Genomic DNA, 103,502 nt, shown 5'->3' on the forward strand with positions numbered 1-103,502 from the left:
TAAAACATTTGCATTAATTGCAGCGCGGTCAGTGGCCGTCCCAACCGTCTCAACCCTCATCGTTTGGATTAACTCACGCGGGGACACCAACAAAATGCAGCGAAGGAAGAAGCTATGCGTTTCCTCGAGTTTAAAAATAACTTGTTTAGCTTGCTGACAAGTGAGGTAACTGCCGGTCTCCAAGCTGGGCAGATGCCACTTTCATACCCATTAGAGGAACAGCCCCAATTTTCTGCAGTTAGGATGCGCCTTCTGTGCACGTTTAGTATTTAGTAGCTCCTTCAGCAACTAAAAACTGTCTTAGGAGGGAAGACAGGTGAGGTGAGAGGATCTCCAACACAAAGACAGGTGAGATGAGAGGATCTCCAAGACAAATACGGGGCTAGCATCCCTAATTTCCATGAGTGAGACAGGCTCTTCCAGTGGAGGCGATGGTCTGTAACAGACTAAGCAGTACCTGTCTGGCTTCTGGTAAGCCAGCTAGCACTTGCAATAAAAAAATATTAACCTTTCCCACCAACTTTTGTCACCTGTGGTTAGACATCAGAGCTACAACCATGCCCATCTGCACAACAGCACAATGCTAGCTGCTGAAAACGAGGGGTTTGGTTTGTTGGTTGGGGTTTTTCTTCAAGCTCCTTTTTTTTTTCCCCCTCCTTACCGTTCGAGTTCAGAAGCATGCACAGTTCTAGGTTTCTTGCAAGCCCTGTAGAGGAAGGTTCCAGTAACTTCTGTACTTCCTATGAAGAAATACATTTTTCTTACCCACTGATTCACCTTCTTTAGTTCGTAACTTCTTTTGAAAAGGCATAGATGAATGGGGCCCTGCTGATGAGTTCAGCCCAGTGAAATAGAAATACCTTTAAATTAATAAGAGTAAGAGTCATATTTTTTACTCAGAAATACAGGCATTTTCTGTAAACCCCAGCACAAAGTCAATCTAAGACACCGCTGAATTTGAAGTTTTTATTACAGTTCTCATGCTGTTTACTTCAACTTAAGTGCAGCCTGTATGATCATGACAACACGTACTGACAACTCCTTAATAAATTAAATTTTATGCCTGTAAGTTGACTTAAAGTATCCTTACATATGTGGGTGACTTAGATTTTTCAGAGAGACTGTTTGTCTGAAACGAGTTATTTATAACGTCAAATACTTTCATTTTGCAAGTTGATTAGCGTTTTTTTATTCTTCCAAATATCTGTATTAAGAATTTCACTAATGATTTCATCACTTACCCATTTGTTCTTTTAAGTAAGGGTTCTTCCAATCTTAGAAGCTCTAACCAATGCTTGCAGACACAAATCTTGTTTTAATTATTGTGTGATAACCCACAGTTAGCTTATCTTCTTTACCAATATTAGAACATACAAAAGCCAAAGCCGCAGTTTGCAAGCCAGTATTTAAGACTAATGCACTGGAAGAAACAGATAAGCCTTTTGGGGGCTCATGCCTTTCTTGAGGCCTGAAATAGGAGACGCAAACTTCAGAAGTAATTTTAAGCTTGCCTGATTCCTCCAATTTTACCTACATACTCAGAACACCTAGATATTTCAGAAAAAAACGACAGCTGGTATCCGGGGAACAGATGAGAAATTAGACAGATGAGAAAAAGCATAGGAAGTAAGATAATTATCTTTCTAAAGGGAAAGAGCAAGACAGAGAAGGTTGGAGAAAAAAAGGCAAGGCCAAGCATAAAGTAAGTTTCTACTTAATTCTGAATTTAAAAAAACACGTACTAAGGATTTAACTCACAGATTTGCCTTTGGAAGACATCCCACACATCTTCCCTTGAGGATCAGCACAAGACTCAGAGAGGTGGCAGATACTTTGCCAGAATCATTCCTTATTTGGTAACAGTGTGGTTTTGTCCTTCATTAAGGGGTTCACTCTGACATGCAACAGTTTCTGTGATAGTTTTTGGTAAACCAGATGAAACGTATTACTCACTTGCAGCTTTACTCCCTCTTACTACCTCTAGTCACAGATGTTATCTGGGTTAGGATTTTACACAAGACCATTGCAGTTACCAAAAAATCATGAAACATTTGTGCAAACATAATAATGTTCTTTGCATTTAAGATAGGTACAACAAATATAATTTAAGAAATAATTTCTATTACTACTGAAGTATTTTTACTGATGAGAAATCACTGACGAGATTTTAATTTTAGCTGTATTTCTAGTCACATTTTATCAGTTGACATTTGGGTCATTTTTATGCCTTTGATTTTTTTCCAGCAATGGAAAAGAGCATACGGGGTTTTAATGACACATTTTATCTGTGTAGATAAAATGCATAGTTGGTAGCCCTTCTTCCTTCTCACAACTGGATAATTTTAGCAAGCAGCAGACAGCCTGACCTTTGTTGTACAGGCCAGATGCAATTTGCAGACAAATATAGGGGTTTTTTTAATAGTATCTTGGCTTGCCTTACACTGAAATCCTGTGACTCCAACAGATAATCAAGAATAAAACAATGTGATCGAGAACAGAATTAGCTGACTGCTGATAAATCTTTGCTGCAAGGCACGCACATAAGTAAGCACACACCATTTAGTTACAGGGAGAAATAAACAAGTTTTTTGAAGCAGTTAGATTTCTCTGCTATCACATATAATCTTCCAACTAAGTTTCTGAAGACTAGAAGAGATTCCAAATCTTCTTAATCCAGTAATAAAAGATTTAGCAGCAGTTTTAAATGAGGAAAACTTTAAATAATATCACAAAATAATCACAACCTTTCCACATAATTCCTGGAAAAAAAAAATCCGTAGGTAATTTGTATTTGAAAGTAATTTTCAAAGGTATCTGTTTTGAAATTCATAATCTTCTGTCATACTTCTGCTTGACTCAAAGATATTTAAATATGAGCTTCAAATTAAAAACTTCATTTGTTAAACTAACAACTCACAGATTATGCCAGTAGACAGCGAAGGAGGGAGGAAATTCTTTGTTTCTAGCACTGGCATCTTGACAATTCTTCTATGGATTTAATCTTTATATCATTTAATAGGATTTAGAAGCCTAGATTTTAATTAGGACAGATTAATGGCCTAACATGAAGAGAAAAGAAAAAAACCAGTCCCCTGAGAAACAGAATGTATTACCTTTAGTAGGTATTTGTGATATTCCCAGTAGGTTAAACACTGAGCATTAAGGGGCTGTCGTCTAGACTTTTGCCTTGGAGCCTGCTGGATGTGAGAAACCTGTTAAGACAATGTTTTCATGCGCAACGTTCCTTCAGACCTACAGGAACAGGTTCCAAAAGCAGTCTCGTGACTGTGAGAAGCTGGTAGAATATGCAAACTGACAGGACCATCAGAATTCTTAGCAGCATATACTGCACTGTGAAAAAGAAATTTAAAGAAGCAACTTTCTACTCCCAGTTTACAAAACATGCACAGTTGTGTCAATTATTTATTTATTTTTAAAGTTTCGGATGTTGGTTTTTTTTCTGCACAATGTCACTTTTTATACATAATGAGACAGTATCAATCTTAGTTTAGATTTGCAGCATTCAGTATCAGAATTATACCTGTAGCATTTAAAAAGTTGCATTTACAAAATTGGCACATTGAGTAAGATTTATTAAAGGTTTAGTAATATCTATACAATATCTAGAAAAATACCATGTTAATTTTAAAAGTAGCAGTATGAAACTTTATTATACAGTACAAAGTCAGTGTTAGATGACTCTAAAGATGACATTATAAATAATCATTTTAATCTCATCTTAAAATATATCGCATCCATTCTAACAGAAATGTTCAAAAAGACCTCTTCCCTCTTCCAAGCTTTTATCAAAAGAGTATAATCCTCAAGATACTTTATACTACAGAATTCATTTTAACAAAATATTTACTGCAAAGTTCGTGATCGCCAAGATATAAAGCTAAAATACGTATTTCCAGCATAGCAGGAGGTAACCACGAAGGCAAAGAACTGTAGAGAGAGGGGAGAAAAAAAAATATATTAGGAAAAAAATACATACCTTTGAGAGCAGTGTCATTTCTATTTAAAAAAAAAATAGTTACGGGATTTGGAAAAAGGAAAAATAGCAGGCAAAAATGGCACCCTTTCACCTCCTTATACTTGTGTGGCCACCACAGTCAATACTGTGTAAGTAAGCTCAAGTTATGCCTAGAAACACAGGCCTAGAAGCAGAAAAACATGACATGTTTCAACTCATATCTCCACATGATACTGCCTCAGTATGGATCTTCTAGGATGGACTCTCACCAGTCCTATACTTGCTGCTTTTAACATCAATTGCTGGCAAAGACTGAAGGATAGTCCATGTGTGTCAGCTCAGCTGGCACTGTGCACTGCTCTGATGTTCCAGGAATGGCCTCACCATGGCACACCCTGCATCAAAATAGGTTCGCTTACAGGGAAAACTCCGATTCAAATGCAGGCCCAGACACCTTCTCAAAGCACAGTACCACTGAGGTTACCAATTCCAGAGGTCCTCTACTGACAAATAAAGGTATTCCTCAGTGCAAATAACAGTGACAGCAATCACACTGAGATATTACTACTTTGTCTGAAACTGATTACAGAGTAAGACTTCTGTAGCAGGCTAAATTTATTTTATGTTTAAAGATTAAAACTACAGTATCAGTGGTGTTGCTTCTGCAGTCCTTGCAGCACACGCACGCAAAGAACAGCTGTGAACTATTTCAGTTGTACTGATAAAGGCCAATTCAGTGCCAGTGGTTAAGTTCCTGTTAATCACTGCATGTTGTTCAAAATAGACAATGTTCAAAATGGTCTTACGATTAAGACCAGAATATTTTGTGCTGGTAACTGAACCAAATAAAGCTTACACTGCAAATAGGATTAATACTACTTTTCTTGGAGATGAGCAGTGAAAGGACAAGAGGGAACAAACACAAATTACAGGAAGGGAAATTTCAATTTGATATTAGGGGAAAAAAAATAAAAATAATCACAATGAGAGCAATCAAACATGGTAGCAGAGCCCCAAAGGTGGTGTGGAATAGCCATCCTTGGAAATACTCAAAACTCAAGCAGACAAGGCCAATATGAGTTAGCCCCACTTTAAGCAGGGAGAGGGTTCATCACCTTCAGAGCTCCCTTCCAGTGTAAAAATATTTTAGGATGCTACCAATGTTTGTTGCTTCTATACCATCATTGGCCTGGGTGAGCCCTTCAGCTCTGAGAGCAGGGCACTACTGAGCACGCATACAGGCAGTAAAGCTAAACCTTCCAACAGAGGGCTCTTGGTGAGTCTTGTCCAGTGTAAATTTAGCCTGTGGCACCAAAAACTGTAGATGATGTAAAATATTATTACAATAGAAAATTGTAGCATTCTTCTTTTCCAATAATTTTGTTTCTTAAGAAATAAAAGCTTCATCTAAAATCTTTTTAACAGAGAACTTGGGGGATACATGGTTTGCTAAATTCTCACAAACATCCATCCATGAAACCCTTAATGGTTTCAGAAAGCAAGAATCTACATTTAATAGTTTATTTAGACAGTGCATTAGTTAAGCACTACTAGGAGGTATTAGAAGGGATTCCAAACATCCCATGAGACACTGACCATTCATGCATTTTGCATAAAACCTGAATCGGCATGGAAGCTTATCTAGCAGCAAGCAAGTTCCTGTCATCAGCAGTGGCTGAGTAACAGATCAATAATTACAAACTGCCAAGAGGAGAAGACCCTGAACACCACTAACTGACAGGGACATAATTATCCAGTTCCCCAGACATAAATAGAAAAGGTGTCCAAGTCTCTGTGTTTATGGCCGTATGCAATAACCTTCAGAAAGAAGACAGGATTTGTGAATAGTCCAGAGAGGACAACTGCAGAAGCATGAACAGTAAAGTAGCTGTAATTTGGAACTAAAACTGAATTCGGCACAATGTGCAAAAAGTTCTTTTACAACTCCCTTAACTTAGCTAGAGAATGCATTCACCTGCTCAGACAGTGACACAGCTCTAAAAATAAAAAGTTGTTTATCACCCACACTGACTGACTGCTTTGGATTTCCAAATCTAAGTGGTAAGGCAGTAATATCAGACTAATTAATGATTTGCATCCACTTTAAAACACTGGTAAGTTACATGATTTTTCACACATTGGCCACCCAACTCAGAGGAGAGATTATCAAAAGCTGAGGCTGTAAGAGGGAGATCACCATAGAAACAGCAATATCACTTCAGGACCTACTCAAAGGTCCTGTGTGTCTGGCTCAGCCCACAAAAAGCTGAATGCACCTAATCCACACGCGTGCAAAGTTAGCTGAGTTAATTTAAACTGCTTTTGAAGTTGTCCAAGTGCATTGAGGTGACTTGGCTTTCATCCAATCTGTTTTGTCCACTCTGATGTGCAGGCTACACCCTCTGCCAGAGAGCTAGTAATAAATGGGGGCAGGGGAGGGGAAAAGCAGCATGATCTTAGAAACATTACAGCCTTTTCTGATGTGACTCTCATCTCCTGGTGGTATTTCCAGTCACCTCCAAAAACCATGAACTGCATTACAGCTACCTATAGGTTTTGTGGGTCAGCTTCTCTATCAGTTTGCAGCTTTTCAAAATCCAGCACACATGCATTTCAACCTGTGCTTCCAGCCAGCCTCCTTTTGATAAACTTTATTGGACATAGAACCATTTAAATAAAAAATGAACTCACTGAAGAAGCTGCCCAGCTGTTGTAATTGTGTTTGTCCAGTTCTTTGGTAACTGAAGATGCATCTACAATGGCAGCAATGAGGTACAAAATGAAGGCACTTCCATTAAAACAAAGACCCTGTTGAAAAAACAAACAAAGTTAAGTCATTAATATGCACATTTTTGTCACCATTTTCTATTCCAACATTACAACACTCATCTGAAACATACTGTACACACGCAATGGGCACAAGAAATGTGATTCTTAGCTATCTTTACCTTATTCCAAGTTTCTATCTTTAAGATCAAAATTTAACTGCTTATTTTAGAGATCCATAAACATTAAAGCACAATTTGGACAACCTCTCCATCACACCGAGTCCTGAGTCCAGAAGGCTTAAAGCTGCTGTGCTGTGATTTTCCCAAAGTGATAATAAGGACACAGTTTGGTTATTACAATCAAAGCGTTAGGCAGTCAGAATATGACACTACATGAGAAAAAAAAAACCAAAAAAACCCCCAAAATTGCAGTTTGATTACATTTCTAATCTACACAAATTTACACTCTGGGAATCAATGACTCCTGGGTATAAGAAAAATATCTATAAAGCTTCCAAAACTCTGTTTTTCTCCACTTTTGGAGGAGATAAAGAGGGTGTAACCTTTTCAGTCATGTTCTTCCACCTTTCAGTACCTTCCCCTTCTGCCTGTTTTTGTGAGGAGAAAGAAATAGATAAAACCAAGAAAGAGAACAGTCTGAATGGACTATATGGGTCATCGGGACCCATCCATGGCAGATGCTGCATTTTCTCTTTCAAGGAGCAGAGTCAATGTCTCAGGGCACCTATGTTCATTACTAAGAAAGAAGCAAAGCAGATAACATTGATCTCACGTAGAGAAGAAACAAGAACAGTTTGGGTTTTGGATGTACGAGAGAACAGGAAAGGAAGGGAGAACAGAAGACAAAGAAGATGAAAGATAAGATAAAAAAGTAAGAGGGTTTGTTGGTTGGTTTTGTCATGGTTTTTTGGGGTTGTTTTTTTTTTTTTAAGCACTTTTAATACTTTGTCCTTTACTCACTACTTGGTCACGGCTGCAGGAAGTTTATTCTTACTTTAAAAAAAAACAAACAAAGCCACAAAAACTCCACCCTGCTAATTGTCTAAAGCCATAACAACATAAAAATATACTCTTAGTTCACTGGTGCCATGTCCAAGTGGAATACCCGTGACATGCTTTGCACTTAGTTACAAGTCCAGGAATTAGTAACTCAATTTAGACAAGGTCCTAACGTTGTCCATGATCTGCCCCCTTCAGCTTCTGGCCCCATGTTTGCACTCCAGAGTATCACAGAAATAATATAACCCTTAACTCTGTTGCCCCAGTTGACTCTAAACATTGCCATAACTGGTGCAGCTCCAACTTGTTCATTTCTATGGTGTGAGTTAGTGGATGCTGGGAATATCCAGCAATTATTCACTATTGACTTCACTAGTCACCAACTCTAGCAGCATCTAAAAAAAGAGCTGCAGCCAAAAAAGAGAAGTTCAGAAGGCAGCAACAGCAGCTGTATCCACATCAGCAATTCCCTCAGTGCACCAAAGAGCAGATCAACAGCTTGAAGCGGTTGGTATGGAGGCTCCTAATGTCCATCTCAAGTACATTTGATTCCAGCTGAGTTTACTTCAGACTTGGTGCAGTCTGGCCCACTGCCACACGCTCCCGTGACACACAGGGTTCAAAGTTTTCTAAAGGGAAACCATTCCCCAAACACAGGTTTTCTCAAATACAGGGAGCAGCTTCCCTCCAGAGAGCAGCATGCTGTGCTGTCCTCTGTCTACACGTCAGCCTTCAGGTTACCACTGTCTTTATGAGAATTCCCATGCAAAAAAGCCTCCTTACAGTTTTCAGAGCAGGCTGAAGGGCAGGCACGTCCTCCTGTGGTTCTGGCAACTTCAGGGCATTTGGAAAAGAGCCACTTACCCACCTTTCTGCAGGGAACCACAGGCAGTGCCTTGGCACTCAGATGGGAGTCCAAGGCCTGGCACTTGAGGTTTGATCCATACAGTTATAAATGAGTGAGGTTCATCTCATGTGTATCAGTTGAGCTAATAAAAGGTGACTGTCTCCATCCACAGACCTCACCTCTCTTGTTTCTCCTGGGCATTACACTAATAGTATAGGAAACTGTCAATTTTTGCATAAGATGCCAACAATTGGCAGGTTCAGGTGAACTTCTGTAAAGCACTGATTTTCAAACTCCGGATTTGATTGCCTAGAGTATTTGTTGTTGTTATTTTTAGATTTCTAGTTCCAAAAAGACTCAATTACCCTGGAAAGCTACAAATTCCTGCAATCTCTTGTCATGTAGAAAAGGAAAAAACACATAATTTTTGAGAAGTGCTGCTCTGGGAAATAACACTGTTGGGGAAGACGGAATGCAATGCAAGTTGATTGGGCCTTTACTGCCAATATATTACTCAAACCAAATGGTTCATGCTAAATTACCATCTGCTTCTTAAATTCAAATTTACCAGATTTTAAAAGCTTCCATTGATTGTTTTAGCAAAGAACTTGCACTATTAAGAAGAGTCAGTTTTGAGGCATGTCCTCTGGATTAATTTGCAGTAAAAGTAACTGCATCTTAAGCAATTTCATAATGTGCTTAACCTGCAAAAAGTAAATTTATGACAGAGAAGCCCAGATGTCATTTTGGATGCTGCATACAATAGGCACAGTTTGAGCCCTAAGGAGGCAGAGCAGTAACTAGCAAACACTGAAATTCCGGATCCTTCAGAGAATTGGGGGAAGGTGGGCGTGAACTCTCTCAGTCAAAAAGGTGTGTGTTCCGCTGTCTTGAATGAAGACATTAACAACATCTCTCTGAAAAGAGACCAAACATTCCTCTTGGCCAGCCAGGAGTGGCAGAGGTCCAACTCAAAGTCTATTCCCAACAGCTCTTTTAATACCTTAAAGCAAAACAAGCTGGAATGCAAGCATTATTTATTTATTTTGCATTTATTTTGTCTTCATATTACCCTTTACTATAAAAGGAGACTACCTCTCAGACCTACATTTATGTGATCTTACCTACAACTTGTTTGCAACTCAGAGCAAGAAATACACTCAATCTGAAGTAGAAACAAATCAAATACTCCAGCTTGCTAATACATCAGGGGCAACTCATTTATGTGCAGCTGGTGCCTGATAATAGTGTGAAATTGATGAAAGAAGGGTAATGACTAAAGCTGTATCCAAATGGATACAAAGATTCTTTCCCTTTGAACGTACTTTACTTACATCTAATGCAATGGGGGGAAAAAAAACCCCACACCTTTAAATGCACCCAGTCACATTACTGCTGTAATTGAAATAATCCAACATTTCTATAGCAGTGTTATAGCCTTAATGGTAATTGCTGGTCATGAAACTTGAAAACACAGAAGCTATCTGAACATTATCCCATTATCCTGGCTGTTCTTATTAGTAATTGCTATAGCTGGCTATTTATTACAGCCACAAATGGGAAGACGAAGAGTATTGAATTTTAGTCACGTATGCAATACAGCTGATAACAAGCTGTTTGCAACACAGAAGCCAAATATATTTTATTACAAAAATACCAGAATTCTAGTCAGTAATCTTTAGCTACTTAAAAAAACCCAAACAGTATCTTAGTGTATCAGACAAATGCAAAGCTAAAATTTATAATAATCCTTGGATGGGTCACAAATAGCCAGTTGGCTGAGATGACAATGACTTTTAGGATCTATTACCCTGAACACCAGCCTGTTATGAAAATAATGTAAAAATATACTGTGTAGAGGTACAGCTAGCCTGGTTTGTTCAAACCACAAAAACCGGATCTGAATTTTAAGTGCCTGTGAAATTTTTCTGTAATTACATTAGCTGTTTATCTGATTTGCATTAAGTAAGGCAAAGGGTTACATTGTACATATTTTACATATATAAAAAACACTAATTTTCAGCACCATTTTCACAGCAGGCAATATATAGATTGTCAGACTGTTGCTACCTCTGAACCACCTTTGCTTTTATTTTAGCAGAGGAATACTTGTGTCCTTAAGAGCCAGGGTCCCACTTCCAATTCATGGTGTTGAATCACATAGGGATTTCTGCTGTTTAAGCCATATGGCCAGGTCTGTTAGCTCAGAGGCAGCAACAGACTCATTCTTCATGGGAGGTAATCACTTCAGGGAGGGGAAAAAAAAAAGAGGCCACTGTGCATAAGTATCAGTCACACGCACATTATTAAAAATCAAGTCACTACATCAACCGCTGAACAAACGGTGAAATCATCATAGGAAAAGTGTTTTAAAAGTGTCTGGGTAGTATGAAGGTTAAACACTGCAGGCACACAGCCACATAGTAATTAGGGAAAAATCTGCAAAAAGCACAAGTGCAGTTGATTAATGACACCCACAGAATGCCTCTATGTTTAATTCTCTTTATAACCCAGCAAACCCGAAACAACAAAGAAGGGGTGTATTTACCACCGTGGTCCATGGCACCTGGGGGATCCTGGTGTAGGTCATTGTCATGTAGATGATCAGAAAGAAGACGGTGAGAACCCAGTAAAACACAGCTACAAACATCACCCAGCCAAAGGCTGGATATAGAAAGTATTCTGTTCCAGCAATCAAGGTCCATACCAGCAGCCCAAGTACCTGCAAAAGTCATGGAGAAGAAAGAAAACTGTTAAATGGTCTTAGACCTCATACACTTGTTCTAGGTCAAGGAACGACACCACTTCCGTACACATAACCATTTGATGAGCTGAGTTGGGATGCTACACTGACAGAGTACTAATCTAACAAAAAAGAAAGCCATATAAAACTAGTTTTGCTGTGGCAAGATGTCGTCACAAAGCTAAAGGCAAAACAAGGCATCCTGGTGTTGACTTAGCTCACCTTTAACTATCATGGAGCCACAGTTGCAGCGGTTTTACAGCTAAGTCTCAAAAGGATTGCTTCTTATAGCCTACTAGCTTACGTACATGGAGGTAAATACTATTATTTTGGGGTCACTGAAGTCACTTCAGAAACAGTAGTATGTGAAAGACCACCAGGTTCTTTGGGTCTCATGTGCCAGTCACAGGTAACTGAGTAGTTGGGGTCTAGTTCAAAAGGGTCCACACCTGCTCTGTGGACTGGCAGGCACCCACCACAGATAGAAAACAACTCCTAGGACCTTATTATAAAAGGTAGTAGTAAAACAACAAGAGCCACCATCACTGTAACGTTCTACTGGACCTGAGCAGGTCATGCGGGGAATGTCATTATATTCCACAGGTCTAAAAACATCTCCCAGGTGACCTGGCCCGAAGTAGCAGACAAGAACTCACACTCAAGCAAAATCCTGAAGCAAACCAGTCTGGGGAAAAAAAACTCCCTCCTGATCCTGAATCTGGCAACCTGTTAGTATCTAAGACACGAAGTGATACATGAACCAGAGATTTTAACATACTCTCTCCAGTTTTCTCTAGCATTAGGTGATCTCCAATGCACTAAGAGGGACGAGGAGCAAACAAAACAGAAGTCAAATCAGGAAGCCGCTGAAAGAAAAGCTGTGTGTTTTGCAAGTTGTCCAGCAATTTGAAAAATCCTAATTATGAAAAGAAAGGGATATTTTATACATTAAAAACAAACAAAGAAAAAGACCCCAAACCCTACCACGCACACTTTACTGGAGTCAGATGTGGCAATTCTATAAAATACTTATATTTGAAACAAGGCTCATTTCTTTCTGCTGTCTGGACTCTGGTGAAACTGCCTAGCAGTGAGATATGGAAGGAAGACAAAATTAAAGTCAATAGCAACACACTTATTTAACAGACAACAGCCATAGCTGGACAATCTAAAGAACCTTCTACCCCAGTATTCTGTCTCCAGCAGTGGTGAGTAACAGATGTCTGAAGAAATATATTAAGATTGAACGAAGCAATAGTAATATTTCCTTGGACGACCTTCCTTAGCTCTCAGAAATGTGCAGTGAAGATACTTCCTGATATGGTGGTATCTTTGTAATCAATAGCCCTTGATAGAAGATTTGCTATAGCTTCACAGGAACAAGAGCTAATCCTATTCCCAGGCAAGTTGTTGGCCACAGTCCCATTTACTTTTCTATTGCAGAATTGAAACATGTAATCATTAGTTATAAATCTCTAAGCATTGTCTACAAGACAAAAACTATGCTGTTAAACAAAAGATTATTATGATCGCTCCCACTAACTTTCAGCAGCTACCTGCTATCTGTTATTTTGTTTTCAGTTCATCTTCCAAATTGCCACCTAAACTTAATTCAGCCCTCAATTTCTTGTCTTGTGTATTCACAGTATATTCCAGTGTATTATTTGTACATCCACCCATAGCTGCACCATGCACACTGCACAAATGTCTATTCTGCTATCTTTTTTTTTTGGTTTTGTAATAGAGAAGGCACATAATGGTTTTTTTAAGAGCATTTTTTCACTGTTTTCACCAATTCAGCAATTTCTCTTTCATAGAAAGCCATAGAGCCTGCTCAGACTGGGATAAAAGTTCCTACTTTGTGCAGCACACCAGGGGAGGGCAGCATCGCCTCACGAGAACAGTTCAAATGGCACGAACTAGTTTAAAATACACTCCACTCTTTAATGCAAAGTTACCGGTTCAGCAATGTTTCTCACAGTTCATTTTAATTCTATTTCCAACAACATTTTACTAATAGTAGCAATTTAGTTAATAATGCCTCAAATTGCACGAATGACTCATGATTAGATTAAAAACCAACTCAATTTTAGTCTAACAACTGCTCTAAGATTAAACAATCTCGTAGACTGTTAGCTAACAAAATACTATTTTCTTAGGATACAAAGTTGCTTCTCATTGCGTGCATCCACTTTAGTCCAAATGTAAATTAATCACCCAGAAGTTATACCAATGAAAAATTGGACTCATACTTGATAACTAGTTATTAAAGACAGAATTATCCTAGATAGAAATATCTAGTAAAATACCACAAACGGAAGCTTGAAGAAGACGCGAAAAAGAAAACAAAGAAATTAAAAATCATTAGACACCATAAACCTACTGGGAACGGTGCTGGTTTTTAGAAAGCTTTTGAAAAAAGACATAGACTTTTTCCTAAAAAGCACAAGAGTATGAAAAATGCGTAATACTAAATTCAACACAAATAAGATCTACAAGGACACCTCTGCTTATATAATGCATTATTTCTGGAAAGAGTAAAAACTTCACTAGCAGCAAATTATTAAAATGGAAATTTTTGAGGTTACAATAGACCACTAATCTTACATTACCACACAACAAAGCTGGCAAGACATTAACTAGAACACTGATATTCTCACTGCTCACTGTTTTTCCCAGTAATATTCTAACTTGGTGTTATCACCCCTCTTTCAAGATCATTTTAATATTTAAATGGCTGTACATCTCATATGTCTTCCAAAGAATTGCTTTTAATGCATGTTTTTAGCCAGGCCGTATCTATGGCTGAACAATTTATCTAAGCAATTGAGATGCACCACGGATGCTGCAGATTTATATTCTTAACCAGTTCTTGGTTCATATGCATCGTAACTTTGATGGGTTGCATATTAGAGCGTGTCTGACATTTTCAGTTGGATCCAGATACTATTACTGCACATTCTTGGAGCTGACAGGCTGAAATAATATTTCAGATTTCTTGATTAGACCTGAAAAGGTCAGATCAGCTCATGGTCAACAATTCACTCTGCGTGTAGTTAAATGATATGGCAAATGGTTTTATTGCATATGTAAACATACGCAATAAATTGATTTAAAGTTCACACTGGCCATCAGCATCTACAAAATACCTAAGGAGTCAAAGGAACACAGACGTCTAGACAAGCCTTTTGCGATTAGCTTGTCTTCTCAGCATGTTAAATACTAAGATAGCTTCTGTGGTGTTAAAAGCCTGTCTCTTAATATTCTGACTGTCCCTTACATTACACGGTTGCTGTTCAACAGATCAGTACAAACTGGATGACACTTGTGCATCTGCTGGAGCCAAGAACGCTGCTTTTCCTGCTGATTTGATAACAGACCTCCCCACTGGGAATAACTGGGCTATATTCAAATACCATCTCAATGAGGATCTAGCACACAGAACCTGGCAGGTGAGTGATAGGTATGCCATACCGTAAGGCAAAGACCAGCAACTCCAACACCTGGGGCATGCCCACAGTAATTCCCCCTTCATTGCTTCAGGTCAGCTGAAAGACAGGGGAGAAAGCTCCACTCAGTAACTGGGGAAGGCCTGGACCACATTATAACCAGGTATGCTAGAGTGTATGAGTAACAGCTAAGCAGTTGATTTTAATTTACAAGCAAATCACAATATGCTTATGTAGAATTACAGGAACACACAACAATCCTGTAAAAAAAAAAAAAAAAAAAAAAAAAAAAAAAAAAAGAAGACTCTGAGAGAGATTGGAAAAAGCATGGAAACCACTGAAGAAAATAATGCACGTGGCTGTCAATGAGAAGGGAGTGCTAAGACTATATAAGGGCTCTGCCAACTGGGTCCAGTTTTTCAAACCAGATGGGAGACGAGGATTTCACTCATCAGTAAATGATAAAGACAAGCACTTTTCCTTTATTTATTGTAGTCTCCGATTTCACCTCAGACATCTATTTTGTGATCATTTGGCTGCTGCTTGATCAGGTACCTCCATTACTAGAATGCATTAACATGTCAAATGTACTGATGCATACTTCAGCAGTTGGCAGATAACCATAAAGAGGAAATAACTCTGTAGCAAAGTCCAATATTGAGTGTGCACGTTTAAAATTAGATGCTTAATTGCATATTCAAACCCTTAAATATGTGTCATAATTTTTCCACAGTGCCGAGAACTTCAAAAGTATCAGACTATTTAGTCACTCAAAAAGAAAAGAATAATAAAAAAAAAAAGGGCTTTGCTTCCTAGTAGATGAGACACATCTTGAGCCTTATGTTGGTAGAGCAAGTCAGCAGGTATGAAAGCAGGTGTGAGCTTGAATCCGTGTATCTGGTTTAGCTTTTTGAAGCAGCTTAAAAACTGCAGAATTGAATTCGTACTTGCAAACTGTATTTAAAGAGCCTGTGAAATAGTGACTCCTCCCCAGCAATGCCAGCATTACAAATCCTGCAGCATTCATCTCGACTGGTTAACTCAGCAACCCATTTTTAAAAGTTTATGCAACCCTTTCAAAGCAAAAATTAGTTCCATTGTGGCAAAACTGACAAGCAGAAAAATCTAAGGCTCACCTAGTTTCATGAAATTAAAAAAAAAAAACAAAACCCACACAACAAAAAAAACCCCAAAAATATTTGGCATGTTTGCCTGAAGCGTTTCCTACTCTTTATCCTGGAGATGCTTCCTAAGGCCATTTCAGTTCTCTATATGCATAAGTATTGCAGGATTTATGCAGAGTTGCTACTGGCACAGATGGAAATGATGGTAGAAGAAGATTAGAAGAGCTGTGCATTTGCAGCAACAGTTGTCTCCTGTATTCAAGCCACCTAAACATGGACAGAATCCAGCAAATAGAAAGCAAAACATCTTGCCTCTCATTCCCAAGAAAGGAGATTTATGACTAGAAAAAAGAGAGACCATTCTAAATTATTGCACATCTTTATTTCAGTACTAAATCACAAGTTAGGAGCTCTCTCAGCAGCAGCACAAGCAGCCTGTGAATGTCTCTGCCTCCATCCTTTTTTTCCCTTGGCTACTCTCTGAATGCAAAAAAACCCCAGGGAGCCTCCTCCTTGGGTGTTTGTAAGCATGTGGCGAGATTAACAAACATTCTTCCAAACCTGTCATGCTGCAGATCACACCAAAAAATGCAGGATCTTATACTGTGAATCAAAATATCCGGGGGGTGGCTGTGGTGGAGGGGTGGTGGTGTGGATGTACTTAAAGAGGGGAAAAAAAAAAGGAGGAAGGGGGAAAGGGACATTCCTCTTCTATTGTTCCTCTAAGACATGCCCAGCACAGTCAGCCGTAAGAGCAGGCAGGTTTAATTGTCTTGTATTTGACAGATACAGAATGATTTTTATTTTTTTTTTCTTCCAGCTATGGCTAAATGGAGTAAATGTTTGCGCTGCACTGAAGTAATGTCTTAAAATCGGGTCTCTGAAGTGACACACAGACAATTGCGCCTTCAGCCACTAGAGAGAGCACAATCATTGCTTTTTTTTGTTTTTTAGAAAAATGCTTTAATAGCTGGCTTCAGCCGCCCACCAGAAATATCAAAGAGGCAATCTGCATACAGTGGCAAACCCCTGCAGTTTGAAAGGGAACACTGGAAATACGGGATAGCTATACAGAAATCTTTCACAATCTTTCACACTCTGCTAAGTTAGAGTGTCTGCACAAAGCAACTTTGATAGGTTCACTTCCACACTGGGCACACCAGCATCATCCAATGTAGGTTTATCCACAAACTACTCCAAATAAAGATAATTTATTTGTTTAACTTAAAAAACCCAACCAAACAAAAGAAAACAAAAAAATAACCAACAACAAAACAGCTGACCAAAAGCAAACAAAAGCAGAATAAAAACCAGAACTCCTACCCACTATTTAGAAAAATGTATTTTAATGCCCACGGAGGAAAAAAGCCTAAAGAAAAAAAAAATAAAGAAAAAATGGTGAAAGCCTGTAAGTACTAGATACATCAATCAAATATCAATCCAAACAAAAATACAAAATATAGAAATCTTGTTATGTTACAGTCAGAGAAAAGGTGATAAACATGTTTTACAATTTAGCTTTTAAAACTGGAATGATTCAAACTTAAATAAGATTTCTATTAATAGTGAGTAAAGATGCTAAGACAAGCAAATTCAAAAAAGATCTTTCCGCTACATGTTTTAGAGATATAAGATCCTTGCTTAAGTGCCTTTGAAGTTTCAAGGACTGTGTTAACGTACACTGTAATAATCTAATCAATACATTGCCTTAGCCTACTGCTTTTCTTCCCCAGCTTCAAACACTATTTTAACACAAAACATTACAGTGAGTTGACATTAGCCCATCACTACCAAACCCTCCTCGTTACCAACAACACTGAATACCAGTGGGGGGGGGTAGTGTTTTTGATGAGATTGTTCAGGGCTTTGCCTGCCTAATAAAATCCAAAAATCGACAGTGTTCACATGCCAGGAGTCATAATGGACATACCAATGTAGCATTTTATCATTTATACAGAACAAGTCTTGGTGTCAAACTGAGTAGCTGCTACAGAACTCAAGTCTCTCCTACCTTTGAAAAAAATTTCTCTTTGTCATAGAACTTTGCGAAATTCAGTCTCTTCTACTTTCACAGAATTTCTAAAAATTGACTACCTTTTAAACTATTTTCACACAACCAGTTTTAGTGTTGAGCCTTCCCACAAGTCTTCAAACTTTCTGTCACACTCTTGGCTCCACGGTGGCAGGAGCAGCAAGCATCCCTCACAACAGACTAAACATGAAGACTTGAAATGCTAGCAATACCAGCACTTGAGAGAACTCCCTCACACAGCTGTTTTTTAGGACAGATTTCCTAAGAAATAAAACTACTGGAAGCCGCAAGCGCCAAAAATACACTCCAGATGGACATCTTCATTTATGAGTGAATTCTTACTCAAGAGTTTAGTCCAAATCCTATTACAAGCCACACAGAAAAGCCTCCTGAGCCATGCCTGAAATGGGTCAGGGCCTGCTGGCAGAGATTTCATTCAATAGAGCACGTCTGTTCCAGAGCAAGAATTCAGACCAAGCCCTTCAACAGCTGACGGACCTCCAGTGCCTTTCCCACAGCTCCACGGAGCAGGGAAGTCCTCCCACACCTACCTCGATTGCCTGGGACAGAGTCCAAGAGCGCCTTGGCCTGAAGAACCAGGGACAAACCTCCCCACACCCATCCAGTAAAGAAGAGCTGGTCCTGATGTTCAGACTGTGACACTCATTATCCAGATCAGCCATGCAGAGAGGATGCACTGAACTGGCCCACGGCATGCAGAAATAAGGGTATCAGCTTGCACTTCACAAAGGATTCACACCAAGAGGCAAAGGCAGCTTGCAAGAGCCCCCAAGAAACTATAAAGTCTCACTGGGGAGAGCAGAGAGAGGGAGGTGGTTAGTGGCTGGTCTGCAAGCAGTAAACCTATTTTTCTGATCAGAATGGGTATTGCAATACTGCAGTGCTGCTTAGGCATAAAGACAATAGTACCTGAAGAAGATGCAGCAGAACACCCAAATTTCAAGTTACCTTAGAAGTCTACCACCTACCAAAGCATATAAGTCACAAAGGTACTCCTTCTCTAGCCTCCACTGTTGACTCCACCGACTGTACTGCAACTCATGTGTGAGGAGTCTTCTGTGCTACGGGTGCTCTGGCTCACTGCAACTTTTAGCCCAGAAAAATACTCCAAGGTGGGTGAGACAGAGTAAGGAAACCACACTGTCCATCCCAGCAGCATATTACAATGCTCAAACATTCCTTCACCTGAGAAACATGCAGGGAATGTGCAACACCAGAGCTATCACCAATAACACAGATCAAAATGAGGTAGCTTAAATTAAAAAAGCAACAGATGTTTTCTAGAAAACACACAGACTAGAGAGATAAAATCCCCCATCAAAATTGTGAAATTACTACAAGAGAGTTTGTTTCTCACAGTTTCTCAGGACGTTTTGTCTGAAAAAGTACCTAGAGGTATGGTAATTGATATTCAGAAAGTAAACAAGAAATAAGACTGTGCTTGAGTTGTAAATTTTGTTCCATGTGATCAAAAACATCACAACAGAAGATTAGAAACTGTTAGGAAAGGAATAAAAAAATAAAAATCTCCATCAAACAGAACATATCACAGTGCTTTATAAATCAATGGTGTACCCACACATTGAGTATGTTCTGTTCACTCCTTTCTCCCATTTCTAAAATGATTCAATTGGATGATGGAAAGCACAGAGAACGGTTCCTGCAAGAAAAGAAAGTTAAGGTTGGAAAAATGTGAGTTCAATTTTCTGTTGAAGACTGAAGGAGGATATGAAGAAGTCTGCAGAATCACAGAATGGTTTGGGTTGGAAGGGACCTTCATTGAGTTCCAACCCCCTGCCCTGGGCAGGGACACCTCCCACCAGACCAGATTGCTCAAAGCCCCATCCAGCCTGGCCTTGAACACATTCACAACTTCTCTGGGCAGCCTGTTCCAGTGCCTCACCACCCTCATAATGAAAAATTTCTTCCTGATACCTAATCTAAATCTAATTCTTCTCGATATCTAATCTCTTCCAGTTTGCAGCCATTACCCCTCATCCTATGAAATGGTGGGTGGCATAATGAAAGGAACAAGGACTGGATTAGGACCTGCAACACAAAAAGCATCCAGCTAAATCATCAGGCAGAAAGCTAAAAAACAAACAGAAGGAAGTGGTATTTAAAAAACAAACAAACAAACAAGCAAAATAGCAAAACAACAGAAAACCCCAAAGCATAACCAAATTACATAATTCACTGCCACAGGAAACATCATATACACCTCTGGAAGACAGGTGAGCCCTGTCTGTATATATTACCTATATACACGATAGTCAAGATGCAATCTTCAGCTCTGGAAATTCCTAAATGTGCAGTTTGCTAGAAGCTAGAAAACTAGAGCAGAGAAGGATCTTACTATATGTGCTGAATCTCACATTCTTCCTTAAGTTTTCAGTATCAGTCATCATCAGAGACTGAGTACTGGACTAAAGAGACAGTCGACCAGATCCAACACAACCACTGTTGCTAGCTTCTGGTTTTAATTTGCCTTCCTTTCCTGCAGGAGACCCTGGCAAACCACTACTGGAAGCTGCAAAAGTGTTAATAGAATAGGGTGGGATGACTACATGCCACATCAATATACTGTTTGTTTCTAGAGTAGAATTACAAGAAATACTCTCAAGCAATGGTAAAGAAACTGGCTTGAATTATATCATCATAAAAATCTATCTTCTCGGCAGAGCAGTGGTTGATCATTAACAAATCATTAAAATGTGTACAAAGCATAAAGATTGGTCCTTGTCCCAGGGCACTTTCCACATTAAGGGCTGTAAGGTTTTCGAGGGCTGCATTCAGGAGCACACTACTGTTTACTGATGCCTGTAAAAACCTAACTTAATGCTCATGTTTTGCCTGAGGATCTGCACACACACAGACATTTATATAGGTTACTGTGCGCTACAACATATTAACTTATGCACCCTGGCTAACACAGTGCTAGCCATCATTTTGTCTAAATAGCCACAGCAGAAGACATAGACTATTATGGGTAAAGATGAGGCTATTATCTGATTAAAGTACCTTTATGCAGAATGCAGTGCCGTGGACCTTTCCCAGGTCAGTGAGACCTGTAACCAGCCTCCGAGCTGCTGCAGCTGACTGGGAACACACTGGTTACTGCTATCAGCGGCTCCATCAGGGCCAGGGTTTAATGTAAAAATAAAGAGGGGTGGTGCAAAACACCACCGAAGACAAACAGCCTGTCCTAAAAAGCACGCACTCGCCTCTCCGGAAGGGCACCCGGTGAAACAGTTGGAAGGCAATGACCTCCACTGTGCTTAATCTCTAATCGTGACCTCAGCGCAAGGAGACAGACCGCCTGGCTCTCACCTAGCCATCCTGAGGGATGGGAATAAAGGGAAGGCTGCCGTTCCCTTTTCCTTCCACTCCAGCAAGGCCTGGCTGCGGCAGGGGTTACTCCCACCACCCACCGTTTCCCAAAAAGAAGCATTTTGCTGTTGCGCAGCCGGGCTGCTGATTTCAAATTCACTATCTCCACAGTTTCCTGACAGAGTCTGGAGAAGTGGTGCTGCTACGGCAAACACGGTGGTATCACGGAGCTGGGAATTACTCACAGGAATTCCTGCTACACTTTGCTCTTCAACAGCATGGAAAGGAAAGTGTAAAGTAATATAAGATTGGATCCAAAGAATCTGCCTTTTCGGTTACTTTCTAAGAAAAATTTCACTTAACACTGCTTTCAAGTATGAATTTTAAAGCAGACGATTACAAAGCAAAATAGTCACAAAGAGACACGTATGGCATAGGATACACATTTCCTTGTTTCCTAGAGGCTGCTTTTGTGCAGCCTCTAGAAGTAAGGTTTTTGGGGAAAAACTTGAAGGTTCAGTACAAACACCTTCACTTTAAAAATAGCACATGAATTCCATACTCTGATGATTTTTCTTTTTAAAATCCTGGTTATAAATCATCAAGATAGGTGAAACTACAATGTTCTTGCATCTAACATTCATGTTAAATGTTCTTGTATCTAACATTCAAATATTAATGCATTTTGGAGCTCTCTTGGAGTAAAAGTTGTAACTAATTTCTTTGAGGAGTAACATTCACAAGTGGGTCCTTTAAACAGTACTGTACCCGGACAGGCAGTACATATGGCCCTTGTGAGACACAGTGGTAATTAACTGAATTCATTTGTACTAAGTCCTATTATCAAATTCATACAATGCCACAGGATTTCACTTATTTCAATTTTAAAAGATGTGCACACTACAAAAATACGTGCAGACTTAAGAGCCCTTATTAATAAGGAACATCACCTTGGAAGGACTGAAAACAGCTTGCAGTGCTTCTCTGCTGCAATTTAAAAATAAAATTTAAAAAGTAGTATGATACTGGCAAACTTTTGGAATTCTTATTTTGAGATCTTTAACTGTCAGTAATATCTTTTTACTTTGATTATTTAAACTGGAAAAGCTCAGAAGTATACTCTGAGCTCAAAAGATACAGGGTCACATGTATCTGGCTTAAATGTGTACTCCCCAATGCAGGTATTTATTTTTTTATTACTACACCTACCATTGTTTCTTAATGGAACATGATGGCAGGAAGGGTTTGCTCTTTTGTTCTAATATATTCACATAAGTGAAAAAAGTTTGAGTTACCTATCTCTTCTTCTACCTTAATCTTCCCTCTACATACAAACTTTTCCTTTGGAAGAAGTTTTATAGCACTCTCTCTTCCTTTCTCCCACCTTTCTTCAGGGGATACAGTTCCTGAGGGTAGAAAAATACCAACTTCTCAATAAGTGGCAATGATCTGTGTAAGTTACTTTTAACATTTGGTGCATGTAAAATACACACAGCTACAAAGAAATTAATTCTGCCATTGTTTGTACATTAATACGGTGAATTATTTTTAAAAGAGAGTTCGCAACAATGCTTACTTATGAATTATAACTGATTATTTATGTAGTCCACTTTGTTTAAATGGTGTCTACATTCTTCATGAGAACAATACTGTATGCAGCTGCTTTATTAATAATGTCACTAGCTCTTTGTTGCTATTTTTACATTTCCATCTTCCTGTTAGACCATGTAAACAGAGGTGCCTATAATTAGCGGACACACAGCATTGTTTCACAAATCTTAGCTGTTACATTAAAATAGTAAGCTTATTACTTCTTTGGGAATAACTTTTATTTTGCCTTACAGTTAGGATACACAGTCATAAAGCCAGATACGATGCAATGGAAAAATCAAAGACAGTATCTGTTAAGAAAGGCTATTGCTGCATTCTACATCAATTTAAACATGAGGAAAACATTAACCGCTCATTAAAAGGAATATTTAATTTTTAGAATTAAAGTATCTTTTCATTTCTAGCTGAACACCACAGAAATTGATCTTACACAATAAACCTTGCTTGCCATGAGACAAAATCCTCTAGTCACCAAAAGCTGTAACAGTTCCCCTTGCGTGACAAACAGAAGGTATGAGAACATAGTCTGCACCCAGATTTGTTGTTGTCTGCCTGTTTAGAAGCTTATTGTACCTCTTGACTATTTCTATATCAAGTACCAAATATAAAGGTCTAACCCCAGGAACCATTATCCATACTTTTAGACAAAGATGAAGGATTTTACAAAGACCGATCCACATGTTATAGAAGTACCTCATTGAAAAATCTTTGTCCTTCTCCGACAAAATCATTTTCTTTCCTGAATACATTTTGCATTAACAACATAGAACAGCATGCCTATAAATATTTAGCATTTGCATATGTTCTTCTGGAGGCCTTTGCGTTCACAGACTTCATGGTCAGAAAGGACCATTTTGGCCACGTGGGCAACGGTATAAAGATTTCAACCTACAACATGCTTTTTGGAAAGAGATGACATCTTGGCATAGACATTGCCATGGTAAGATTCACCTTGTCTCTAAATTATCTGCCATAATGCCTATAACTCTCAAAGTTAAAAAAACCTCAGCTCTACTTCTCATCTGAGTTTACCCCAAGTCAGTTTCCAGGTATGTCCTTTTCTGAAATGTCCATCTGTCACCGATATATCAAAGATAACTTTGTTCTAAAAGCCATATTTCAAATCATTGGCAAGAGACAACTGAATAAGAGGTAATCACAAATACTGCCATTGCTTTGGACAACAAGCTATGCTTTTTTTTTGTTTCCTCATCCTTTTTTCTCTTTTTTCTTTTCATGGTAGTAGAGTTTACTTTGAAGGAATCAGGAACGAGGCAAATCCAAAGTTTTCAATAGAGACCTATTTAAGAGTTGTTGCCACTGTCCCACAATTAATGTTTGCAGAGAAGCTAAGGGTACAAAAGTAACTTTAAGATAAAGAAGATAAATGGATAAATGTGTAAAGGGACACTGTGGATCAGTCATGCTTTTAAACAAGTCCTTGTTACTGTGCTTCATAACTTTATTTTTAAGGTTCTGAAGAAAAAAGACCACAAGCCTGAAGGACTTCCCACAGCCTGTCTAATCTCCATAATACATACTCAAGTGGTGCATGCAGCATAAGAGAACAAAGCAAAAAGCTCTGTGGGATACCTGACACTTGAAATTCAAACCACCAAAGTCATAAATTAAGTATATATGCCTGTATGTGAGGCAGGGTTTAATGTTCTCCAACTGCTTCAATGCGTCTTGTGTAAACAAAGAACACAACTGCTACAACTGTCAGCTTTCTAGTGCAAGGGGAAAAAAACCAAAAAGTCTTCAATCAAGGAAAAAAAGTTTCAGGGCTTGAAGACATTGGCTTTTTCTGATTTCAATAAGCAAGCAGAACCGATTTCATGTCCTGCAGATGTCTGCTCTGCTTTTCTGCCAGAGGTTGCTGCACTGCAAGGGTGACTGCATACAAAGCTGCTCCTGCACTCTGCTGCCCATTGTATCAGAGGGAAACAAATCACTGGCTGGAGTTATCACCGTAGGTAGAACTGTGAGCTGCAGTGAACAGCAAGGCATGGGGACCTTTTCAGCTGTCTGCATTTAAGAGCTACCAGGCTGAAATCAGAACTTCTGTATTTGCCTCCTGTAAGACATACACACAGAAAAGTCAAGAAACAAGCAGATACAAGTCCTTCTTAGCTGTTGCTCTGATTATGCACTTATACTTCACTGTCCCCCCCCAACACAGCTAATAGATTTTGGGTTTTCAAGCATACCCAATTTCTCTCACTAAATGTGATTTTCCAATAGAGTTCACAGATGTCAGAACTGTTGCAAACAGTTGGACAATACAGGGATTACTATGGATTAGTGGGTCTCCCATGCCTGAAAGAAGTGTTTAGAGCAATTACATCTCTTAGTGGAAATGTATTCCCCATACATTCTCCTTGTAGCTCCCTCTGTAGGCAAAGCACTTTTCCCTGGGAGACAAGCACGTTGTTAGCCTGAAAACTGGTACAACCCCCAAACTTATCATAGAAGAGCTTGGGTTGGAAAGGACTTTAAAGGTCATCTAGTCCAATCGCCCTGCAATGAGCAGGGACATCTTCAAGTAGATCAGGTTGCTCAGAGCCCAGTCCAACGTGACCTTGAATGTTTCCAGAGATGGAACATCTACCACCTCTCTGGGCAACTGTTCCAGTGTTTCACCACCCTCATTGTAAAAAATGTCCTCCTCATATCTAGTCTAAATCTACCATCTTTTAGTTTAAAATGATTACTCTTTGTCCTATTGCATCTGGCCCCTTACCTAGCTAAGAGTGCCCCCAGTCCTAGCACAGGCTAGAATTTTGTCCTAAAATTCAGGCAAATCACCTCAGCAAGAGATCAAAATATTGGTCTGAAACAAAAGCACTGCTTGTTCTCCATCCCATCCAACCTCCCCCCCAACCCCTGCATTACAGAAGCTGAGTCAGCAGATCAGGACAGGGGCTCTGTCTCAGGACACGGTCTCACACATAGGAACAGACTAAATGGTGAACATAGAGGACAAGGCTGCTGCACCATCAACCACTGGCAGATGAGTGAGGCAGGTAACTAGAGGGCAGTCACCTTGTCAGCCTTCAGCACCAAATTTACAACTGCTTTCCTGTCAACTGCCTGGGCAGCACTCAGGTCACAATCCATCATGGGAACTGTGACTGGGTGAGCTGCTGGTTCAGTGGAGGTGGCCACAAACCAACCTGGCAGGCAGCTGGCAGTGCCAATATCCAAAAAAAAAAATAAAAAAAAATGCAGCAACCGACTTTGTCAAAGGCTACCTGCATCCCACCTGCAATTTCTTAGCAGCAAGCGATGCAGCACACAAGCCAGAGTCACAGGGAGGAGAGCTTCAGGTAAGGCAGCAAAAGCCACGGAGCTGAGGGGTTACAGGCTGAGGGTAACCTCCGTGCTGGCAGCAGGCTCCCCTTCCCACCCAAGTGGTTCTTCTGTAAAACCCAAGCATTTTCCTGCAGCGCTGTTTACGTTATACAATCGCCAATATACACAGCCAATTAAATTCTATTTACTTAGCTAACTTCCACACCTTTTCCCCTTTCTCTTTCCACAGATTTGGATCACAGCTTTCTTCTGCCCAGTATTTTCTCCCCTAGAATGACAATAATGCAGAAACAATAAAGAGGTGTTACCCGGCTTTGTTCGAATACTCTTTGTTGAGTATTTCAGCTATTTACCTCCCACTCAGAAGTTCCGGTTTTCCCACTGAGGGGGGCAGGGAAAGCCAGAAGACTCTATAGTTACATGGTGGCTTTTGTTTTAAAAGTCTGTGTGCAGTCAGAGAGATTGAGTACGTTTCCCCCCCAAAGCTTGATACTACTAGTCGCAAATCAGAGGGAAAATTCTTCGGAGAACTAAAAAAAATAAAATAAAATATCTGATTACAAAGTAGTATCTTGCAGGCATCCCTTTCTTCAAGCTACCAGCGATTGCTATATTGAAATGCTTAAATCCACACACACTGAAAACTCACCCCCCTACCATGAGCTGTGCAAGGACACAGAGGGACGTAACGTAATCTCCTACTGCCGACAATATTACAGGGCTTAACAAATCAACCCAAGAAAGCAGAAAGACGTTAGGCCACCAAAAGATATCATTAGCTGGGAGCTTTGCTAATTAACACAAAGGGAAAAGGAAGACCGCAGCATGCAGAGCCATTTGCCTTTGGTACAGGAGAAAGTGTATGAGGTTTGATAATCCAGTGACAAGGTAGGAAAGTTATGGGACACACTCATTTGTGGGACTGAAGAAACATGTTTAGATAGATATTTATGATGTTGAGCTGTTTTGACACCTAGGATTTAATAGTGTCACGAGGATATGGCGATGTGGATGTAACAAAACGACCAATCCATCACAATATAAGCTATCTCCTTGTACTGTGAGATGTGTGACTACAGGGAGCTCTAAAGAAATACGTAAATTAGACATTTGGGTTATAAAAGGGCATGTCCAAGCCATGAACCTGCACAGCTTCCCCTTTCATTATCTATCAGCTACCCTGTTCAAGCCAGAGAAACTGTGTATGCAACAAGTAAACAAGCTGGCAGCATGGCAGTGCTTTGTAGGAATCTTGGCAACAAGTGGGTTAACTGCACCTTGCTTTTTCTCAAAGCCAATTTTAGCCCAGGACGTTAAAAAAAAAATAACGTAAAAAGGGTTAATTAGGCTCCTCCTAATCTCAATCTAATTTGACAGTAAATACTCCGTACAGGGGTACTGGAGAGGAAAGGGCTTACGGGAGGTGATCTCTTTTATTAAACTAATCCATGGAGCTGGCAAAAGAAACAAGTGGGGAAAGTTTCTGGGCACACACTTTTCTTCTGCGCTGACCGGAAGGAACAACAGAGCCGCCCCTGCAGCAAAGGCCAACGAGTGGGTAGGAAATGACTATCGGAAAGGAGCTGCTGATCCTTAAGAGCCCGACAAACAATATAAGGGTTGATCAGCCCCTACAGCCCTCACGGTGGGTAGGCTTTCATCTTCTTCTCATTTCATCTGCGGATCCCTCAGGACGATTGAAGTCAATGGGAAATTTGCAACAGGTTTTAATAGCATCAAGAACCGATTCATTATAACCTTCTCTTTATAACAATATTGTTTGTGTACATTAGATCTTAATCTGATTTCATTCCCATCAACTCATCTGGACTCTATTTGCACGTCTTCTTAGGGCTATCTTCTTGTTTGTGTCCATTGTCCATCTAATCTTACAGAAAAAGCAACCACCACAAGTCAAAATTAACTGTTCTTTTAAAATGCACTTCATTTTTTTTTTTTTCCAAACTGAGATCTAAATTGAAGAAGCATTTTGAAATAAAGCTCCGTTTTTTTAAGTGAAAACTAGTTCAGACATAGTTTGAGGTCAGTTGGTTTGGGGTTGGTTGTTTGGTTTTTTTTTTCTTTTTTCTGAGCCCAGCATTCCACTGTTCAGTTTAATAAGAAAGTGAAAATTAGATGTAACCAAGCCTAGAGAATTCCATCTTATTTATTGCTGTGTACTCAGTTTAATTTTAACTTGACCTAGTAAAACACTTTCTGAGAGACCCTATCTCACCTTTAACACATTATCTTGACTTGCTTACTTCAGGCAAACATTTGCTAGATAGTTCTCTGTTACTGCATAAAAAGAATGTCAAGTTCTTTGTAGAAGTGTCTGGTAATGTTTCACGATTGCCAAACTCTAGAAAGAAATCCGAAGTTTGAACAAAATGTTTGGAAACCTTATTCTCCTGGCTAAGATTCCTACCCTTTTGCTGAGAAGATAAACAGTGAAAATACTTTAAATATAGCGAATGGAACAATGACGGTGTAATTAGTAACATAAAAAGTTGTTTATCATTATTCCACTCTTGGAAAGTCTCATCATTCAATTATAGTTCTATAGGCCTGTGCCATATGTTCAAAACTGGTTTTATACATCTTCAGATGGAGGTCATAATTTAAACAGAAAACACACCACAAGAGAAGCCATCTCTTCACGTAGGTCATTATTTTCCTCTTGCAAACTGCCTTTTAAAGTTAAGTCCCAGTAACGCAAGAATCTCCTCAAAAGAGTAAAATAAGGATTGCGGTTTTCCAAAACTAAATAAAGTAGCTTCCCAGTGACAACTGTCTTTATCCGGTACAAATTTTATTTGGCATTCAGACTCTGTCATTAGCCAAATTCCTGTGCGTTACAAGAAGAAAAAAAAAGAACATTAATAATGTATTCGTTTGTACTGTGCTATATCTTAGTAACACCACAGGGAAGGAGAAATATTTTCATCTTGGAGGTCAACTGGCTACCCACAATAGTAAATAACTGTTGTAGCTGTATTGCACAGTCCAATGAACATGGCTTATGCACACAGCAAGGCTTCGAAATATCAGTCAGACATCCTACATTCTCTTACTGAAGAACTTTTCAGCCTTTTTCTACAAATCTTTCATTGAGGTCATCACAGGATTGTGGTAAATCTGACAAAACCCAAGTTTGTCCAATCTGCTCCATGCTTATGGCTCAGCCAAAAGTATTTGTTTATTTAAAAGAAACACCTACTGCAATGCAAGAACCAAACACGTCACAGTATTCACCAATAACCTCCTAAATCACTGTATCACTATTAGTGTTTCTAACACTGTTCTAAGGTACCACAGTATTTCTCAGTTTTGCCCACCTACAGCTTTATGAAACCATTAAAGATGATGTCTCATATTGAGCAGAGCCTATTCTTTCAGGTGCCTCACACCTCTCCTAAGACCCTATTTTACCAAAATCTTACGGGAGGAGGTGGATTTTCTATGTTGATTATCTGTGTCAAGTGTGAAGAAGAGCAGACCAGAAGAAGATCACGCAAAGCAGGCCTTTGGCAAGTTGCCCTGAGCTGCTGTGCAAGGCAGCTTGAAGGAGTGAAGGGAAAAAAAAAAAGAAAAAAAAAAAAAAGAATTAATTCACCACAACTGAAATTAAGACTTGGGACAGAGGCAGAACACTGGACAAGAGAGGCAGGCACAAACATATGTTGAAATATTTCCAGTTAAGTATGCAACACTGCTGTAAGTTCTTCACACATCTTAATTCTATCATTACTTAAGTATACATCAGGGTATAGTCTGTAATTACATGACCACATACTTTCCCCCTTCACAACACCTGTTGCATGCAGCAACAGAAGGGACAGTCTTCTTCAGAAATGCCTTCTACTATTTTGATTTCTCCTTTTTTTACTTCTGTGGCCTGCAGACTTGCTCCCTGCGTGGGACTCCAAGCTTTGTGTCTGTTGAGGCCCTTTAAAAGCACTTTGTTATCTGAATTATCTCACACTTCATTAGTAAACTATTAAACACACCTCTGTGAGATAAAATATTTTACAGACAGTGCTCTTTTTTTCCCACAGCACTTAATGTGGCACTGCATTTTGCCTGTCCAGAACATAGCCCTTCCTGCTTCCAGCTACAACTGAGAATAATCATTTGTTTTGCATTTCAGATCCAAAACAGGGGATCCAGAAAACAAAGAGAAAAGCAAGCACACTGAAATGTAAGGCTTACCTGCCTTATCTAGCATTCCATAGGAATACTGTGGTGCAAGCAGAAGATAAAAATGGAATTTTACAAGGAAGCAATTACCCAGGAGATATTTTCACTTTGAATAATCCCTTTCCTTATTTACAATATGCCTATATGTTACTATATAGTATATGTTATGTTGTTACTCACAACAATGCTATATGCACCATATTCCAATCATTCCCAGAAAAACTCTCCTATACAATGACCGCAACAGAAGTTTCTTGATAAAAATAACATGATCATGTAAGTTTTGACTGGATTCCAGTGTCTGCACACAATCCAGTAGCAAATCTGGATTGTCAGAATGAACATCAATTCTTGTGCTTCTTAATTCCAAAGCCTTCAGTTACAATAATATTTTTTAAATGGTTTTGTGTGCACCTATACACACACTAGGCTCTTTGAAACAGCATAATGATGTTACTGGTAGCATGGTACATCATGGCGTAGAAATTAAACTAAAACCAAATCAATGAAGATGCTCTCATTTCTGGGTGGCTTTTTTCCCCTCTAAGGATTGAGCTGAAGTACCCTCCCCAGCACGTATCACAGTTGTGCTCTGAGCCTGTAGAGGATAGTTTATGTGCATTTGTTTATGCTTTCCAGTCTACAGCAGTGGTAACAGGCATCCAGCCACAGATCCACCCTCCCCTCACCTGATCCTTGTCAGAGTCTGCCCTACAGTGGCTGTCTCCAGTTGGAGACAACCAAGGCTGACTTTATCAGTTGAAGTGTCATTTTAAAGACACATTGCAGAAGTTTTCCTTTTGTTGGAGTTTTTTTTCTGGCCTGTTCCCCTGCCTCCCAGTGCTTAATTCCAGTCTGCAGCACTCTCCATGTCTCCATTTAAGTTTCTCACACAGTTCCTCATACTTTTGTCAAAACTGTGCTGCGACGTTCAGCTATTACCTGCTGCAGGAGCTCCAGCCTTGGGAATAGCACTGCTGTTGAATGAAGAGTGTAAATGCTACTAAAAATACATATTAAAGGGATTCTTTCATGTAATCACTATGCACGCATACAAAGAAAAAGGAAAAAAAAAAAAAGGAACCCTTTTAGTGGCTGTAAAGTTTCCAAGCTAAATAAATGGATTCTGTGTGCAACAGTGTCACCTTGAATATATTTAAATCCAGGCCCGGACGTAGCAATCACATTTGAAGCTGATGATACAAACCAGTCTGGTTTTCAGCTATGAAGCAGAGGTTCTTGACAGGTTTCCTTTCAAGTTGTGCACATCAGGCCATCAGCTAAACACAAACAGCAATTACCAAAGTGTGATCAGAGAGGCTGCTTTCCCTCACATGGCCTCCTTCCAGCCCTACCTACGATTTTTCAGTTGGTTTTTTTGTTGGTTTTTTTTAACTAGATTATGATATATCCAAAGACTGACAACATCTTGCTGATTATTACCATGCTTACTTAGTTCACATCCATTCTAAATCTGATTTTAGTGCATCTCACTGCACCAGGAACATTGTGGCTGCCCAGAACAAGCTGCTGGGACAGCATCCCTCTAATGATACCAATTCATTTTGCTTTGAAGATTTTTGTCTCAGCAAACCTGTGGCTGCCTCGGCGTCACCTGCACACCCATACCTTGCAAAGATGAACGGTGTAAACACTCAATATTGTGCTCTAACTTGGCAAAAATGCAGTCACGCCCAGGGACTGATTCCAGTCTGTGTAGCAAAGTCACCCAGTAACGCTGGAACCTGGTATTAACGAATGTGGAACCAAGACCCTAGCCTCCTTCAGGTCACTAATTTAAGCTTAACACCAAGCCTTCCTCGGGGCAGATACAGCTCCCACTGAAAGCATTGACTAGGTTCTTACCTTGCTCAGTCCCTCCTTCACTGGAGTTTTACCAGTCTTACACCAGAGCCGCTCCTTTCAGAGGTAGGGAAAAAAAAAAATCAGTGCCAGCAGCTTCCACAGGATCTGGCTCAGGCCACAGGAACAGGACTACTGTGCCAAAAGCCTGATGGAGGCTAAAATCTATTTGCTATTTGACCCCAGAAAAGAGGGCTTGGTCCTCTCTGCAAGGGCACACTTTCTACTACTTTTTTGGAATGGAAACAGGAACAAGTGCAGAAATACCACGCTGTTCCAATACGTACTTTATCCAAAAGAAAAACTAAGCTAAAAAATAAATACATATATACATTTATATATATATATATATAAAAGAGAGAACAAAGCCGAAATTCCAGTATGTCTTTAAAGTATTCTTCTCATGAAGAGATAATGACCTTTCATACATATGCCACCTTAAACTTGAGGTATTGAGAATATTTTGCATTTTTGACCTTTCGTAAAATATCTGCATTCAATTTGAGAGGCATTTTTGCCCACATACCACGTCAATCCTAGTACTGCTTCTACCTGCACTTGGAGCACATTCCAGACAACACTTTTCAAAGCTCCTATTTTCTCGTGTCCCCCAAACAGTTCTCTCTTCCCAAGGAAACACCCTAATCTTGCGCAGGAAATGAAAGACCTTTAAGGAAACAGAGCTTTAAACAATGATACGATCCAAGAGGAAGATGGAAATCATAGATGTGTGTTTCCACTACACTAATGACAGTTACACTAAGGGTTAGCATTGGAACAACAGCACCTACGAAAGGGAGAACCAAAACCTGGCTTCAGGGAGAGTTTTGTCTGATCGAGAGCAAAGGAGAGAGCTCAGATTTTATACTGTGTGTTTTCTTATTCACACACAGGAAGATGAAGTTACTGGATGAAGTGACTGACTAGTACAGGATACATTTTTTTTTCCCCCCACCCCGACTCAAGAATTCAAAGTGAATCATTTTAAGATCATGCCCACATACACCTCCTCTAGACAAAGCACTTGTCAACACATCAGAAGGTGCCCCAGTTTTGTCAACTCCCTGAAAGCAGACACACTGGCTCTGGAGTAAAAATTGCATTCTAAGAAGAAAACAAAAAGAAAAAAAAAATCTCTGCTGTTCCTGACAGAAGAGAAAGTCTTGCTGCTACTCAGGTGAGGAAAGTGGCTTTATGACATTCCCTCTGCGTTTATGAGGGCTATTCCAAGAAATGGGGGTGCAGAAGGAGCATGGGATCTATACAAAAAATGGAACTGCAGTCAGAGAGGGCATAAGACTAAAAAGAAAAAGGTAAATGCAAGGTGAGCTTTAAAATATTTAGTATCATTTTTGTCTTTTAGCTTTTTCACACTAGATGGTCCCACTGTATTACTTTTGGTTTTCTTCACATTTATATGATTTTATTGCTAACTTAATTCAAAACCTGAATATCTGTAGAAGATTTTGATGCATCTCTTAGAAAAAAAGGGAGGAAGAGCCTATTGAGCAAGTGTATGGACATGTCCAGTTGTTCCGGTTTTCGCAACCTTAATATCTTAAATCTGTCATAACTTTCAGTATCTTTTTAATATTCTGGGGTTCACCACTGTACTAGAATAAACAATAATGTAAATAACCTCCTATCAGGCTTCTATTTCAAGTATTTATCTTATTCTGGGCATTTCACTCAAAGAATAATCTGCATAGAATAGCATGAAGAAATGCAACTGTAATTACAATTTACACCAACGCAACAACCTTCCAAACCTTTCCAAGCTATGTATTATTTGATTTTGTTAAGGACAAATAGCCATCACAAGCCTTAAAATTAGTAGGGCAAGTTTTACAGAGGCTGTATCTAGCAACATACTGGTGTGAAGCAACAATCTGGAGGAATCAATGTCATCATGGTGGAAGGTAAATATTTTTATAACTACATCCATAGCAACCACAAAAACTCTCCACTTCTCCAAAGTGATCCATAATGCTTGACTCAAGAAGCTGATTTAAAGCGCTGAGAAGGTATCACTAGTCCTCATTTATCTTGGCCATAAAACTCCCAGGAAGACAAATATCTTTCTGGGCCATTGCTGTACAGAAAAGAAATATGCAGAAGACATCTCTGGAAACAGCTATATTTGCTTCTTTTGAAACTATAAATCCTGTAGGGAGGGGGGGTGGGGGATGAGGGGCATTACATCCTATGGAAGATAGTTGATACTTATATCTATAGTGTATTTTACTGCAGCATCAACTCAGGTGATCGACGTCTGAATTAAAGACTTTACGTAACACCACTTATGTCTTAAATATTACTTTTCACCAACAGATCTCAGTGTGCCTTGCAAAGACTTGTATCCATTCTCCATGAATGGAGAAGTCATTCAGAGAAGTTAGAGAGATGCAGATAAATTCATTGTCAGTAGTCACTGGCCAACTAAGGCCAGTGAATCCAAGCCTCTGAAGTCAGAATCCCCTGCTCTATCTAGCAAGCATCATTACTTCTGTAAATAAGTCATTTAGATAAGCTTCCACACACCAAAGCTGGTTTATGCCAGTTCCCAAAGGCGCTCTCAGAAATCTAGTGGTATTTTCTATTGCTCTTTGCACCGAAATAAGCCGACCCCAGTTCTTTCCCAGTGAGAGGCAGGAAACCTTGCACACTCCCTGGTCACAGAGGCACATGCAGAAGGCAATGGAAATCTGTCAGCACCAGGTAATTTAGCCTACGCTTCAGGCTGCAGTTCTGTGTTCATTCATACTAGGTGTCTGCAGTGCTCGACCAAACAGCATTACAAAATTAAGCTGAACCAGGCTTGGGTACATGACTCCATTACTGCTGAATAGGCGCAGTCAACCTCATCCTAGATTTATGCTGGCTTTAAAGCAGCTATGTAAAGGATAGGCAATGCCCAATCCATCATAAAACCTATCTTTATAAAGCTAACTCGTTTTGAACAAATTAGAAACAGTGGACCGAGTTAATAGCAGGCTGGTGTTTTGCAGCATTGCAAAGAATCTCTTTGCAGGAGCCTTTAAGCTGAATTTACTGCACCATTAAACCACAGCCTCAGTGCAGAAGTAGGCTGGTTATGAGCATATGTGGAAATCCATGCAGCAGTTAATTCATCTTCACAGCACCCAAATTAGGCGGGTAGGAGCAAAACTCGACCAAGATCCTTCATTTAAGGCACTGGAAGATTTAATTTATGTGGCAACTTTGTGCTTCTCCTTTCTCTTTGGTTGAAGAATAACACAGATTTGCCCTCTGTCTGTAAGTGAAGGGAGCTCCAGTTTCAGAGCCAGGAGCCATAGACTGCACTCCTCTTGCTGCATGCACCTCGCTGACTGACAGGGGCAATAATCAAATATTTATGCAGCCCCACAGTGCAAACTCTCAGAACATTCAGCACTGTCATATAACATCCCTAGCTTAGCTTTAACATAGTATCCTAATGAACACAGGGTCTGGCTGATGAGCAGCTGCAGGGATAACAGATACTACTAAAAAATCCTCTTCCTTGTCTGTCTCGCAGGTGTCTCCAGAGCAGGGGCAGCAGAATCAAAGGTATGCTCTTACCACAGCTGCTGCACTTCAGATCTTGGTGCTTAGACTCAAAATGATCTGTTGGGCTGCAAACTTCTGAAACTGAAATACAGACACACATATACGAGTTTTTTCCCACTTACAGGTTTGCATATTCTTAGCAGAAGTATCGTGCTGTGAGCTGGGGGATCAGTACTGAGGGTCAGAAATGTCCTGAAGAGCCAATCTGTGCAGGCAAGCCACAACTTCCAGATATACAGGACGACCAGAACAGGCAGGAACAGACTGATTTAGGGTACACAACTCCATTACTGCTAAGTACGCATAGTCAATTTTTAAGTAGAGATCTTGTGTAAAGCTAGTCATGCTCTCTTAAAGCACATCTTCCCTCAGGAAAAAAAAAAAGAACGTACAGAACTGGTGGAAAAGGTTTGACCAAAAACCAATGCCAAACATACACACACATATAAACTCACTTATTTTAATTACTGAATACCTTGGTATGGAACTGAAATAAAACCAATTATGTTTTTCTTTTCCTTTAATTTCACAGAAGAACAGCTACTCTACCTGCTTTAAAATAAGTAGGTTTAAGAACCAGAAGTATTTTCTCAAAGGCAGTATCTTGCAATACTCTACTACTGTAGGACCTGCCTTATTTCTTTTAACTTCATATTAAAACTGTCCTCCACTCGCTCAAATGCATCATCACAAGCCACTGTAAGTTCATCTACATTAGAGACTTTTGTTGCCTCCTTTGAGTTGGTCAGGAACTACACATCTTCACACTGCTGATCAATAAAAATACATACATGTAACGCACACACAACTTTACAGCAGTCTACAAAGGCAGGTAGCATTGAGGTTCTTTCTGAAGTTGGTAAATGTATTCTCACGTAAGTACTTATAAAACTTAAACCAAAGTCACTATTAATGGACTCAAGTATCTCAAAATGGTGGCTGAAGAATCATCTTATAGTTATTCCAGGAGTCAGGAATGGCTGATAGGACACGAAGTCCACCTACAAAAACATCAGCACTCTGTTTAGAAAGAAAAGCTACACAAATTCTGTCTCTGGTCAACACAAACCAGAAAGCACACTGCCACCAAAGAGTAGGCAGAAGCCTGTCCATGCCCTGTGGCCATGTAGCTCAATGCAGCAGATGCAGTATTCCACAGCCAGGCTGGGAATAGCCTTGGGCACCTTCTCTAATAATCTACAGTGAGATCACTCTTCAGATAACGTACAAGAAAGTTCCTAATTCTGTTGTAATTAATTAGCGAAAATAATGGAAAGAAAGCAGCTTATCTTTCAAAAAACTAAGACTACTTTATTCACAGATCTACCACAACCCTGACAGTGAAGCACTCCCTGTATTTAACAGCTGAAACAAGCCTACAATCACCTACCTATTAAAAACTGCCAGAATTCCCAACTATGCCAGCATCCAAGGTACCAGCTGGCAGCCGGCTCTGACTTCACCCCCTCACCACCACTTGCCTGCACAGTGGCCATCCCCTCTCCCATGGCACCATTCCTGCCAGAGGCCCCTCACCACATGTCTGCCCAAAGCTTTGCTTGGTTATTTTAACTTTGAATCAGCCAGGAAAAACAAGAGTCATTCCACTGCTCTGGTGAAGCACAATGTTTTCAAGCCTTCAGAATGAATCTGGTTAAATAAGTTAATCCTTCCAGCATCATCAAAGCAAAAACATCAGGAAACTAAAAAAAAATTAACGAGGGCAACCAGCTCTTTACATTCCTTAACTATTGATAGTGTAGATGAGCCAATTTAAAAGAAATGTACTATTTTTTAAGCAGAGGTGCTGCGTACCTGTGGCTTACCCCAGGGAGTGTAAGCAGTCCAGCAGAGGGATCCCAGTGTCACCTTGTTCACTGCCCACCCCTAAGACAAGTGGCCAAACCCCAAACCACCTGGACATCTCCATGGTTCTTCACACCTCACAAGGTACCTGCCACAGACAAAACCTCTACCAAAAACACAAAGAGGTCCATATGCTGCCGCTCTGCACAGCTGTATCTAATCACTAAGAGCATAAGGAAATGGATTTTATTGACTTACAACATGAAGATAAGTTGCCTAATTAGCTCTCACGTCACGGTTATCAACGCGCTATGAAGTATGAAGCACATACAACCAGTGTCATTAAGGAAAAGCCTCCAAAAATCACTTCCAGTCTGCCAAAGCTCTTTTTTTTTTTTTTCTTTTTCCCCACTACGAGAGGGGACGATACACTGTGGGAGACTACACACCACATGCGCGCCGCGTTACTTTTGTGTTTATCGATAGTTCTCCCCCCTCCCTCCCTCACGCCGTCCCTTCCCGCCGCTCCACCTGCCCGTCCGGACCCCGCCAAACCGCTTCCCGAGGCTTCCCAAACCGCTTCAGGTGAGCGACCCGGGGGGAAGAGGGACAACTTTCCATGTTTGAGACCCCAAAACCCGCCGAGCGCCCTGTGCGGGGCCGAGCGCTTCCCCCCCCATCCCCATCCCGGCCCGGCTCCTTCAGGGCCGCCCGCCCGGGGGTCACTCACGATCTCGGTCACCATGAGGAGCCCGGGGAGAGTCCGCAGGAACTCCCTGTCGTAGGCGAGGGTGCTGGAGCTGGCCGACAGGTTGGCGGTGAAGGAGCTGCTGGTGGTGGTCACCGTGTGGGAGCGAGGGCGCGGCGGCTGCTGCTGCTGCTGCTCCTCAGGCGGCGGCGGCACCGGCGGCTCCATCGTCGGCGCCGCGGGGCTGCCCCCGACGCCTCCCGGCCCAGCGGGGCGGCGGCAGGAGCGGCTGCCGCCTGAGGGGCGGCGGGAAAGGTGCCGGTGCCGCCGCTTTGTATGGCTGCCCGCAGCCCCTCGCCTCAGCACGGCCGGGAGAGGTGGGGGGAGGAGGGTGCTCGGCGCCCGGCCCCGGGCGGAGAGGCGGGTCCGGCGGGGGAGCCGCCCGCCCCGGCCCTCCCGTAGGCTGCCCCCGGGGCGGGAGCCGGGGTCTGAGTGGAGGCGCTGGGGACCGGCTGACAGGGATGGGGTTGGGGGGCCGGGGGTTGGTGGCGCGGGGGGATCCCCGGCGCTCGGGAAGGGCCCTCTGAGGGGACAACATGGGGCTTCTCTGAAGGAGGCTACTGACCTCCACACAGAGGCCTTGGCACCGTGTCCCCTCACAGCTGAGGAGACAGGCCGAGCTCGCCACGCTCTGGAAAAACACCTCACACGAAGCCATGAGCGTGGTCTGGGGACTCCAACCCTCGCCCCTGGCTGTCATCGTCCATCTGGACTGTCACCCCTGGCTCCCTGGGCAGCAAATGTTGAGGGGAGACCAGCCGGCGTTGGGAGTTGCCATCCCAGCTGGCCACCATTGCCCCTCAGCGGCACGCCTTTGGGAGAGGAACTGCCACAAAGCGCCGTGGGCAGGGAACGAGGAGGTTGAGGGACCCCGTTTTCTGATTTAGCTGTGATCTTCTAAACCATCAAGAGTCTCCCTTGCAGGAAAGACTTAAAAGCCACGTAAAAGTCATTGGAAACGGAAAGTATGAGGTCACTATTGGCCTACTACCTGACAGGGTCGAGCTGTTCCCTAACCTGCACTTTTTAGTACTTTTCCAGTCTGGCCTTAAGTGTCACCTTTAAAAAAAAATAGTAATTTCCGTGTCATTTAAGAGCTTCTAAAGTGATCTTCTGTTCCACAAAAAGTATGGTGTTTCAGCAAGCAAGCAGGTTATAGTTTTTTTCAATGTTCAGGAATTCGCATTAGCAAAGCATTTGCATGTGGCAGCTCAGTACAAATGAAGTGTTTTCCATATGTCTGATGGCTATTGTCCTCGAATTGTTTACTGCTGCTCTCCTGCTGGCTAACAAAGGATGGATTTCGCAGTATTACCTTTCAGCAAGGGATTGAATCAGCTGGGGTTCAGGGAGGAGGAGGAGGATGGCAGAGTTTCTCCCAGAAATACGGGAAATGTGAATTACCCAAAGGAACATGCTTCCAGTACGTGATTGTGCCTCCGCTCACAGTGTGTGTCACAACGCAGGGGTTATTGGAAGGTGTTTTTTGCCTCAGGGCTCCAGATCCCCCACGTACTCGTAGGCGCTGGTGACTTTTTTGTTAAAATGGCAGAAAAATTGTGGCAGAGTCTTGCAAACGTGGGCTGCAGTCATCAGAATGAGATGCCAGTCACTGGGCATGATATGATTTACAGATATCCCTCTTTGTGAGGGAAAAAAAGTGGAGACCGTTAGCAGACCACACACTTGAACTATTTAACACAACATCTCAATCACAAACAAGGAATTTTATACTTTCTGTCAAAACCATTATTTTTTTGTGGAGTTATCAGCATTTCTGTATTGGTTGCGTTACTGTTTTATCCTTTTCTCTTAAGTAAGAGCTGAGATTTTAAAGGAAAAGAACACATCTGTTCACCGGTCTGTTTAGAGACCTGCTTCAACTGGCTTGCAAATAAAAAGTGCTTTATCTGATTGTTCAGCACTGCCAAGCTTCCTTCCAATGCCAGAGCTGCTTTTGAGATGCCACCGATGCTGTTCGTGAGGATTTGAGAGCTGATTTATTTCACACTGGATGTATTTTTTTACCTAAACTTCTGGAGATCAGTGTTGTTTCTCTTTCAACCCTGACACAAGACCAATAGATTTAATTGCTTTGGGTCTGCGCATCTATCATTTGAGCATCCCAGGTCCTCTGGAAAAAAAAAAGGTAAAAAAACCACAGATAGGGAAACATTTGTTTTCTCTTTCAACTATATTAAATCTACTAGTAGATTAGCATAAGTTTTCAATGTCTGTTGGAGAGGTCTAGTATCACGACTAATTCAAGGAGAACTGGACAGGTTCCTTTCTGGGCAACTTTGCTGAACACTGGCTGCCACTCTGTCTTTCTTAATTAGTAAATTTTTCTCTATCACACATATTTGAATGATGAATTTCACCAAAATACAGGCAAACACTCAAGATTTTCTGTATCACTGATATTCCAGGAAGCAAATTTCATTTTTTAACTAGACAATGCACTACTTTACATTTTGAATGTTAATTGAGGCTCCAGTTTTTTTTGTCTTGCATCCTTGCACTGAGGGCTAGAACTGGAAAGCCTGCAGGGACCATCTGAGCTCAGCCAGATTTTTTTACATGTAGATAGCATCAGAAGCAAAATAATTGAATGCTGCTGCTTGAACAATCAACCTTTTATTACAGAACTGCCAAGAGAGAAGAACGTGGCCCATTTTCTGTATTTTAAATTAACCTTTCAAGGGAAGGATTGGTGAGGCTGTTAAACAGTAGTCAAGATTGTTACCTCTGTTTGTCAGCCTCTGTATCTCATCAAGAAGTAAACTGTTATTAGAAAAAATATTTAATGTGGTGACGTTTTTCAATGTAAATGTTTCAGTAAAAGCAAAATGGCTCATACAAGTATTATCAGGTTTCTAAGTAAAGGGCTTGCTCCTTGAGTGTCCTGCTATCTAATTAACAGATTCTTCCATTTAAGCTGGTTTGGTTCTCAAATCCTGAGGTATCAACATTTTTGAGCTTACTGACTGAGCTCTCTAGGACAACCTTATTAGCAACAGTCTGGCTAACTGGAAGTGCTAATTAAAGTAGACTCACAGGCCCAAGGAGAGGAGCTAACTGGAATTTCCTGATCTGTTTTTCTGTTTTTGAAATACAACTTCCCTTTCCCTCTCCTAAATCCTAGAATTTTCAAATGTTGAGGCTATTCAGACTTTTTTTTTTTTTAGGTAGGTAAAACAAGTAAACATATAAAAGGAAAGGTGATTGAGATTTTTCACTGGTCATCAGCAGATTGCAGTCAACAACAAAACTCCTGTTTTTAAAAAACACCTAGGAGCTATCTAAGAAAGATAAAGGAGCTTATTCTGAAGAGGGCAAGAAAGGAATTGTACTTTCTGTGGGACCCAGGTCATGTGTAAGGAACACGGATTCGCGTCAGATGTCCAGGACAAATATTCTCACCCTTGACATCCCACTGTGCTAATCTGAGGATGTGATATTTTTAGTTAGCATTAAATCAATAAATGTTTGGAATATTTCCTAATGGCTTTTCGGAATCAGCAAAGTGTAGGCTTTGAGCTACAGACATATTTAAGTAAATAACTGATAACATTATGACAGTACAGAAAAGCTGATTTATACTGACCCAAAGCAGAAATAATTGATCTGCACTCTGGTAGTAACATGTGCTATAGGCACACCTAATCATCAGTCAAGGCAAATGACTCTGTGTGTGAACTGGTATTTTGCAAAGTAAAGATGGTTTTCATGATAGAGATAGTTTGGTCTTCTAATGTTGCTGCAGCAGAGTGAGAATAGATGAGATACCCATTTTTTCAAAGTGGCTATTATTCTGCAGATCTGTGGGTTGGTATGTGTGGATCTGTGTTTGTATGTGGGGTTACTGAACACGAGACTTTTTTGGTTTTGCAGCTTGGATGCCCCAAAATTAACGAACGTAACATCAACACTAATTGAAACTACAGTCTGAGAAATTATAGTGCATGGGATTTGACCATCAGATACGTAAGTTACTGCTCTAATGGTGAAAAATTGCAAAAACTACCTGTTCATACTCAGTACTCCTTTTCTCACAAATATTTCTTTCTTTACATGAAGTTTACTTCAATTGTACAGACAGAAGCCTGACTGTGGACACACAGACATTTCAACTGCCAAAGAGCTTAGAACATACGCACCGCCACAGAGAGGATTAACTCCATGCTGTGAGTAGTAACATATTGACTTTAAGATTTTTTATTATTATTATTATTATTTTACACTTTTGAAACCCATTATCATCACACAAAGCAAACTGGTGATAGAGATTGCGCTAAGAAAAGAAATGACAAAGTACATAAGCCGTGTCTTTTCTGTACATTAGCCTTTCACCAGCTGTTTTATCTGCTCTGGGAATCTAAAAATCCCTCCCAGCCCTGAAACACAACCGTGCCTTAGATACCATGCCGAGGAAAAATTGCTTACTTCCTCCAGAGCAGATTTGTTCTTAGAACACTGTCCCTGTGCTCTGTACACGTATGCTTAACTTCGGGGCAGAGAGCTCATCTACTCGCACGAAGGGAAGAGTTTGTGGGGACAAGTGTGAACTCTGTGCACAAATCTTCTCAGAACGGGAGCTGTGGTTTTCATGTTTCGGGGTCAGGGGCCCTCAAATCTGTAACACACTTGCAGGAGTACGCCCATCTTGTGTTTCACAGGCTGCTTCTCAGCTGTCCTTCTCTGCAGGCAGCCCGCGAGCACAGCTCCAAGCGCAGCTGGTGGCCGTGCCTTCTCACACCTGCAAATCACCAGTCACCTGAATACTCAAGAGTGTCCGGTGTCATGTTATGTGAGGAAGGAGCTTATTCTGCCCCTGAGCATGTCCAGGCAGGCTGTCCCCGAGGCAGACTCATAGCTACTTTCCTTGGGGTCACCAGCCCTCCGTAGACCTTTCAGTATTACTATGGTAGGAGCAAACACTAGTGATTGCAGTACTTGAGAATATAAATGTTGCCACTGAAGACATGTATGTTTTCTATGTGCTAAGGACAGTGCTTGCTTAAATGTTTATGTAAATCACAGCAGCTGGTGTTTATACAGCACCCAAGCCCGGTGCAAAACAGCTGGAGGAAAATATCACCTTCAACCACTTGTCAATGGTGTATTTGGTTTTAGATAATTAATGAAAGACTGTGGTTTCATTACAGCATCATCTATGTTTAGGGAGAGTTTACAGCCACCTCAGAGCTTCTGGCATCAGCTTGCTCACAGGCTTTATTGACAGACAGCTATCTTGCTCTGCTGGGGTTGGTACAAAATCCCGAAACATGACTGATACCTTAACTGCACCTTATGTTAAATTATTAGGAGGTGACTTGAGCTTGCTGGGTGCATGTATAGACAGAGGGAAGCCATCCAGTAGCTGGCAAGCACAAACCTAACCAGATACCATGGCTTGGAAGCTGAAGTTAGACAAATTCACAGAATCACAGAATCTTCTAGGTTGGAAGGGACCTTAAAGATCATCTTGTCCAACCGTCAACCTAACTGACAAAAATAGACACCCACACAACAAACAAGGAGCATCATCACTAAACCATACCTCCCAGCACTACATCAACCCGTCTTTTGAACACCTCCAGGGATGGGGCCTCAACCACCTCCCTGGGCAGCCCATTCCAATGCCTGATAACCCTTTCAGTGAAAATTTTTTTCCTAATATCCAGCCTGAACCTCCCCTGGTGTAAGTTAAGGCAAATCCCTCTTGTCCTGTCGCCTGTGACTTGAGAAAAGAGACCGGCCCCCAGTTAAGGCCAATCCCTCTTGTTCTGTCGCCTGTGACTTGAGAAAAGAGACCGGCCCCCACCTCTCTACACCCTCCTTTCAGGTAGTTGTAGAGAGCAATAAGGTCTCCCCTCAGCCTCCTCTTCTCCAGGCTGAATAACCCCAGTTCCCTCAGCCTCTCCTCATAAGACTTATTCTCCAGACCCCTCACCATCTTTGTCGCCCTTCTCTGGACCCGCTCCAGCACCTCAATGTCTTTTTTATGGTAGGGGGCCCAAAACTGGACACAGTACTCAAGGTGAGGCCTCACCAGTGCCCAGTTCTGAAAAGAAAGCATCTTTGTTGTTTGGGGCTTTTTAACTTATCTTTTTAATACAGCATAATTAGCTATTTAAATAATTTATTAGGTAAAGCGGTAGATTCTCCATCTTTTTAAATCTGTAATTCAAAGCTATGGATTTATTTAAAATATGCTCTTGACCAAGCTTAACATTGACAAATTTTGTGGTCTGTACTATACGGAACATGACAAGAGACGATGCAAGCAATTTGAGAAACCAAAGAAATGAATTCCCATTAATTCCATAAATGTACAATCTTGTGAATGCTCTTGTCACCCAGCTGTACGGCACACAGGCAGTACCGGTGCCTGACACATCACCTCCTTGTCCTGGAGCAGTAGCAGAATAAAAGAGCTCACTGGGCTGTGCCTGGCCAATAGTTGGGTTACAGGAGGGCTGCCCTGGGAGAATGAGTTTTATACAGGTGGGCTGCCAGGTTTAAAAGTAGAAAGTCCTCATCCAGAGTGAAAAAAAGGGGGTGAGGTGCAGGAGAGGAGAACTGGGAGCCTGGCAGGGCACTGACCTAAGTCTTGGAGAACTCAACCGTGGAAGAAGGCAGAGAAATGCTGGCAGATGTTTTACTAGTCTTCGTACTTGTTTGCACAGCCGTTCTGTTAGTATGGGGTAGAGACAATTTACATCTATCCATTAACAGAAGGAGAGCAAATCGTTAACAGGGGAACGCATTATACCACGTAATGGTCTGAAACCTGCGAGTGACGGAGCGACACGGTATCGATATCTTCACATCAGCGATTTCTCTTTGCAAGTAGACCAGTGCCAAAAGACTGGCATGAACACAAAGAACAAAACGACCCTGTTGTTTGTATTCATAGAGCAGTCTTAGCCCTGAAACAAAACAAACCCAAAGAAGCAAATCTCACTAGCACAAAACACAGTCAAGTTCATCTCAAAGCAGGGTACAGAGGCGCAGGCACCAGCGGTTTAGAATATACATAGCACTGCTCATGCCTAGAAATAATTATTGGATGCTTTCATAGTGTTACACACAAAACCAGCATGCAAAGTTGCTGATACCTGGTAAGTCTTGTGTCAGTGCATGAAAAAACAGCTGCAGTGATGCAAGGCACTTAGTGCATTCTTCTCTTCTCGGTTCCTGGAACCACCCATCGCAAGAGAAGCAGGAGCCTAGAGAAACAGGAGATAAATAGAAGAGAAAATGATTATTTCTATTACGGCTTCACATATTTATGGGGAACAGAGTGTGTTGTCTGTTGCCTGTCTAGCAAAACCTGCTGGGATTTTTACAGGAATCAGAAAGCCAAATTCCATTCAATTTCTCCATTCACTTCCTCCGCTTTGAAAATTGCAGGCTTTGGGCTGCACAGTATGGGACTGGAGAGCAGTCAGGGGGTGGATGATGGGCTGAATTTTGGAGTGACTGGGATTTCCTCAGAACAAAGGCTTATCCCATTTATGACATGCCTTGAGAAAGCTTATCCTGTCAAGTAATTTATCATCCTACTAACTAGCTACTGAGCACGGATAATGCTTCTTTGCTAGATCAGTGAGGGAAAAGAGAATTTTAGAAGAAAGGAAGGTTTTCATTTGGGGATTTTAGGAGATTGAGAGAAGAGCTGATAGGAGTTAGGCTATCTAAGCCCTTTTAACCATAAGAAAAACATACCAAGAAGGATTTTAGTAAATGCTCATCTTGCAGTTAAAATACAGCCTTTCTATTGAAGGCAGCCTCATTACCTAGGTATTTAAATTACGGGAATTGGCACAGCCCTGTGGACTGCAATATTAGATTTGGATGCTTTGTGATGGATGTGGCTCTAATTATTAGTATTGAGGTGAATTAAATCCATCATATATTTGTGAGTGTCTGACTTAATGCTAAGTATGAGACAATTTTGACATGAGATTTATTACAACATAGACATCCCCATAAGCTCCACGATTAAGAAGCTTCATTTCCTGTGAACTTTGAGGTTGGGTCACCTTAATGTTCAAGAGTGTTCAGACTCCATCAGAAGTGCTTGCTGCAGTGGGGGTATTTATAAGGTCGATCTACTCTATGTACCTTTTTTTTTTTTTTTTTTTTTACTAAGAGGGTATCCTCAGTTGGTGTGTTTTCTTGGCATTTATAAGACTTTGACATCTTTTGGTACTCTTCCAATTTGTTATGTTCAGCTGGAATTGGCCAATAGGATAAAAGGCTATGGAGGAAGATGAGAACAGGTAGTGTGGTAGCGTAACCTTCATCTCCTCAGCACATCAGAAAACTGCTTATATGTGTGTGTGGATGGATGTATGTATGTATCTATACACACACATACACAGACATATCCATATAATTAAAGGAATGCCTCCTAGACCCAGAAAATGATTAAAAAAAAAAAGTAGTCACTAAGTAAATCAAATATATGATCTTACAAAAGCAGTGTGGTTCTCTGGATATGCTAATCAAATAATTACTTGCCTTCCTCACAAGGATTGAGCAGCAGCTCAGGAAACAAGCTGTATCAGTGTGTGCAAATGAAGGTTGTGCATCAAACTGCTGCGCTGTCTTTTTAAGTGATGTTTTGATTACTATTTGAGTGAAGTACTAATCAGGGAGGTCATATTTTCATGATTCATTGTTGAAGCAGGCAGTACAAGGAAAAAAACATCAAAGTTAGACGGGATGTATTCAAACCAAGTGTTACTTTGATGAAATCTGAGATTATTTCTTGCATACAAGCATCTCTCTTGTGCTAGAAGCCTACTTCAATGGACTGAATTCACTAGTGAAGGATTTCTTGATGTAATTTGCAAGTAAGAGAAATACAAGTAAGGGGATTACTTAAATTCATCAGTGCTGAAATGCAGGATTTAATAAATTATCTTCAGAAACAGCAACAAACAACACTGGGATTTTACAGGGTGTTTCAAGGTATCTAATTGGAAGATGAGCTACAGGTGACATCTTCCAGCCTGCAAAAGTATTCCCACCTGTAAAGCAACTGCGTGTAAAGCAACCAGCAGGAAGTGAAAATTACAGACAGAAAAGGGGGGAAAAAACTACGCTGGTGGATGTATCTCTACTATAAATATAAGTATTCAATGATGTCTTCTTTTAAGAGCATGGAACAGGAGGACCTGTGACAACTGCCTGTCTTGGAGAGGGGACTGGAGGGACAGCAGCCCACAGCCTGCATCATCTGAGCACAAGTGGTACAGTTCAAGTTCACCTCCAAATCTGGGGAGCTGAAGAAGCGACGGGACTTGGAAGAACTACATCCCCCACACTTGCTCTGTATGTATGTATCCCTGCCTTGAAAAAGCAGCCATGATTTCACAGTATTTCATTAACATGTTCAAGAATAGCTTTTAGCAAGCATCAGCCCTAAGGTGAGTGACAGCGAGAGGTGTAGTCTCCCCATTAGCACTACACAGAGAAGCTGCCTTTACCCTGGGGGGGTGTGTGTGCTTGTGAATCCCCTGGTAGAAGTTGTGCCAAAAAATGCCACCAGTGCATGTCAATGATGCACTGTCAGTGCATGCCACCAGTCAATGATACTGGACTAAAGCAGATGGACCTGGCTGTATTTACTCAAAGGCAGCACAGAAAATAAAAAAATTCACCAACCCAAAACACCCCCAAGCCTAAACACTACAAATCCCTATTATTAAAAAGCATATGAAGATCAGCTATTTCTTGAGATCAGCCTACTGGATTTTAATATATTTTACTAATCATTTCAAGCCAGATAATGCTTTTGAGAGCAAAAATAATCTCTCCAAAACTCTAGCTGTGCAAAGACTTGGGACTGGGTAAGCCTAAGAAAACTGCATTGAATAAATGTAAATCGTATGTTAACACTGTAATACTTCAGAACTGAAAGCAGGCTTGAAAATTAAGCATTTTCACTGTTCAAGTGTTGTCTGTGCACGTGCATACAATTCCTTGTGGAAAAAGTGAACTGAAGACACAGAGGCAGGGAGACAGGGAATGAAGTCTCCTGTGCCTTAGGACACGTTCAGCCCCGTCAGCAATCCCAGGAACTTCCTTCTGCCAGCCCGGCTGAGAGGCTTTCATCCTGACTGAAGCAGGCTGCCGTGCAGAGTTTAGCTTCCCTGCTTATTTAGCCTATAGCTTCTGTGCCTATAGCTTCTGTGCCAATAAACCACGTTGTCATTTTTAGCGATGCATTCAAGGGGGGCTCATCCAAGGCCCAATTACCTGGGGTGGAGTTCCCCATGTAACATAATGCCTTTTAAATCAGTCTAGTCCAACTCAGTCATGTAACGTAATGCCTTTTAAATCAGTCTAGTCCAACTCTGTAATTAAAACAAGGTACTTGGAGCTGTGCTTATCAATTATCTGTTTCCTAAAAAATATCTGTCCATCCACCCTGGACCTAATTACTGTCCCAACATTAGGTGAGCAGAGATGTTTAAACCTCCCAGTATCTGCTTACCACTCCTTGGACGCTCGCTTGGCACAGCCCACATGTTGGCATGATGGGTTGTGTCTAAATCTGATCATTCACAGAGGTGCTTCTGGTGCCCCCATCGCCATAATATCTGATAATTCACAAACGGTGTAACCAAGTCCCCTGCTATTCACTTGAGGAGTGATGACAGTAGCAGTGAGAAACCCAGGCTTTGTGCTAGGGGAGAGCTCGCACACAGGGCACAAGTTCTCAGGTGGAAGGAACCAGCAAGATTTCCAGCCCACTTGGGGGTCAGGGCCTATTTTAGATGGATAAAAATGCATCAGAGGTCAGGAGTAGTCCCTGGAATGTTCTCACTCAATTTCTACCATTTAACCTCAACCTCTGGTAATGCCAGGTGACAGCTGCTAATAGCATTATAATTATTTTGTTGGTAAGATCACATAAAAAAAACCCTTAAGAGCTGGAGTTGTGGCTACCTTGCTATTACTAGAGCTCCCACTTCTTGCTCTGAGTCTGCAAGTGCAAAGAAGGCAGGCAATCCCCTAAGAATTTCAGGAAGAACATTTCAGGACAGAGGGCCTGTCTCTGACTCCTTAGTGGGACCTAATCCTGTTTAGTTTAGCTCTGAGAAAAAAAATTAAAAAATAAAATCACACACAAATGAAGAGGGAGCCAACACTTCTAATTGATTATTTCTCACTTGTTAAATGCAGGATGTGCAAGAAAGAATGGGGGTCTTTGTCCCAAGGAGGATGCGATTATTTCTCTTGCCAGCCTTTGCCATGACTGTCAGTGCATTCCTCTGAACTCTCATGATCCCACCACAAAGTGAGAAAAGTGCATATTTCCTCTGCATAATCTGTCTGAAGTGCATGAGCAGCATATTTTTCTCATCTCAAGAGTTTTCCATCTCTTGCTTGGAGAGTGATACATGGAAGGGAGGGGGAAACTTCAACAGCAATTGTTCTATCTCAGTGCCTTTTGATAAGACCAAGTGTGCTTGTGGAAACTCTCTGGCACTTGAGCAACCGCAAAGTTCTCCGAGGAGAGGTTTCGGTTGTGAAGAGAACATGGCTGCACCAAGCTATTGCCATGAAGCTGTGCTGGGTACAGAATGACAGGCCAAAAAGGGCTCCAATCAACTCTCCACTTAAAATGGTTTACCTGTAGGGTGAGCAATCCAACCCCATTCCAGTCTCTTCCCTCATTTTTAATCCGATGGCTTCCAGAAAGCCCTGGAAGGGCTAGGAAACATCTCTGCTGCTCTACACTGCCCAGCGCTGTCCCGCCAACCCTACTCTATTTTGGAAGAAAAGCCACACCTAGAAATTGTCATACTGAGGAACTGCACATCCCTCTGCCAGATGGTTACAAGCAGCTGAATTACAAGTTTTAGAATTTACCTGTGAATATTGTATAGCCATGGATAAGGTGGAGACTTTTTCTGAGGGAAAAAAAAATAGATTACTTGCATGAATATGGCAACGAGGTAAACTAAACTGAAGTGTAGGATTCTATAGCTCTAGAGTAGCAATACATTAGAATAAAAATAAGCAGCTTTTGTTACAAAGTTGAAGGACTTCAGCTGGGTAATGAGAAGCACCGCTACCTACCAGCGTTCTGGTGCGATCACATACCCTGGAGACTCACAGCAGCCTGAACCACTGCAGAGAACACCTCTAGGAAAAAACTCGAGCTTCTGCTGTTTTAAAACAGTGACTCTATGAATAAAGGTGCAAGTGGCAGAAGGATTAAACCCAAGAGTATGAAGGTTTGGAAGATCTCGTTCCACACTTAACCTCTCTACTGGGCAACAAACGTAAGGCAAGGATAAATGCAGATGGCAGCGTGCTGATCTTTTTTTGCTGTGGCTGCTGAAGGTCTGGGAGGAGCAAAAGGTATCTCTATAGCAGCCCCCGGCCTGACAAAAATGCAGGTGAAGAAAACCAGAGGATAAAACTAAACACAGAGAAGGGAAGACTGGCGTGACCAAGTGCTGCTGCCATTACCACCTAACTTGAGGCTTGGAGAAAGTGCTGCTGCTGAAGTCTAGATTGAAAATGAAACACCAAGCATCCCTGTCACATTCCAGTACAACTCTGTGCAGTATGTGGAAATTAGAAAAATCCCTAAACTGGGTTTAAATGCCCTTCTAAAACCACTTGTACAAAACCTGGGCTTTAATGCAAAGCACAGGCGCAGCCAAGGCTGGCTCTGTGCAGCTACCACAGGACGGAGCAGCTTCCTTTGAGCTCACTTTGCTAAAACCATTTCAAGTGTTTTGAGCCTTCAAAATCCCATATCATGATACATGTCGGTTTGTCTCAGTGCAACAATATAGGGACTGGGTACCACCAAAAAAAAAAAAAAGGTAAAAAATAGCTTCCAGTTACTGAGAAGCTGTTGTGCAAGTACTTCAGTTTGAAGTTTGTATTTTAAATGCTGGCTAATGCTTCATAAATGTCTCTATATTATTATTTACATAGGTCAGGAATCCAGCTGGTGCTTGCCAACAGATTTGGCTTGCTTTCCAGTTCTTTCCAGCCTTAAAAAAGCAAGAAAGCAAACTAAAAATCCCCAAGGCTGTACTTTCTGAGCCCACCACATGACTGTGCTTAGCAATCATCAAACTGCAATTCACCGAGTCCTTAAAACATAAACCACTCAGAAGGAATCTCTTGCGCTGAAGGCTGAAGTGTGTTTCTGTGACAGGAGTGTGATGCAATGGTTTGCAGTTTCTAAAACGGGGTTTATAATGAAACTGGAGTTGGAGAAAGGGCAAACAAGTTCAATTAATGCCATTAGTATTTTCACCTAAACATGGAATATGCACTATTTTTAATAAATGTGGCATTTCAGAGCTTCAGTGACCGGTAAAATCGATGTGACACTGTACCCTTAAAACAATGTTTTCAGTTAACCCAGGCTGACGTCCTGCCATCCGAGAGACTGGAGGGTGGTCTGGAAGAGCACTATGGACTGGAGCTTCACAATGGAGCAGCTTTAATGGAATGGATGGACACAGCAACCCCAAAGGGCCTCTTGGTGGCCTCCCCTAAAAGCCTGTGCACGGTTCCCAGCCCCTCCCAAGGCTCACTTGGGCACGGAAACGTTCAATAAAAGGTAGGTGGTGTTTCCTCTATGGATGAGCATATGCACGTACGTACACTCACCTTTTGATGTGAAGATCCCTTCTTAAGGTTCACTACAAAACAGCACAGAGAGGTGCGGGCACAAAAAGGCGAGAGGGAAGCTGGGATAGATGTGAAGGAAAGCTGTAGGGTGAAGGGCACTAAATGACTCCCATCCAGCTGAGAAAATGTTGTCACAACACTGGGCATTTCAAGCAGTGCTAACAGCACAGTGCAGTGTGGGTTGTACTGAGCAGACTTTGGCAGTTACCCCACACGAACCATCAGAACTGCTCGCTGTGCTTAGTTTATTACTCACTAATTCCTACAGCACACCTTACACGAAGAACATACTTTTAAAAGCAGTAATTCCTGCTGTTTCTAGTAACTTCCTGAAATAATCAACATATGGTTCCCAGCGCTTCCTACAATTGCCCTTCACAACCTCGCTCGAAAACATACACTGTAGGTAAGAGGTAAAGATAATAAATGGGTAAATCCAGTTCAGAGATACCATTCTGCTGGGCATCACCCTGCCGCTCGCCTCTTAAAATCCAGTTCTACAGCTGCTTTCAGCAAGAGCAGGACCAGGCTGATGGATCCAGAGTACCTGGAAGTCCCTACCCAAAGCATATTGGCAGGGATCTGGAATCAAGTCAGAACAGAGAGCACAGGGTTTCATTTAACGCCAACGCCAAACACCTCTCCTTCGCACGTGCTGGGATTGAAGGCAGATACTCTCCCTTTCCATTATTCAAAATAGAAATGTTACCTTTTAGCACTCAGATTTCTATCAGCTCTTGGCAAATCAAAGAGATAACTCCGTGCGGCCAGGAAACAGGCAAAAGAGAAATATTTTTTCCCTTTCTAATAATATGAAGTGCTTCATGTTCTGGGACAGCATTTAATTTCAGCATTAACCAGCCCCTGTGACCCCCACGTACTTCACTCGCACGACTCCAGCCTTACCACAGAGTCCAGGTTATGAAGAACCCTCAGCACAGGCCATCGCAAAGTGACTTCTTTGCCGTGTTTCCTGGGTCTCCGGGCCAGGCGGGGTGTTATTTACAGCCAGATGGTCAAAGACACCCAGCCCACAAGCTCTGATTTAGTGAGAAAGCACCACCCCTTCAGAAAATAACGCCCATATGAAAGAAATGTATCCATCCTAATTCTCTACTGATGGTTTTTACTTTTCTCTTGACCCATGCTTTGGCCTTTTGGATGGTATGTTTTAGATACCCACATATTTACACTGCTAGTTCATTTAATGCACCCTTAAAAAAAAAATACAATTTTGAGCTTAAAGTGCAATGGGAAATGATTTAATGGCTGAGACTCTGGCTGAAAATTAAGAATAAAATGCACCCAGTTTGCTGGGCAACCACCTTTACCTGTCTCCGTATCCTTGTCTGTAATAAGGAATTGGGACGTTGCTCTCATTTTATTAAATGCTTTGAGACTTTCAGGTAGACAGTGCGTTATTCTATTCACCAAAACACCCCGCTCCATTACAGTATGGTGCCCCACAACTAAGTCGCAGACCTTTCTTTCCCTGGTTAAACACTGGTGACACCTCCTACCCCTTTAGCTGATGTAAAAACTGACAAAACTGAGCACAACACGCTCTCGTCCCTTTGCAACTCCAAGATGCAACAGAAACAAGCATTTTGGGGTCCTGTAAAGTGCATCCAAAGTGATGCCACTGGCCATATTGCCCAGGAGCTGAAGTAGTGACTGTTGCCCTGTACTGGGAGGGTCTTATACGATTGGCAAGGCAGGGCCTTGGGCAGAGGTAATAAGGTGTTGGGTGTTTTATTCCAAGCTCTTTCTCTCACTTCCAGCAGCTGAAAAATAAAAGGGAAGCAAAGTAACGGTGAGGCAGGGGGAACTGGTCACTTACCCACCAGCGCCCTCCAGTGGCTCACACACCAGCTCAAGGAACTGAAGATGAGGACCTGGTCGGGAGGTCAAAGACACCACAACTGTTCCACTAATGGACAGAAATTAAAACGGTGACATCTGGATGTCAAATAACTCTTTTTAAAACTTAAATTCTTGCACGGCAACCTCCTATCTGCTATCACTACATACCATAGCCATAAAAACCTACATTCCATCAAGTGAATAAAATATTAATCGCAAGCCACGTAAAATGAGACAACAGAAACCAAAGTGATTCCCAAGACAAAAATGTTTATTTGTACTAACTCTTCAAATGGGTATACATTCACAATCTTTAAACAAAATCAGTACACGTGTCTAGGGCAAGTTGAGTATGTATCATTAGAAGATAATGCCTTCCTTAGTAATTAATGCTCATAAATCAAGAATTAGTTACTAATTTACCGCCCCTTACACAGGGGTTCATGTTTTCAGTAAGACTATCCCAGCACTAGGCAAAACAGCGTTTGTAGAACAGGATTCTAATCACTCAGTTCCAGTATCACATCACAGTCTTTTAATGAGCAGTAAATATTAATGGGGGAAAAATATCTAGTGCCAAGCTGAGTGTTTTCAAGCACTGAAAAACAAATAGTGAAGTATCTATAGAAATTTAAATAAATTTTAGTTACTGAAACCACATTTTTTGTCTGAAAAGAAGAAGAATATGGTTACAGACTGGAGGAAAGAATTCCATAAAAACCTTTTCTCTGGATTTGCCTTAGAATCGGCTTCTGTACAAAACAAAAACAATTAAGATTTTGGGGTTTCAGTGGTAGAAGTAGTAATGGAATAAGAAAGAAATAATTTTAAAATATATTAATTTACCACATTTAGCTCATATAGCCCTTTATGTATCTTACAAAATGCTACTGTTCTACATACTGCATGTAAAAAAAAAAGTTTATATATATATATGTATATACACACATATAAAGGCAAAGCCAATCAGATTGGTATTAAAAAAAAAAACCCCAACAGAAAGCATAAGCAGACACACTGAAAGTTATGCAGTAATGAGGAGTGTACACCCCACGTGTGCGTTACTGAACGGGGCTTCCAATCTTAAAACACCCTTTGAACTGTCTGAGCAGAGCACCTACTCCCAGTCAGCTCTAGCAGTGATTTCCTCAATCGCCACAAACACCTCATGTTCCTTTACTTCTGGCCGTCTTTTATATTTAGCACTAAATCAGAAATAAGGCAAAATAACTTTTCACATCTTTGAATATCTGGTGACATTCATGAGATCTTCCAAAAATTAATGCAAAACATTATAGGAGCACGAGAAATGGTACCCCTGAGCTGAAGCATCATTCTGTCCTTACAAAGCTGCCCCAATGGTCACCTGTTTCAGAGTAATCCAGGCTACTTAATTATGCCAATTATTCCCAGGCACCCCCTTTGTTTTAACAAGTTTAAAATGACAACTTAAAGCTTCAGGATGGGTTTGTGTTCACAGTTTCTCATCTAAAAACATCACTGAGAAGAGTGAACACCAGTTGTGACGCTGCTCAGAGGTCTGGAGTGGATATTCAGAGCGGATGTGCATTCTCAGCGAGCTCTGTAAATCTCAATGCTGACCCTTGCCTCAAGGTTAGGAGCTGCAGGAATGGGTCCACTCTTTATGTACCTAGCATATATTTTACCAAGAAAATGACAGTTTGTTATACAAGAAAAGCAAGACAGATTTCATTTATCTATCTTCTCTTGCATCAACCTTGTAAAAAAAAAAAAAATAAAATCCCCTAAAACCCACCCCACCCCCAAACTCCATAAAAATCACAATAATTTCCAATAATAAATAAAATGAACCTCCCTGATAAAGCAAAAGTGCCTGAAAAAACTAGTTGAGATACCTGGGGAATAAGAGAGACAGATGCCTTTAGAAAGGTTTCTGGTCATAAAGGGCTTGATCCAGTACCCACTGAAGCTTTACCCAGTGAAAGAGTAGAGATTGGTCATAAAGGGCTTGATCCAGCACCCACTGAAGCTTTACCCAGTGAAAGAGTAACTTCAGAATTCAGAATTTCTGGTGGTTCAGGACTACGGTCCAGTTGATGTCAGTCACTGGCAGGCACTGAAATGCCTGCAGTCAGTGTACTGGCACATAACCCTTTGACAACACGAGCATGATCTATCAGGGAGTTCCCCAAACGTTCCTGGGAGTGTTGTGTGGAGTGCAACACTTTGCAGCTGACGGTTCAGCCAGAAAGACACCATGACAATTCGGAGCAGCGATACCCAAGAGCATCCTTCCCCACCCACCAAAAATACCAGGGAAGAACGACCCCAGGTACAGCACTAAAATGCACCCTAGGCTCCAGCCTCCAGAATCCCCAGGTCACTGTCTCCTACTTGGTTGGGGGAATAGGATTCCAGAAGAGCCTAAGTCTTGGGAACAGCAAGGGAGAAACGGAGAAATACAAAAATGCAAGGATTAAAAATCAGAAGGGGAGGTAATGATCCCCCTCTAGAATATTCCCTTTAAACCAGTGTAATTAAAAACTTTAAATTCACTTAGAAATTGGTTTCAAAATAGTCTGACAGTTTTAAAGACTTTCAAAAATCAAAATATTCTTCATCAGACGTCATTAAAATACCCCTGTAGCCCCCTGAATAACTGCTACCACTTGTTTTGCATTAATATTGCTTAAATTAACGTAATCCTAAACATGCAAAATGTTAAAATTTCAACCTGTATGCTGAGTAAAACCAACTCCTAATAGAAAGACTCCTAATATTTCAAGGTTACAGGCTTGATTCAGTCTTCATCAAAACCAGAGGGATTCTTCCCACGGTGTCCAGTGGATTTTGGACTAGGCCTTAGTAAGAGACAACAAAACATTGTGGTTTATGGTGTAGGAACACACACAAAGTACACCTGTGTATATACACTAGATATGTAGTGCAACTTTTGCATGGCGCATCTTAAAAACAGCTGTTATTTTAGGCAGTAAAAGGACAATCACCAAGGCAACACTGCATGCTAATGGCAAACTACGCTGTGAAACAAAACCCAATACCCATCCGGAGACATTCCCGTTGGTGCTGGTGCCGAGCGAGCAGCTTTGAAGGAAGCTTCACGATCCATCCACTTGAACCCCAATATCAATTGGAAAGGCAGAAAGCTGCATTAGCACAACGGCCTGATTGATTTCATAGGTGCTCTGGATGACTCTGAAGGCAGGATATCATCTCTCTGACAGGCTTCCCTTCGTAGCAGATTTGATAGACGGCAGTGAATAGTGGAAACCTGAGGAAATAAGGTGGGGAAAGCAAACACAGCGTAAGTTTATCCTGCAACGTTTTGTTAAAGGAAAGAAATAAAATGGGGTGAGGAGAGGAAGGGAAAAGAGAGAGACTGAAAAATCAATTTCTTTTAGTATTTGTCAAGCACTAATGCTGGGCTGAAAAGCACTGGATAAATACAGAACCTACATACATCTCCAAAATGAGTCACTCTCAGAAGCCTGGCTAGCTATAATGGAGCCTGCTACATTCATTATGTATGGCACAACCATTAAGCCATCTAAAAAATTAAAAACACTCACATCTTTCCTTGACATTCTTACAGCAGTACTCATCTATGGTTAGAAAGGATGACTGGCACGTCAGCTTTGCATTATCTCTGAACAATAATTTGATAATACAATTGCAGAATGTGACACAGAGAGACCCAAGAAGAAATTGAAGGTCAAATTTTTAATGAGTCCAAAATTAAACGTTGATTTTGAAACACTAAATTCAATCTTTTTTTTTTTTTTTTTTAAATTGGCCATGTTACCAACAATGCCCAAATTATTCAGGCTTCTCTGATAATATGAAGGCTTATTACAGCCAAGATACTTTACAGAAATTTAAGTTTGCTTCCTGTCCATCTTGGACAGTGAAAGCCAGACAAGTGCTATTTTTACAGAAAGCTTTTAGGGATTAATTAACTGTTCACCAACATAAATACAGCATTTCCGTGTGGCGTTTCATACATCATTTCTGACCAAATGCACTAGGTTATTTTGACTGAAATGAAAAATAAAGGAGCATTGGAGATGGTGAAATAACTCAATTTCTGAGTGATGCAGAATACATCTGGACTAGGGCTTTCCCCTCAGGAAGGCAGTCCCAGCAGTGACTCTAAAGGTTTCTCTGTAATGCACAAATGCAGTAGAGAAGAGAAGCCCCGACCAGCACTGAGCACCTGCCAATGCACTTCTTCAGCTTGTGTTCCACTGAGGGAACTGGGATCACCACGTGGCTCTGAACTAGACTCCTCAGAATGAGCCAGAGGTCACAGGAGAAGCCACCAGCCATTCAAGGGTGCTACTACAGCACGGTGACACCACGTTCTCAGGGGCTGGCACAGGATTTGTACTGGGCTGAATGCAATAACTCGCGTTACTGAGGCAAAGAAGGGGGGAGGAATGGACACGGTTGTGAATTTAGTACATTGTTTCTATGGCTTTTATTACAAGTGCTTAATTCAAAAGGTAGAATTTCATTTTTATCTGAAACATTTTCATGTCCGACACGACACATGTCTGTTTCTTTTGGTTTATTTTTGTGGAGAACAAGACAAAAATAGCAGCAATAGCAAAACCTATTTTTGGTCAATCCAAATGACTTGATTGTTGGTTTTACTTCTCCAGTGAAACCAAAATTAGCATATAGCTACGTAATTGCTTTTTCAAATTCAATGCTATATTGTTTAGGTCGCAAAACCCTTACTAGGAAATGCGCAGGAAAAAAAAATCTACACAAAGGTTTTTGAATTTATTAACAAGTCTCACTTATCACTCACTGTGTATAATGCAGTGGGCTGTGGTGGTGGGCAGTTGTGGGGCTGAATTTGATTTACTCTAAAAACTTACATGTAGGCACTAAAATAAAATTTGTTATGCCTATGAGAGATTTTACTAGAGGCAGCAACAAAACAGGCGAACCTTCTGAACCAAAAGCAAGTTTCACACAGCTTTAGATACAGGACTGAAGAAATATCACTACTACAGTCCACATCTCGATACGTGAGTGCAGAGAACATGACCCCTCTGCACTCCATGTGGGGAAAGCAGGACCAAGGCTGGCTGCAGGCTCAGGGCCAGCAAACTCCAAATGCATCTTACGTCTGAGCACATTAAGAGAGCTCGTTCTACAACTGTTGAAATGAAAAAAATGAATTGGGCTGTAAATATCAATAGGCATTAGCCCTCCTACCCAGACTCTTCTACTGAACTTTGACATTTCATCATAGTCTTGGGACTCTTTTTGTAGGATGAGAGTATGAAATCTTACTCTTACTAGAGTCTTACCTCTTCGCTTCGAAACTGCGGCTGTTTTACTCTTTTGTGTTTTAAAGCAGTAGCAAGAAAGTTTTCAAAAAAACACTTTGAAAGCTGCTTTCAAAAATCTTGTTGAATGAGACCCTTTACGAAGAACTGACACACATACACTGGTATACCAAACAGAAATCACCAACTTTGGTTTCGTATCTTTCATTAAAAACACAACCCGAAGTCTTCTATAATGCATTCTGTTGTAAGCTACAACATGGGGAAAAAACAACCAAAAAAACCCCAAACGCAACATCCTGCCTCATTTAGGAAATCATAAACAGCAAAAAGTGAAGCCAACATTTTAATTAGATTTTTTTTCCAGTTAGCTTAATTACTGTACACTGCAGAGACAGACTCAGGGACCTTACCCAAAGGTAATGTTAAACAATAAGTAATTCAATGCAGCTGATCCAATAAAACTAAACTTTGAAAAAAAAAAAAAGTAACGAGGCTTGGCCTTCTGACTGGAAGCAAAATCAAAAAATAAATGACTTTATCTACAAAAAGGGCCAGATAGATGCATTCCTTAATCTCCTCAGGAGACAACTCTCTGTGTGGCTTTAGGAACCATACACGTTCTGTCTTGAATACAAATGAACAAGCCAGGCCAACCTGCTTAATCTCATACCACAAAAAAACCCCTTGACCTACACAAGCAGATGGTAGGGTTTATCGTACAGCAAACTAGAAGTCACACCAGGAAAGAGAACTGTGGTATCCAAGCTAGAAGCCACCAGGACAGAAGCAGCCACTATCCAGCTGATCAGCTATAGAGATCCTCAGTAACAAAGCTCCTCTCCTTGGAGGTAAGTAACGACGTTACTACTATGAAATGAGCTATAGAGCTGCTTTGCAAGTCTCTTTAGGAAGTTCAGCTTCTATTTTCATGTATTTTATTCTTTTTACATGTTAAACCATACTTGCTGTGCTTTGCTGTGATAGCAGAAGGCAATAATATATTCTGCAAACAGAAAGGCATTCACAAATTTAACGTCACATTATTAGCTCTAGCTACAGCAACGTTATTCTGAGGTTCTATTCACTTCTCTCTGTAACTTTAACTGGGGACTGAGCTATTCATATTACAGTTATTTTCTTTTTGGCTATTACCTTCATGAAGATATCAACACCAAATACACAGAAAGAATTATGGAGATAAAAAAGGGGTATGTGGAACTTCTTCCATTCTTACTTACTTTTCCAGCATTCCTTTCTGCTTGAGAATGCGATACACTTCTGCAGAAGTCTGTGGTCCTTGCAGTTTCTGACCATTCAACATTTCTTGCTCCAATTCTTCAATAGACTAAACAACAGTGTTGAGAAAAAAAGGAAGAGAAGGAGAGCGGTGATAAAAGTTTTCACAAGCCTGACAACATCATCTGGATGGAAAAAAACCAAGCCAAACATGTTACTGAGGGTTTGTTGGTGGTGTTTGTTGTTTTTTTTTCTTCCCCTTTCTCAGAAGTGGCTTTGAATGAGCATACATATTATTCTCTTATATTCTTGGAATATTTGGAAATATTCTCCTTAAATCTGCATTCCCCGACATCTTATCTCTCAAATTTTTTTTTTGTTTTTTCTTTGAATCGTCCCTCCTTCTTAACACTTTTACATTCAATCTAGCTTTGTAACACACTCAGAAATGAGAGGAAAGAGAGTACTCCTCACTCAGTACAGCTAGCATGTCTCAGATAACTCTGCTATGACTCCATCAAACCAGCAGTGCTAGTACTTGCAACAATCTATTCCATCGAGTGAATAACGTACCTTTCCAGTTTTAACAAATGCTTCTGCTACACGTCGATTCCGGCCACCGTAACACGTTGTGATGAGATCAGCAACTCCACAGCTCTCCAGGAAAGTGGCAGTAGACACCTGTCCTTTGCAAAAAACTCTGGCAAAGGCAATCATCTCCATTAGGCCAAGGCGAATAACAGCAGCTTTGGTATTGTCACCACAGCCAAGGCCATCACAGAACCCAGCGCCTACTGCTACTATATTCTAATGAGAGGAGAAAAAGCAAAATAGAAATTAATCAGTTATTGCTTGCAGAATCCTAGGAAACACCAAAAGACAGAACGCGGATGTCCTTAAGAACTGCAAACACTTTAGTAGCATAGGACTAGGTTGTTCCTTTGGGATTTTTTTGGTTTGGGGATTTTCAAATCTACTGCATAACCTTTAAAAAATTAAAAATAAATAAATAAATACAAGAGAGCTATGATAAAAGTTTTCACAAGCCTGACAACATTACTTATTACTAAGTATTTCCAAGAATAAAAGCACAGTTAAAGGTCTGGAACAAGTTGCCCCACAGGCTATGAAGCTATTATTATTGACTATCTTTAAGGACAAATAGGTTACACTACACTCAAAGAAGGTTTTATCTAGATTGAGCTGTTCCTGCCCTGAGGTAGGGGTAAAGTTAGACTGACACCCCACAGCCCTTTTATTCATGTTTTCTTTATGATTAAAGTAATACCGAATCTAAGAAAGATTTATTGACTTCAGTGGTGATACGCTAAGGAACCAAACTCAGCCAAACTGATAGTATTCAGCCTTTTTAAGTACACAGAGTTCCTACAGCAAACAAGGAAGCGGAAGCAACTGATGCAGTAACACCTTTCCACATGCAGCAACAGCAGCAGTGACCTCAACAGAAACCACAGGAGAACCAACATTATGGTACGTGACGTAGCACCCGACGCAGGAAAGAAAAACCCAACAACCCAACAACCAACCATGAAGAAACAGCAACAGTCAGAAGTTGCTAATGAAAGCAACAAGCTGATTAACAGCCGAATTTATTTTCATTTTTTAACTGTAAGAACTGAAAGGTGCAGGCAGCTGCAGTGCTGTGTGGCCAGTCATGGCTAGGAGGCTCTTGATCAATGAGATGAGGCACTGCTTTTTGAGCAGGGAGCTGAGGTCTAAAGGTGACCTTAAAAATTGCAGACATATCTCAACAACTGATCTGAAGCAGCAAAAGATGATCAGACTTTTAAAGCTGGTACTTTAGATCATCTTGGCATAAATCTTGGCTGTGATGATTCAGTCAGGGTATGTTCTCATCAAATGCCTCTCCCAGGCCAACCTTCAATATTTGTTTATTTGGTGGCAAAACAGAGGAAGTCAAACAGGTATTTAAGAAATTTTCAAACAGGATAACCTATTTAAATGGAATTTACACATACGTGAACTCTGCAATGTTTGGGGCTCAGCTAAAAACAATAACATTTTTGAACAATCTGTGGATTATTTTTTTTCTATGTACTTCTCAACCACTCCAACACTAAACCTTCCCCTTCCCCTCCATCTTTGACTTTCCACTTTGAAGCAACCTACCTGATCATAATTTACAGTATGATTTAGCCTATGGTATTTTGTTGTCTACTTCTCCGTCTTGCAATGTTTCTTTGGAGCAACAGAAATATTGTTTTAAGCAAGTCATACCAAGACTATTTACTTCTGAGGAAATGTGGTAAGGCAGAAGGGAATTTGTTTCTAATTCCGAAACAGTAAGCTTTTCATTTGTACAATGTCCCCATTGTATGTTCTTACACATAGTTTGCAAATAATGAGGAAGCAAGACAACTGACTATGCTCTAGAACACCCTCCCACCCCTCGGAGACTGTTATACCCTGGGCTGCATAACCCTCAGGCCACAGCTAGAATTCACAAAATCTACCATCTGGGTTCATTTAAATCCTTGAAGAATCTATGATAACTCTCTCATGTCTAATGAACCGTAGAGAACTGAATATACCACATTGGAAAATACACCTCACTGAAAGATGAGCCACCCCTTTGAAAAACAAACCAACAACAACAAAAAAAATCTCACAAAACTTGAGACCGAGTCATCTTTCTGTCCAAAACAAGACCAAAATGGGCAGCTTGGTACTTGGAATCACTGGGTGCAGGTACTAAGTCGGGGTTTTTTTTTCAGGAAGATGTGTAACAAACAAGAGCCTAATGGCACTAGCACTGTAGTGATGCTCTGAGAAGCAGACTGGGAGGGGGAAAATGACATATCTTCTGGCCAAAACATCCTTCTGTATCTGATACGGTTGATCCCTGCCACTGCCACCGCCAAAGCCTGCACCTGAACTTATGAGTTCCTGCAAATTCAGTGGGTATACATTTGAGCAAGAGGAGAGGACCCCTGTTTCTGTTAGCTCAAAGACTGAGTGTATTTGCATACACAACGCGCAGGTCTGAGGGTCCAATAAGCAAAGATGACTTTAGCCTACAGACAAACCTGTTGTTCCAAAAGTCCAAAAATATTGTCACAAAATGACTGCAACACAATGTTCCTCTTGGCCTGAGGGATTCAGAGCTCTCAAAACCACTTCGTGCTTCAGCAAACACATTTCCCCCATTTTGGCATTAATGGGTTTTTACATTAAAACACACATCCTGTAGCAAGACGCACAGGGTGTGTTTATATTGCATGCAGTTTTAAGCTACGAAAATAATTTGCACTAACAGATGAGTCCTCAGCTGCTCTGGTATCCACATGCTGGTGTTAGTCCTAGTTATTCTGGAGTGTGAGTAAGGACCAGACTGTTATTTTATCACTGGGACAGAGAAGCTATACTCCAGAAAATAAATATTGGTTCCAGGCAGTGCTCACGGTATGTGTCAGAGCAAATAAGAAAAGTCTTTTACTTGCATATGACCTGCTGCAAACCTGCCAGAGGTCACAAGCACAAGGTCAACAGATGAGCAAGGAACCAAGGCTAACCAGTCTGCAGTCTTTGCTGACAGATTGTTCTCTTACACAGTCAGTGCTCAGAAATATCCAACAGTCCTACTCTGTCTAGAGTAAGTTTGTGGAACGCTCATGAAGACAGCTTCAGAGGCCATTTCTGAGGAAACCATTACTTCTCCATAATTGAATGGATCTTTAGAAAACTAAGCAGAAATGTTAATTCACCTCGGACATCCAGCCTTCATTGACGTAGCATCACAGCTCTGCACAGCCTGCTTTCCCTCCTTACACGTGAACTTGGAAAAGCTCCTTGCTTCACGTCATGGTTGAGAGAGGTCAAATAAAGACTCAATAAATCAGAGAGAGTATCAGCAGGACTGTCAGAGAGGTTAAGCATAAACTGCTTGCTTACTCCTGGCAAATTTGAATGTAAATAATGGATTCCATTTCTACTTCATCTCAGGGAAGAGTAATTACCACTTTTACAGTACCTAGACTGACTATCCAACAACGACTGCCATAAGCACACTTTGCAGGACCCCCTTTGTAAGTAAGAATGCTGGTTACCAGCATGTTCACCAGGTTACGTAACCTGGTGAACAATCAATCATTGTTATACTCCTTATCTCTTTGCTTAAGGCTAAGCTGGAGCAATAAGATTTAGAGATGTGCCTGAAGCAACCTGAAAGGCAACCACAGCTGCTGCTCCTTCTTCCTACAGTCACTGTCTCCTCTGTCTTGGTCCTCGGCTGCTGCCAAGTTAAACTCTCTCTCTCTGTTTAACTCTCTGGATCCCTGCACAAATACATCAGGAAGCTGGAGCATGGCCATTTTGCCACATTCAGAGATTAGACTGTCAATTCTCCTTCCCTCACGCTCACCCCTGTCACTGCCACACAGGGTAAGTGATTCCAGTACAGTTTACACCCAAGAATGCAGCTACCAACATCTATGTTGCCTCCCAAGTACACTGCTAGGTTCATACACTATGGACTCAAGGGACACCTGGGGGTGATAACCCTGGGTCTGTTCTACTCCCAGTATCACATCCATCAGCATCCAGGAGTGCATTTGTACATATGCATAGCTGCACGTACTACTCTTGCAGTGGTGTCACAGCCATTAAGCACTTCCCAGGAAGGCCCCTTCACCATCTGGCAAATGGCAGCTGGAACTTGCAGGTGGACTTGGGTCAGGCTGCCTGCAAAGACAACTGGACACCTTGAAACTGAACTATCCAAATTCAAAGTTGTTTAATTTCTGACCTCAATCCTTAGAAGAGGTCAACAATACAAAATGTGCTTTAGTCCTCAAAACAAACAGAAAACCACACTGACAGAGAAGAACATGCCAAGCACTTTTTGTTCCTACAGCCAACAAGTTACTGTAGACTGTAACTTCTAGAACTTACTTACTGTTCTTCCTCGGTATTATCACCTTTTTTACAGTGACTGCCATTGCCTGTTCTGCCAGTCTCCAAGCCAATGCACGACTGCGGTTTCACTGCACTGATTTTTATACTTCAGTCCATCTCCATCAGCCCATTGTCACAAAAAATAAATACAGTAAATGAAGTGCCTGTTCAATATCTATATGCATATATGTATATAAATAGCAATCAAGCACATGATCTTTCATGATCACGCAGCTGCAATACCTATTATTACAGCCTGAATTCAAATATGCTTAAAAAAAATACAAACCTAAAATTATCATTATTGTAAGGGAAAGCTGTGCTCACCGCCTTCTCTGTTACCATTCTGTATTTTTCCCAACCTTTAAGCAACCATCCACATTGAAAAATCTTCCCTGCTTAGAAAGGGTTGCAGAAATAAAGAGCAAGGTAAGTAAGACTTTTAACAAGATCTAGTCTATTATTCCAGAAATACCAGAAAAGTCTCCTTTTCCCAGGGTGGTATTTATAGAAAAATGCAGAAGCTGGGAGAATATATTATTTCTCACAGTGTAGTATTTCTCATCATTTAAATACCAACACAGGAGTTGCTTTTACTATTTCCACATCCAAAAAGACAGCCTGGACTGGCATGTGTGCCTGCTTTCTTTTGTCTTCTAAGGTGAAGTTTGCAGTGATGCTGCTGACACTTTGAATTGCCACTGCTACAGAAAGGGAGTAGAACCCTCTTTTTATACCCATCTCTTCACACAACACTGTCGCCTTCTGAAATAGAAATTTCCTCCTTCCAGCAAGTTAAGCAATGCTAATTTTTATTATTTTTTTCATTAAGTAACTTTCCAAGTCTAATGAAGTAACTGTCAGCTGGCAGAATCTACACTTTAAATTTTTCCCTAAAAATGATCACACGAAAAGATGCTTATTTTTCACATTTTTAACACAAAGATTTTCAGATTAATCATAAAAACCCAAAGTGCTTGTTGTTACCCTTAGCAAACAGTTCTCCTAGTCATAAGAATGAACAACTTGAAAAAAAAGCTAAAGTTTACATTTCACTATTCACATCTGAGCTCTCCATTTTGCTCTGTACAGGCAATAAAATCACACCCATCTGTTTAATTTTAGCTTCATTTTGTTTTAGAGGCATACAAATCCCCAGTGCATTAATAAATTTTTGCAGTGTTTGAGTTAGAAAGAGCTCAGGAAATTATTTCCATGTTGACTGTACAAGATTTAAGATTCACCTAGACAGGGTTGTAAATTAAAAATTACTTCAAAAAAATATTATTTTAATAACATTTTCTTTAAGATTAAGGGAGAGTTGTATGTTTAAAGCACATCACCTATCATTAGCATGACTGATCTATGCCACTTTATACCAGTTCATGCCTTTTGATCAGGCAAGAAATTAATAGCATTTTTAAACAAGTGAATCTAGCCTTAATTTGCTTTTTATTTAGAGTTCCTAACAAGCATTTCTTTGGAAGTGTCAACTCAGTTAACTAAATATAGTGTAGTCAAAACTGAATGACCAGAGCACGCAGAACACATACAGCCTTTTTGAAATGGAACTAGAGAGTTGGGTCTGCAGGATGCGTGATGAAAAACAACACAGGAGGGAGGAACAAAACAAGACTAGAAAGAACACTCAAATTTCATCTCAGTATCTTCCTAGGTCAGCAACAACAATTTATTTAAATTCTTCTGCACTTCCAAAGAGAGATGCTGGTATCTTGCCTGACTTGCACCTTTACAGCAGAGTTTCAGCTGCTCAGTTTGATGGGCACACTCATCTTTAGCACCCTTTCATGAGATTTGTCTGGAATAAGAATTACTTGGGACAGAACTCCTCTGTCACACAAGAATTTAAGATAGGCAGAAAATATCAGGCTGAGCAAATTTAAAAGAAAAATAAATCTATAAAACTTTTTGACTAATTTCATGGGTCTATGCACAGAGATTTCTTTCCTCCTAACCTCCCACATCACCACAGCATTTTAAAGTAATGGGTGTATAGCCAAATTACAAGCTCCGCAATCTGAAGAAATTGCTATAAATACAGTAACTTCAAAGCATGTTATACCAAAGCACAGCCCATTAGCTCAGTGCACAGACCCATGACCTCCTCCTCCTCAGGATCTCCAGTATGACAGCTCTCAAGACAAAATTCTCAAGACAACCAGTAAGTCAAAAATCATGTTATTATAGCTATCATTCTACTTTTCACTGAGCAGAATCAGAAATCTGTAGCTTAAAGACATCGTTTATTGGCTTGGTAGCTTTGCAAGCGAATTGTGTAGTTTACACATAATTTCAACAGAGAAAACAAAACAATACAAAATAACATAAAACATAAAAAATAAAAAAGCCAAATTATCTACTAAACCCATCAGAAATGCTTCCATGATAGATATCAGATAATGTGACGTACAGTACTACTGGCCAGGGTGCCAAGCAACTAATGCCTTCCTTTCACAAATGGGCCTGTAAATTAACCTTAAAAAAATGCTAATAGGAACATGTTTAAGCTAGCCTTTGCTTCCTGTCAGCATCGATTTTGTTACCAAAAAAATCCAGATAAGTAACTGCCCAAAGTAACTTTTTTCCTATTCAGGTCATTTCTGGATGTGGTTACCCACATGAACCTTACGCACTGTACGTCCACAAAATATAAACCGTTAAGAGTGCTCACACTGTGCGAGTCAATGACTCAACAGACACAAAGGATTAATGCCAACTGCTTTCTCCCTTTCTTTGATTTAGAAATATGTTGATCAGTTAGATGTAATCAACACCTGCTTCATGACTGTGTGTAAGCTGATGTAGAAAAAGAACTTGAGAGATGGTGAGACAAGGGTCAAAAAGCTAACTCTCTAGAACATGCTGCTCCCTGATTTCCCATCTAATTCTTCTGGAAATGTTATGTAGCAGCCTTATAAAGCCCAATAAATATAACTCTTTAAATGAAAATGCCCTCTTCTTTTTTCTACAAGGATCACCATTCCATCTGTGTATCAGCTGCAGCCTGTTGATCTTACCTTCAAAGCACCACAAAGCTCAACTGTATCTGCATCGTCTACTACCGTTATTCGGAAGTTTGGAGTCTGCAGGAGTTCTTTGAAGAGAAGGCCGTTTTCCAAGATTTTGCTGCCTGTTGAGAGAGAGAAAGGAAGGCTAAAAAAATAAGTAATTTGTTTGGGTGTTTGCCTTTCCTGTGCAAGACAAAATACTTAAAAGCAGATATAAGGTTTTTCTATCTTCACCCTAAACAGGCTCCTGTTTTAAGTGGCTAAGGACATGTCTACATTGCACTTAAAAGCTCTGCACAGAGTTACTCTGGACTTCTTCATAATTCATTGTCTGCTCAGCAACAGATTCTAAATAACAATTCCATTAATTCTCTACAATCTCTCTTTTTTGATCATTCTCTTTAAAAAGAATAGTTAATAATAAAACAAAGGTGAATTAAAAATACAGCAGGTGCAATTCTACCAATTATTTTAAGGTCTGCATTCCAGAAAAATACCTACTGATAAAGGCATGACAAGGATGTTTTATTAATTGAATGTGCTGCCACATGTTTCTAAGCACTGAGGTAATTCAACCATTCAAAAATAAATTCAATGCAAAAGCTGTAATGAGAGGTTATCAAGCTACAAAAGCATGAAAAAAATTAACACTGAAAAGAATAACATGAACTCTGTACTATTATGTATGATTACTTATAGGTGTAGACACACTTGCCTATCTAGACACTGTGAAACCCCAGACTAGGCACATCTTTGCGCTGCAAAGGTGTGCAGACATCAACACAGATCTAAAACCATGGCTAGGTTTTGGGGAAACCAATTATTTTGAGAAATTAAAGTAAGATTTTGATACCTTAAAAAACCCACAACCCAAACACGCATAAGAATACCATCTGTGACCATAACACCTGAGCTGGAGTACAGAATATAGAAGCATTCATCCATCTAAAGCCACGCAGACCCAAGAAAAATCCTAAGCAGTTTGTTATGAGGAGGGTGTTAAAAAGCACACTTAGTATTTCACCTGCTAAGGTGACAACCCTTAGTGAGACTAAGTAAAATTTAACTCCTCCCTCTCCATCTATTCCTGGTACTGTCCTAGTACTTTTGGAAGTGTAAGCATTCTAGGAAATTCACCATTAAAATAAGAAGAACCCAACAGTTTCTGGTAACAGCCAGCTAACACTGACAACAATACAATTTGAACTATTTGCTGTGGAACCGTGGGACAGGAGCGTGTTTTACATATTCTTATTACTTGGAACAATACCTATTGTGGTTTCACAGAATTTCTCTGCTGCGACCTCATTGGCAATGTTAGCTCCCATCAGCACGCTGATGTCTATTCCCATCTTCTCTCGAATAATGTCAGAGATCAGTTTGAGTCCCTCCGGGCCTTCATCTATTCCCTGCAGCCAACATTAAATGGAATTACTAAAAAGTCATTCATTAGACACAGTAGAGAAGAAAGCACATCACAATTATTCTTGTCCACGGGTGGGAGCTGCAACAAGGCCTATTCAGATAGAAACTAACGATGACAGACTTGCTACCAGTGAAACTTCTGCTGCTGTTGTGCCCTTGCCAAGCTGCCTTCTTTTCATAGGAGGCAGCACCTTAAGAATTAGGAACAAACTCTCGATGACGGTAATGAGTTTTATTCCATGCTCAAAGCCCTGATTCTAAGAAGTGCTGAATATTCACCTTTGTTAGTTCAGAATCTCAGCCGCTTATTATCATTGTATCTTTCCTAAAAATCAGCGAAGCATCAATCCATCAGTTGTGAATCAGCCCTGCACTTGGATTTGAAAATGCACCAAAACTCACAAAACTCACATACTTGCTTTATGAAGATGTATCTGAACTGAAATATCAGAGACAGATTCCCTTCTGTACAACAACAACAGCCTACCGGTAGAAACTCAGTTTAATCACTTTGAATACTATTACAAATGGAACAGCTGTTCTCAGATATGTAGAAAGCTGAACAACTGAGAATAATTTAACTTATAAGGATATTTTTAGTCTGTATTTATAATGCACTCTTTCCAAAGCATGAAAGTAGGGGCAGAAATAGGACCTTAGAACTAAGATCAGTATGTAATGGTGATTGGACAGTAATGCTGCAATGGAGAAGAGAGTCTGGTACCCCAAACTGCCTGAACCAAGAACTCCAAACATGACCGCTTTCTTCTCACAAATTCCTTTTCTCTTAGCCTGCTAAATGCAGACTCCTTTTGAGTTTTTAGAAGAAGGACATGGCAGACAAGCTACTGAAATGGTCTGTCTTTCCCACACTATACCACCTTTTATACAGCACCGTCTCATAACGTTGGATACTTGGTACTTTAGAGGATTGGTAATTTTGAATTACGATTTAAAGGCAAAAAGGCAGTGAGATGCTCTACTACTTCCAGATATACACACCCCCCCCGTATGTTGCCATTTGCATTTCCACAGATCAGAGGTGCTATTCCTTAAATAACACAGTGCAATCAAGACACATGCAGAAATGCATGTATAAAATTAACCAATTAAACTACAGACAACAGTGCTTATATTTCTGCATTATATTTCAATCTGTATCACTTCATGCACAGCTCTGTTTTCTCATCTTTAATGTGCCACAGAAAAAGAATTTGAAAGCAAGCACACATATACATGTTGTGGTTTTCCCTCACAGTGTCAAATATGTCCCCACAAAGCAACTGTAAGGCCCCTCCTCTTAAGCAGGCAATTAATAAACAGAAAAGCATGCACACACCGGGAACAACTCCAAAAATGTGAATACACACACAACAATTATTCATCCAAGTGAAAGAAGATCAGAGAAGCTTAGGTGCCAAACTCAGCCCTGCTATGAACAGATGCAACTTCTGACAAAGTCAAGGAGAGCTGCACCTGTTCCTTGTGGAGTTAAACCCAATACTGACCGAGACAAGATGACAGGAGGAAAAACAAACACCCCTCCCTACCCCAAAACCCAAGGCTCCAACGTGGGAATTTCCACTGAGTAGCAATGATCCCCGGGCAATGCAAATCCAATTCTGTCATCTTATCACTTGCAGCCTAACACACCTGCCAGAGCAACCTCTGGGGCTGTCTCTATTTCCCAAAGACTTGGTTTTATTATCAGACGTTAGGCTCTGGTTCAAGATTAGGTTATCAACCAAAAAAAAAAAAAAAAAAAAAAAAAAAAAAAAAAAAACAAAAAAATGCCACACTGCCCATTCTCTCTGTTGATTCACAGTATATGAATGATGTATTCTTCTTTAGACAGAGTAAAAATCTGAGTTAAAAGGAGATAGAAAGCTCACTTATCAAGCTGGCATGGGGAAAACTTGAAGCTCTATTTTGCAAGCAAGCACACATATACATGTTGTGGTTTTCCCTCACAGTGTCAAATATGTCCCCACAAAGCAACTGTAAGGCCCCTCCTCTTAAGCAGGCAATTAATAAACAGAAAAGCATGCACACACCGGGAACAACTCCAAAAATGTGAATACACACACAACAATTATTCATCCAAGTGAAAGAAGATCAGAGAAGCTTAGGTGCCAAACTCAGCCCTGCTATGAACAGATGCAACTTCTGACAAAGTCAAGGAGAGCTGCACCTGTTCCTTGTGGAGTTAAACCCAATACTGACCGAGACAAGATGACAGGAGGAAAAACAAACACCCCTCCCTACCCCAAAACCCAAGGCTCCAACGTGGGAATTTCCACTGAGTAGCAATGATCCCCGGGCAATGCAAATCCAATTCTGTCATCTTATCACTTGCAGCCTAACACACCTGCCAGAGCAACCTCTGGGGCTGTCTCTATTTCCCAAAGACTTGGTTTTATTATCAGACGTTAGGCTCTGGTTCAAGATTAGGTTATCAACCAAAAAAAAAAAAAAAGAAAAGTAAAAAAATAAAAGACTAAAAGATGCCACACTGCTAATCTGCCAAGCAATTTAGAAAGCACCGAAACAAAACATCCCACTAATGATATTTTTCAGAGCAGAACTGCACTTTAACTGCCACAGTTAACACATGCCACTTTAATAGCATTAGTGTTGAGTGTAATGAGAACATTAAAAAAATATGACTTTGATGAAAACAGCATGCATAAAGAAGCTGCAAAAGTAGAGAAAAGAATGTTTCCTGCCTCTACTACTTAGTTTCATTGTTGTGTTAAATTTCTGCCCCTTCTTCTTAAATGATACTTTTAATGATGCACAGTTATGCCTTTTCATAAAGGCTAACGTACTTTGCATTTTCCTGCAAAACAATTAAAAGGGGCCTCTCAACGCTTCTTTTGAAACATCACTACTGATGCAGTGTCAAAACATGACAGTGGGAAGCTGCCTTAACTGTCCACTCTTCCTTGCATGGCAGGTGTCACTATTTTACTTAAACGTAGCCATTAATCAACACCCTAATGCCCTGATAATTAATACCCAGAGCAGAAATCTCAAGGGAATATAGGTCTAGACTCTGACTTCAGATGCACTGACATAAATCCTTATTTACTCCACTGATTTCATTAGAGTTATTCCTATCCTAAGGACACGAGGACATAAATCCCATTTAACAAATTAAAGGAGAATAACGTTTCTCTTGTGTTTATAAAAGAAAGAAGCATAAACAGACAACTTCAAGGTAATAAACTTAAGGGCATCTAGGGCAGTTGTGTAGTTTTGACGCTATGCATTATCTCTTTTAACACTGTCTTATTTTATCCCTCCACAACATGAAAATTTTTCTACAAAACGCAGCAAGTGCACTTGGGAAGCATTACTTTTTCATACATCTCAGCAATGTATCAGGTCAGCATTGACAAAATAACACAGATTTGATGGGCTTAGTTAGCCAAACTGAAGAAACAAGTGAGTTTTGCAGTGATAGTGGAGTTTTGTTCTTTTTAAGCAGAGATTCATAAACGTATCATTTGCCAGAAATGACAGTAAACAAGAGAATGTGTGCTGAGAAACTGGCCTACTCTCAACTAAGTACAAAGCAACAGCAAACTAGAATCTTCCTAACCTTGTGGGAATAGCTTATTCTTTGCAGCTAAACACATGGCTGGGGATCAGGGGGAGGAGAGAAAAAAAAATAAGCCCATCCACATTAAAAAATTCTCCTACTACTAAAATCACAAACACTCCTGTGAAATACTTGCTGGAGTTACTCTGCCCCCTCCTATTTTCCTATGCTCAAACTCTCTTTCTGGGCCATGCTGAACATGAACAGACTCTCTTGTTGCAACATAATATTTGCCATGAACAAGAGCACTATGCTCTCAGTCACATGAAATTCCCTCAGCAGTTCATAAAATGATCAACTCAGTGTGTGGGATGTGCCTTAACAATCAAAGCATTATGCTTGTGCTCTATTCTTCATCTAATGATGCATTTGGAAACAACAAATAAAAGACTGGAAAGCTTGGTGGTGCAAAACATATTCACTCCCTCTTTCTTTTTAAAAGTCTTCTGAACACCCTCGTTTTCCTCTTCCTGCAAGCGCTAGCCTAAAACAAAACACTGCATAACAATCCACTAATGACTAAGACAAATTCCAATCAAAGATCTAGAAAGGTTTAATGGAACGATCAAGCTAATGAGAAAAAAAGACTTTTCGTATCAAAATATCAAGCCACCCTGTTTTAGAAGATTCTATGACACATTCTCAGTTATTAATGCATAATAATTATTTTACCTTTATGAGAGTAATACCGAGCGCTTTCTTGGGTACTCGTCCTGTGATTTCATCGCAGACTTTATGAATGAACTGATGAGGAATGACAAAAACCAGCAAGTCTGCATCCCGTACAGCTTCATTAAGATTTGGTACAGCAACCTGTGTAGTTATGGGAGAGAAAAGCCACTTATAAAAATTAACACTATACACATGTGTTAGCTAGTAAGTAAAAGTACATTGTGGTCTTATACTGAATGCTACAAACAACTGTGATTCATCAACAAAAATATCTGAAAATATGCAGTAACAAACTTCCCAAAAAAGCAAAAGAATGTAAGCCCTTTAAAGAAGCTATTTTACTTCTTGAAAGGGGTATCTTCACAGCCGCCAGCACGGTTAGTGCAACCAAAATTCAAAACGTTCTCTAACATTCAAGTACTCTGAGTATGAAAATATAAAATAAAAACTGGCCTTCTATTTGACAAAATATTCTCAATTTTTGATAAATTATTGCACACTGGAAGGTACTTTCTTTACTTAGTTCCTTATGCAATTTTTTCTCCAGGCCTCTTACACCTACTAGTTTATATTCTCTTTCTCTGTACCCATAGATTTTGTTTACCCTTTAAGAAGGTGATCTACTTTGAGGTCACCAGCCAGACTCCACTTTTCCTACCACCTGATGACCATCTTAAAATATCAGGTTTCAAATGTAGCAATAAGCTCGACCTATTGATAAACAAAACAAACTTGATTGAGCACATAGTGGACAGCAGAAACACCACCCTTGCTGAAGGCCAGGGAAATGGCATTTCAGCATTCGTGTTAAAGAGAAAACTGCAATGCATGGCAATTCATATTTTTCCTGCCAAAATTCTCTACGGAGTTGTCAGCTGCTGCAGCTTCTTCCTATAATGTTTTTGGGGCAAGAGTTACCACCTGCCCACCCACCATCACTTTACAGCAATACAGAACAGACGTGGAGTCCCACTGTTCTGCCCTGGCAATGCTACCTCTAACTTGGTCATCTGAGAACGATCAGCAACTGAGAACCAGATCAGCTGCAAGCAGCTTGCAGTTTGCTTGAGAAATACTCTAGCTCTCTTCCTGCATTACTTTGTCTAAGAGTTTCAGAGTACTTGAAATCCCCGCAGTTCTCACTGACCAGCCACTCCCTTCCAAAGTTGAGGCCAAATTTCTTTTGGGTATGCTGCTAATCTTGCCTTCGCTTTCACATTTGCTTCCCTATACAGAAACTGAAGTAACCTAAAGACAATAGCGAGACTGGCGTGTTGGATTTACTTACCTGTATAATTGCACAATTTTACTTGTTCGAATCTCTGATCTCATCAGTAAAATAGCATAAAATATTATAAGCTCTAAAGCTGTTAACATAACAAATTTCTACCTCCATTCACAGCATAAGCAATAATCCCTCTGATCCATAACTAGAATTTAGCTTCTGAGCCTTACCACATTATCCGGCAGCTTGTATCCAGGAAGATATTTTACATTTTCGTGTTCATTATTTATGATATCCGTCAGTTTTCTTCCATTAATATTCTCCTCAAAAACCCACATCTTCACTGTGGAAGCAAACTTTTGCAGTTTTTTTACATTATTGCCTACTATTTTGGCAACCGCAGAACCCCTGCAGGGAAGAAAAGTATTTTTAAAATTATTATTTTGCTCTAGAAGAAAGAGACTGCCTCTAAATAAACAGAAATTCACATGTTATTGGACCAGTTACTATGTACCATTTTTCATCTAGTGAAACAAGTGGAAAAATACCCAGTCATTTCCACCTGCTGCTTTCTCTTAAATATACCTGGAATAGGTTGGACTAAAGCATTTGTTGAAAATGTCCTTACTTATTTTGTCTGCTTATTGGCTATGCAGTGAGAGTTTGGGTTACTGTATTTCCACAGATCAAATGGAGTATATCTTCAAAGCAGTGGTAAAAGTGACATACTAAATTGTCTTGCATAAGTTGTAAGCTTTATGGTTATGATGCCAACCTCCCAGAATTTAACTGTTGCAACAGCATCCTCTGAATTTGCAGGCTGACAATTCCACCACAGCCTCATTTTCTCCCCAAGAACAGCACAGAGTGAAACCTGTAGGATGGTGATCAATTCTACTACTCAAATCTCTAAGCAACAATGAAAATAATCAGAATTATTGAAGCTACATACAAGAGGAGGAACAAATGCAACCTTCCCTTCCATTCCTAGCCTGAATGCCACACGGAAGAAAGAGATGCAATTTCATAAAGCCTGTTACCCTAACAGGCTAAGAAGGCAGCTTCATAATTACTGATAACCTACTAAGTAGAGAAAAAAAAATTTAGAAAAATGGGGTAAAAATACACAGTCACCGATCTGAGGCTTATGTGCGTGTGTGGAAACGGCACACTTTATTAAGAGTTAAGAACACTTTAACTTTTCAAATCTAGGTTATACTGGCACATTCCCCTAAATTTATTATGGACGTTGCTTGTAATTCTGCAATACTCATAGCTGGCAACTCAACCAAATAGATTCATTCTGCTCCAAGAGCTTTTAATACGGCACAACTCATTGTGCTATCACAAGCCTAAGGTCACTTTCTAAGCAGGGGCAGAAAAAATTATAGTATCCTAAGTAGACCTTATTCAGTTAAACCATAAGACCATATGTCTTACAAGTCTGAAATTTATTTTTCTAATAGCACTTCACACACTACAAATTCCCCTGGGTTCAGAAGTTGATACAGAAGCCAGAATTGTCAGCCATCTCTTATCAAGCTCATACAATAGATCTGCACGCAGAGTGCTTTCCACTGCAGCTCAACCCCCAAACTTCAGGTCCACACAAACACTATGAATCACGTTCAACACAAGTACATGTTCCTCAGAAAGTGCTTTGAGTTCCTTGAACAAATGCACATTTACTACTGCAGATTTATATACAAAGTCTGGATCCTGGCACATCACTGTCTTCAGTTTTGAACTTCCTTACACATCCTCTGTGCTTAGTGTTGATAAAGACAGACAAAAATAACTGATTCAGCAACTAGTCTGGCTGGGATTTTCAAACAGTTTGCCAGCTTAAATTTTGGCAGCGTGTACTACTTGAGTGAGACATTAATTCCATTACTATTTAACACTTAAATGCCTTAGCTGTATTTTTTTTTCAACCTTTGCATGTAGTATGGAAAAAACAAGGAATTTTCTAGTCTTAGTTCCTGAATTCAAGCAGATTCTCCTGACTGGCTTCTCTGGTTCCTCTTTTCCTGTTGCAACAACTGCTGTAGGACTGAATTAAGCAAGGTCAAACAACTGACACCGGGATTAAGATTGCTCTATGCAAGGTGAAATACCAGTTCCCCACACCTGTTAATCCAACAAGCGAGTCTATATTCTCTTCTGTGTCCTAGTACTCCTCAGTCTGTACTCTGAAATAGTTTACTGGGATGTCTGGCTCATCTTTTATACTCCTGACACATCACAAGGCAAAGGAATGGGAATTCCTGCCAATTTATTCCTAGCAATAACAGTTCTAGTGTGAGCCAGACTGCAAGACTTGGTGCCTGCAGCAGCTCGGTTACACAAGAAAAAAACATAGTGAAAGACTTCCTCATAACCTTAACCCTGACATGCTTTGAGGGATGGTTAATGCTATTCAACTAATACAACAAGGTAGTTGCATGCCAAACAGCAGTTCTCTTCCTTGCAATGAGCACAATCACATACAGTTCTTACTTAAGACTCCTGAAGAACTCTGTTGGACCTCACTGAGCCAGACCATGCACTCTGTCTCCTGCCCTTCACTGTTACCATGTATCACAGTTGCTCTGCTTTCCCCTCATCACTTTAAAGCTAAAGTACAAAAAACCAGAAACTCTTAAACTTGCTCTGGTACCAGCATTAGTGGAAGTCACAATATGCAAGTATAAATACCACTATTAACTAGCTCTAGCACTCATCCCTATAAAATCACCTCAGTTAAGCTGCAACTTTTACATCTCATTTTTCTACAAGCCGGTTGCTAAGCAAATGAACCCCTCTGTCCCAGTAACTTCCCCTCTCTTCCCAAACTCTACAGGTTTTGTTCAAGGTGATTGATCAGATTCATTAAGGACCCGTTCTAGCAAAACAGGCAGGGATAAATTCTGGTTGTACACACCTTGTTAGCCTGCCCTGGAAGTGTTATCAGAAGAGCAAGCTATAGTACATGTCTGAGGCAGCATTTTCTGTGTTTTAACTGAATCCGGGCACTTGAATACTGAGGCTTCAAGGTTATTTCAAAGGAGTACTCTCCTTGTGTTCAAGAAAGCTTATTTTATCCCCTATCTTAAAGATCCTAATACAATCACTTACCCACCAGCTGAGCAATGTGGGCAAGGCCAGCAAAAAGCACAGTTCTTCCTGTGCTTCTAGGCCTTGATAACCATCTGTCCCGTCCCATGATCTTCCATCAGGTGTCCAGTGACCCCTGCCAAGTCAACTTCATTGTTAAGGTGACCTTCCCCCTAGCAAACTGACCAAACAAGTCTAACTGGAAGGAGTTTATCATCCAAGGTGATTGGCTCAACCCTTCTAAAGGGCCACTGTCGTGCCAACCTCCTTTAGTGGGTTCTTTTCATCCCAGATATAGGTTAAAGGCCTGTGTGAAGGCAAAGACATCCCTATAGTCACTTGCATTTGTGGGACAGAATCATCTCACAGAACCCCAAAACCCCACAGTCTCTGTTGAACTGCTTACAGTGTAGGCAACACCCATCACACACTCCCGTAATCCAGGCTTCAAAAATATATCACTCCAAAATACCAATGATAAGATGCATATCAGTGCGTCAATTTCTTTCTGTTTACCTGCTTTCCAGCATGAAATGCTTCCACTTTAGGGCCAGAGGCCCCAGTTCAAAAAGGCACTTACATGCACACAGATACACAACTCAAATTATGTTCTATTTAGTTCAATGGTTGTGTATATTATCAAATCACTGTGTTCTTTGCAGTCAGGGTTTGGTGTTTGTCATCCCTTGGACTCTGAGGAAGAATCACCTTCATCTCCAAGAATTACTGTTCTCAGAAACTTTCAGGGTGGCACGGGGAGGAAGATGGGAAAGCTGCTGCACAACAAATCATTTGCGATTTAAAATTTTTGATTACTTTAGTTTCTGCTTTGCTGCCACACAAAATTGCCACACTCCTATCAAATACAAACTAAGTTCTCAGTTATTTGAATACATTTATTCCCAAAAGAAAGAAAAAAGCTGATCCCCAATAATAGCAGTATCTCTTTCTCTCAGCCTTACAGATATAGGAATTTTGCCACCCAAATATCCATACCATTAGGCATGAGCTTTTGTTGTTAATAAACTGATCCAATGAGATGAAAACAAAATATATATGCACATGGTTATTGCTAGTAGACAGGATCTAGAAAATCCTTTTGCTTCTGCAAGTGTGTTTCAGAGTGCAAACTTCCTGTAAAATGTTTTGCTAAATTTCAGGTATGGGAAAATGGGAACAATACTCCTAAAAGATTAATATGTCTAACTACATAATTTCCTTTTGATATATATTACAACGTACAGTGTCTCCCCGTTCATCTTACAAGCTAGGGCAAGGAAAGCAAGAGATGCTGCACTGAAATGTCAGCCATCAGAAAGAAGAACACGACTCAGTTGCTGATACTTTTAACTATGCAAAACAGCAGCAAAAGCCACCTGCACGAAGGGGGGAAGGGGATGAGCAACAAGTCTAAGATCACCCTGAGTAAACTGCACTAACCTTGCTCTATGCCAAACTGCTTTTAATTTAGATTTAGTCTTAAAAACCAGAATGTTATCAGAAATAATGTATGCTTAGCATTAGTAATTAAAGTGACAAACCACGAGGATACATTTAGATAACACACTGTACCTAATTTATTCATTGTAAATAGAGATCCAGGGTAAAATCAGTGTTCAGGAATGGTTGAGAAAGTGACGAAACAAAATAAAACGTTATTAACATGAGACTTCTCTTAGAGAAATGATTAGTAAATCTAATGGGATGCCACAAGAGTAAGTTTATTTAAGCCTAACTATAAGCTAGGGATAGATGCAGCAATAAAACCTTGTCTCAAGCCTCCAGTGTGCCTCAGAGTAATCAATTTTAAAAAATAAAAGGTATTTCAAATAACCTAGTGTCTCACAACTTTTCTTTGAACTACCTTGGAAACCCCAACAACACTTTTGGAGAGATGCGGACTTATTACAGAAGCCCTACAGGCAGCGCTTAGTTAGCAATGACCTGCTGGGGAAAAAATAAAAAAATAAATAAATGTTGAGTATTTTTAACGTCTAGGTCAATGACATCGGACAAGCCACACACAACAAATACCAGGTTAAAAATATCCTAAATAACTTCTTCACAGGAGAGGTGGGTGCCTGCAAGCACTCGGTCCTGCCGTTTACCCGCCTCCTTTACCTCAGGACTGCACCTCAGCCTCCGAGGGAGACCGAGGGCTGGAGAAGCCCACCCGTACGCACACGCGCCCCCAAAACCTCGCCACAAACCAAGCCCTGCCGCCGGCGACACCGTGTTTCACCCCCAGCACCGGGGCCGTCGCCTCCGGGGCGCGGCTGCCCCTCACCGCCACCGCCGCCACCCCCTGAGGGAAGCGCGGCCGCGGCGCCAAACCCTCCAGCTTGCGGGGGCTTCCACAGCAAGGCCCCGGGCGGGCACGGCGGCGGGGGAAGGTCAGGCCGGAGCCGCTCGCTGAGGCGTCAAGCCCTCTCAGGGGCTGCTGCCGCCGCCGCACTCACCAGTTCCCCGAGCCCACGATGCAAACCTTGAGGGGCGCCCCGGAGAGCGCCATGGCAGCGCCACCCGCCAATGGCCGCGGCGACGCCGCTCTCTCAGGCGGCCCGCCTCACGCTCCTCGCCCGCCTCACGCTCCTCCCCCGCCTCCCGCCGTCGGGGGATCGCCCTCGCCTTCCCTCCGCCCCCGCGGCTTGCCGGGAAGTGTAGTTCTGTCCCCGACTCGCTTATCTCCTCACCGGTAAGTGCTCTGTGGAGGGGTCGAGGCTTCCCGCCGTGGAGGGCGAGGGTAACGGCAACGGCCCCCCGGGAGGATTTTGGCAACGGACCAAAACTGTCAGTCACTGTGCCATATCCTTATTGTCACCTTTCCTGGCCCAACTAATACCACAGGTTTCAGTCACACCTGTCATGACAAAACTCTTTTGCTCTCTCCTAGCTTCGGAGCAGCCCTGAATACCTCAGGAATAAGTCTGTGAGGCGCCCAGATGGAACCAAGGGGTCCATTAACGAAGCAGGTCAGGCCCCAGGCGCGGGGAGAGCGGGGGTGGATCTTAGTGAGAATGTTTTTAAATGCGGCTTTCCCCTCAGCTTTCAGTCAAAATCATGTTGTTCTCCGTTTCCCTGTGCTTCTCCAGAGGAAAAAAAAAATATGCAGTTGGTTTGGTTAGGTGGTTTTGAGTCATCTGTGAGAACCCTTTTTGTCAAAGGTATCTCTCTTAAGGAGAACGGCTGAGGGATGTGGGTCTTTTAGTCTCAAGAAGAGAAATCTTTAGTCTAAAGAAGAGAAGACTGAGGGGGGATCTGATCAATGCTTATAAATACTTCAAGGGAGGGCGTCAAGAGGATGGAGCTGGTCTTTTTTCAGTGGTGCCCAGTGACAGGACAAGAGGTAACGGGCACAAACTTGAATATAAGAAGTTCCACCTAAACATGAGGAGGAACTTCTTTACTTTGAGGGTGACACAGCACTGGAACGGGCTGCCCAGAGAGGTGTCCCATGACCACCCTCTAGGTAAAGAAATGCTTCCTAAATGCCCAGTCAACTCCCCTGGCACAGCTTTGAACCATTCCCAGGCATCTTATCACTGGATACCAGTGAGAAGAGATTGGCATTTCCCTTTCTACTTCTCCTCAGGAAGCTGCAGACAGCAAAGAGATCTACCCTCAGCCTCCTTCTCTCCAAACCAGACAAACCCAAAGTCCTTAGCTGCTCCTCATAGGACATTCCTCCCAGCCCTTCCACCAGCTTTGTTGCCCTCCTCTGGATGCATTCGAGGACCTTCCCATTGTTCCTAAGTTGTGGGGTGCAGAACTGCACGCAGTTCTCCAGGTGAAGCCATGCCAATGCTGAATACAGCGGGGTAATCACCTCTTTTGACCATCTGGTTATACTGTGTTTGAGGCACCCCAGGATGTGGTTTGCCCTCTTGGCTACTACGGCAGTTAATAGAGTATTGATTAATTTAAGCTGCATTTGAGGTAAAAAGTGGCCAATCCTTTAAATAAAAACATTGCAGACAATGGAGAAGAAAGAACAAGAGCCTTTCAGCTGTTAAAACAAGTGCTAACAGATCATTAATGTTAGCAAGAATGTAAAAATATTCTTTTATGCCTCATCTGCAGACTCAGACAGATGTGTTCAGGCAATTTAGCTGTACTGATTGAAGATACTGTCTTCCTATCGAAGCAGGCTGCACCGACCTCAGCTGGAGATTTCAATATTTTTCTCAAGGCTAGCAGAATAAATTACTTCTTGCACGTTAGTGGCTTGTGTTCAGAGTCTGGCATCTTACTTTAAATTGCTAATTAGATGGGTTAGGAGCAAAGGTAATGTGAAAGGTAATCTCTGGGAAACCAGAATAACTACCTCTTTTGTAAGAGGGTACATCCTCACGAAGCCATGACAGTTCAGGTATAATCATCAAACTGAAGTCACAGATACTTATGTGCATATTCCATTCTCCTGAACCTTATACAGCAACCAGCCGAAGCGAAGTGACAGACAGCTATAGGTTCTAATAGATGAAGCCAAACGACTGTTTGCCTGAGTTATAGGTGTTAAGGCCCTCAGATTCTGGGCTTTGTATGGAAGCAGCTGAGGCAGGAACACATGTTCCCTTACACCAGTTTTGCTATGGCTGCAGTATGAGCTCCTCTGACAGGTAAAGCAAGCATCTGGGTTTATTAAATCACCACTAAGATTTGACAGATTTGATCTGTCAACACCCTGAAAGACAAAGTCAATATCAACTTTATCTAGTGTATGTACGAAAGCAGATGGTTTAGTACCTATAATTCCATTACAGAAAAAAAAAAAAAGGAAGATTGATAAAGAAAATAAAAATATATTTTGGGTGGGGGAGAAAGTAATAAACAATGAGATTGCTGTTCTTCTTTTCCAGGTTTCCTCTGTATTTAAGTGGTCTGTAGGTCCAATGTCAATAGAGATAGATCCACTCTTTTCTTGAGTGCTTCATTTGACTTTACACATGCTGATGAAAAAGACAGGGTGGATTAAGCATCCATTAAGAACAAAAACAAGTCAGTATATAAGTATATAAGGGCAGTGAATGTAAGTATATATGGGCAATATAAAGCTCTGAGATTCTCTAGTTGCATGTTCTGGACTACTTGTATGCAGAGTCACTGCACTTACACTTTAGTCTTTTAATCTATTTTAACTATTCTAGATATTGCTAGGATGCCTATTTCTCTTTTTCTAGGAAATTCTCTATTTGTCTGACGTCCAAGCATTTATCAAAACCTGACAAGCTCCTTTCAAAAGTCAGTACCCAGAGATAATAAAACATGTCAGTGCTAATCTACAGCTGCTAAGAGTCCTGTACAAAGAAGAAACATCTGGCAACTAGAAAATACAGGAAAGCTACAACAGTCTAAAATAATTAGTTTTAATTGCAAGTTCTGAAAACAATGCTGATTACCCACTTGGAAAATTTCCATTTAATATGCTGATTTTCTCATTGAATAGATTATTAGAAAAACCAGGGTTTTTAGGATACATTTAAAAGCATTAAATAACGGTTTCCTTTCATTTTATTCTTAGCTTTCTGTATAAAAGATAGGAATCTGATAAATATAAATAAATAGGTAATTATTGCACCGGAACATATTAAGGTCTTGAAACACATCTTGAGCCATTCTAAATTCTGCTGATTTTGTAGGAATTTCTTTTCCATACATACTACTATGTGGGCGTGGGGCTGGCAAAACGGTGACTTCTTTAATAGTATAAACTTTTTAGCCTAGCTGTGGATATGGGTTAGGTAGCACAGCTCAGCCTCTCCAGGTAAATGACCTCAAAGGGAAGGAGATTAAGGTATAATAATTAATATTTTCATAGGACCTCCTTTCATAAACCTCGGTTTCTAAAGCACTAAAGTCCTGCCTAAACTAGACAAACGTAGATGTAACTGAATAATAGAATTAAGAAACTGCTCTTCATATCCCACTGTCTTTGACTTTTTTTGAAGGTGTACAGAATGGGAACAAGTTAGGTTTGGCTTGTAGTTTTTGGGTTTTTATTCCCAGTGACTGCTGAGTAGCTTGGAAGCCCACAGAAGAGAAATGCGCATTAGGGCCAGGAAATGCTAAAAAGCACAAACATTTTGCCTTCCTTCCCACTCAGGCTTCCTCGACTTCACTCCCTATTCTCCTTTCTTCACATAACCTGTTTTCTCACTTCTTATCTGTGCTTATTTTGTCAGCTCTCCACTCCTTTATTCAAACGTTCCTCATTTATGCCCATTCTCACCTCAGACTTCCCAGTCCTGCTCTACTTTGGCTGACTATTCTGCATGTTTGAGGATAAAAAGTTGATGAGGAAAGGAAAGTGTTTTGAAGGTTAAAAGCGATTTTACTTCTCCTTACATTGCGGCAAATGTACTCACTTTATTTTTAGAGAACTACCCACTTCATGCAAGGTTGACAGACACCTTCAAAATAAGCCAATCTTCCAAATATATCACCTCTCTATTCTCAAAAGAAAAAAGAATGTTTGCAGCTTTGCTTGGAGATCATATTGCATTTTGACAGGCCTTATAAGATAAATACAATTTGAATCTGGCTGGGAACCTAGATCAAGCACAAATTATAAAGCTTAATGGATAAGGAGAAATCTGGAAAATAAATGTCTCTTTTTAGCTTCATAAAGACTTTTTCTCTTTATATTACAGATCCTGCTGTTTTTTCCTCTGCCTGCCCATCACGGTGTACTATTTTCAGGTAACCTGTTACTCATGGTAATTTGTTAGAAATTATGCCATTAAGGTTTTGTGTTCCATCATTATTACCTAAGGTCATGGCATGATAAACCTTTTGGGTCATTAAAAAGGCCATCCTCCACGAGTTGCTCATTCCCCTTTCTGCACTTTCTTCCCCAACCTTGTGTTGACACATAAGTTGTTGCTTGTGCAGTCCATGCAGAAAATCAAACAGGAGAATTAGCTGTATTTATCTGCTTTTTCTAGCTTAATGTGTTTGTTGAACAACAGTTTCAGCCCATAGCATAAGAAGTCAAAGGACTGACTAAGCAATTTACTGCTATTAGATTTGTATTCTGGAATACAGAGTCTAAATATAAACCACAGAATTATGTGGGCTGAGGGCAATACACAAAACTGATTTGGGAAATACGGGTGTCTGTCAGGTAAGTGTTTCTTGCCTACAGTCTTTAGGCGGTGGAGAACTATTTTTAGGAGAATTGCTTGTCATTGCTCTGTCCTATATAAAAACAGTATTAAAAAAAATTCCTTACAAAATAAAAAAGTAAGGCAAGCTTTGCTCTACATATGTGGATTCTTTCCCCTTTTTTTGAAGTGCAGATGGCCTCAAATCATTCCTTTCTCTTCTATCGTCCATTTGTATCTTCTTGAAGTTGAACTAGTCTTCATCTCACTTTACTCACTGAACCATTCTGATGGCATGTGGAGAATGCTTTCTTTCTAACCTTTCCTCCACAGAGCAAGCAATAACAAACACCTTTGTCGTTGGAAGGTAGGAGAATGGTGATGGTGTAAGAATGTAGGCCTAGTTCCCTGCTGATTAACAGTCAGCTTTGATAAAGCATTCAATTTGACTACTGGTTTCTTGGATTGTTAGGTAAAGTGCTGTGTGCTAGCATCATGGTGACACTGGACAACTCTGGAGGGACAGAGCTGGCCCCAATATAATGTTGCAGTGAAGGATCTGATAGTAAAGAAGTATCTGGATTTGAAGTGAAAACTATTTCTAGCTGGACAAGATGTAAAATGACTGGTCAGTTGAATTATGGAATCAGAAGTTAATGGATGTTCATGCACTGTCCAATGGTCTGGAATCAGGATAGCTCACTTAACACTGTCTCCCTACTGTGCCCCAGAGGCTTTTACCACATCTAGATTGAATTTTAACCCACATGCAGCTACACTTCCAGATTAAAAAAGTTCTGGAAGACAGTCCCAGTGCTTTCACTGCATGTTTTTAGTAAAACAAGATGTAAAGTTTAGGATTTCCAAAGTGAGGATTGAGACAGTGTAGGCAGTTCCATCAACATAGTGAATGTTAACCTAAATACATATGTCTTCATTTCCCTCCTTATATCAGATTTCAGTCTTATGAAGTCTGAAGAAAACATTCAGTTAAAATTATCGTAGAAAGATGTATTGACTGATTTTTAGAAAGAATTATACCCAGAAATTCCTGCTGGATCAGTGAGAGGCTTAGCTGGTGTTCTTAATAGGTGTGTCTGAAAGTCAGTTTGTTACTGTGTAATAGCTTTTATTGACATAGACTATATGGAATTGTATGCAGTTCCATAATTGATCTTTTGCTGCATTCAAGTTTGATTATATGTCATTGTCATTTTTTGCAACAAGTTAGTGAACTGCCTTGTCTATCAAGAGAAACTGAACTGAGAAACATGGGTTGTGTTTTTCACAATGGAAACATTGTGAAACAATAAGCAATATAAATTCATTGTGAAACAGTCAATGTCAAGTACAAAAATCAGAAAGTAACTGTTGGTTCATTTTAAGCCAAATGAGAGCCTCAGTGTGTACAGACTCGTGAACATTTGATGTAGCAAGGAGAGTAAGAAATATGAGTAGTCCATTTTTAAATGGAATCTAATAGCTAAAAACTTTTTACAAAATGTTTTAACTAAGCTGGTATCAGGGCCTTCAGTGAGCCCACAGGCTCTAGTTGCCTTGCCCAGCCTGAAACCATCTTTGTCTGTAAGTCTCCTCTGGAACCTCTTCTCCATCTCCCAGGCTTTACCTGCCTCCATGAACAGGCAACTGTGGTGTGGCACAACCGCATAACGCTGAGTCAGGCTGCTCTGTAAACAGCTAGGTCATGAGAAGGAGCTGAGAGAAACCTCACATGGGACCAAGATGCGCGTTTTGGTCCATGCACACTCCACCCATTGGCCCAGGAGCTGCATTTCAGCCCAGTCTGCAGAGATATCTGGCCATCAGTGGACTTTTGGCTGAACCTGGTTACTGTCACTGGAACTGCTTTGCTCGTGTGGTCAGGTAACATGGTACTACACCTTGTTAGGAAGGGCATTGCTCCCATCTGCTTGCCATCCTGCCTTATTCCTCTTGGCTCACCTTCCTTTGCAGAGCAGCTCATTCTTGCTGTTTCCTGACATCTAAAGCTAGAAATATTTTTCTACACTAGCTTTAAAAGCTATAATGACACAGGCTTATATAAGATGCACTTTTAGCACAGTGAATGCATAACTGTTTTCTGAGTTATTGGATGCACCTGTGCTGATCCCGCGCTGCTGAGAGTAGGAGTAAGACTAACAACAGGACAAAGATCAGCTGCACAGAAAGGCAATTTACTTGTGTTCCTGTCTGACATCACTCATTGGGGCAACCACAGAGCCAGTTTATTTGAGTAAAGTTATGCAGGGTAAGAGACTAGGGCCATAATAAGTAACAATTAATACATGACTCACTCATTTAAGGAAGGTACGTACAAAGGGCAAATTATTCCAGATTACAAACTATTTAAGACTGGAAGTAAAAACATCTTCTTATTCCCTTGTTGTAGAATTGGAACAAATCACTCTATTATTATGCAAGATCATATTAAAAATAAATCAGGTAGGACAAACAAACTCTATGTGTATAACATATCTTAAAAATACACTCTACGTGCCAAGCAAAACTAATGTGGTATTTAGTAAAAAGCAGCTTAATAACTCTTCATGCAAAATGTACAAACTCCAGCAAATATGTCAGCCAATGTTTCATTAGCCACAAAATATATAACAGCCACAGAAACACTGCCCTAAGAGCTTCTTGGGAGACAAGAGAATCACCTTATCCCATGGCTTCACCTGGGCAGCCAGGCTGGTTACTTAGTTAAATCTCATAATGGATGGTTGTTTATAGCAGGAGGTTTACGAGCCTTATGGCTGAGTACCAAGCCAAGCTGGTTGTTGATGAAGACCGGGTTGTGGGGTATCAGTTTGTAAAGCCATTAAATCTGCAGGAGTTCTACTACGTGGGACTCGCAGGCTGTCAGTGATCCCAGGGAAAAAAAAAAAAAAGGTATAGGCTAGAGGAGTAAGAAAGCCAAATTGTACTTGGTAATTGTGCAGGGATAGATACGTCATTTCTTGTCCCACTGTCTTCACCCCTGCTGTCTGCACTGTAGACACCCTAATTCTCTGTACGCTGACTTTGTGCTATTTTAGATTGTGCACCGTACAGAACTCTGCTACGTTGCAACATACAGAGACATACCTCACTGCTATGGATCTGCACTGGGCATCCATCGTGCTTGTCTGCTTTGTAAATGGCCACCACATACACTACCGGAGGGGCAGCTTGTACCTCAGCTTCTGACTTTAAGACAGCAGAGCAGCTGCTTGTCTCCTGTGTTCATCCTTTTTCTAGATAGTAGGTCATGATCAATGAACCTATAAAGGTTTAAAAAGGCATATATTGGACATCAGATCATTATCTAAATTTTAGGGCATTGTAACAGGAGCTTCTAGTGAGATCTTTTCTATAAATCCCATTTCCTATTCTTTTCCACCTCTAGTGCTTCTGGATGGAGGGCAGGCCTAGCATTGCTGGCTAAGTCACCTCTCTGTGAGGGAGGCAGGACAGCTTCCCTGCTGCCTCTGGTCACCTTTAATGAGATGCACTATTATTTCTCACCAGCAGTGGGCTGGTTTTCCTTTACCACTTACATTCGTGCTTTTCCATGGCTGCGTATCAGAAAACAATGCAAGCTGTGCAGTCCTAATGTGTGCAAAGCCTCGAGTGTGACAATCTCAGTAACCTTCGTGTGCAGTATGTGCAGTCTAATAGTACCAGCAGCATCCCAACCCTGTTATCAGCACTGCAAGCCGGCATGGAATGTCCCTTGTGGAACCCATCTGCCGCAGCTAGTTTGTAACTCAAGGGCGTAGGGCTCTATTTATCTTATCTGCAGAGGATAAAAACTCCCATGAGGGTGTTCCAACTTTCTGTTTTGTTATTCTGTGGTAGAGTCTATGCATATTAACCTCCCGAGTATCAACACCTAGGACAAATTTAGCCTCCAGAGTAACTGTGACTGATTTCAATGTTTTTGTCTAGTTGGAAATCACACACTTGCCATAAATTGTAAAAGGCCAGGGGGTTCTGAAGCAGCTTTCAAAAATGGCAGCCAGCCAGCTTTAGTGCCAGTCTGATAGGGTCTGAGGATGTAAACCAAAGCTTTCCAGTGTGCATCATTTGTTTCAAAGAAAAACATAATTTGTTTCAAAGAAAAAAAATCACTAATGCTGAACAGTATCCTGCTTTGCAAGCACAGAAATGTGGGGTTTTTTTCCATTAAATTGTAGTGCCTGGTAACACTGGTGTTAGCAGATACAACAAAGCTCAGTAATAGTAGAATAGATTCACAAATGCAACTTCAGAACAAGAACACAATAGTAATCAGCAAAGAACGACTTTTGCTGGAGATTCATTTAGTGTGCTGCAAAGGAGGAAGCTCCTTTGGCACTAGAGGGAGTTGCTGTTTCCTGACAATAAATCCTGTCCCATGCAGCTGAAGTTCAAAAATATGGGACTTTATTGGTTTACAGAGTTTGTATGCAAACTGACTGAGCAAAAGACCAAGACAGAGCCAAAGGAGGCATTAGACTGAACATTTCTGAGAAGGTGTGGCACAAAATGAAGTTTACAGTCAGTTAACATGTCAATTTTTATTGCAGTTCTTAAAATTTGTAAATTATTTGAATTAATCTCCCACTTTAGACCTAATTTGAGTCTTCACCCTTTATGATTAAGAAAGACTGGGATGTTCTTCATAGTAAAACTAAAAATTTGTAGTTTATGGATGACTTCATTGGTTTTAGTAGCTTGCTTAGGTCCCTGCTCAACCGAGGCGTTTCCAAAAGAGCTCCGAGTTCTGAATTCCTGACTAATGTCTCAGTTGGTTACTTGGGTGTGGGAGAAGCAACAGGAAAAAAAAAATCCCTGCAAGTTTTAAGAAAAAAAAAAGAACTATGGTGAGGTTAACATTTTAACCACTAGTTTTGATTTTCTTTAAATTTTCATTGTTTGGAAAGCTTATGTGTATTAATGCGGTATTCAGACCTAAAATAGTGTTCTAGAGCCTGAAGTATTCATCCCCAAAGCTCATGCAACTTAGTTGCCATGAATAGGGTTGTGCAGGCGTAAATGATGGGTGTAAAAGATGCAATCATGTTGATTAAGAAACAGGGTGAAGAAGAGTTGAGTTTTTGTCATTATTGGTAGGAATAAAACTCAGTAAATATCAGTGGATAGATACTAATAGATATCACCAGATATCAGTAAACACGAGTGGCTATCTCTCAGTAGAAGAGTTTTAATTTTGAATATGCACAAGGGATACATCCACTTTCATTTACATAAATCTCCTCTGCGAGTCAACAGAATGCCACAAACTACTGTCTCAAAAAAAAAAAAAAAAAAAAGCTTATGCCTTCCTGGCTGGGAAATCTGGGGGAGGGTGGAGGGGATTTGCTACCTGTGTTAGAACCTAGCTGAACTTACGTGTCTCCCCAAGCTGGATTTCTTATTCCAACTGTTCAAACTGTTGTATATTGTACCGGGATTTTTACATTGAATTATTGTAGAAAACAAAAATTTAAACCAGTCTGTTAAAAAATAAAAGTCTCCAAAAAAAAAAAAAAAAAAAAGCTGTCTTTTTATGCAGAGGAGAGGCTCTAGCATTGTTTGGTAGTCTAATTTGTGTTCATTTGGTTAAAGAGGAAAATTCTTTACAGTTATTAGCATGAAGAGACTATTCTCCCTATACGTATCCCATCTCTGCAAACTTGTCTCCTCTGCTCTGATATTCTAGTTTATACCTAATACGTAAGAATGCATACCAGGATGGTGTAAAAAACATTTGGACTGAAGAATAAATTAACATAGTAAATAATGAAGCCTCTTCTCATTTGTATTTATTTTCTCAACCGCTATAAAATTTGCTGCATCTTTTAGAAAAAATATTATCAGTTCTCTCAGAAATTCAGATCTTTGTATTTGCTGGTAGTAGAGATGATGCATTGTCTTTCTTTGTCTGTGCACCCATAAACTCTATTTAATGACTAATTAATCTGCTGTAATAACAGTGAACTTAGTAATGTAGTTTATGGCTTAGCTTTCAATTTTGCAAGAGTATTTATTTGAAAGTTTTTAATTGTTTAGTGCGTTTGCCTTGAAGGCACTAAAATGTGCACAACTCAGGCATGCTTTGACCATTCAAAATTCATCGTCAGTAATGCAATTAGAAGTCTTCTGAAGTGTGTGAGCTATTCAAATTATAATGAAATGGAAACTTGACTTTGTAGTCATGAATTGCCACATTAACTGGGCACTTTCTTGCACCTTTAAACCTTGAAGATTTTATTAGAATATTGGATTAAATAAAGAATCAGGATAGAAAGATTTTGAGAATTCATTCAGTGAAGAAAAATCTTGGCATCAGCCACGTTGCCTGAGTGTTCTGTCTCTTTGAGGAAATGGAACACGTTCCCTTTTTAAATATTTGCTGAATTATTTGGAATCCATGGCTAAGTGGAATATATTTTCTATGATGTTTAAATATGTTTGGTCTTTCGGTTCTTCTGTTTGCACTGTGACTCCCAAAATAATGCATTCAGATTCCCTTCTCATGCTATGTTATGCCAAGGGGAGCTCTCCTGGAGGCAAGAAATGTGAAGTGCTTGAATTTCTCCAGCTCTTTTCTGTACTCGAGGACTGCTATATTTTCTAGGAAGATCTTCAAAATAACCTAAATTATTTTCCTTTCCTTTTGCCTCTGAGTGTGGCCTCCTTAGTAAGACCGAGGATATTAGTTACTTTTAATCCAAAAGCTGGGGCTTTTTTTCCTTTAACACTGTTGTAATTTATAGAAATATAGCTTTATTAATATATTGTGTCTGTGGGAAAAGCTAACCACTGTGAGATCTAGGTCCTATTGCTTATCTTCTATTATTAGAGTCATTTTATTAGAAACTCTACACTTCCGGCAATGCATTAGTTTTAAGCTGGACACTGGCGCTCAAAGCAATTCATTTCCCATTTGCTTTCTAGCTGACAGTCCATTCATCTCCTGGTACAACTCCTGTGAAGAATTAATCAGACTTAATGAGGCCCTCATCATCTCCTTTTTGATGTTGTGCACTCTTCTGGTGCACCCTTGCGAAATGACATAATGTATTAGATTTTTTGCTTCTCTTTCTACTTATGTGTTGTGACATGTTTTCCTAGATTGCACTGGCCATCACAGAACGCAAGGCTTCTTGTGTTATTTTGCTTGACTTTGATTTTGAGTTTGTATGCATATTCCTTATTACCCCTGTGGATGTGAGCTTCATACCCGAGTTGTCCTTTTTACTGGCACTTTGAATTTTCACTCATGTCTGCTGAATTAGACTGCCATCCATCTGCTACAAGCCTTATTCTGGACTGAGCAGATCTTGAGCTAACTCTAAATAATGTGCCCAGATTTAATTCTAAATCTGCCAGTCTTTTTAGTGTTTTCTGAAGCTTTTTAGTTGTGTCCTAGATTTCAATATTCTTTTCCTTCATGAGAAAACAAATTTGATTCTTCAGTTTTCATTCAGCCCCAGATACTTCTGATGTAATCTTGTACCCTAGATAAAACCACATTTTTGTGTTTCATTTTATGGCACAGATATTGTACTCCTTACATTTCTATGCTGCAGTTTCACTGTCTCCTTTGACCTATATTAACAGGAGGTGCCTAAACATACCATGTATTTCAGCACCAACCACCATAAAAGGTGACTTTCTCAATGTCATTTTTTCTTTTCATGATACCTATTGCTTTTGTAGACACAGAGTATAACAGTGTTTGAACTTCTTTCCATTGTCTGCTGTATTTAGAGAGTTAGAGCTGTGATTGAGCCTCTACGATATGCATTTTAATTTTATTTCTGATGTTATGTGACATTAAGAAGACTGTAGGACACAGGATCCATAGCAGGGATCAACTGTGTAATGAAGTGCTCTGATTCCAGTTGGGTTTGAATTTCTTGATCTTCTTTATTATATAGCACAAATTTCTCAGAGGTGCAGCTCTTCCCAAAGGGTGCCACTGACAGTTCAGAGAATGTAGGGGAAATTCAGAAGCCAGTGAAACAGGAAAGTACATGCTTCCTGGTCAGACCTTCCACCTATGCATTCCTGGGGAGCTAAGAACAGCATTAGTGAGAAGAAAATAACTTTATTCTCCAAGGAAGAAACATCAATTGCATTGTGCTACAGATTGTAGATGAAAAATATGCTGCCTTGTTGCTATGTTACAAATGGATATTCATCACTTTTTTGTAAACTGATACTCTATATTGCTTGCTGTTTATTCCTGCCTCACCAGTCCAGGTTGAAGAACACCCCTCTTGGCCAAAGAAAAAGAAGTTGGTAACTTTAACTCTCTTGACTTGAAGTGGAGAATTTTCCTGAGAAAGCAGCTGATGCAAGAGCATTTTTACACCTTTTCCTCACATTTATTTTTTTCTTTTAGTAAGACTCAAGCCTGAGGACCTGTACCGCATTTAAACAACTTCATAGAATTTCCACTTTTGAGAACTGTGCTAATTTTACACTAGGGAAATGTTAGGAAAAAACAAAGTGGAAAGTGCTTTGTGTATTTCTTCCCATATTTATTAATTAATAAGGCCATTAGTACCTCTGAATACATAAACACCATTCCTATCCTCTGTGAAGAAAATTACTTGAGTGCAAGGAATGTGTCAGAAGTGTCATGCATAAAATTTGTGTAGATAGGAGTGGTATTTTCCCTCAAAACTAGTGAACAAAAGGAAATTAATCTTAAAGCCTATGGCATCAGGGTATCAGTTTACTTTCATCCAGATAGAGCTTTTCTTTTTCCTTAAGCTCTTTTCTTGTGTGATGGCTTGGGTTGGCTTGCTTAGGTACGTTTCTCTTTGTAATATTTCCCTAAGATTCCAGTTTCCCTGAAAGGCTTAGTTATCTCTGTCTGTGGTTGATGAGCTCTGACTCATTTCTGGTACAATGCACCATCAAACAACATCAGCTTTCCTTCTGGAGCTCTAGGAGAGTGAGAAAATCCTGTGGTTATGTCAGGAGACTTCTCTTCTATTTCTCCCTGGGTTACAAACTTCCTGGCAGCCAACCGCCCGGATTTTGACACGTGTGGTTTATGTGCAGCCACTGAAGACTGCATCTAACCTAGCCTTTTTTGGCAAACTCCCCATTACACTCTTAGGCTGACACTGGAGCAGCTCCACCTCCACTGGGAATTCTGAAGTCGACCAGCCGTTTGTGTTGCTATCAAAGTGTTGTCTAAACTTGGTTAGAACAGATCTCGCTGGCAAAATAAGGCGATAGCAACTGCCAAAGACCTTGCTGGTGCTTCAAATGTGGTGTGACAGTCCTTGTTGTTAGCAAAGAAAAAATCTAAAACTCTTTCAAAATGACTGATTCTTGTCTTTGTCACTGCTGCCTATAAGCCCCATTTTTCCCTGACAGCAATAGAATTCTATGCCCTTCTTTACTAAAAGCAATATGAATTTGATTTCTGAGATGAAGGAATCTAGGATCAGATTAAATTAATAAGTTAAATGGGCAGTGTTGTCCAATAATATGACCCTATTCCAGTTTATGAAGCACAGGCTGTGTACGAGTTTATTTATAGCTTTTAGATGATGATTTTGTTAAAGCAGGCTTCTAAAAAAAAAAAAAAAAAGGAGGTGCATGAACTTTTGAAGACCTTCCCTGTTGCATTTGATATTTATACTAAAACCTCGGACCCTTTCTATTTGGTTTTCATGAAGTGTTTTGAAAATTTTGCAGAGAACTTTCAGAATTTTTAAATCTGACAACAGATCAAGTGAAGCCTAATTTGGATGGGGAAAGTTCTTATTGAGACTCTTCCAAGCCTTGTTATATAGTTTGTTTAATTTTTTTATTTCTGATGACAGTTTCAAATATTTGTGAGAAATTTTTCTATAGAGATCCAATGCCAGTCTTGTTAGTTAAGGGTTGACCTCTCCTGATTAGGATTTCAAGGTCCCCTAGAATTTTTCCCTATTTCTCCCCAATAGCACAGTGAGATTAGACATTCCTTCTTCATTTCCCACAAACAGGATGTCAGAAAAAATTAAAACAAATTTCTCCAGTCTCTTGTGTATCTTATAGAGAAGGAAGAAAATTGACTGTGTGCGCAAAGTCCTTGATTCTTCCTCTTATTGTCATTTCAGCTTGTTAGTGTCTGGAATCTGTTTTATCAACTTTCATAACTTTAATGCTATCTCATTTTCTGAAAGCATAGCCCTATTTTTAGGCTGTAACACAGTATCACCATAGTAAGGGGAAGTTTATGATTGATCGAAGCTGGCAGAGCTCAGAGTTTAGAATGTCTGGATTTGTGAAACTGCAGCTAAGGCATCCTCTATGGAAAAGACCAAGGTCAGGAAAAGTTAAAGTGAAAAATGACAGTTTCCTGAACTTGTAGTTTGCTTATTCTAAAAAATTAACATTTGTTCCTACTTTTGAAATCATGGCAAATACTCTCACATCAAGCCATGTATGAATGCACATTCAGTTTTGCAGAAAGGGCTCTCAAAAGTCAAAGATCAAAGCTGACAGCTGAGTTTTAGAAACCAGAGAAACAGAATCATAATTCAGCTTTTTGCATATTTGAGGTTATCTCCACTGGATACTCCTGTCAAGGCTGAGTGTGATATGAGAGAGCAAGCTTTACAAGCAAATTCACTGGAGAAGAGGGAGAAAAAAACATGGCTGTCTCTTTCTGTCCAGCAACCTAAAGAGGATTAGATAGATGACCTTGTCAGGCTTTTATAAACCTCAGTTTCCACTGTTCTTCAGAATCAGTGAAGATAACAGTCAATTCTGTGCTGTGGGGTTCTGCTGAACATAATGTTGCCTATCTCTTATATCAGCATTAAACTGCAGACCAGAAAAGAATGAGCCCAGCATTTGCATTAGGCAATATGCAACACACTCCTTTTATGGTTTTGGTTTGGTTTTGGTTGGGCTTTTTTGTTTGTTTGGTTTGGTTTTGCATTGTTTTTTTGTTTTTTTGTTTTTTTAAAACTAATCTTATTTATTGTAATATGTAAAAACTTTTTGGTTCCTGTGTTTTTCACAAGCCATTATCATTTTTCTGTTATCAGCCAAATTAAAATCAGTCAATGGTGAATGCTGGCAAACAAACTGCCATCCCTAGCCTCGGATAATTGCACACATCACACATTCTAGAATTAATCAAAGTATAACTCCCAAGACTATGAACCCCTAAACTGTAAAAAATCCCCAAGTTTTACTGCCTTTTACAGACTTATTGACTGGTTTTATCGGTAAGAGCTAAAATTCAGAACTGAATGGCAAAACATATTTTAGTAGTTTATTGAATTTACAGAAGATTTATTTTGAGAGTAAAAAGCAGTTAAAATGTAGGTGTCATGATTTGCTCTAAGGTTCTTGCATTTTGTGTTAACATTACTCATAAAAAACTAGGAAATCTCTATAATCTACCCAGCTTCTAAAACATTGTCACCAAAACGGGAGTGAACATTATGCTTGTTTTAGTACAAGGTTCCACAGTTTCTGAAAGTGTTTCAAACATACTCTGTCTTTTGCCATGTCTATATATTTCAACCTCACATACTGAAATACCTACCAGTATTTTTATGCACATTTGTAGGTAAAAAAGGAGTCAGTCGTGTTTCACTAGATGTATTTGATATAAATGTTTCACTAGTATTTGTTTCAATTAGGTTTCTGTAGATGAAACTGCTCGCAGAATGGAGTCTGAAATTAGTAATCTAAAGTATTTTCTGCATAACTAGTTGTTAGAAAGTTTTATTAGCTGAATTTTTCTCCCTTTCTCAGTGCCAAAAAATCTTAAATGTTTGTGCCTTGTTTTTAATTTCTAGTGCATAGTTCTTTTCTTTTTTTTTTCCATTTTAAACTGTCATCTCATTGGGTGGTGGATTCTAACATTACCTAAATAGTATTTTAAAAGATGATTTGAGTAGAACACAGATCTGCTGGGGGTGAATAAGGGGATTAGAGATGGGTTCTATTTGAATGAGACTGGTTCTTAAGCCATAAGATACTGCATGCTATTATCAAACAACTATACAAATTGCTGTTGGAGTGTGAGATCAGAGCCCAAGTGGCATAAGGTAGCATTATATTATCAATAAATATACACTGTGCAGTATAAGTGCTCTATAGCAATACTTTTAGCATGTAAAAATGGTTTTGCAGATTAGGCATAAGATTACGGGTGCATAGATATTTCATTTAGAAAGTGGATGGACGCTAAGCTGGGGGGTTTTAGTGATATACAGCCTCATGCCTTATGAATAATGAATGTTGAAATCTGACAGATTCCACTGGAACCACTCAGCTCTCCAAAAAAAATGGGTATAAAAAAAAGCTTGAGCACTGGTTTGAGTTACAACAGAAAATAATGGCATTGAGTAAACCCAGCCTGGTCTTGAATCTGAATTTGACCTTTAGTGGCCTAGTGTACTTTTCAAATCTCTAAATGATTAACTACAGAGCTAGAAAAACTGTGGGTAAAAATGACTGCACACTGTTAAGATTTGATATATTGACATTTACCTGTAATTCCACATCAAACTGAAAAGGGATTCTAGTTTCCAGCAGGTTATGCTAGGTAATCTCAGTGTTTTCTTCTGGCCTCAGTGTATGAATGAATCTATTTTAAAGAACTGTATTTACGGCTACCTATCACAACTGTTCAAACATTAGCTGGCACAGAATGAAGCCATTCCCACTACCTAAAATATACAATATATAATGTCATTGATATTTATGCTCACTTAGTTTCTTTATGCACTGGCTTCCTATTTGTTTCCAGTTGCAGTTCAAAGGGTTGATTCTCGCTATGCAGAAAATACCTTTTGTCATGGTTGTCGTACACATCGCTTCCTCATACACATTTAATGACATCCACTGCAAATATATATAATCTGCATAATATAAACTAGTATTCTCTCCAGCTAACCGTCCCAAAGTTTGTACTCCAGAGGCTCAGGCATTTTGATCAAGTTTTGTTTCAACTGGTCTAACCTGCAAATTACAGAGCAGTGCACTGTAAACAAGCGATGGGAGTCGAGCTGTGGCAGCACAAACCTCAGTCCAGATGAATTTGCAATGCCTCGTGGCAGAGTAAATTACCCTGCACACAAGTCTCCATTTCCTTGGCTCAATTGTTTCTGGCAGCCAAGGTAGTTTGGGTACTTTTACCATATGCTGTGTCTCTCTTGACTGTTTCCCTGTCACCAGCTTTATGTTAAGTGAGGGCTAGGAGGATGGTTATGCTGGTGGATGAGAAACCTGGATGAGAAGCTGCCAACAAGAGGACAAAGTATGGCAAAGAAGAGTGTTTAGCATACATTGTCTCAGGCTTACAGGCAACAGGGAGGGAAGATAAGATGCAGACTGATTCAGCAAAGCTAAGGCTAAAGTTGGCAGACTCCAAAGTTAATGGTAGCATCTCTACATTCTTGAAATCCTCAGGTCAGAAGTATTTTACTCATGGGTGACATGCTCGTTAAATCTAAGTCAAAACATTATATAAGATAGAGCATAGTGATTGTATTACAGTTCTTGTACTGCGTTATGAAAAAGGCCAGATTAGAGGGGTCACTGCTTCTTTTAGCCCTTTAAGTCCAGGAATCTATGGAACTGGATCTGAGGAAGGACCAGAGGACAGGCTGCTGCTGTGCACCGCTCCACCCGCTGCATTCGCTCTCTGGCAGTTGCTGTAGGCAAGTGAGGAAGCATTAGTGAGAGCAGGCTTGGTGGGAGCGTGACTCTGGCATGAGCTGAACTTTAGGGAATGTGTCTGAGTCATTTCCCCTGCTGACGTCTTTAGACAGTGGTGATAGAGGTGCACAGTGGTTTTGCCCTAAGTGTTGCCTGCAGTTTAGTGACAGGTGGCTTTAATCTCCAAAGCTAATGGGAGTGTCTCAGGAGGACTGTAGGGCAAGGAGGAGGTGATGGTAAAACTGAACAACCCTTGGGGCATTTCCACAGAGTAGGTTCAACACTTGAATGTACACCGGGTGGAGGTGTTTCTGTAGACCATATAGTTAAATTCCTCCACGTGGTTAGATGGTAAGAAGTTGTGTGGATATCTGATGGGGGCAGAAGTGGAAAGAGAAATCGGAAAGTAATTCTATAAAACCGTTTGATAGGGGGGCATTAAAAAGGTATAGAAAACCAAACCAGGATGACCAGGAAACAGAAATTGGCAAATGGTTTGTGAGCTGACCATGTTCTAGAAGCTAAAACCCTGTAGTTTAACAAAGGATGGAGAAACTACTCTGTTTCCTGATAAGGGCAAACAGTACTGGATTTGTTATCTTGCCAGACGTTTTGCTTTCTAAAAGGTGGAATAAAGAATAAGTTACTAATAATAAGGTACTTAATGAAAGAGGCAAAATTTTGATTTGGCCAGAGAGTGAAAGTAACATTCTGAAGGAAGACTGTAACATAGCAGCTGTGTTACCGTGGAAACAGTGAGAACCTTCATTAGGCAGGTTACTGTTAATAAATAGCTAATTAAGAATACTTGTGACAAAGCATACATCATGCAGGATTGCATCAGACGAAGTCAGTGTGTATTACCCTAAAGTCCCTACTGGGACAGCCCATTAGCTAGTAAAAAAAGATAAATAAAGGTTCAGTCATTTTGAAGAACCTTAATAACATAATGAGGATAGGGGCTCAGTGATACCAGGGTGGCTATGAAAGGTTGTCCAGCTCTGTTGGATTGCAGCAGTATGTACATACTGGGCAGGGAAAAGGGACAAGAAGAATTACTTATCCTTGTGCTTAAATACAATACAAAAGCTGTGGAGAGCACCAATGTTTGACTCAAAAGGACCTTTGGTTAATCAAGGGGAAGGAATCCTTAGTATATGAGCAGCTGCTCTGCAGGTTAAACCAGAGGTCTGTCTAATCCAGTACTTTATTCCTTCCACTAGCAGGTGCTTAGGGAAAGACTCAAGAACAAGGCAGGGATTATTTCATCAATAATATAAACAGCCTTCAAGGATGCAGACATTTAGGGCCTTTCTGAACTTCAAATATGTCCAAAATGCTTTGGTCAACCTTGTTTAAAGTTTCTTCAAAAACAATTGCTTTTTTAATCTTTCTAGACTTTTGGTATCCAAAACCATCTCGAAACAATGAGTTTTTCAAGTACAAATCATGTGAAAGGCATTTTCTTGTGCTTATTTTGAACTAGCAGCTCCATAGTTCTTGATTCATGAGAAACAGTGAAGAATCATTCCTATTAACCTGAACACCATTTTCTTCACTGGTTGTCTCTTTTCCAACTAAAACCACTTTTCAGTGGTTTTAGCTCTCTCCTCATAAAAAAGCTGGGGTTCATACCTTTTCTATTTCCACTCTGTCTTTTTGAAGGGATATTATAAACACAGAGTATACAGACACTGGCTGTACTATAGATTTATATAGCAGCATGCTGATATTTCTGTTTTCCTAATGAGCTCATCACAGCTGTTTGCTTGATTACCCTTGAATAGTGAGATGGGTTTTTCAGAGACTATTTAAAATTACTCCAAGATCTCTTTCCTGAGAGGCTATAGCTAATTTATAGATCAGCACTACGCATGCATAGTAAAAGATATTTTCTCCATGTGTGCTTTACTTTGTGTTTTAGCAACATTAAATTTCCGCTGCCATTTTATCAGTGATTTAGTCACTACTGTAAGATCTTTCTGCTACTTTTTTGCACTTGATTCTAATTTTAACGATAGGCCAATGAAAGGATTCTGGTAACATAAACCTCAACTCAGAGTAGTGGTTTCCCTCTATTTGAAAAGTGGCCATTTATTCCTTTGTTTTGTTTCCCATCTATTAACTAGTTTATAATCCATAAGAGGACCTTCTATGCTCTCACATCACAGTAATCCTTCTAGCAGCAGGGAAAAACGTTTCAGGATTTTGCGAAATTCTCCTGGGGACATAATACATTTACAGCCTGTTGTCCCTTCCAGTTTGGAAACTCCCTGGTGAGCACACCATTGTTACTTGAGGTTTGTTGTATAGAAAGGTGTGGAGAGGCTTCTCTCTACCTGTGTAAGAAGGCTTATTTTCCTGACGTAATTCTCTTCCAATAAATTCTGTGGAAGGCAGAAAAAAATGACATTAATTCTTTATAATGTAGAACACACGGGCAATGTGTCGCGGTGGCTGATGTGGTGACACTTATTTCACGGTAGCATTTTGTTCTGCCCTGGTGGACTGTCCTTGTAACTGATTATGAGGAGAAATGCAGGGGTCTCATGCTTATCTCTGGGTCTGAGCTTCTTGAAGGAGCATGCCTTGCTCATTCCAGTGTCTCTTGAAACCTGTGGTCACCAGGAGTAGTGAGTTGACTTTAAGAACGAGGATTTTGAGACTGTGGTCATGGAGTTTCTTTCTGAGCTAAACAATGATTGGGGAATTTTACACGAACATCTTAAGTAATAGCTCTGAGTTGGAAAAGTAGTTAATCTGAAGTATTTTGTTTTAAAAAATAACTGCGTTTGTAATCTTTGTCTGTACTGCAAGACATGCATTAAATGTTCTGCCAATGAAATATTAAATCCAAATCAAGTTTCCAGACTGCAATGTCTCTGTATTTAGCTACAACATGAGGAGTTTAACTACCCAAAACTCAGGATCAGGTTGCCCAACACTTCAGCTACCCAACTACAACACATATGGTAGAATTTTCCAGAGATAAAACTGAGAGAATCTAAGTTGGGAGTCCTCCTCTCCACGCTCATTTGTATGGGGAACGAAGGCCTCTAACTGCACGTAGATTCAGATGGTTTGAGTATCTGCTGAGGTGCAGCACACAGAGGGCACATGGTCTTCCGTACACTCCAAAAATCTCTAGTGCAAAACTTTCCAGAGGGTTAAAGGCAGGAACTAAGCTCAGTTCATATTTCGTCATAGACCCACTGAGCGCCTCCATATTTCAGGTCTCCAGTTATAAAATGACAAGAAGCACAACTACATCTTTGGTGTGCTGTGAAGATACTTCTTGTAACAAACAGGAGGCAGCTGGCTCATGCAGCAGGGATGGCCATAGGCCATTTGAGGGCATGTAACCAGAGAGCTTTGTACCAAGCTGCCTGTACAAGGACCTGCTTAGCTTTTTATGGTGATCTTGAGGTTACATCCTCTGTTTTCAGATGTGAGTTAACCCACAATAGTGAGGTTTTTTGCAAAGTCTGGATGAAGGATCTGAGTGGTGTGGTATGTTGGTATACATTACGTCAGCAGCATATGCCGTATGTTGGGCAAGTCTGCTGTGTTCCTGAAAAAATCCTCTTGATTTTTTGCTGTGTGTGGGCACCGCTCTGTGCTGCTGGGGTACTGTATCGTGGACAGCTGTCTCCTTGGTGTCACGCTCCACGGTTACAGGCAGCGATGTGCATCCGGCTGTCCCAAGAAATGCCCTCTCCGGTGCTACGCTTTGTGCTCCGGTGGGCACAGCTTTTCTGAGTGACACTCGTACGCTTTGTCACCTGGCCATCCTCCTCTCCGATGGTGTCTGTGTGTGTACACCCTGCCTACAGCCACTGCCTTCCTTGCACCTGTGCGTGTCATGGTGTGCGTGCGAGGCCTGGCAGGGATGGAGGCCGGGCACCCTCTCCCCGTGCCACCAGCCTGCGTGCACATGGGCCTCCACGGCCACCCTGACCCCAGGATGGCTTTCCTCTGGGGTCACCCCTCCGTGTGTCAGGGCTCGGGGGGTGCGTGGGGCACCCCCGTGTGCCCCCCGTGCGTGCGTGTCCTGCCTTTCCCCTCTCGCTGCCTGTCTCCCCGTCTGCCTGCGTGGCACCCGCCCCACGGGCAGGGCCCTGCGCGGCTCCCGCCGCCGGAGCAGCCTCCTGCCGGCCGCTCGGGCAGGCGGGGCGGCAGAGGGAGCCCCGCCGAGCCGCCGGGCGCCAACGGCCGG

The 103,502-nt window shown here is 40.6% G+C and overlaps 3 protein-coding genes across 3 annotated transcripts in view; 1 reads left to right on the forward strand and 2 right to left on the reverse strand.

Moving 5' to 3' along the window:
• Positions 1 to 3,405: 3,405 nt before the first annotated feature.
• CMTM8 (CKLF-like MARVEL transmembrane domain containing 8) lies at positions 3,406 to 38,742 on the reverse strand. Its single transcript, XM_014937674.1, has 4 exons — positions 38,406 to 38,742; positions 11,160 to 11,333; positions 6,668 to 6,784; positions 3,406 to 3,948 (listed from the first exon to the last, which is right to left on the reverse strand). The coding sequence occupies exons 1-4, from the start codon at positions 38,589 to 38,591 to the stop codon at positions 3,865 to 3,867; spliced, it is 561 nt and encodes a 186-aa protein (XP_014793160.1). The 5' UTR covers positions 38,592 to 38,742; the 3' UTR covers positions 3,406 to 3,864.
• A 17,207-nt stretch (positions 38,743 to 55,949) lies between these two features.
• On the reverse strand, positions 55,950 to 81,083 carry GPD1L (glycerol-3-phosphate dehydrogenase 1-like). The gene is made up of 8 exons (XM_014937847.1): positions 80,960 to 81,083; positions 75,635 to 75,812; positions 74,180 to 74,320; positions 69,749 to 69,887; positions 68,488 to 68,600; positions 61,088 to 61,321; positions 60,517 to 60,623; positions 55,950 to 57,246 (listed from the first exon to the last, which is right to left on the reverse strand). Exons 1-8 carry the CDS (start codon positions 81,010 to 81,012, stop codon positions 57,150 to 57,152), a joined length of 1,062 nt encoding a protein of 353 aa, XP_014793333.1. The 5' UTR covers positions 81,013 to 81,083; the 3' UTR covers positions 55,950 to 57,149.
• Positions 81,084 to 103,148: 22,065 nt separating this feature from the next.
• Positions 103,149 to 103,502, forward strand: part of OSBPL10 (oxysterol binding protein like 10) — a 111,795-nt gene continuing 111,441 nt past the window's right edge. Inside the window, exon 1 of the mRNA XM_014937625.1 lies at positions 103,149 to 103,497. Coding sequence (XP_014793111.1) covers positions 103,149 to 103,497 — 349 coding nt within the window. The remainder of the gene's footprint in view (positions 103,498 to 103,502) is intronic.

This window comes from Calidris pugnax, unplaced genomic scaffold, assembly GCF_001431845.1.
Source record: "Calidris pugnax isolate Ruff unplaced genomic scaffold, ASM143184v1 scaffold11, whole genome shotgun sequence".
Lineage (NCBI taxonomy): Eukaryota > Metazoa > Chordata > Aves > Charadriiformes > Scolopacidae > Calidris > Calidris pugnax.

Coding starts and splice junctions, on each gene's coding strand:
- CMTM8 (XM_014937674.1), bottom strand. CDS start 38,591: ATGGAGCCGCCGGTGCCGCCGCCGCCTGAGGAGCAGCAGCAGCAGCAG. Junction 11,334..38,405: donor TCCTCATGGTGACCGAGATC/GTGAGTGACCCC, acceptor TGACTTTTGCAG/GTACTTGGGCTGCTGGTATG. Junction 3,949..6,667: donor ACAGCTGGGCAGCTTCTTCA/GTGAGTTCATTT, acceptor CTCTCTCTACAG/TTCTTTGCCTTCGTGGTTAC.
- GPD1L (XM_014937847.1), bottom strand. CDS start 81,012: ATGGCGCTCTCCGGGGCGCCCCTCAAGGTTTGCATCGTGGGCTCGGGG. Junction 69,888..74,179: donor TCGGTATTACTCTCATAAAG/GTAAAATAATTA, acceptor TGTTGGCTGCAG/GGAATAGATGAAGGCCCGGA. Junction 60,624..61,087: donor CATTTGTTAAAACTGGAAAG/GTACGTTATTCA, acceptor ACTGTTGTTTAG/TCTATTGAAGAATTGGAGCA.